The following is a 129,951-nucleotide window of genomic DNA, read 5'->3' as shown; positions in this document are numbered from 1 at the left end:
TTTGGGTCCCCTGTTCTCAGGGGTCCCAATACTGTAAAGGTTTACAGTATTGAATACGCTGTTAAACAGGCATGAGCATTAAACCATAAACAGCAATTTTGCACATACAAGTGCCAACATCTCTATTTAAATGTCTTTCATGCTCGCTGCTACTTTCTTTCGCTTCCTCTTTCTTCTACTCCTTTGCCTCTCTCTTTTAATTTCACCTTCTATCTGCTGAGCTTGTGGTTAAAAAATCCTCCTGAAGGTGGGCCCAGTTCCATTTCCTATTGGATTCCTAGCTGACACGTTTGTTCCTCATTAACCGTTTAACTGCAGTGTGTAAAGACCTGGTTATCAGTTTAACTTTCTGCAAAGCTGTTCCAGCACTTTAAACGGTGGTACGTCAGGCCTGTTCATCAGTGTGCTCCTTGCACTCGTCTGTGATCAGTACAACTGAAAGTGCGAATGCAAGAGCAGCTGACCTCAGAGATCATGATCAAGCTAGAAATTCATGGCTTATTACCAAGAAGTACCCTCTGAGGGGCTACTAGAAGATGTGGATGCAGCATTAAAAAAAATCCCTACTGGTACATCACCAAGACTAATCAGCTGATCTACACCACGGCAGCTATGATCACTGAGATGCTACAAGGTCAACAGCCACAAGGAACAATACCCTCCATGGAGAAGAAGACTAGAGGCGAAGATCAAGGCAGTGCAGAGGGAAGGTAGCAAATATAGGAGCTGCAGACAGGTGGGATGAAGGAAGGGAAAGAACAAACCTCAGAGGCTAGCAGCTCTAACAGCAGACCACAGCAATCTCCAGTAACCATCACAGTGGCAGATACCCAAGAAAGGGTCTCAGTATGAAGAGTTGGACAGCACCAGACCCCGACATGGTTCACGCCTACTGGCTGAAGAAGCTGACTGCACTCCACGAGCGTCTGGCAGCACAAATGAACCCAATGCTAAATGATGAGAGACACCCAAAATGCCTAAAATCAGGCAAAATCAGTCCGGTCCCATCCAACTACTAATAACCTGCCTCAGCACCACATGGAAGCTCCTGTCAGGCATCATAGGGGCTAAGATGATGGGGCACATGGCTCAATACAGAAGGGGATTGGCAGGAACACCAGCTACTGGTTAATAGAGCAGTCACCCAAGACTGCAAGACCAGGCTCACCAACCTGTGGACCACCTGGAATGACTATAAGAAAGCCTATGTGTCATGCACCGCAGTGCACGCACACAAGCGGGATCCAACAGCAGCCTCAATATGTCAAATGCGAGCAAGAAACAGTTTATTGCTTTAACAAAAGGTGACCCGGAACAACCAAGGAAGCAAAACGAGGAACTGAAGAAAAACCGGGAAGATAAACGACACAGGGAAGCCATAATCGGGACCGTGGGAGATGCAACAGAAAGGGGAGAAAATACTAGTGAGCCGGGAAATAGAAAGACACAACAAGACAGGGCTTTACTAATTGGCTTACGATCAGAGCGGGACAGTGGGACTCGGAAGGGGGGGAGGTGTGTCTGTGGTAAGCGAATCCGAGGAGGCAGGGATGAGGACAGACTGAGTGATCCGAGCAGGCAGGTGGCAGACACAAACGCCGGATCGTAACCTAGGCACACGAAGGCAGAATTAACGTAGTTCAAGTGACACATATGTACAAAGCTTTTGTGGGAAGCCTAGTTACCACTGAGGGGTGACTAACAGACTGGTGTGGAGCATCCGTCAGCGCAGGGTTACAGAGTCCTCCAGGTAATTGCCCAGAATGGAAAGCAGGTGTGCAGGTGATGGCCCAGCTCGGGGGTGTGGCCACCAGGGCATCCCACACACTCCTCAGACATAGGGCCACGGACCATGGCACTATGACTTGATGCCCCACACATGGATCCTAGAATGCCTACAACTTTACAAGATCAACTATGAGCTTCCATCAGAAATTCAGTGGGGATGTGAGACAATCTGAGACTATTCAGCACATAACAGCAGGGTACAAGATGCTAGCAGGCAACATCTGTATGGCCTGTAAGTCCTGAGGTCAAAATAGGACACGCCCCCTATGGTGGTTGAGAATGGCTGAACTTAGATCTTGTCTGTCTGTATGTTAGATTTCCACATACAGAAGGACAAACAGGCTAACCAACCAGACACAGTCGTGGTGGACAAGCAGAGGCAGAGCTTCGTACTGATAGATGTAGCTATATGAGCAAAAGCACCATCAGGTAAAAGGAACAAGAGAAGTTCGAAGTACAAAGGGTGAGAGACGAGATCAGGATGATGCGGCGAATGAAGGCAACAGTTTCGTGTGGGGCACTGACCCCCAAGCTGAGCGAGTAGCTTTAGCAGATCCCAGGAACGAAACCCAAGATCTCTGTCCAGAACAGCAAAGATCCTGCGCAGCACCTCCGAGCTGCTGTTAGAGGACCTGAGCTTGGAGGATAAAGACCTGTAAGCACACGGGCACGTGGGGAAATTTTAAATATGATTGTGTGATCAAAAAATAAAAGGAGCACTTTGAAAACACATCAGACTTCAATGGGAAATAAAAATCCTGCTGGGTACATATTCTGATGTGGATGTGTGTGGAATGATTTGATGTAACGACACCCTGAAAATTTAAAGTGAAAAAAGGACCGCGAGGACCGTAAACGTGCTTCAATGCTGTGTGTGTCACGAGTGACCGTTAGAGTGACTTTGGCTTTGCTTCGTTTTTTTTAACTGCCAGATTTTGCTACTTGGTGTCAGACAGCTCTCACACCAAACCTAAATGTGAGTGCATGAATGCACTTTCACCTGTTAGAGCTGACGGGACCAAGAACTGAGAGGTGAAATCAAGCTACAGGAACTTATTTTAAGAATTTACAATGAAGTCCTGTGATTTTGTTCGTTTCTCCACAGGTCCTGTTTTCTTTCTGTCTATTTTATTTCTGATGACGAGTTAATGGTTTTATGGTTTTCACAGTGCAGTGTGAAGCCAGCGGGTTTTTTTTATTTGAAATATTTTAACTTGCAGAAAAAACATCTTTGTCTTTATTTGCATTGCCTGGTGGAAGTTCCTGTCAGTGTGGCTCCTTTCCCCAATGCTCAGCTACATCTCGAGAAGCTCGTGTCTCTGGACTCCAGCTGCAGCTGCTGCCTCGTTACACTCTGCTGCTGAGCTGTCCCTCTGACATACTAATGTCTGAACTTGTCCATCGTTTTCACTCCCAATGAAAATATTAACATCTTCAGCCTTCCTCCTCCTCCTCTCTCCAATGCATACCTCCAGCCTTCCAGGCTCTTTTCCACCTGCCTCAGTGGCAGCTGTTGCCGACTTGTTAACCCTGACTAAAACACAAGTTTGTTATGTAACATTTATGTCACATTACAAAATGCTTCGGGCCTTCCTGTCGTGGATACTGACGGTCAGGAGGCTGTAATTCTTTGGACTGTTCCGCTGTCCTATTATTAAAACCACTGTTGCCAGAAAACCATGTTACATGTAACCATGTCACTAGTTGGTCAATAGATGGTAAAGGTAGCCAGACGACTTCTTCTTTCTCTTTTCATAATGATAACAATCTAACTTTGATACAATATTTAAGAAACCCAAGTTTTCAGTGGTTTCTCAGGAGGAACTGTTCACTTTTTAAACAACAAAACTTTGTAGTTTCTTACTAAATTTAACAGACTGCACATACTTTAAAGATCATATTTAAATTATATCTTGTGATAAAATAATTTAATCCGATTTTGCGATCGTTTCGCTCTGAAAGGCTCGAGTGCTGACAGCATTTTAAGCAGTTAAATGTGATTAAAAGTATTTTTCTGTCTGGCGAGGGAGGGGGGAGGGCGTACACGTGAACACGAGCAACATTCACAGGTTTCATCGTGGTACATTATGTTCTTCATTTCTAAATACAGTGTCTATCTAATGAATGACATGCGGTTACGCTGGTTACATTTCTGTGTAGCTACTAACAGCAACACTGCGCTCCTCATGCAGTCTTGCAGTGACACATTTTATTTGTAACAACAGCTTCAATTTGATTACATGAACATTGGGCTGTTTGCTTAAGAGTCACTTCCTGATTACAAGAATCTGCACTGTGAGAAGTGGAAACAGCCAAATGCATGTGTTTCATTTGTCTAGGAGGAAATCCATATTTAGATTTTTTACAAAAAAGCTGATGTCTTTGTCGGAAACAATGTTTCTGCCGGGTTTGTGAAGTCAAACTAATTTCCACCGAATGTTTCAGAGTGAAAGAAAGAAGAAACTTTCTCTTCTTCAAAATGACTGAAAACATTAAGGAGATCATGTGACGATGACTGCTGCTCTTTTTTAAATAGACTATATATAACTGTGTGATTCATATCAGCTTGTCACGCCATGCAAAGTGTGCTGTGTAAGTTTAAGTAAAAGGTTTTATCAGCTCAGTACGACCGTCTCAGCACAAAGAAGGCTCTGCTTAGTTCCCTGCATTATTTCATATAAGAGCATGAAAAGCTGACTGTGTTTCATCCATTTTTACATCAGCTCCCCCCCCCCAGTGTGTGAGTCTCCCCGGAGAGTTTTCGACTCCCCTCCTTCCTCTTTTATCCCCTATTTTCTTGTGTATGTAAACAGAAGTAAAGCATTTTAGGGCTCCGAGGCAAAGCGTGGTGATCAAACACCATCCTCGATCAATGACTTTGAAGAGATCTAACGCCTCTTATAAATGTCGTTCACGCGAGATGAACTGCAGCAATGAAGAAATTCATTTCTGGAGCTAATGGCCGTGTGTTTTCTGTCTTTAGAAGGAGAGAAGAAGAAAAAAGAGAACAGAGTTTAACAAAGGAAAGACTGCCTCTGGTTTCTTGCACGTTGCAGTGATATGTTCTTGTTAGCTTTGACTGCACGGACGAGCCGTCGTGGGCCTGCAGGGGAGGAGTCAGTGAAAAAGACGAGGTGCTCTAAGAAGTTTCACAACTCTCTGTCTCGCGTCTCACAAGCAAAGTTGCTGAAGTTTAACAAGAATAAAACAGAAATTACTCGGGCCTGAAACTTTAACCTGGAGGCTTCGCCGTGCTCTCATCAGTCTCATCATCCATTTGTGTGCCTCGTGTTATTTGAGCCTAATATGTCAGACGCGACCCTAAAACTGAAATCTTGACCGTATTGGCAGCTATCAGCCTCCTTTTTCAAAGGTCAGAGCGATTTCACCCTTCATCAAATTCAAGTGAACATTAGACGAGCGAAGGCTTCCTGTTCTTAGTGGCGTAGTTGAAATGATGCTTCCTGTCAGCAGACGTTAAGGTAAAGGCAGTCTCTTCAGTGTGACGTCACTGCCACTTGCTCGACTCGAAACCAAAGGCGAGGTTTAGAGTTTGGGGAACAAGTCCAGGAAGCTGTGTCAACCGATAAGACAGAGAACTTATGTCGCTTTAACACAGACAGCTTTTTCTATGTTAGGTTAGAATTGAGGTAAGATTTGGAAATAGGTTTTGGCGTGCGACGACCTGCCGGCTGCTTTCACTGTACGGTGTGTGGCTGTACACACCCTGACTCCTGGACATGGCAGGTCTTTGGGGTCTGAAGATGCTGTTCTGGGCCGGGATCATCGGTTTGACCTACTGTAAGTGACCATCTGCAGTGTTCTCGGTGCTGCTTTCTTTAAGGATTGTAGAAAGACTTTGAAGTTTCTCTCTGTGTCTGTAAACTGAGGAGAAATAACAGAAAAACGTCTGCAAATGCAAATCATGTAGGTGATGAAGTCTCCCCCCTAAACTCGCTGTGTTTGAAGTCGGATGTTGAGCTTGTGATTGTGTATGAGGATTATTATCCCTGTGTGAGATGGAGACGTGAATCTGTCAGCTGAAAAGCTTTTTTACTTTTTGAAAACTGTAAAACATCATCAAGCAAAATGTGACCTTTTAAATAAAAACCGAGGGCAGAGGCTACGCTGTAGCACGCTTTGGAGATGCATCCGCGTTTGAGCTACTTCACGTTTCTTAAACTTTCCAACCCCAAGAACAGCAGACAGGAACTGCACACGCCTGTGATGTGAAAGCTTAAAAATGACAGGTTTCTGAGCCCTTTGGCAAAAGAACGAACACTCGTGTTCAATCAAAGGCGGCTGTTAATAGGAAGAAGACGCTCTTTAAAACATATGCTTTTATTTGGTGCTTTGGGAATTTTTGCAATCGTGTTTCTGTTCTGCTTTGATACCGTGCACGTATGAATGTGTGATTGTGTACTGTATATGTGTAGCTGTGGGGGTGGGGGGGCTGTGTCTGTCTGAAAGCAGAGACATTTTCTGGGGTGTGTCCCTGCAAGCTGCTTCTTCACCTCAGTGACTGTGGGTGCTGTGTGTGATAAACATTTCAGTGTGTGTGCGTGTGCACGTGTGCACGCTGAGTTACACTGACCTCACTGCCTCCATCATCACTCATAATTCATCTATAACTCAGCTGTTTTCAGCCAGTCTGTGCTGATGAGCTGAAATAAAATCTGTCATTTATCGTCTTTGCCCTCAGTCTGGCTCGTTCGTTTCTAACATACAGAATTTCTCAGCCAGTGTGAAGGTGTGTCATCATCCACCCAAAACATGATTGTTGTTTTCCTTTCAGTCACATTAATTAATTAACTGATCAGCCGTTATTAAAAAAAATTAAATACATAAAAGTGTCCAAAACCAAAATGTCAAAATTTTCTGTTTAGTGATGTATCTCATTTTAATTATTGTACTATATACTCATCATGCACTCATGTTGAAATATTATTATTCTAACTCACTGTTATTATTATTAAACTAACATTGTTTTACAGTTTAACAGATTTTTACATTAAATTGTATCAGTTCATCGTAACACTGTGAACTGTGTTTAAATATTTACTTTAATAAATGCTGATATACTTTTATTTAGTTACATGAACTTAATTACATTTAAAGAATCTGAATTCACTTTAATAACATTTGATTTTATCCTTTATTATTTATCTTTAGCGAGCTATACGTGTAATCGTTACAGACAAAATATTAGGAACACCGCTAAACAGCCACGTTTTTAATCAATAAAGTTAAATTTGATTGTGCCATTATTAATCTAATGTCTCTTTGAGATGAAAGTCCCTTAAAAAGTTCAAAGACATCTCCCAAAAAGATGTCTCTCAGTGTATGATTGTGTTTTAATATTAAACGCATTTAAAAATAGTTTAAAACTCTGCTCGACTTCTTCATCTTTTTCTATATTTTCCTGCTTTTTTCACTACTTTTAAAGAATTACTACACGCGTGTGTCAGCTCAGTAGTAAATACCAAAGTTCACGCGTCTTCTGCTTAAACTGGGCGAGAGAAGCTGGGCCCTGTTTAACAGGCCGCCTGCATTAGCAGCAGCAGTAGTGTGATCAAAAAGTTTGACCACTTCCGTGTGCCATTCTGAGTCGTCTTCATTTCCTGGCAGCGCAGCGCGGGCCGAGCAGGCCGAGGCACCGCGCAGCAAATGACTTGCGGAAAAAAAAGGGAAGCACAGGGTGTAAAATGAAGAAATGAGGTCAGAAATGTTAAGCATGACTTTAAAACGTTTCTGGGAGGAGGAGAGTGTCACAGAGCAGGACTCTGTGGTGAACGCAAAACATGAGACGGAGGAAAAACAGTAAAACAGAGAAAATCAATGAATTAGAGACAGAGCTGGTTACTGTGTCCGTGTCTTTACTGCATTCAGGGATAATCACATTATTGTATTTGTGATTGTCATAATACTACAACACTGTCATGCAAATCACAAACCTACTCTCCTGAAAACATTTAAAACCAGTTTAATAAACGACTTTAAATAGTGAAGAAAAGGTTTTCTTTATGTTTACGTTCCTGGGCTTCAAACACATCATAACGACATAGTTATGATATAAATAAACCTTCACTAAACCTTCACTAAACCTGTTGCAGTCATCTCCAAACGAATAATCGATGAGCTGCGTTTGTGCGAGGCGCTGAAATGTCGCTGCAAACATGTTGCATCTCTGCACGACTGAGTGAAACAACAACGCGCCAAAACCACATCCTGAGTCTCATTGTTTGACTGTCCCCAATCACCCAGTCATTCAGTTCTCATTTCTATTGTTATAAAGAACAAATGGACAACATCAACAAACCCATTTAAAGTAAACTAACTCATGTACTTGTGAATATGATCCAAATGTGTTTATTTGTTTTTTATTCTTTGTAATATCGAAAATACAGATTTTAGGAGAAGAGAAATTGAAACAAAGAACAAAAGAGAACTTCATACCTGACAAATATTATCTGAAACCGTATTTATTGAAACACTTTGGTTAAAAATGTATTTTTGGTTGTGTCTGGTTCAGTGACGCGGCCAAACCGACACCAGTGTTGTAAGTATGGGGCGGTTCTAGGTTGGAGTGCAGGCAGGAAGCTGCGGTTTGCTTTCTGATATAGCAACTGTGGCTCTTTGTCACAGTGTCATAGCAACCAGGTTACACAGCAGCGATACCTCATCCACACGGTGCTGGGTAACAAAGTTCACCCTGCTGTGTTCAACAGATGTGTAAAACTATTTAGTAATCACTGGTTGTTTATGTTTTGTTTTCTTTTTCCTGCAAATACAATAAATTATTTAATCACAATCAAACTGATTTACACTTTTTTTCTCTTTTAATTACAGCTCAAACCACCACAAGTGAGTACCATTATACTTTATCATGTTATTGAATCTCTATAGTCGTTCACTTCTCGTAGTCATCATGACAAATATTTAGTAATCACTCATTGTTTGTGTTTTTGTTTGTTTGTGTTTTCCTGCATACACAGTGAATGTTTTCATGACCAAAACACTAATTCTGACATTCTTGTCTCTTGTAATTCCAGATGACAGCAAACGTGAGTTCCAATATATTTATGATGTTATTCAGTTTATAACATTTACTTCTTATTATGTTGTTTTCAGACTTGTTTAATTCCAGTTGTCCCCCTGCTGTGCTTCCTGATGTAGCATGCATCTCCCTCAGCCTCATGTGTAAATGTACACAGTCCTCAAACACTTACTATGAAATGACAGACATGTGTCTTCTTACTTAAACTGATGAACAGAAGCTTCGATCTGGGTCATCTGTGTCAGACAGAATTTAAACGCAAACACCAAAAACAAAAAACAGTTATGTTTTTGCAAAATGTGTAAAATGTATTGTTCTTTGTCTTCATTTAATCATAGGTTTACTGTGAAAAAGATGAAATCCTTGTTTTCATATAGCAGCTGTTTTGCACAGATAATTTTCCATGAATGGGTAATCACATATATGTGATCAAGTATTTTCCTAATCATTTTTACCCTCTGTGAAGCTGAATGAAAGCAAATTAACATGCTGTATACCAGCGGTCTCCAGTCGCTCTGTGGTCCGGGTCGTTTGGTACCGGGCTGCGTGATTTGAGGCTCTTGGGCAGGCTCTGTTTGCTCATATTATAATGAACTATATTTATGTGTAATAATTCATAGCTTTGCACATAATGTATCTGTTCCATACTTTCTTCCATAAGTCCCTGTACGTTAAATTTGACTTTAGATTCCTTGTAATTTAATTTAGATGCATTTGAGTTCAAGTTCAGTGAGTCTGGACAAATCAGAGCAGCAGCTCTCTGTTGTTAGGATTTAGATCCAATTTGCATGAAAGTAACATGTAACATGAAGTCACTGATTATCCAACACAACAGTTAGTCTTTTATTGTCTATAAAAACTTATCATTGATCCGTCTTACTCTTATCCTTAGATCATTTTGTTTGTGTTTTGTAAACAATAATTAGTATTAATAGGACTATATTTAATTTGCTAGCATAGGAAATGGGATAGCAGTGACAAGTAGCACAGCATCTTTCTAACAACATGAAACACGACTGTTAGAGTGAAAATGTTACAGTGAGAACATTTTACATTTGCTACAGTTACAGCAAACATCTTTACGTCATGCTGATTTCTTTTTCTTGGAATGAAAATTGTTTCAGCCTCCTCACCTCCACGCACGGCTACAAATGCTACAGTAGCCACTTCAACAGCCTCCTCCTCACCTCCACGCATTTCCACCAGTCCTACAGTAGCCACGTCGTCTGACGTCTCACCTCCACGCATGACCACATATCCCATAGTAGCCACTTCAACAGCCTCACTTCCACGCACGACCACAAATGCTACAGTAGCCACGTTGTCTGACTCCTCACCTTCACACATGGCCCCAAATGCTACAGTAGTTAGTCCATCAGTGAATTCAACTGCCATGTCTGGTAATGTATTCAGAGTTTATAGTTTCATGGATTATTGGCACAGCTGTGTGATAAAATGCTACATTTGTAGTTTAGCATCGTGTCAGGTACAACCAGTCTGCTAGCTGTTAGGTATTTCTGCCTGAAGTTGACCTCCAGCCTGCTCTCACACAGCAACCAGAGCTCCTCCTACAAGCACCTCAAATGAGACCTCACTCACACCCACTCCACCCAGCAACTCATCTGACTCTCAGGCCTCACCTACAGGCACCACAGTGACAGCTACCACTGAAGGTTGGCCGTTTCTTTATTATACAGGCCTGTGATGACATTGATGTGAATATAAACAAAGAACACGGCGCTGCTGAGTTACAAGTACCTGTAAGGTGCTCTGAGCTGTTGTACATTCATGCTGCATAATCACAAACTAATAATTTTGTTCTTTTCTGATCTCATTTGAATGCATCGTTTCAGCCACCGAGACGACTCCTGAGCCTCCAAAGTGTGAGTGTCAGTTTAAAGATAATATGTCGTCTGCTTTCAAACACTAGTGATGCTGTCGAGCGTTTCTTACTTAGTGAAAGTTTATTTTTCTATCGAGTGTAAAGATTGTGTTTTAGTTTTAGCCAACGCTGGACTGTGGTCAACATCTGCATGAACAAACTGACTGAGATGAAACATTTCAGCAGCTGATTGATGTTCATGAACAAAATGTAACAATCGATTTGATTTCGTGCTCAGGTTCCTACACTGTCACACCCATCGAGTTTGGACTGCAGATTAATGTGATGAACTTCACCCCTGGTGACTACAACATCAGTATTACTGAAGGAGGTCGACGAGTGATTGAAGAGAGGGTCGACTCTACTCAACACAAGAGCCAACGCCTGAAGCCCTGTACTGAATATGAGCATCAAGTTTTATACAATTATGGCAATAAAATAATCAAGTGTACCTCCACTGGAAATAAAACTAAAACAAAAGAAATGAGTGAGTACAAATAATTCATGATTTTTTGTGTTTCACCTTCTTGTAGTTTAACAAACTTGATATCAAATATATTTGTGCATCACTTGTGTGTTTCAGGTAAAACAGACATTACAGGGCAAAGCAGCATAAATGGATGTGTTTGTTACCAGAGTAACTGGGACATCAGCTCTTCAATATCAGCACCAAATGTAACTTCAGCTGATCAGTGCAGCAGTGGCAGTAAAAGCTTCTGTGTCAAACACAGAGACATTTGCTCTGATTTTGAAACAACCTTCACTTCAGGAAACTGTTCTTCATTTAACATCACCACAAACATCATTGTTGGTTCGTACAAAACATTATGCCTTGAATTGAAATTCATATTCTTTAGAACTGATTTAATGTTTAATGCTTTTCTCTTTTTAATTTTTTCCTCAGATTTATATAATTCAAGTGAAATTGAACTGAGTGGTTCCACTGGACTTCCTGCAGTGATACAGCCAACGTTACCAAAGATCAAAGAGTGTAAACATATCACAGTTAATTACACTTGTTCAGGTAAGTGAAACATCCGCTTCATGGATCAATTTTTATTTTGAATATAAAACCAAAGATGAACTGCTACATGCACCGAGTTATAAAAATGATGTCGTCTTTGTTTCTCCTCCGAAAAAGACAAACCTGGTCCAGTGAACAAACCGCTGTCTGAGCTGGAGCCCTTCAGAAACTACAGCTGTACTGGTCTGATCTCAAAAAACAATATCAGCACGGATAAGACAACTCCACCCGTCCACCTTAACACTGACTGTGGTGTGTTGATATTTAACTTACCTCAGAGGGATGAAGCTTTTCCTCCTCAGATAGTTTGAAGTGCCACAAACTAACAGCTGCTGCACTGTTACTGTTTGTTTCAACAGATCTTAAATTTAACATTAAGAACAAAACAGCCATGAAATCTATTGAGTTGAGCTGGAAAACAACCAGTGATAACTGCAAGGACGTCCTTCACACCCTTCGCAATCTTTCATATGACTGCAGTTGTTCTTCCAATGATAAAACAGGTAAGTCCAATAATAATAATTTAAATTCACTTACATTTTTATAACTATTTTAGATTAAAATTTATTTGTTTCGTGTTTTTGGTTTGTTTATTTTTTAAAAACATCAACTTAATTGATAATTTACATATACAGAATATTTATTTTGTTCTTAAGGTAACTACTTGGCAATATAACATCGATTTAATTTTTGTACATAATTATAACTAAACACATGAAGTATGATCCAAAATAACGATATGTCACTGCATTCTTATCTTATACTCAGATCTCCAACCTGTTATGTTCAGTCTGCTGCTCATGTCGTTGTCGTGTTTACTAAAGCCAGCAGGTCAAAGTCACCTGAAGTCTCTTTAGCTGGACCTGCTGATTTAAACCACAAAGAGTTCATGAACATTATGTTACAGGAATCACAGGAATCCCAAAGCCTCAGTCTGACGGAGGAACGTGTGATTTTACTGGACTCGAAGCATTCACTGATTATACCTGTGGAGTCCAACCCAAATACAACAGCAAGACGGTTTCCAAGAAAAGGGAAGTTACACTGAGAACTGCCCCTGGAGGTAAGTTACCAAACTAAATATTCAGAATTACACTTCATAACAAAGCTGAACCTTTAATTGATCAAAATCAAACTTTGTTTAGCTTTATTTTTATTAATATCCTTCTAAAACACAACATGAAGACTTTGGTGGTGAACAGCAGAAAATAAAGTTACAAAATGATGTTTTCATGAAGAAGAATAAACTCGAGCTCATTTATTTTAGTGAAAGATTGGAAACAAATGTGTTTTTCAGTGTGACAGTCCTGATTATAATTAATGTGATTTAGATATATTTTAAGATAAATGCCATGAAACAGAGAGCATCCCTCATATCAACTAAATCCGACTCTCTGAAACTTTACAGTGAACATTAAAACATGCTGAGTCATCAGTGAAGAAACGTGACAGTAATTATGACGTTCAGTCGTTTAAGCAGCGCTGACTCAGACTCTTGTTCTCTGGGACTTATAGAAATGTGTTTGTTAATTTTCTTTACTCGTTCATATTATTCTGGAGGGAAAATGTGTTTAATGATAAGAGATAACTGAAGTTCATTCACATGTTTTCTGTTTTTTAAAGTTACATATCTGTACATTAAATGTAAGCTGGGCTCCATGAAAACAAAATGATAAATTAATTCTTCAATAATTAATAATTAATTTCTATTATGAATCCTTTTAACATTGCAAACATAAACATGTTTACTTTCACATGTTTTGTCTCGTTGCTGATGGACATAAAAATGAATCTTAAAACTATGATCCCTGTTTTCATTTCCTTACAGTACCCGACGGTTCCCCTAAAGTGACTGTAACTGTGCCGGAGAATAATGTGATTAAAGTAGAGTGTCACCATGAAGGCAAGATTAGAGGACCAATAGAAAAAAGAAGATTCATAGCACGTCTTCATCCTGGTGGTGAAAACAAACCACAGAATGAAACAGTTTGTAAGTTTGAATTCAAGGATCTGAGCTACTCTACAGCATACAGAGTGGAGGTTTGTATCATCCTACTTTTAAGTATATGATTATTTTATGGCTGCTTTATTTTAATGGTGTCATTTCTTATGAATGAACATCTGAAACATCTGTATTTATAGGTGACTGTTTTCAACGGATACTTTGAAAGCCAACCGGGCAGAGGAACAGCTGATACTCGCTGTAAGTATGGATTCAATGACACAGTTTGTTGGATAAATCAGTTTACATATTTACAAATTCAATTTACACATTGTACAGCCAAGTTTTTTAAAAGTACACCTTCTCCAAGATTTTATGACATAATAAAGATCATCTTTACATTAACCTAGGTAAGATGAACAACAACACCTGACATTTTACATCATATCTGTATTCACTTAATACAAGTTAAGCCAAAACTCAGAAGCAGTGTGTAAAAAACTAAGTACAGCCTTATTGCTTCCATAGGAATTCAGTAACAGCCACGTGCTGCTGATCAAATGCACTTCATTAACTGAGGTACAAGCAAATGTTAACACTTCTGGAGCATTTAGGTTTGCATTAACACCGTGCCAAGGAGGATTTCTAAACCATTTGGAAAGTCTATCATTCTGCAATAAGTGAGATTATTCACAAAGAAAACACTCAGGACAGTTACCAACTGTCCCAGGAGTGGACGTCCCAGAAAGTTCACCTCAGTGTCAGACTGTGCAGTGTTCATGGAAACTACAACAACCCAAGTGCTGCATCTCAGACTCTACAGGTCTCAGATATCATGTTAAATGCTACAACAAAACAAAGAATACTTAACGAAAAAGTACAATGAGCACAAAGTATTCAAAACAGAATTTAGAGGCCAGGAAGGTAAAGAATCTAAGTGTTCCAATGACCCATTCCAGAGTCCAGACCTCAATATGATTAAAATGCTGTCGCAAGACCTTTAGAGAGCTGTGCAGAAGTAAAAGCCCATAAAGTGCAATAAACTGAAGCAGTGTTGTAAAGACGAGTGGACCAAAATTCCTCCACAATGATATGAGAGACTTATAACGTCTACAAGAGAAGGATTATTTCAAGTTATTGTGGTGCCTTTAAGAAGTGGTTCTTAAAGGCACTGAATCATGAGATGTATTTAATTTTTCACACACTGCTGAGGGGTAGATTATTGTTTATTATGTCCTGATGTCAAACCTTAGAAATAACATAAGGTGTACTTTGTTTTTACCGTATGTTTTACATACATGCACTCACTCGTCCCATTCTTTTACAGATAATGACAAAGCTGTCATTGGGTTTCTGGTCTTCCTCATCATCCTCACGTCTGTGGCTCTACTTTTTGTCATCTACAAGATCTACATTTTGAAACGCCGACAGTCCCAGTAAGAAAACTTCTGTGCATATTCCACAGCATGCCTTCATCCTGTCTTCCTTCTCTCACCCCAACCAATCACAGCAGATGGCCCCGCCCCTCCCCGAGCCTGCCGGAAGAAACCTGCCGGAGGTTTCTTCCTGTTAAAAGGGAGTTTTTCCTTCCCACTGTCACCAAAGTGCTGCTCATAGGGGGTCATATGATTGTTGGGTTTTTCTCTGTATGTATTATTGTAGGGTCTACCTTACGATATAAAGCACCTCAAGGTTGTTGTTATTTGGGGCTGTATAAATAAAACTGAATTGAATATGTCGTTTCCTTTGTTATTTTAACAGCCGAGCTGCGCTCGCTTTTTTAGGATTTGTTCATTTTTCACAAATAAAAATGTTAATAAGATTTTTGCACTGCTTCTGTTGAATTTAAAAACCTTCCTATGCTCTTTTCTTCACAGTGACCTGGGAGAAAGCATGATGCTTATTTCAACAACAAGTGAGTTTTATTTAATAGTAGAGTTTCGGTTCCTGGCATCACTTATTTTCATATGTTTTTGTACTGTTTTTACTAAAACCTTTAGGGTTTAGATAACAACAGGATGACAGGCACACGATCAAGTAAACTATGTTCCTCTTTTCAAAATTGAATTGACTGTGAAGTCATGCTGGTTCTCATCTATGATCATTGGAACTGCTGTAAAAGCAGCTGTAGAGCACATAAAAACATCCTGTGAAATATCAAATCTGAAGAATTCAGACCCTTTTGGGAAAAGTGTAAAATGTACTAATATTTAAAGTTCAAAGTTAAATTTCATCACATTATGAGTAAATATGATGACTGTGGTATTTACTCATTTCTTTGAAAATGAAATGAATGCAGTGAAATTGTGCTTGAATAGGATTTTTCTTTAAACTCCTTTAAGCAAGAAGTGAAACTCTTGAGATCAAGAATCTCATTTACATAAGTGTCCTATGGCCGGTCTGAGGTAGGCGGAGTTAACCTGCCTTTTAACCTCATATATGTATTTTTATGTTATCTAACAGCAGATCACTTTGTTGAATTCGGGTGACTGAAAGAGTTATATAAAAACTATGCATACAAATTATGATGTATGTTAACAAATACTGTAAGATTCTGTTTTTTTTACGAGCTCATTTTTTTGCTGACTGCTTTTTGTAGATGATGAAGAAAACCTGTTGCTTGTTGAGCCGATCGCAGCAGAGGTCCTGCTGGAAACCTACAAGAGGAAGCTCGCTGATGAGGGGAGACTTTTCCTGGCTGAGTTTCAGGTAAGTGCACTCTGTGGTCTTTGGTAGGGGGTATTTCTACTTCTGTTATTTATTTTCAGGAATGGGTGATTAACCATAGTATGTCAGAGGAGCAGACAATGGAAAACAAAAGGCCAAAACTTGATCTGAATACATGTTAGACGGTTGGAGTCCAAAGTGTATGTTTTTTAAAGAACATTGCTTTAATTTACTTGCAGAGCATCCCAAGAATTTTCTCAAGATACACGGTGAAAGAGGCAAAGAAGTCCTGCAATTCTATCAAGAACCGCTACGTGGACATTCTGCCCTGTGAGCTGATCAATGTTATTAAAATCACTGAGAGTCACTGTGAAGACTGTCATCATTTATTTTATTTTATTTTTTGTCTTGAACTAGATGATTATAACCGTGTCCAGCTAACCACAGGAAATGGAGAGCCAGGATGCGACTACATCAACGCCAGCTTCGTTGACGTATGTAAAAATGTTCAGCTTGTTCAACATAAAGTTCATGACATCTGTTCGATAAAACAGTCAAACATCACTCCTGTTCTTCCTGCAGGGATTCAAAGAGTCCAAAAAGTACATCGCAGCTCAAGGTAAAGTCACGCTGCCGTCCTTCACACAGCTGCACTGAATGACTGTGATGTATGATGCTTATCTAGGGTGTTCTCGCTGCAGGACCAAAGGAAGAAACTATAAATGACTTCTGGAGGATGATCTGGGAACAGCAGTCCTCAATTATCGTCATGGTAACACGATGTGAGGAGGGAAACAGGGTAAGATCGTGTTTAAAGTTTTTAAAATGAGTCACAGAGAAATATCCTTTCTTTGAGAATCTTCTTATCTGATTTGCTTAAATCTTAGACCTTCGTATTGTTTGCTCCGTTCTCCTTCCTCACTGAGCGACAGTCAGCTTCTCTCCTCTCACATCGTTTCACAGGTCAAATGTGCTCAGTACTGGCCGTCTCCTGACCGAGAGACTGAGCTTTATGAGGAGTTTATTGTGAAGCTGAACTCAGAGGACCACTACCCAGATTACACCATCCGCCGTCTCAGCCTGACAAACGTAAGCCTCCGTCACATGTTGAACCGACAAAACTGTAAAAGTGTTTAATGTCTGTAATCATATCTGTGTAGAAGTGTTGCTCAGCATGCACATTTATCTCAATAACTGCACCTGCAGAAGAGAGAGAAGAACTCAGAGAGGGAGGTGACCCACATCCAGTTCATGAGTTGGCCCGACCACGGAGTCCCTGGAGAGCCACACCTCCTCCTGAAACTGAGGCGGCGCGTCAACGCCTTCAAGAATTTCTTCAGTGGGCCGATCGTTGTTCACTGCAGGTATGAAGAGGTCACACTCTACGCTCGGCTCAGGTTAACAAGTTTGTTTCACTTTGTTCCATCAGCCATGTCAGTACATCTGTAGGCTGATATTAGGCAAAGTCTGACTGGATGGACGTCTATTTGTAGCCACACCTACTTCTTCAGATCACCGCCTCTTAGTTTAATTCAGATTAAAACACGAGCTGTTAATTGAGATCTAAAGTGCGTCATTGTACATCAGGTTAAATAAGACAACGGCACTCATAGGTGATACTTCTTTCTCGTGCAGCGCGGGGGTCGGCAGGACAGGAACCTACATTGGCATCGATGCCATGATGGAAGGTCTGGAGTCAGAGGGCAGAGTGGACATCTACGGTTACGTGGTCAGACTCCGCAGACAGAGATGCCTCATGGTCCAAGTCGAGGTAAAGTGTGTGTGTGTGTGTGTGTGTGTGTGTGTGTGTGTGTGTGTGTGTGTGTGTGTGTGTGTGTGTGTGTGTGTAAATCAGAAGAATACTTGTAAATACAACGAGTTTGATGCCAATTCTCAGGAAAGTGAATCACCTTATCTGCATCTACAGACAGACAGAACAACAGATGGAAGGATATATGACAAAGATTAACAATTAGTTAAATCAGCTAAACTTAAATATGTACAGTTGTATATATTATGTATATTTTTTAATATATTTTTAAAAATGTTATGTTTATAAAAAGTTGTATTTTAAACATGTACACCGTACTCTTTCTGTCATTTCCTGTCTTCCTCGGTGTTATTATCTCCTGTCTTGTTCCGGTTTTGCTTCCTGTTTTTTTTTTTTTTTTGTTTGTTTCTCCTCTTTGTGTTTGGCCCCGCCCTCTTTTTCTTCACCTACATCTGCAGCTCTGTGTCAGTCAGCCCTCTGTGTGTACATGTGGTCCTGTTCTTTAGTCTGCATGTTCGTATTATAGACTCATTCACCTTTATATTTCACCTACTGTGTAAAGAAATGTATGTGAGGAACACCGCGTGTTAGATGTACATACACTGACTACACTGCACATAAACAAAGCTTCATTTTTTAAAATCCTGTATTAAATAAATGAGGGTAAATGAGATATAAATGCTGCGGCACATTCGAGGTTTGTCTCTCGTGCATTAACATGAGCACATTTGTGTGCACACAGGCCCAGTACATCCTGATTCACCAGGCCCTGCTGGAGCACAACCAGTTTGGAGAGACAGAGATCAGCCTGTCTGAGCTGCACAGCACAATGAACACGCTCAAAGAGAAAAACTTGGACGACGAGCCCACGCTCATGGAGGAGGAGTTTGAGGTACGCCGTATCTTATCACTTTTATAGCTGTAAACTACAGAAAAGCAGTGCGAGGGACCGAAAATGCAGCTTTGATCGTGTTTAAGTCGCTGAGTGGGTCACAGAGAACTCACGTAAAGAGTGTCTGACAGAGCTCTGACAGAATAATGTAAATGACCCTAAAACATTGATGTAGCACAAACGTCTGAAATCTAAAAATATCATCAAGTGTGCCTGTCGTCCTCTTCTCCATCACATCCTGCACGATGGATTGGATGGAAGCAAAGTTTTAATAGACAAAATGATCTTGCAGAGACTCCCCACCTTTAAAAACTGGAGGACCCTCAACACAGGAGTGACCGAAGAAAACAAGAAGAAGAATCGTTCTTCGTCGGTCATCCCCTGTGAGTTTGCTTTGCATGCACGCGTGTGCTCGCATGTAAGATTACATCTGCTCAGTTCCACTTCTTTCATATCAAACCTGCAGATGACTTCAACCGCGTGCTCCTGAAGCTGGATGAAGGACGAAGTCAGGACAGTGACCCTGACGAAGACGATGAGGAGGAAGATTCTTCAGATGAAGAGGATGAAGACTCCACTCAATACATCAACGCCTCGCACATCACGGTAACGTTCAGCCTATTTATGAACCCGTTTCTATGTAAACTACTAAAAATACCAGCCGATGTCAAACTGTGACAAACTGCTTCCTGTCACCTTCTTTCCTGTTGCACCAGATAATGAAATGTCTCATCTTCTATGTTTGGACTCGATGTGTTTGTCTCCCACACAGGGATACTGGGGCTGCCGTGTCTTCATAGTGGCGCAGACCCCACTGGCAGACACCACGGGGGACTTCTGGTCGATGATTTACCAGAAGAAAGTTTATACTGTCGTCATGCTTTCAGACAGCAGTGAAGCAGCGGTACATACAATATAACATACTTATAGTGATACACATTAAATGTACATGTGGTAAATATGCTTGTTTTCTCCTGCTCAACAGGACTGTATTTACTGGGACAAAGAGAAGAAGAGCTTTGGGGAGATTGAGGTGGAGGTGACGAGCACAGACAACTCGCCAAATTTCATCAGACGCACCATGCAGATCCGCCACGTCAAGGTAACACAGCCGCCACCTACTCTGCCTCTGTAAGCGAGCCTCGCCCACTGATGAGACCGGACATTTGTAAGCCAGCTGTGCTCTTCTCGTCCTCTTCTATCCACAGAGGAAAGACAGACGGGAGATAAACCATTTCCAGTTCCTGAAGTGGACGAGCAAAGAGGAGGTGCCGGAGAAACCTCAAGACCTCACAGACATGATCAAGGACATCAAGCAAAACTGCGGCACCAGCAGATCACAGAGGAACAACCCCATAGTGGTCCACTGCGAGTAAGAACACACGGGGAACAGTTCAGTGACGAGATGAGAACGGGGCAGCACGCAGCGAGGACGAGTCATCGTTCTCAGCGTTCAGATCAGTAAAATGTGTCGCAACAGCCGACTTCTCCATCTCGCTGGGTTTCAGGGCGGACACTAGTGTCCCTTTGATCAGTGTTTTTAAATAAAGAGCTCGGTAAAATCTAAGCAGCAGGATGTCTTTTAAACAGAGAAATCAGCTACGTAGCTGCATTTCTGCGCATATACAGATGCTGCCACATGTTTTGGTGCAAGCCCTACAGTTGACAGAGCATGCATGAATGCAGCAATCATTTACGTTGCAAATTTTAGATAAAGATCTTGATGAAAATGAGCTCACCCTGCTTTGCAGCCTCACCTCATTTCAAGGAAACCATGCATTTGATTTCCTTTCAGGCATGAATATGTTATAAAAATAGCGTGAACACTCCCAACAGCACTCTCTAAAGACACCTCACACAAAGTGTGATTACCGAGTGTACACAGTAAAATGCATCTATGTTAGTGTGAAAGACAGTAAAGGTCAGCTGATCAGGAATAGTTGAGTATTCCCATGAATTTAACCCAACATCAATTATTCTTTTAAGGAAATCCTTTGTTTGATGATTAATTAGTTATATTTTTATTTCCTATGACAACAGATCCACTTTTCATGTGATGTCCTTCACAGGCCCACAGCTGTCTAATACATAAATGGATATGTATAAATTAATAAACTCCTGTTTGTAACTTGTGTGCTCCTCAGCGACGGCTCGTCCCGCTCAGGGGTTTTCTGCGCCCTGTGGAACGTGCTGGACAACGCTGAGAGCGAGAAGCTGGTGGATGTTTTCCAAGTGGTCAAAACGCTGCGCAAAGAGAGACAGCGCATGGTCTCCAGCCTGGTGAGAAAGAGGAACACAATCGTTCACACTCTGCTTATAACCAGAGATCAGCGTTGCACATCACCAGTTCCCTGTTCTAGCTCACTATGAAATGTATATTTTATATTACTGTTTTAAAAACAAAAGTAAGCTCAAGTATAAAGATCATTTCTGCCTTCTATTTGATAACAAATCTATGAAAAAGCCACGCCCATTTGTTTTCTCCCTGCTGTTGATGTAAACTTGAGTCATTGTTGCATTTTGCCTGTTTTCAGCAGTGTGTTCAGGCTTATGTGAACTTTTACAGCAGCTGGAAACTGTAATGACTAGTTTGTGGCGACAGTAGAAGTCTGATATGAAGCACTGTGATATCCGTGCTTGTCCACACAGAGTTTAGTAGTATCGGTTCAGTGTTTGTGTTGTGTTCGTGGGATTCTTCCTGCTGGTTATTTAGGGAAGTGTGTAAGACAGCAAAGAAAGCAAGATTCACTCTAACAAGAAACACACTGAAACAATATTTGTTTCCTGTGTTTCTAACAGGAGCAATACCAGTTTATATATGACGCCGTGGAGGCCGTGTTCCCCGTTCAAAACGGGGAAGTGAAACCGGTGCAGGCCTCTGCAGCCGACTCGGTGCAGATCGTCAACGAGACGAAAGCGGCCGAGCAGAAAGACGAAGGCAAGGCTGAGGAGCCAGCCAGCACTACCAGCAACGAGCAGCAGGCGGCAGCAGAGAGCACTCCTCTGGTGCCTGACAAAGAAGAGAAGAAAGAGGAGGCGGAGAAAGAGGCCCCACCCACGGAGACCACGCCGCTGGACGACACCAGCAACGGTCCCACTGTCACGGTGGAGGTGTGAGGGTGCCGGCCGTGACTGTGTCCACTGATGGAAATAAGCGCTTCAGTTTTATGCTTTTTTAAATTACCTTATGAATGTATAAACGTTGTAAAACTTTTAGATTTGTGGAAGAATTTGACCAAATATCTCACGTCAGTTTCCAAAGTGTTTGATTTAAATTAAGTTATAAATGTTTCTGAATGCAAATGTAATTTCTCTCTTTTCACAAAGTTTACCAGCACAGCTGTCATCAAACTGGACCCTTTACTGGATATTTAAAGGGGTCTAACAACTAAATCTGAAATATACAGCAGACGAGTTGTTTTGTCCTCTACGCTGTTATTTAGTTCATCTTCTGTTTCCTCATTTATACATAGTAACAAGCATTTTTTGAACATTTAGTTAAAGTCAGTGTTTTATGGCACACTGCGTTTTTTATTACAGTTGTATTTATGCGTTGTATTTGCTCACTGTCATCGGCTTTGTTAAGCATATCTTTAAAAGATAAATATGTTCCTCACTCAGCTTCTTACTACAGGAACACTGAAAGGTTTGAAGTATCTGTTGTATATTTCTCCCACTAATGAAGTTGGAGCAACATTTGAATCAACATTTTTTGGTTGTGCTGAGTTTCTTTGAGTCACACCAGTAACGTACTCGTGGAGCAGACTGGGTCAACAGTTTTCTTTTTCGTTTGCAATAAATTTACCTGATGACATTTTACTCTGGATCTTTCCTTGAATAGAAAAATGTGAAAACGAGCTCAAATCTTCAGGAGGTTAAAATCATACACGTGTCTTTGTTTCTACATATTAGTTTCAGGGCTGAGCGGCCGATCAGAGAGAACACACTAATAACACGTCTCAGCTCGTCTCAGGGCGGCTCTGAGCCAGAAACCAAAACCTCGAGCTTCATCAAAAGTCGTTGCTAAGTGTGTGATTGTTTCAAGAGATGGGAAAACAAAATAGAAAACTGACAGTGCAAAAAATAGACTCAGTCATATAATTAAATCTCTTTAAAACGCATAAATAGAAATATCTCATTTCAATAAATAGGATGTTATTCATTCACACCAGTGTGTGAGTGTGTACAGCGCTATACAAATACAGGCCATTTACCATTTATTCATTCTGCCTTAAAAATGTAGAAACTTTGCTCACTGTTGACATTTATAGTTTGCTTACATTTATTTAATGTGTGAGAACCGCTGGGCTTGTTTTTATTGGCTGTCTTGCATAACCTGTGCTTTGGATCTTCCTTTGCTTAAATGGATAAATATGATTTAAGTGAATAATATGAACTATGAATATTCTGTTTCCTCTCTGCTTAAAATTCTCTTAAGTCCTTCTTTCAGTCTCACCTTAGAAGCAGTTTTTATGTCTTTACTTTTGTTTTATCGAGATTTAGTCTCAACTTTGACGGGACCATGTGAGAAATATCAAGATTTTACAGTTTCGATTATTGTTTGTACCTTTGGAAGCTTTGTGAATACTCGCACAGATGTCAGCACTTTAATCCTCGAGCACGTGTGGGGGGGACGTTGTGACTCCCAGTGCTAATTCGCTGTGGTTGGACAGCTTCTGTTTGTTTGTGTGCAACAATATAACTGTAAAGAAGGTTGTTTCTGATTTTAAGAAAATTAAAATGGCAGCTGCTCCAAATGTAGAAAAAACAGAAGATTTATCTTTTATTTTTTTGAAAATTCACATTTACTGTGATCATGTAAATAATTTATCATGTTTTTCTTTGACAAAGGCCAACAGTTACAAAATTTAAGACACACAAGACACAAAGCAGACAGTTTCCTTCTATTTGAATCAAAAGCAACATTTCTTGCTTTGAATCTCAGAAACATTCATCCTAACCTGAAGTCAAAAGTATAAAAAGTCTGTCCTACGAATTTAAAAAATCAAATATGTTTGAAAAGAAAGAAAAGGGTGAGATCTGTGCCCTGTACAGCTGACTGAGGCCCTGTGAGGGTTTGTGAACACAGCAAATGCCAGAATTTAAATCCTCTAACGAACTAAACCTTTACAGTCACAGAGGATTTAACAGCTTCGTAGTGTTGATTGTTTACGCTGTGGCGTCACAGACGTCCACGTTAAACTACGAAGGACTCAAACGTTACAGTCGGTGCACTGGACAGTAACATGTTTCCAAGCTAAACTCTTTTGTGTGCATTCAGCAGACACAATAACACAACACAGTGTAATAAAGGACACGTAGAAGCTGTTTGTCAGCGACTCTCAGTCAGTTTTAGTGAGGAATGAAATCTCAGAGGTGCTACAGCACCGACACGTAGCAGCACTACACAATCAATAGTGTCTGCAAATACTTTGTGGTGTTCAGCTTGGACATGTTCTCTGTTGCAGTGCTCGACATGCTTCGTTTCCTGCTGCAGTTACACCTCGCTGCATACATGCGATCGTGCTGTTCCTGTAAATGTAGGACTCAGTGATGACCTGCAGTCATTGCTAAGTTTAGCCGTGCACACTCGATTGAACATCATTTTCTTGATGTCTCAGAAGCAGCAAACTTACTTTCACTTCTTTCTGGATCCCCCCCCCCAAACCCCCATTAATGCATTTCTATTAAATACCAGAAGCAGCTGCTTTCATAGCTACACTGAGCTTCATGCATCAGTGAGAAGAAGAGAAGAGAGAAGAAAAAGGCCAATGGACGGAGGTTTTGTTTTTCATCAAAAAACATCTTCTCAATTAGTTATTTTGCGTATGGCATTGTGTTATTTTCACATGCTTACCTTTACAACAGGTAAGGTTTGCAATACTTATGAGGAATAAAAACAATGACTGACTATCCAGCTACACTTCATAAGGTTGAGTCTCAGCTGTTAATTACAGCTTGTGCTCAACCAGGAGCCACATGTTCTTGTCCCAGTTTATCATCTTTCCCACTTGGCAGCTGTTTTCATCGTTGCCTTCGTGGCTGTTTCCATTTGTGCTTCCCCGATCCAGGTACCGTCACTGTAACGCATCAGTTCAAGGCACAAACGCGTCCTCGCTGCTGTGTGTTACGTGGTTGGAGTTTATTTGGAATCAGTGACCTCTGCAGAGTGTCCCGCCTCCAGCAGGACCAGTTAACTGGCTCACCATCAGGTTTAACAGCTTGCACCAGATGCACTGGGATGCTTGTGATGCACCGACTGGCCGACCACGATTCACCGTAACAACCAGTGTTTCAGCTCTGATGTGAACCTGCTGCCGCTTCATTGGGCTGGTTTAGCAGTCGCAGGCCGGGCCTTGCTGGGCTCAGCTATCGCCTGAGTGTTATCAGTTCGAGCTTTAGCGGTCTCTGGACGGGTTTTGGACTCTTTCTTTGGCGCTGGGAGGGTCAGCGGTTCCCAGAGGAAGAACTCGTGCAGGAGCGTATTAACAGGATCCGGACACTCCATCATGACCATGTGACTGCCGTCCTCCAAGACCTTCAGGAACGCCATTAGAAGTATCTGATAAAAATAAGGATAAGAATAAAGGTTAGACTCATCACCAGCTCAACACTTTCTGAATGATATTGTCAAATATTTCTGCAAATAACAAACTACAGTTCAAATGAATGAATCAGAGTCAAAGTGTGAATCCAAACAAAACCTTTTGGTCCTTTTTAGTGGGCGGAAAACAAGCACATTATGTGTGTAAGTTGACAGAAGGACACGATTTGGCATTTACATGAATTTCTGTGTCTCTTCTCATGAATCAGCCACTAAAGTTCAGCCGCTGCATCATCGTTTTAGCTGCTGTTTACCTGAGAATTTGTTAAAGCAGCTGATTTTTTTAAACATTCACTGGATGCTGTAAACTGACCTGATTTCATATTTCAGCTTGTTACGGTGAATTTGTTTGCAAACTGCTGCTCGTTTAGCAAAGCACTGATTCAGTTGTTTTTCTGGCCACCTGAGAATTATATTTCTATCTTTGCTTTGATTACCGACCCCTGAGGGAACGATCTGTTTCCTAAGCTAATTTCATCGCTGCGTGCAGAGCAGCTATTTTCATCAGAGAGAAGAACCAGGCTGAAAGATTATCAAATGTTCACCAGAGAGTTCAACTTGAAACACAAAGCAAGGTGATGATTCTTATCTTATATTACATAGCTTTGAAATTATGACGCTCTTCCACGTCTTTGTCCCGTCTTCCTCCAATCACCCCAGCTGGTTGCAGCAGATGGCCCCGCCCCTCCCTGAGCTGGTTCTGAGGTTTCTTCCTGTTAAAAAGGAGTTTTTCCTTCCTACTGTCACCATAGCACTTGCTCATTGGGGATCTTCTGATTGTTGTGGTTTTCGCTACCTTACAATATAAAGCACATTGAGGCACCTGTTGTTGTGCTTTGTTGCTGTATAAATAAAGCTGAACGTCTGTTTTAATGAAGTTTTTTAACTGGATTTTCTTCTTTCCAAACTGGGACACATTTCTTATCCTTTTCACCACAGAATGATGTTTTCAGTCCACAATCTGTTATTTATAATAATAATAGCTTCATTAGGAAGTGTGAGACCCCCCACTTACTTCTGCCATTCGTTGGTCCTCTTCAACAGGGACAAATTTGTCATGCATGCCATGCACCAGCAGGACGGGCACTGTCAGCTCAGCGTGGTAGACCTCGTCCCCCTCAGGCCAGTACTGCCCGCTCATCATGGCACGCAACACAAAAGACGACACATTGAAGGCATTGTTCTCTTTCAGCAACTGCTTCTCCCTGGCGCCCTGCCGAGCAAAGCCCGCCCTGCAGAGTAGACGACATTTATACCAAAGAAAAAATTATTATTTTAAACATTAATTTAACAGCAGATTAAACATAAGAAGAATTATCCTACATACATGATATTACACATACAATAAACAGGATTTGCTACTACAGACAGTTTTACTGTCTGCACGACTTTTATTTCTTTGTCAAACTCTCTTACTCACACTCTTTCTGCAAAATGTGTAAATACGATTGGTCTTAAATAAATATTGGCACTATGATGTAATATTGAAAAAGCAATGTATAACACTGCAAAATACCCAACTGTGTGCACATTTCATCTGACTGGACTCATTGCGTTTATGTTTAGGAGGCTACAAACCTGAACTTCAACTGTTTAGAGAAACAGAAAACAAACTGAGTCGTGCCTCCTTCCTTGGAGGATCTTTCAATTTCGCTGTCTTACTTGAGAAAGCACCAGGCGAGCAGCGGGGAGAGGCAGTGAAGCACACAGGTGGGCAGGTTGAAGATGGAGCAGAGGCTGGGCTCCAGAGCTGTGGGACCGCCGCCGTTGATCATCACCATCTTGTGAATTTGTTCTGGATATTCATGAGCCAGGAAGGTGCAGAACGACACACTAGACAAAAAGAACAACAGGCCGGTTACAGGACAGACTGAAAAAACCAGGTAATCATGCTGTGGTAGTCATCTTTGAAATCTACTGTTCAGAATTGGCCTTTTTTTATGTGTGAGTCCAAATATTGTGCCTCACTTTTTCACTTGCTCACATTTTCACAAGTCAGCACGTCTTTAAAGTCTGGATTAAATATAGTGTGTAAGAAACTGAGCAATAATTATCACAGTTAACAGCAATAACACTGATTTTAATGGCTATACAGGAAGTAAAAGGAAGTTAGTGTAGCATAAGACCCAGCTAAATAACAGACAGAATAAAATTTAGCATTATTTATATTCACTACACTCGAAAAAGTATTTATGCACAAAATGCCGACTTCAAGTCATTTGTTTGCAGGAAATTACAGGAATTTGATTACGTGTAAACTTTCCATGTAATTTTTGTTACATACAATGCAAAACACACTTATTAGAATCTGGTCAAAAGGAGTTCACTGGATGGGCATAGATTCAGTTTACAGGTTTATTCAGGAGGCAGAGCATACATACTAACTGAAGGCTGGCGGTTTGTGGGTGGTGCCAAATATCCTTGGGAAAGATTCTAAACCCAAGTTAGTCCCCAACCCCAACCAATCACAGCAGATGGCCCCGCCCCTCCCTGAGCCTGGTTCTGCTGGAGGTTTCTTCCTGTTAAAAGGGAGTTTTTCCTTCCCACTGTCACCAAAGTGCTGCTCATAGGGGGTCATATGATTGTTGGGTTTTTCTCTGTATCTATTATTGTACGATCTACCTTACAATATAAAGCACCTTGAGGCGACTGTTGTTGTGATTTGGTGCTATTTAAATAAAAATGAATTAAAGTTGCTCTCTGATGCATCCATCAGTGTAAATGTTAGTCAGAAAGCACATATGCATAGAAAAAAGTGCTTGGATGAATCATGCAAGTTGTATAAAGCTACCTGAGTGCTGAGTAGAGTAGAAAAGCACTTTATAAGAACCAGTCTGTTTACCATTTATTCTGTTGTATTTTACTCAAAGTTATTGTTTCATGCTTATGAGGGCAAAGAATCATTTATTTAGTTAGACTAGAAAGTCCCTTTGAAATTAAATATATATGTTATTCACATACTAAATGTCTGTGCTGTATAATTTACATTTGTGGTTTTAATTATAGCTCTAATTATAGAAGTTTAACAGTTCTTCTTAACATATCTTTTGTTACTGTATAGCATGTCCCACTGTATGTTGCTACACCTTTTGTTTACTGGCAACTTTATTTTCCATAGCTTATTATGATGTGTCTAAAAAAACTATTTTTAGAATTAGTTTTGAACATTTTTAATTATTCATCCCTTGTGGTCTTTGAACCAGTGTATTTGTTTTTATTGTAGCTTAATTGGTGTTATTTTTGTACTTTTGATTGTTTTTAATGTATTTAATCATTTTTGTGTATCACTTTATAACTGCTGTGACTGTTAAAGTGCTTGAAGTTGGTTTGGTAAAATTCTTGTTTTATCTTCATGAAATCTAAATATGTTGAATTTTAATGAAACTGCAGAGTAAATTCTTATATTTCAGAACCTCCAGTAAGATCTCAGATCTTTGCCTGACAAATGACTGAAACAAAGAGGCGCTGAGGTTTCCTGAACACTTCTGGATGACCTCCGGACCGTGTTCTGTTTGAACGCTGTGATCTGGGACTCACCCGTAAGAGTGTCCTATGAGGATATTCCTCTTCCGAGCGTATCTCTTGAAGATGATTCTCATATCCTCAGCCAGCGCATAGAACGTATACGCTGCAGGAATCTGCGGTGCTGAGCTGGCTCCGTGTCCTGCCAGGTCCGGGGCAATCACTTCGTAGCCCAGCCGAGAAAAGAAGTCCAGCTGGCTTCCCCAGATATCCAGCGAACCTCCGACTCCGTGAATGAAGAACAACGTCACATCTGGATGTGTCCCTTTACAGGCTGATATCTTCCTTTCACAGTCAATCACCACAGTGCGCTTGGGCTTCCGCCTGCGCTTCCTGGGTTGCTGAGATTGGTCAGTCTGTCCAGCAGCAGAAGCCTCACCCACTGCTGCTGCTGTGTCGGATGCGCCGTTGTTTCCAGCCGTGAGAGAGTCTGATCTCGCCTCAGGAATGCTGACGGGCGGCAACGAATTACCACAGTCCGTCAGTTCTACCTCCATGGTGCTGTTGGGTTCTGTCTCTCCATTCTGGCAGCTTTTCAGCTCTGCACTCGCCCTGTCACCCAAGTTCTCAATGAACAGCTGTCCGTTACGGTAAACTGTGATTTTTCGTTTGCAGCTCACACTCCCACCAAGCCCGGTGGGCTCCTCCACCACCGGCCTGTCGGGGATGATATGCCGAACTCGCAGAATGCGGCCCGGTTTTACCTCCACAAACTCGTAGCCATCAGCAGGTTCTGAGGTTTCTACAGGAACCACAATATTGGTCGGCTTTGAGGTGAAGCAGCAGAGCAGACCTTCCAGAAAGCTGGTCAGCATGGCTGCCAGTCTGCAGGGAATATAGTCACATAAAAACACACATAAGAAACACGAGCGAAGAGGGTCATTGAAGAGATGCAGACAGGCAGCAATGTGAACCTTTATCATACAAGCAAGCTCTCTAGTTAAGCCAGAATAAGAACACAAAACTATGGCAAAATGATTCTCTGCTCATGTCATTAGAAATTCGCTCAGGAAGATGAATATGAGGAGATGAAGGCACAGTACACATGCATACATGCATCAAGCACATGCATTTGGAGAAACAGCAGAGTTAAATGGCAAATATCAACTAAATATATGCTGCATGTCATTTAAGACTTCTCTACATCAACTGACTATCTGGGAAGCTTAAATGTACCATTCAGAGAAATAAACAAGTTCAGGTGCCTTTACAACCCGGCATCTGTTTACAACTTAAAGCCTTGCTGCTTTCTGTCAGACGTAACTGATCACCATCTTTACTCAGCACGGCCTTTCGTGGTATTAATAGACATGAACGGATGGTAATAGCTCCCTGAGTTAAAGCTGTCCACCATGTGATCGCTCTGCAGGAGCAACACGCAGCAGCACTACTGGTTAAAACCACACAACAACCCATCGGTGATTAAAGGTGCTTTTTTTGAAGCGTTGCTCAGTGATTATTGAAGGAAATTCATGAATAAAGAAAAGCCAGTGTTACTTTGGTGTAAATTAAGCTCATATAGACAGCACGCTCTTCTTCTTCTACTGTATATCATATTCTTCAATTCCAATACAACCACCTTTCTACTTCCTTGCTTCTTTTGAAACTTCTGCAACAATTTTGTAACTAAACAGCCCCCAAAAGGTGTCCCTGTACATTACACAGGTCCTCCTGCAGTATCAGTTGTTGGTTGATTATCTGCTATGGCAACAGCAGCCATGCAGGGTCTGCAAGCGTCTCTGCTGGCTGCATTATCCTACCTTCCTCCCTACTAGAAAGGATTATACTCTCAGTCTCTCTGTTTAAGTCCACAGAGCACAATCTGTCTCTGGATAAAAACAGGAAACTATGGCACTGTGCAGAGACAGTTTTATACTGTTGCGTTTTTCTCTCAACTTTACATCAGCTCCTGTTTTCATGTGGGGATTATAAGCACAACGTAAAACAATATTCCTGCTTGGCCCTTTTAGTCCTTTCTGCTTATACTGGCACATCCACTCTCCAAATAACAGTGCGGTGCTGCCTGTACTGACAGGAAGAGGCTGAGAGCGGCATTTTCACATAAGTGAGGGTCGCCCATTCATCTCACAACAAAAGGCATCATTTTGATCAGGCAGAAGGAGTGACGCATTTTATTTCCTGTTCCATTTGTATAAAATACTGGCGAGGCTGGATCATAACCTGAACCAGCTTACAAGCATAAAAGATAAACATTTATCCATCTACCACGCCCCCTGTCACATAGTCCGATCCCCCCTCATCCCCCTCACCAGAATTTACATTTCAAATATTGTATAACAAGACAAAACTGCAAACTCATAACTAACTGAAGCCTTTGATTGAAATACCAAATAATGACACTCGTTCTCTCTTTCACACGTGGCATCACTTCTGCTATTGTTTTGTTTGTATTAAGTGCACACATGAGTCTGTGACAGCAGACAGCCGATCCCTCAGCATGTTTGTGCTCTCTGCTCATGTTGCCTTCATATTGAATCATTTTTGGCTTTTTAAAGAACTTATTTTAGCATCGCACTCAACAACAAACAAATCCTCCCAAACATAAGAAGTCCCTTCAAATTGCATTATGTTTCTTCACGTCAATATACGGGCCGCAAGTGACGTGGGCCGCAAGTGGCCCCCGAGCCACGAATTTGACACCCCTGATGTAAATGAACTGAACACAAAGAAGGTCTTAACACAATCAGGACACATTCACATAGATGCAGGGTGGGAAGGACTCTTTTTTTTAACATATTGTAACACAAAGTCACACATGAAAGTACCTACATTCATCTAACACTATATTTTTTATGCAAAGTACAGCCAGGGTGTTACTATCTATTGATTGAACCATGATGAGCTTATGTTCACAGGCAGATATTCACAACATCCTCCCTGTGGCTGTGCCGTCCATTTAAATATCACCTGATTAAAGTCGTCCCTATTAGTGAGTTTGCTTCTTGCTAAAGTTCCTGCTCGGGCCCTGCGGTCGGAGACTGTGACTGGCTGTTATATAACATTGCATGCAGGTTAGACACAATCACAGTGGGACTGATGCGCAGAAAAACGAGTAGAGACTGTAATTCGGATTAAAAACAACTGCATTAGCTTCACTGTTGCTATAGTCTCACACTTGTTTATTTAATCAGTGTATTAGTTGTGCTGCACCATTAAAGATCCATTGCATTTGCTGACATGTTTGACACAACTAGAATCACATAGCAGGTGTGGACTGAAGCTTTGAAATGTGATATGTTAGTAAGTTATACATTTTTATAACCAGTTTGTTGTAACTACAAATTCATCAAAGTGACCATTAAGAAATAATTTAAGCAAAACAACAACGAAAATGCATCTCTAATGGTTTGGGTGGTGGTCTTCTTCTTCTACTACTACTAATAATAATAGGAGTCTTGTACCTGGTATTTAAAGCTGCTGGGCCCATCCATTCACTAAACACAATCAAAGCTCTTTGAATAGACTCACTGTCTGATGCATCAGGTGAAGCAAGTGCCAGAAGGTTTCTCTTTTCAGTGTACACTAGAATGTAACGTCAAATAAAAATCCTTTCCGTTATTTACACCGAATGACCCGTGCGTCTTCAATGACGGAGCTCACCTTTACATAGCGACCTTCGTCTTGCCTCCTGCAGAAATCCTTAAACTACTTTATAATCTGAATATTTACAGTCCGCAGAAAAAAAATGGGATAAACACACTAATTAAATCAGAAGGCTTACCTTTCCCTGTTTCCCTTCAAATTCCGTCTAATTTTTCAGATTGTTTTCTCGTCAAGCATCGGGGAAGTAGGAGAACTATAATCTGTTGCGGTCAATCCAGTAATCTAATTTATCTGGATTTTGTTGCCCTGTCCACATGGCGGCCAGTATCGACCGACTGACAGCGCATCTCTTTGTGGGTCACAGGTAGATCCACATATCTGCGCGCTCCAGAAACTCCACGTCCACGCTGAAATATCTGCGCGTGCGCTCAGAAACCCACCGGAGCTCCGCGGATGTTTTTAATCCATCGATAGCTGATCGTCTTACAAACACCGTTGGCTCCCTGTTCTGTTAGTGGGAGTGAACACTTGTCCCCTGCTGCTATGTAAGGGGAGACCAGACAATTGGAGAGAAACCTGTTTGTCCGGCGGGAAAGGTGCCAGTGAAGTAAAACCGATTAACATTTAAATCAATTAAAAAAACAAAGAAAAAGAAACGTAAAGAAGGGTGTGTGTCGGGGGGGGGGGGGGGGACAACAATACCTGCGGCTTTTCTAAAATAAAATAAAAAGTTAATATAAGCATAAATGTTTGAACAATTGACAATAAAAATCTTGTTGGTCGACATACATTTAAGGGCATGAAGTGTTCCTGCCTGTGTGTGTGTGTGTGTGTGTGTGTGTGTGTGTGTGTGTGTGTGTGTGTGTGTGTGTGTGTGTGCGTGCGTGCGTGCGTGCGTGTGTGTGAGAGAGAGAGGGGAGGGGGGGTGGCTTTTCATCCGAAACCCACTGGCACACTTTTAGAAAGCACTCAGTCCATTCTTCCTTGCCACCTTTCCTCACCGCTTCCTCTTTGTTTTTCTTGCATCTTGTCTGCTTCTCTCTCTCTCTCTCTGCCACACCCCTTTGTCTCTCTCTCTCTTCTTTTGTTGATCAGGAAAGCAAATTAGCTGAGCCACAGTTTCCCTTTAAATGTGGTCAATTTCTTAGACAGCCTTGCTTAACAAAACCATGAATTCTTTCACTCACTTCTAATAATACTTCCTTCACCTCACTTTTAAATAACTCTCTTTACTCACTTTTCGCGGATGACACCACAGTGGTTGGACTCATCTCAAGGGGGGATGAGTCGGACTACAGAGATGAGGTCAACAGACTGACTGAGTGGTGTTCAGTTAACAACCTCCAACTGAACACCACGAAAACTAAAGAACTTATCTTGGACTTCAGGAAGGGCAGAGCAGATCCGGCCCCACTTTACATTCACGGGAGCTGTGTGGAGAGGGTACACTCCATGAGGTTTCTGGGCGTGCAGATCTCTGATGACCTCTCCTGGACTACAAATACCACGGCGGTGGTAAAAAAAAAAAAAAAAGGCCCAGCAGCGTCTCCACTTTCTGAGAGTGCTCAGGAGGAACAACCTGGAGGAGAGGCTGCTGGTGACATTTTACAGAGCCACCATAGAGAGCATCCTAACGTACGGCATAACAACATGGTATGCAGGGTGCTCAGCTGCGGACAGGAAAGTACTGCAGAGGGTCATCAACACAGCCCAGAAGATCACTGGCTGCTCTCTGCCCAGCCTGGAGGTCACTGCAAACTCTCGGTACCTCAGCAGAGCTGGCAATATCATCAAAGACCACTCTCACCCCAGCAACCAACTGTTTGAACTATTACCGTCAGGCCGACGGTACAGGTCACATAAAACCAGGACAAACAGATTCAGGGATAGCTTCTTTCCCAGAGCTATCACCGTAGTAAATAAGCACAAAAACAACTGAACCTATTCCATACCGTCACTGTCATTATATTATGCTGCTATTCATACTGTCATCATATTAATGCTGCTATCCTGTATATATTGTACATACTATTGTTTGAGTACTTACGATTGGTTTTTTTGTACTTTTTATATTTTACATTTATATTTATTATTGAAACTTGCACCAAGGGAGTGGCACTCCAATTTCGTTGTACTCTGTACAATGACAATAAAGGCTATTCTATTCTATTCTATTCTATTCTATTCTATTCTATTCTATTCTCACCAAGCATTTTGCAAGCTAGATTTTACACTGGTTAACTTGAAAGGTCAAATTCTGAAAGTGTCTTGGTTTGAATATCAATGACAGGGGCGATCGTGGCTCAAGAGTTGGCAGTTTGTCTTGTAATTGGAAGGCTGCCGGTTCGAGCCCCGGGCAGTCTCGGTCGTTGTGTCCTTGGGCAAGACGCTTCACCCGCAACGGTGCCCTCTGACCACCACCTGTAGGCAACCTACTGGTGGTGGTCAGAGGGCCCGGGGGCGCCAGTGTCCGGCAGCCTCGCCTCTGTCAGTGCGCCCCAGGGTGGCTGTGGCTACAATGTAGCTGCCATCACCTGTGTGAATGTGTGGATGACTGAATGTAGTGTAAAGTGCTTTGGGGTCCTTAGGGACAAAGTAAAGCACTATACAAATTAGGGCTGCCACGATTAGTCGACTATCAAAATCGTCGACGACTGATTTAATAGTCGACGTTGTTTGAAGCTTTGTAAGATCCCAAAAGACGCAGGAATAAGTAGCAGGATTTAAGAGTGTAATAACGGACTGAAACAGAAGATGGCAGCACTGCATGTACAAGGATGCCAGCTGCCGTTAAACCCCGAAGAAGAAGAAGCTGTGTCCCAGAATTCATAGCGCGGCCCAGCTCAGTTTCCAACAATGGCGGCAGCTAGTTAGTTTTAATATTACTCTTATTATTCTTTCTGGGTCACAAAATAAACGTTTAACATATTTTCAGGCGAGAATGTAGCTGTGTAAACCTCAAATATCTGCTCAGTTTATCAAGACACCGCATATTTTCAAAAGCGCTCCGACGTTTTCGGAGACGTCTGTTACCCACTAGCTCGATAGCTAGCCGGGGGCTAGGCTAACTAGAGCCGTGAGAACACCGGACTCCCGGCAAATCGTTTTCAAACCCACCGCCGTCTTTCGCTACTCAGGTTAAACATGATATATGAGTCACTTAGATAACTTAAAATGTTATTGTTTGGCTTTTTTCAGTGTTTTATTTGTTCCTGAGTAAATCGGTTTGGCTGAGATTAAAGTTATAGTTTTTACCAGAGGTGTGGACTCGAGTCACATGACTTGGACTCGAGTCAGACTCGAGTCATTAATTTTATGACTTTAGACTTGACTTGAAAAAATGTTCTAAGACTTGTGACTTGACTTGGACTTTTACACCAATGACTTGGGACTTGAATTGGACTTGAACCGGTTTACTTGAAAAGACTTGATATTTTACCCCAAATATAAAATTTAGCATGCATATTATATAGAGATTGAAAATGTGACGTCATTCACGGGTAGAACCGCAAAGGATTCTGGGAACTCGTGGCAAGCGGTACTAGCGCACGCAGGCTTTCAATTAAAATCAGTTATACAGCGATAAAAAGAAACACAAACATGTCAAGAAGCTGTTGTATTATTAACTGCAATAGCCGGTCGCATGACAGCCACGGGAAGCCGACGGGTAAAGAGATCGGTTGTTATCGGATTACGTCGATAAAAGAGAAATTGTTCATGTTTCCGAAGTAACAAAGAGGCGACTGGATTGCAGCCATTCAAAGATCAAATATAACGTCCCAGAACACTCCAGCTCACAGGTTAGTCTGCTCCAAGCATTTACACGAAGGTCAGTCTGCTGTTGTAGTTAATGCGTCATTTTTCTTAACATAATTGGTGATATAGGTTACAAGCAAGTCTGGCGCTGAACAGAAATTGTCGCGCTATGCTCCTTTATTTATTGTGCATAAATAGTGAATTGTCCTGACACAATATTGCGTTTCGCTTCTGTTATTATGGTACATTGACAAAAATATATACTTTTATTCACAGGATAAAACAGGTTTTTTGTATCACTAATTGCCCAGTACGATTACAGCATCCAATATTATTGTCACTGCTACATTTCTGTGATGGGTACCAGAAATTATTTCCACTACTAATTAATTACCGTTGAGCTCAAAGGTCCTATTAATAAACGGTTAAGGAATGTGTATTTATGAAGACGATTTGTGAGACTGGTAAACTTATGATACGTACGATGGTCTTTCGTTCTACACGGTGCATTTCAAGGTCCTGCACCCATCCGTCGGTAAACTGTACCTGGGCTTGTTGCAGTGACCTGAAGTTACTAAACTTCATGAGTGTATGCGCTCACTCCAAGAACCGTATGATTATAAATATGCATATAAATATGCTAAGATGAGATAGCTGACTTCATCTAACTAGCAAATGTTGTCCAGGCTACGTTGGTGATACAGTTTTTTTTTAATGTGTATGATATTTTTGTCATGCGATTTTAAAGCCGGTCCTACAACCGCATCCAAGAATAACATGCAGCTTATCTCAGAACTGTCGGTGAAAATTATTCTTGGAGCTAGGTTTAATTGAGCTGCATTTTAAAGAGGTGCAATTTCACAATTTGTGTATATTTTCTAAGTTCACTATTTTGTCATGTGTTGAGAAAAACACAGATTTAAAAATTACATGGTCTAATATTTACATTTAGCATAACTGCAACATGCTTTTTTTCGTTTGTTTTTTTTAAAGACTCGAAAGGACTTGAAATTCAAAGTTTCAGACTTGTGACTTGACTCGGACTTTTACACCAGTGACTTGAGACTCGACTCTGACTTGCCTGACATTACTTGAGACTTGACTTGAGACTTGAGGATAAAGACTTGAGACTTACTTGAGACTTGCAAAACAATGACTTGGTCCCACCTCTGGTTTTTACACAGCTGAATAAAGTCAAGCAGACAGCTGATTATCAGAAGTGTGAGATGCTCCAGAATTTACTCCGGTGTCCTGTTATATTTTAGATAGCAAGGAGTTTATTAAACTTCACCGAAACAATCTGCAAATTTCATTAAACTTTAATATCATCTTGTCTTTATTTTTAGTTAGCACAGACCTTAAACACTTAAAGCTGTAAGCTAATGATAGTTATATAAGAGCAGATGCTGCCGGTGCAATAAGCTGTACTTTTTACGTCCAATGGATGATGATCTGATTAATCGGTAGTCGTTTGTGGCAGCCCTAATACAAATACAGGGCATTTTACCATTTCAGATGACCCCTCCAGTTAATGAGAAGTCATAAGCACAGAACATTCAGTTCAGTTAAATTCAATTCAGACTCATTTATACAGTCATCCTTCAAGACAACAGTAATCTAAAAGAGCTTAAATACGTTAGTTTGTGAATCTGAATACTCTCTCCATCTACTTAGCATTTATCCTCCAGCATCATAAGGCCCCGTGGCTGCTGTTGCTATGTAACTAAGCCACTCAGCCAGTTATAATTTAAGTGTCCCTGTTATCCAGAAGCCCCATTTAAATCCAGATATTTTGCTTTTTTGTTTGTTTGTTTTTTGCACAAATCTTCTTAAGTTACAGTGAAAACAGATGTCATACACAAATAATATTCTCCCCATCTTAGCATTTTTTTATGTTTGATTTTATTTTTAATTTATTTTATTTTTTTGTCCTTTTACATCATACAGAGCTGCTGTGTAAGTTGCCATGGCTGTTGTTGCTATGTAACTACTTGTAAGGAGTCCAAGGAGGCAGGTGACAGCGAGGTGGGAGAACATACAGAAACCAAAACCCAGCAATCCACGAGAAACCGGAAGGACTGGCAAATCCACTCATGCACGGTTATAATTTACATCTCCTTTTCAATTCAAGTCAATTCAATTCAATTCAATTCAATTCAATTCAATTCAATTCAATTCAATTCAATTTTATTTATGTAGCGCCAAATCACAACAAAAGTCGCCTCAAGGCGCTTCATAGATTCAGAGAAAAACCCAACAATCGTATGACCCCCTATGAGCAAGCACTTTGGCGACAGTGGGAAGGAAAAACTCCCTTTTAACAGGAAGAAACCTCTGGCAGAACCAGGCTCAGGGAGGGGCGGGGCCATCTGCTGCGACCGGTTGGGGTGAGAGAAGGAAGACAGGATAAAAGACATGCTGTGGAAGAGAGACAGAGATTAATAACAGATATGATTCAATGCAGAGAGGTCTGTTAACACATAGTGAGTGAGAAAGGTGACTGGAAAGGAAAAACTCAATGCATCATGGGAATCCCCCGGCAGCCTACATCTATTGCAGCATAACTAAGGGAGGATTCAGGGTCACCTGGTCCAGCCCTAACTATATGCTTTAGCAAAAAGGAAAGTTTGAAGCCTAATCTTGAAAGTAGAGATAGTGTCTGTCTCCTGAATCCAAACTGGAAGCTGGTTCCACAGAAGAGGGGCCTGAAAACTGAAGGCTCTGCCTCCCATTCTACTTTTAAATACTCTAGGAACAACAAGTAGGCCTGCAGAGCGAGAGCGAAGTGCTCTAATAGGCTGATATGGTACTACAAGGTCATTAAGATAAGATGGGGCCTGATTATTTAAGAGCTTGTATGTGAGGAGCAGGATTTAGAATTCAATTCTGCATTTAACAGGAAGCCAATGAAGGGAAGCCAAAACAGGAGAAATATGCTCTCTCTTTCTAGTCCCTGTCAGGACTCTTGCTGCAGCATTTTGGATTAGCTGAAGACTTTTCAGGGAGTTTTTAGGACTTCCTGATAATAATGAATTACAGTCGTCCAGCCTGGAAGTAATAAATGCATGAACTAGTTTTTCAGCGTCACTCTGAGACAGGATATTTCTAACTTTAGAGATGTTGCACAAATGGAAGAAAGCAGTCTTACATATTTGTTTAATATGTGCGTTGAAGGGCATGTCCTGGTCAAAAATGACTCTAAGGTTCCTCACAGTGTTACTGGAGGCCAAGGTAATGCCATCCAGGGTAAGAATCTGCTTAGATACCATATTTCTAAGCTTTTCAGGGCCGAGTACAATAACCTCAGTTTTATCTGAATTAAGAAGCAGAAAGTTAGCGGCCATCCAGGTCTTTATGTCTTTAAGACATTCCTGCAGTTTAACTCATTGGTGTGTGTTATCTGGCTTCATGGACAGATAGAGCTGGGTGTCATCTGCATAGCAGTGTAAATGTATGCTATGTCTTCTAATGATGCTGCCTAAGGGAAGCATGTATAATGTAAACAGAATTGGTCCTAGCACTGAACCCTGTGGAACTCCATAATTAACCTCAGTGTGTGAAGAGGACTCTCCATTTACATGCACAAACTGGAGTCTATTAGATAGATATGATACAAACCACTGCAGTGCAGTACCTGTAATACCTACAGCATGTTCTAATCGCTCTAATAGGATATTATGGTCGACAGTATCGAACGCTGCACTGAGGTCTAGCAGGACAAGCACAGAGATGAGTCCACTGTCAGAGGCCATAAGAAGATCATTTGTAACCTTCACTAAAGCTGTTTCTGTGCTGTGATGAGCTCTGAAACCTGACTGAAACTCTTCAAATAAACCTCTGCAGATGATCTGTTAGCTGTTTGACAACTACTCTTTCAAGGATGTTTGATAACCTAATTTCCCACGGGATTAATAAAGTATTCTGATTCTGATTCTGATATGAAAGTGTAATGGGGAAGGCTTTAGGACCCAGGGGACCCAATGGAGGGTATAAAAGAGGAAGTAGCAGCAGGTGTTCTTGATTTCCACTGACAAGCGGCTGTGAACAATGGTTGTGTGAGTAGGTGAAGAGCCTGAGAAGTTTTAATTGTCTGCTACACAAACTGTTGTTTTAAACCTCTACAGCAGAGGTTCGAGAAGTGATTTTAGAAGATAAGCCAAGATAAGCCAGGTGTGCAGCAAACACAGTTGTCTGCTGCAGGGCAGGCTGCACATGTGAATTTGTCACTATTTTTTCCTCCTTTTTGTTGCGTTTTTGGTTTTAGTAGGGTCACCTTTTAAAACTGTTTTTTATGCCGGGTTTGTTTTTATTTCTACTGGGCTGGTGCAATATTAGTTGGGCAATGTGCAATCCCTGAGCTGGGCTCTTACCTTAGGGGAAGTAGGTCTTTTTAGAGGTGCTCCGTGTGGATTTGCAGTGAATAAGTTTTATTAAGAGTGATTTTAGTGCCACCGATTATTGCCTGAACTAAAACACTTAGTGCATGCGATAAGTGTTCTGTTGGGCTCGTATTTATTTGGGGTGGATTTGTTTCTTTTAAAGCAACGAGCATCTGGGACCACCGGGGTAAAGCAAGCCCTCAGGTGATGGCTGCATTGCTGGCAGGTTGCACCAAGACTATCTTGTGGTCGTTAGTGACCTTTCCCATTTCGATGTTTTAGGCCTTTTGCAAACCCTTTGTGTTCTTTTAAAATAATAAATTTTAACATATCTGACTGATATTGACCCTCTTGTCCCGTTTATTCTGGGCTCGTTCCTGTGAGAGCTTTGGGCCTGAAAGTTTGCACAAGTAGTATAGAGGCCCTTAGCGGTTATTCGGTGGCTTTTACTCGCTACAAAAGGAAGGTTGGAGATTGGCCTATAATTAGCTAAGACTGCTGGGTCTAGAGATGCTTTTTGAGTAAAGGTTTAACTACAGCCAGCTTGAAGGCCTGTGGTACATAGCTGATCATTAGAGATAGGTTGATCGTATTTAAGATCGAAGCATTAATTAATGGCAGGACTTCTTTGAGCAGTTTTGTAGGAATGGGGTCTAAAAGACACATTGATGGTTTGGAGGAAGTAATTATTGAAGTTAACTCAGAAAGATCAATTAGAGAAAAAGAGTCTAACTTAACATCAATGGTACTAAGAGTAGCTGTAGATAATATTACATCTGTGGGATGATTACTGGTAATTTTTCCTCTAATGATAAAAATGTTATTAGTGAAGAAGTTCATGAAGTCATTACTAGTTAACGTTAAAGGGATGGTTGGCTCAACAGAGCTCTGACTGTTTGTCAGCCTGGCTACAGAGCTGAAGAGAAACCTGGGGTTGTTCTTATTTTCTTCAATCAGTGATGAATAGTAAGATGTTCTGGCTTTGCGGAGGGCTTTCTTATAAAGCAGCAAACTATTTCTCCAGGCTAAATGATGATCCTCTAAATTTGTGACACGCCATTTCCTCTCCAGCTTACGAGTCGTCTGCTTTAGGGTACGTGTTTGAGAATTATACCATGGAGTCAGGTACTTCTGATTAGAGGCCTTAGTTTTCACAGGAGCTACAGTATCCAGAGTCGTACGTAGTGAGGAGGTAAAATTATTAACAAGATGATCGACCTCTGTTGGAGCAGCGTTCAGGTAGCTGCTCTGCTCTGTGTTGGTACAGGGCATTGAAGATGATAACAGTGGGTGGATTATATTCTTAAACTTAGTTACAGCGCTTTCAGAAAGACATCTACTGTGATAAAGTCTACTCTCCACCGCTGTGTAATCAATTATTGTAAATGTAAATGTTATCAGGAAATGATCAGACAGGAGAGGGTTTTCAGGAAACACTGTTAAATGTTCAGTTTCTATGCCATATGTTAAAACAAGATCTAAAGTGTGATTAAAGTGGTGGGTGGGTTCTTTTACATTTTGACAGAAACCAATTGAGTCTAATAACAGATTAAATGCCATGTTGAGGCTGTCATTTTTAGCATCTACATGGATGTTAAAATCACCCACAATAATTATTTTATCTGAGCTCAGAACTAAATCAGATATAAAGTCTGAGAAATCAGACAGAAACTCTGTGTAAGGCCCAGGTGGACGATAGATGATAACAAGTAAGACTGGTTTCTGAGTTTTACAGCTGGGGTGGACGAGGCTAAGCATCAGGCTTTCAAATGAATTAAGTCTGTCTGGGTCTTTGGTTGATTAATAGGCTGGTGTGAAAAATTGCTGCCACACCTCCCCCTCGGCCTGTGCTTCGAGATTTCTGGTAGTTAGAATGACTCGGAGGTGTTGATTCATTTAAACTAACATAATCATCCTGCTGCAACCAGGTTTCTGTAAGGCAGAGTAAATCGATTTGTTGATCAATTATTAAGTCATGTACTAACAGAGACTTGGAGGAGAGAGACCTGATATTTAATAATCCACATTTCACTGTTTTACTCTTTGGTTCAGATGTGGATACTGTATTCTTTCTTTGTAATTGTTTATGTTTAAGTTGTTTGTTGATGGTTTTTAGTTTGTTTTTTGTCTGTTTGGGAGCTGACACAGTCTGTGTGGAGATGGGTTTTTGGGGGGGGTAGCAGGAGGAGAGAAGCTGCAGAGAGGCGTGTAAGACTGCAACTCTGCTTCCTGGTCCCAACTCTGGATGGTCATATTTTGGGGGGTTTAATAAATTTGTCCATATTTCTAGAAATGAGAGCTGCTCCATCCAAAGTGGGATGGATGCCGTCTCTCCTAACAAGACCAGGTTTCCTCCTTTAAAGTCTATGATGTTACGCAAGAGCACTGTTTAAAATAAAGAGCACAGTACTGTGACTCTTCAACTGTGCTTCTTAAGCCCTTACCATCATGTGATTTAAATCTCATCTCCTGGACAAAGTAAATACTCCTGCCCTCTTTACTCATATGGATTCCTGTTTGATTGAATCCATTCTGACTTTCTCTTTTGTGTGCAGGTACAAGTCAGTGAACCTAAGAAGCAGACTAAGAGACTGCGAGTATAGTCAGAGTGTGCAGCAAAATGGCCTTCGTCACCTGTATAAGGCTAGAGGGCCCAGTTTATTCTGGCTGATCCTAACAACACCTTATTAGAAGAGTCTGGGTGTAGACACAGTATACTGACATGCAGTCTTTAAAATAATTCATTATATTCTTAATGTTAATGTTGCTCAGTCCTGTATATTTATTATCTGTTTATTGCATTTGCTTGACTGTTGTGTGATTTTTGTATGACAAGAATAAAGATATTGTGGATCTTTGATTTCAGTGATTGCTGTGCACCCATCATAAATTATATGTAGCTTGCCATCACCAGTGTGTGAATGGGTGGATGACTGGATATGTAAAGTGCTTTGGGGTCCTTAGGGACTAGTAAAGCGCTATATAAATACAGGCCATTTACCATTTACCATTTAAATTAGATATTTCTTATGATACAAAGATAAATTTTCCGCTACACTCAGATCTGAAAGGATTTAAAATACCAAAAACACCTGAATGACTTTGTGTTATGAAAACCCTTTTTTATCCCTAGTTTTCAATTTCTCACCTTTCAATCTGAAGTTTTCAACTTGGTGTAAACTTACAACAAAAGTCAAAAGAATTAAATAGTCCTTCAGTTTCCTGAAGCCTTTACTGCAGACACTAATAAACATTGGCGCGTGCAGGAGATACGTGCGCCCACATGATGACATCAATCTTGGACTCTAGCTCGGATCAATAGTGGCTGATGGTTTTCATAATGAAACTCAATGAGTGAGAGCAGATTGCCTGGTCAATGGTTTAGGGAGGGGCTAAATTGTGTTGTTTTTAACAATTGGTTGTCCGGTCAAGCTACTACCAGGTGGGGGTAAGAATAAGCCAATAGGCGCTACTTGGGGCGTGGCCTAGAAAAGCGTCGGTGCCATCATGCTAGCTGAAGAAGTCCTGTGTAAGTAGCTTTGCGAACTCGTGTACTGAGCGTTTTGGTGTCTTGGCTTTTTTATGCGCGTAGTGTCATTTTTTCCACAGTCACTGGGAAGTAAAATGGAAACAGCAACTTGTGTTTGAGGACGGTGATTTTTGCTTTCGAAAAGGACGTAGGACAGCGGTCTCGGTTTCCTAGCCTGTAAGCTAGCGCGGCCATCACGACCAGAACAACACACACCAAGTCCACAAGTCGGCGTTTGGCAGTTGGACGTTTCTGCCACCATCATGGAGAAGGTAGTTCGCATACCCCATGTTTATTACTGTGGTTTAAGCTGTATAGCTGGTGTTATAAGGCATACAGTAATTGTAAGCCAGCTAACTGATTCTACCGGCTAGCTGCTAGCCACACCTGCTCCTCCTGTTGGTATTCAAGGCCAAGCCGGCATCGATTTGTGCTCTGAGCTGCTCAGCTCTATCCTGCCCATTTGAAACCTCTTGATGGACACTGTGCGATATTGCATCCACTTTGAAGGTTAATGGCGACGTCGAAGGGCGGCAGGTTTGTTGTCGTGAAAGATGAGGTAACGCCCTGAATGCTGTATCCAGTCATCTGCAGGGACCTGTCACCTGCTCAGCAGCATCTGCATTAAGAGGAGCACACCTACGCTCATGTCGGTGGTGATGACTTACACTGTTGCTGTCAGCCGACACGAGTAAACTACAGCAGTCTGACTGCTGAAAGTCAGATGATTTCAGACTTGCGATCTTTGGATGTATGAAGTTGAAGATGAAAGACAAATGAAATGAGAGCTGCAGAGTCTAACGGTCACCTCACCTTCTTTCCACAGGCTGATTTCTTGAAAGGACTTCCTGTCTACAACAAGAGCAACTTCAGCAGGTTTCATGCAGATTCAGTTTGTAAAGCATCTGTAAGTAGCCTTTAAAATCACTTGATGCAGTTCTTTAAAGGTTTGTTCATGTCTAGAAGGCACAGCTCTAATTCACAGCCTCTTTCTGATCTCTCGTATAGAACCGCAGGCCCTCCGTGTACCTACCAACACGCGAATACCCCTCTGAACAGAGTAAGTACAGTTGAAACTGTAAAACTGCTGTGGTGATGTTTTCAAATGCTTACTAACTGTGGCTAAACTAGCACCCTGTGTAATGTGTTTTGTATGTAAAACATCTTGCCTGTGTTTGTTTACAGTCATTGTTACAGAAAAAACCAACATTCTCCTGCGTTACCTCCACCAGCAGTGGGACAAAAAGGTGAGCGTGTGCAGTTCTTTCATTTCTCTCATTTGGCAGAGACCACATCCTCAACTAGGGTTAGGGCTAAGAGTTGACAGTATTTCTTGAAAGAGAATGGCAGATGAAATAAAGATTTAGATTTTAAACTGCAGTTTGGGGAAGGCCTCAGTAAAGAGTGGCAACAGGTACTAATGCAAGAACCTCAATAAATGCTGTGTATAATGTAGGAAGGGAAATATATTGATGGAATTGGCAGGGCCGAGTATGAGCTGCGGTCCCACTCCTGAAATTCAAAAGTCTTTGTAAGGAGTCTTTATTATGTCTCAAATAATCACGTGCTATGAAGCAACTGTTCATCTGTGCTTCTGTCACTGACGTGTTGAAAGAGAGCGAGGCTGTGATTTTGCTGATTCCTGTGTAATCCTGTGTCAAACAGAATGCAGCAAAGAAAAGGGAACAGGAACAAGCTGAGGGTGACAGCCCGGCGCCCCCGAGGAAGATCGCCAGGACAGATAGCCAAGAGATGAACGAGGACTCATAAGTGCGCGTCGTGTGTGTGTGTGTGTGTGTGTGTGTGTGTGTGTGTGTGTGTGGGTGGGTATACATGTGTGTTTGCATCAATAGGGTATAGCCAATATAAGCAAAACCATAGGATAATCCCTCCTGCATGCAGACTTCCTGGTTTTTCCTGGACTAGAGCAGGATGTCTTTCCTGGCATGAAGTTAAGTCACTCCAGAGAGAATTGCGGGAAATTCCCACTCACAAAGCCGCCATTTACAGTGTATGAAAATAACGTTGGTAGAAATGATCTCAAGTCGTGGAGGCGAAATCATTACTGGTGTTTTGATTGTGTTGGCTCTTCCCCATGTGGGCCAGTACACATGTATATGTTTGTGTGCATGCTGAGCTGTGAGTGCGGACTGCGAGTGGATGGTAGGATTAAGATGAGACGGACTGGACAGAAAATGTCAGACACTACTCTTAAAAATGTAACTGGTACAAGACTCGTGTAGCCTCTCTGTCGTCCGGACAGTCTGTTCTGATTTGTGAGTATTTTGTTACTGTTTTAATTTTATTTTATGATGTTTTTGTTGTTGTTTGTAAATGGCAATGAGCTTCCTGCCAGCCACAGTGCCCACCATCTCAGTTTCACTGCCCACTCTGCAACCACACGGGGGCATTGCGACTTCTTTTCCACACTGTTTGAATCGACAGAACCAAGAATGCACTGTGAAGAACAGCACAAAGTAGAAGCGACTCTTCCGGACCCCCACCTTTTTAAACGTGTGGCTTCTTTTGTTTGTTTTATGGTGAATATATTAATATCTGTGTTCTATCCTGGGACTCGTGCTTGTAGGATTAATGTTGTGTCGGCGTGGCTGAGAAGCAGCGTCACGTCTAGCACCTCCCTCTGGCTGATCGAGGCGAGTAAGAAGGGGATTCTCTCTCTTTAAGTTTTAGCAGATCTTTCACCGAAAGATGTGAAGAAAAAGAGCTGTTACGTCTTAATAGGAAAATACAGAAATGTGAGATTTCATTTTTAGTCGCGCAACTTTGGCAACAGCACAGACACTAAAGAGAAATGTCTATAGTAACGTGTGGGAAAGGGAAAAGAATGCATAACGTGTGTAAATAGTTACAGTAGCTTATCCGATTTAGTATCTGTGTGTCTGCCTTTTTGTAAAAGACTACAGAATAAAGTAGAGAAGAGCCCCAGTGTCCAGTGGATGTTATCTTGCCTTGCATGTTACTGTTTCAGTGGCTGGATGTTATAATCCTGGACCAGAAATAAAGTGTTTGGGGGGGGATTTTTGTGTGGAAGGTATTAGCCGAGAGGCCTTAAGACTCGGATCCAGCTCAGGGCCCGGGTCAGCGTTACTGCTCGTCTCATCTTTGTGACAGCTCCGGATGGTTTTTATTTTATTTTTCTCCCTTCTCGATGGAGAGCTGGCTGCTGTGAGCGTTTAGAGTATTATACTTTCAGCCATAGAATGCACAATAAGCATGCACAGCAAAGTGCAGCTGCCATCCTGCCTTGTTCCTTGTATGAGATTCAGTTTGTATTGGTGTCCATGCACCCAAAAAAAAGCTTTTCTTTTTCTGTCCTTTAAAAAAATCGTTCTTATCACTCCCCGGCTGAGTCACGACGTAACCTCCTCTCTTTCCTGTTTTGTGGGTCGACGGTGCGGTCAGTCATCTTCATATCTACACTGTAAATACCCCGTCTTGTTATTTCAAGTATAAAAACCTCATTATGCTTCTGCTCAGACTGTTCTACACCACCCGAAGCCTTGCCCCACATGTGTTAGATCAGATGTTCTTTTTAGCTTTGCTGAAATAAAACTGGATTAAAACACTTTTGGTTTGTGGTACTTCAAAAATGTAAAGAAGCGGTTCACAACACATGGGATGCATTTGAAATAGTTTTATTAACTATTTGTCAGGTCTTACAAAAATATGACAAAATAAATTAAAAGAAATAAATAATCCCATTCCCCAGTATTTTTCTTTAAAAGATCTTTTTTGTACAGTGGTACATTGGAAGAGCGTATGATGTTGTGTAAGTGAGGCTTCCATGAAAATGTCTCGTCTTTGAGGTTCGGGTCGGGCTGTAATGTAGCTGCGGTGAGTCTCGCCTGTTCACATCCACTCTGAAACACAAACATTAATACGTCCATTCAGTCCTTTCCTGCTTATTCCGAATGAGACAGACGATGTCCGAACTTTTCAAAGAAGCTGTTCTGATAACGAGTCCGAGCTTGTGTCCTGATGCAGGCGATGCCTGCGCCGTGACGCTGCCGTTCCTCCAAACGTTACAGATCTCCGTCGCAGAACATGTTTCACTGCAAAAACGAAAAAAGTAACAAGCCGATGTCTGTTGTGATGCTCTTCAGCTTTACCTGAATAAGGTGGGAATGCACACATGGAAGTGACCTCGCTCGGCATCGGCGGAGCTATTCAGCGCACCAGTTCTGCTTCTCTATGGGACTTTTTCAAACGATGGACTCTTACGCACCATGAAGCCACTTATCCCTGAAATCCTGATGCTGCAAGAATATCAAGGGTTTTTAATGAGACTGTGCTCAGCTACGTCGTCACCGTCTCGCTCTGCTGCTCTTAAGATCACACCCTGATGATGTCACGTTTCTCTTAGCCTCGGCCTTCTCCATTTACATTTATAATGAACAGTACCTTCCAAATATTCCTAAAAATGATAACATGACTGCACAGACTATTTCGGTATTGCATTTGATGTCAGTAAGAACTTTTTGCCTCCCGGAAAGAACATTTTTCGTCTCTTCTGCAGGCGTGTGAGCGAAAAATGGACCAGACTTCTAAAACTAACACATTAAAGCTGTAACAGAATACAAAAACCTGTTAAGCCGATGCAGGTCGGGGCAGGTTCTTAACATTAAATAGGAAACAGGCGGTCTGAGAGAGCTGACACTAAAACATAAAGGGAAAGAAAATGCATAGAGTGGATGAGGATGATGCGCTGGAGTTGGGGTTTGAGGTTGGGTTAGTGTCGAGCTTTAGTACTACACGTCAACTTCAACGCTGTGTTATTGCCCAAATCCTCGCCGGAGGTGAACGTGTGGAAATGCATAGTTAATGTTTCCGTATCTCGGCAGTGCGGCGGCTTCTGAATCCTCTCTGTGTCTCATATCATCATAAACTTGTCAGACTGCTTTAATTTTGCTGCCTGTGGTGACTAAATAACCAGCGCCACCTTCTGGAGACCCCGCAGAAGTGAAATACCAGCTAAGGGTAGATGCTGGGCTCATTGAAAATACATGGATCATGCAAACAATATGCAAAGTACAGTACTGTGAAAAAGTTTTAGGTACTCTAAGATGTTTGTATGTTTTTGTAAATCACATGATGCCATCCTGCTTTTTGAAAAATGACGATGACCTAAAATGTATCTTCAGTGGGAAAAGGGAGTCCTGCAACGCATGCATTGGTCCCTGCAGAAGCTCTGTGGTGACGTCATCAAGTGAGCCAGTAAATGCATGAAGAGAGACACAGCCCGACTCCAGAGAAGGATTCTGGGTAAGATCTCATAATGACTGAGCGACTGTGTAGTCAAATGAAGCTCCCACTAATGTAGGGTTTTTCTATTTACCGAACTCCTGTCAGGTAAACTGACATCTTTCAAAGTATTCTCACATATTTTAGTGCCTAAAACCTTTATAGAGTACTGTACGTCTTGGGTTAACAGTATAATCTGAAAAGTTCTGCACTGGTTAAAAAAAAAGGGAATTTCCATCTTCTGCCAATAAAAACAGCTGTTCAAGAAGAAAAGAAAACGTGAATATTTTGAAAGCTCGTTGCTGCCGACTGCATGCACCATGTGAAAGGGGGAAATGAACAGAAATGCATTTTTTGCATAATGATGAGGCAGGCTGGTGTGGGCCCTCTGTGCCGAGGTGGTTTCTATGCAGGGCGTCAGGCTTTAGTGCAAATGTTACTTCTTTAACTCTGTGCTCGTTTGCCAAGTCTAGCTGGAGTTTGTGGCATGAGGCACCATCTGTGTTTACAAGGCGCTCTACGGACTCGGATGGAGAACAGCATGCAACGGGCATCTCTGCTCCTTTTCCTCGAAAACCGCTCGCTCTTCCAAAATACTGTGATTTTTACGACTTACTAAGCTCGCCGCTTTCTATTGGAGCAAACCGGGTTCTGCAAAGCTCAGACCTCACCTCTGCTTTGAAAATAAAGCTGGTGATACATCAGGGGCGACTGTTAAGGAGGGGCTTATGCGATGATTGACACTTAATAAAAAAAACAAAAACACTGACTCATATTGCTTTTCCACTCTTCAGCTTCAGCACGAAAGCGAAGGGCCCAACAACTCGTCGCAGTTTAAAAATGAGACCGATTTCTAACGATCGCTTGTGTGGTGACAGCTAAAAAACACTCAGGAATTATCTGATGTACAATCTCTAATCCGTTCGTACCGCCATGTAAGCTTTTTTTTCCCTTAAACTCCTCCCCTCCACGACAGACTGTTGGTGTGAAGCCACCGAGATGTTTACAATTTCTGACAAGAAGAAATCAGGAAACAAAGCTCTGCTTTAAAGGCGTAAAAATATTAGAAACGCAGCTCATGCATTTCTTTATGTATTGCAGACAAGGAAGAATTTGAATATTTGTGTGTGTGTGTGTGTGTGTGTGTGTGTGTGTGTGTGTGTGTGTGTGTGTGTGTGTGTTCGGTCATGATAGAAGGGCTTTCGTCTTTCTTACAAAGCCTGTTTTTTTTTGTTTCTTTCTCTATTTTATTTTTTTTGTCTCGCAGCAGAAAAAGCAAACCAGAACAAGTCTCGCCTCATCAGCTTCTGCTCTCCTGCACCGGCCTGTGACAGCACAGAGGGCAGGTCAGGCCTTCCTCACAGTAAACACGTCACCTGTTCAGGTGAGATGGAACCAAAGACAAGTTGCGCTTTTTTTGTCGTCGTTTTCTAGATTTTAAAACCAGCCGCGTCCAAGTCTGATGAATGTCCGTTCTCTGCGCCTTCCCCTCCGGGTGAGGGGATCTCGTCCGGAACGCCATTCAAGTCGGACCGGGAAGGCTGTCTTTCTGTCGTCAGCGATGATGACCCCTCTCCTGACCTGGGCAGCGGAGCTCCGTTCGTGGAAGTCCCTCCCTCGGATTTCCCAAAGTTAAACAATTTCCCGGGGTTGAAGGCTTTATTGGGTGACTGAGAACGCTCCTGAGAGCTGCTACCTGATAATGACGATGACGGCGCCGCTGTCGCCGTGGCGCTGGCAGATGTGGTGCCGGCGGCCGCAGAAGCCGCAGCACCTTCCCTCTTATTCTCAGGCGACTTGAGGAATTTGAAGCTCAAGAAGCCGGGCAGTTTTGGCTCGCTGCCCGTGGGTGACTGTGGGGAGCGGGCGCCACCCGAGGAGAACTTGCTCTGCAGCGGGATGATCTGCTTCAGCTTCATCACATTATTATTTGCCAACAGGGAGCTGGGCCTCTTGGGCTTGTCCGACCCGCCGCTCCCTCCTCCGCCTCCACCCCCAGAACGTGATTTGCTGCCGTGACCTTTGTCGTGGTGGTGATCCCCCGAAACGTCGCCTTTGCTGTCGTCCCGCTCCCTCTCCCTGCGAGCCATGTGCTCTGCCTGCCTTTGCCTCTCCTCCTCCTCCCTCTTCCTCCTCTGCAGCTGCTGGTAATGCTGCTGCGCCTGCCGCTCGTGCTTCTGCAGAGGAAGGGAAACGTTCTCACAATGCATTCATAAAGAATCAGCAGTAGTCAACTACTACACTACCGCAGCGCGACTTGTCTAAAAGCCCTTACTGCAGTCAGAATCTTGCATTAGTGCTCCCGGGGCAGCTACAAGCTAATCTCTTTTCCTGTGTTGTGCAGCACAGCTGACAACCTTTACAGTAACAGTCATTTTGCTACAATATCAAAGCAACTTTAGTCATTTATTTCCAAAAAGAAACAACTGCAGTGCTGTAGCATCATAAGGTTAATGAGGGAGACTTTAAAGGGCTCCCTGAAGTCACCTTAAAGGCCTCCCTGCGCTGGTAATCCAGCTTAGCCATCTCCTCTTTGACCCATGTAGGAATGTCGGGAATAGCCACATGGATGATGTATTTCAACAGGATGGCAAAGTGCTGCAAACAGACAGAGAGGTGGAAAACAAGGAAGGTGAAGTCAAACAATTATAAAGTAATTCACATACAGTAAATAGGACACGGTGCCTCAAACGCCCTCTTTAAGCAACTTGTCACTTGAGGTCATTCTTGCAACATTTGGGCTCAAACTTCTTTATCAGGCCAGCACAGAGCTGCAGGCTGTTGACCCCTCTGGATGCAGACGGCCGGCACAGTGAAGCACAGCCTGTTTCTAAATATGTGACAAGCTGTAGCAGCAGCGTTGTGCACAGACGGTTTCAGGCTGGAGAAACTGATCAGGAGGGCTAGCTCTGTGGTCGGCATGAAGCTGGACACTCTGGTGACAGTGGCAGAGAAAAGGACATTAAAGAAACTGCTGGACATTATGAACAATGCTGGGCATCCTCTGCACACAGCCATAAACAATCAGAAGAGTCTGTTCAGTGACAGGTTGCTTCTCCCCAAGACAAGAACTAACAGACTTAAAAACTCCTTTGTCCCACACGCCATCAGACTGTTTAACTCCTCTCTGGAGGGGAGAGGGAGGAGAAAGGAGGGGGGAACAACTAAGCTGTAGTGCCTCTTCACCTCACTGTACAATACCTTGTGCAATACTTTTGTAAATAGTCAACAGTGCAAGAGACTCAATACTTGAAATGTGCAATTCACTTGTATTTTTATTTTTTATTCCTATTTATTCTATTTATCCCCTTTGTATATTTTATTTATATTTGTCTCTGTATTTATATGTGTGTGTGTGTGTGTGTGTGTGTGTGTGTGTGTGTGTGTGTGTGTGTGTGTGTGTGTGTGTGTGTGTGTGTGTATATATATATATATAATATTCTGTAACTGTAACTTCGGTCGTTGCTGTGCTTTTTTTGGAAGTCGAATTTCCCAGAGGAACCCACCCGAGGGATTAATAAAGTTCTATCTTATCTTATCTTATCTTATCTTATCTTTCAGTTCCTTTGTTCACGCGTTTGGAGAGTTAAAACTGGTTTGATGTCATGACTGGCCGCCAATCTCATCTTCCTATTAGTAAACTATTTCCTGGGCTTCTACTTCATTACGTGTCATGAAAGTGAAATCTGTGTTAAACAGTTTACCGACTGATGAAGTGGTTTGAGTAAATGTTCTGTTAAATGTCCGTCCCAGTCTTTACAGGTAGGACAACTGTGTGACGGGAAAAGACTGAAAGAGCGCCGCTGTGTTTCAGACTGAGCAGGAAGTAGCTGCGGTACCTCGAGGATGACGATGGAGATGATGGCCATCTCAGGGCTGAGCCATGGAAAGAGACGCTGTAGCTGACCACACTGACCAATCAGGTAGCAGTTCACTATGATGGCAATCAGGCCCATGGCTTCCATCGCAGTCTGTGAACGGGAAAATAAAAGCTTTCCATTTTTTTCTGACTTTGTGCTTTGCTCTTAAATCAAGTTCAGCCAGACTCTGATTACTGATGAACTTGATTGGTTTGTTAACAGTAATGCCGTTTGTGTGTTAGTCAGCTCCCCATGTTCACACAGTGCATTTCTTACCTGCCACTGGCCGATGCTCTCCACACGGACTCCAAAGGGCCTCTGCAGGCCGGTGCAGAGCTTAAAGGCATCACTGCGGATCTCAATGATGTTGTTGATGAGAGCGCACATGGCAGCCAGAGGAAAGGCAGAGGAGAAGAGCACCACGTAGCCAAACTGGACAAACATCTCCTGGTAGTCTTGGAAAGTGTCCTAAGAAGGACAAAGTGGAGCAATAAGCCAAATGCAGTCTGTACAGTACGTGACTACATGGCTGCTGCGGACGACGCTGCATTTTCTGTGGACTAAACTCATTTGTAGATGAGATATATAAGATATAATAAGATATGGCAGTCATACAAGCATTTATAAGGTCTGTAGGATTCATGTTGTAGTTCTAGGATTCAAAGAGTGACCAGTTTTTAAAGAGAATAACAGAGAACGAGTCGTTCTGCCTGTAAACACCAGATGTTTAGAATGAACTTGTCACGGTCTGCGGAGACAGGCCATGTGGTGTAGGGGTGCAACGATACACAAAATTCACGGTTCGGTTCGATATTTTTTCGATACAAAACAAATGTTCATGCCTTTTTAATTTGTCATTTATTAAAATTATAAATATATATTTTAACTCAAAAGTACAGTTTTTAAATTTAATGTTGCTGAAACAAAAGTAATTAAAAAAATAAATATATCTCAGGGCTCGCAAAATTTCAAAATCCCTGGTAGCCCTTCGGGCAGGGACTCTTCAGTTTTTGGTAGCCCAAAATAAATTTAAGCAGCCCGAATAAAAAAGAGAGCAATTTTTTTGATTGATGTTTTGTCTCCTTTACAATATTATACATTAAAGTATAATATTGTAAAGGAAACAAAACATTAATCAAAAAATTGTTGAAAAACAAATTACAACATTGTATAAAAATTACAGTCATCAACTCAAATACTTGGTTCTAATTGAAAAGAAATTTCTATGAACTTGTAAGAACTGTGTAGGACATGAATCAGTCTGTGTCAGAGCCTGAATTTGAAATTTCCACTGAAGTCACGGGTAAGAGACAAGTGGAACCAAGATCGAGGCCGTTTGCTTTTTGAAGTTTGCAAAGACTGCTAAATTGTGCCAGTGATAGTTCACTCTTTGCAACATAGTAGCTGTTCTAAACAGATTTTTCAGGTTTATTTTTAGTCTGTTATTTGCAATTGGTGTTTGTTCTGGGAAAGATATTGCAGACTGAGCAATAATGCATTTCTTGCATTTCTCATGGGTTCTAATGGGGGCCTTTCTTAAAATGACTGGTCCCAGTAACAAAGGCACTTGTCGACTCAGAAATCGAGAGAAATCCAACAACACACCCGGCAGAACATTATGTTATTTACACGGGTGCACATAAGTGGTCCACATGTGCGCATTCGCTGTCAAAATAAAAGACGCACCAGATAAGAAGTTGCAACGCGCGTTTGCGTCCATATAAAAAGCTGTTTTTGTCCACTAGAGTGGGATTTTCACGGCACATTCTGCACCACATCTCTGTGCGTTCATCATTTGTTTGAAGCCAGCTCACCTCCTGCAACCACTTTTCCGAGAATACATGCTTCTTTTGTGGTTCGGACTCCTTCTGACATTTGTTTGGAGGTGGAGGAACATCACAGTAATTGCTTAAAGGAGCTTCTTCGACATCTTTAAGAGTTCTAAACAAATGTCTGTCCTCCTCCAGAAAATCTTATGTATGCAAACACGCGTTGCAACTTCATATCTTGTGCGCGTTTTTTTTTTTTGTTTGTTTGTTTTTTTGACAGCGAATGTGCACCTGCGGACCACTTATGTGCACCCCTGGTTATTTAGCTCGTCATATTGCAGCCACAGAAATTCTTTTGTCCATGAAACCATAAAGCTGCACTTTCTTTTTGCCTTATAGTCTGATTTGTCATAACTTCTCCGTTTTGTGGTAAGCTTTTCTTTGGCTGTCACTTCTTCACCCTGACCTGTCTTATTTGGCTCAGCAGAACTAAAATATATATCCTGCTGCTTTTACACACTCACTCACATAAGCTCAGCGATTCTCTGCGCGATCAACCTCTCACATGTTTAAGCTGCAGGAGATTTCACTTGTCATGTTTGCATAGTAAGCTAACGATTAATAAGACGATGTCAGAGGAATTGGTGCGCAAATTATCATCACTCACAGATCAGTGCTGTCGCTCTCTATACACAGTTCGCACGATTGCAAAGTGAAAGCAAAAAAACAAGCGCAAATTCAAACGCGACTTCAATATGTCACATATTGACAGTGGCTCACCGATGCCAATGACATAATTACCCAGCTACATTTCTGAAAGAATGCAAAAGCATTGACATATATTTTTCCTACAATAGCCCGACGGGCAGGGAAGAGATAGATTTTGGTAGCCCGACTGGAAAAATCGCTAGCTCCGGGACGTCGGGCTAGCGATTTTGCGAGCCCTGTATCTGATTGAGGAATCCCTCATCTTTGGAAAAGAGAGTTTATTACAGAGAAATGGCTCTTTCCAAAATAAAAGCTATACTATACGCTTCTTCTGGGCTATATTCTCAGCAGCATATTGTAGCGGGTCAGGGCTGTTCGGGGTTCTGTTTGTACAGTTATGTTTTGTTTATGTTGCCATAGTGACGGGTGACGCCCTCTCGCTGCGACGGTGTGTCCTTCCGGGGTCAGAGGGCGCCCTGTGTGTTGTTGTTGTTGCTGTGCGGTTGCCGCGCTGAGCAGTTAGCTAGCGGCAGTGTTCTTCTGCAGATGTCAATAAACGGCTGTGCTCCCCGGTTAGCTCACGGGAAGCAAGACCAAACGACACCTCCGTCTCCTCCTTGTCTGAGCTCGCCACAATATTAAACATATCAGGTCCCCATAAGGAGAATCCTGTGCTAACGGCTGTCTAAATGACTCGGGTAAAGTTTGTAGCATGCTTGTTGTTTTTGTCTGCTTCCACTTGTCTTTGCACTAGGATGATGTCGGCGTAAATGTGCAGTCATATTCGTTGTGTTCCCACTAGTGCTGTCAGCGTTAATCTCGTTGAAATGACGTTAACGCCACAACACGGCAAATATCCGTTAACGAGCTACCCCTGATCGCCCCGCGTGGGGCTAGACGGCTAACAAGTTAACGAGCTAACTGCCTAACACACTAGTTCACACCAATGTAATTGAGCATTGCGTGGCACATCCAACATACTGTTTTACTTTAGTCCATGAAGCGCTTACCTTCAGGGTCATACGTCACATGAAAACCAAAATAGTTCCAAAGGCCAGATCTGAATGAGGGTGGGGGAGGTTCAATTTGCCATGTTGCAAGGAGAGCTTAACTTCTGTCTGCTAGCTTGCCCTGCGCTCTTCCTTCTGACGATGCTGTCTGTGTTGAGCGCTCAGTGGATCTGCGCTCGACAGTGCAGCCTAGGCGGAGTAGTCGAACGCAGATCCACTGAGCGCTCAACACAGACAGCATCGTCAGAAGGAAAGTTGATAAAATAAATTACAAATGTTGTATTGTTCGATACATATGCGTACCGAACCGAAAGCACTGTATCGAACGGTTCAATATCAATACGAATATCGTTGCACCCCTAATGTGGTGGTGTGTGTGATGGACCCAGGTGCGTACACGGGAGTGAACTTAACAGAAAGCGAGCCTTTATTATGGCTGAAGACAAAGTGAACAAACAAAGCAGGGATAGCGTGACTAAACTAGACTATAACTAAACTGGGAAAACTAGTACTGTGACAAACTAAGAAGACTCAGAGACTATGGTGATAACTGCAAAGACTGACCATGAAAACATGGAGGTGGGAACACAGACGACACGACACAGACTGAATGAAACACAGAGGCTGTATCCCGATTCAGGGTCTGCAGCCTTAAAGGCCGCATTGTAAGGCCGATTACGTCACATTGACGCAACGAAGGCTGTCCCAATTCAAAGGCTGCTCGAAATGCGGCCCTCAAATGCGTCCTTCATTTCCCTGAATTTTAAGGACGTGGCGGTGAAGACTTCGTGGCCCAACATATCCCAGAATGCATAGCACGGCGGTGGGTGTGGATAATTTTGCCGAAAAAAAAACAACAGATGAGGGGCGGCCGAAGAGTAAACTGTTAACGACCCAGGAAACTTTGGCTTACATCCACCGAGGTCTGCGGGGATGATTATCACACAGTCAACATCTGGTACTTATAAAGTACCGATTTTATAAGGTTCAAAATATCACATCACATTTGACTTGATTGATCTGAACCTCAGTGATAATAATGCTGCACTGAGCATGTAAAACTATGCAGGCATATAGTGATTGTAAATATCACGTTACTCAGTCACCTCTGATCACTTCTTCAAATGAGGTCAAACTTTCAAGAAAATCTCTGATCTTTAAAACGATACTAAATATCACACTACAGTTTGGGTCCAAATATGTCACATTTGACCTCTGACCTCACTTGCATTTCCCTTCTGTCAGTAGTCTAAGGAGCTTGGAAAGACCTCTCATCTGAGAAGCTTCTTCAGTTCTAAATGCGACTGGTGGAGAATCCCAGATTTAAGCCCTGTGGGAGTGTCCGAAAGAGTGCCATGGACCCCCTATTGATCCTCTACCCAATCACAATCAGCCAAGGTGTCAGTTGAGCCGTACGTGCAGGGTGAGTACATATGTGCACTTACTGAGTACGTCTGCATGCAGCTCTCCATCTCCGCCTGAGTGAGCGTGGTGCTCTCTCTCTCCTCGGGGGGATCCATCCACGATTCCCTTTTCGTTTTCGGCTCGACCCTCTCGGCGCTCCGGCCTCTTCTTCTGTGACGCAGCGACGCGCTGCTCTCAGATCCAGAAGGCAGCGGGCTGGCGGCGGCGGCAGCATCAGCGGCCTCAGCCCTGCCCCCGCTCGAGTCCTTCACATCATGAATTCCGTTGTCGTCGTCGTCGTCGCACATTTCGAACATCGAGGCCGGGTCCATTCCCTTTTCCACCATGGTGGGGCTTCCCTCCTCCAGAAAGCTGCTGTCCACAGGGGGCCCACTGCACGCCGCCTTTCTGTCCACCTTAACCACGACATCGCTGATCAGTTACATGATTCAACCTCTAAAGCGTGAACGTGCTAACGCAGGTCACGCGGCACTGTACCTTCTCTATGAAGCTCACTTTCCTCAGCTTCAAGCCGCAGTCGATCAAACTTTCCTCCTCCGTCTCTCCTTCGCTGAACCTCCCGCTGTCAGCCTCGTCCTTCTCAGCTCCCTCCTCCTCATCAGGCACTCCACATCCTCCGTTCAGACACTTCTTTTCCCTGAGAGCAGGTGAAGAGACAGATAAACGTCAGAGTAACTGTGTGCCAACCTGTTCTGGCGGTCTGTGCACTCGGTGTCTGATAGCTATGAATCATAACTGCATGCGGTGCGTGAACAATAGCGGAGGACGATAAAGTGTCGTTCTGTCTGCAGCCGAGCGGCTCTGCTTGTAGTGACTAACGCAGTAAGTGTTGGTGTGAATGACAGCTAAACACATGAACGTCACGGATCTTTCAGCACACGCTTTCTTTACTGCATCATCTTTACTGAACGGCTCAGAGCACCACCTTCTTTCTGGCTGCCCCACTCCAGGCCTGGTGCCCCTCAGTCCGGGTCCTGGCATGGTCTGGTCAGTGGGAGACGCCATGGCTTTTCCAGCTGCCAGCCGGGCGTATTTCAGCAGCACTGAGAGCAGCAGGTCCCACACGGCTCGCAGCGTAAGCTCTCCCAGCTTGTGACGCTCATACAGGTAAGGCTGCAGCACCTCCTTAACGTTTTGAAGGAACTGGCGTATGATGAGTAGAGTGGCCAGCATCTGACAAACACAAGGCAGAGAAACAGCTGCAGCACCCACAGATCACAGCGCACTGATTGGAGCATTTAAAAGAAACAAGACAGGATAGATGACAGTGGACAGAGCGCAGGAGGAGCAGCGAGAGAGGACTTAATAAAATAAGGTGAAAACATTTAAAATAAAGAGACATGTATGCAGACTGTGTGCTCAAGGCAAGCTCCGCCTGAATGGTTCCCTATTCCAAGCAGTAGGAGGGACCCTGTAATCGGGGGTCCTGAGGTGTTAGGCAGCAATCGCTGTGTCACATTCGAACTCTAAAAAGCACAGCAGCCTCTCACCTACAGACCTCGCTGCACACGGCAGACACGAACGAACCAACTAAACTGCTCCACCAAGCCGAGACACAAAGCGACGCACAATAATTACACCTCCGCCCTGTGACAGGCTCGAGTGAAAAGTTCATCAGTCTTGAAACTAAAGTTTCTTTAGACGCAGCAGTCAAGACGTGCGACGGGCTTATTTGTGGACAGCTGACTAGAAACCTCAAAGTTGTCATGTTTTCCCGGCTCTGTCACGGACGCTTCATGCAACAGGAGACGCTGCGGCACCCACGGCCCGGTCCCTCGTCCAAATACTTTGACCTGTGGGCGAACGGGAGGCGTCCAGAACAGGAACTGACGGGAAGCAGAACGGCTACAAATAAAATCTCATGCTGAGTCCAACACAGACACAGTTCTTTGTTTCTGAAAAAGTCATCTGGAAGAAGACATATACATTATGCGTGACAATAAGTACAGAGATTAAGATTAAACGGGTAACTGAACACAACTATACTCTTATCATTTTGGGATTCATTACCATTTTTTAATAAACCTTCATGTGAACGTGTCTCTGTGCACAAAGTATTTATTTAGCTTTACAAAATAAAGTTTCTTAAGAGTTTAATCTGGTCAAACTCAGTGATCTCCTGGTTTCTACAACAAAAAATGTTTCTTTGTTTCTCTGATCTTGTCAATAAGCACAGAAAAAGAAACCGAGTTGCATCAAACCATAACTGAGCTTTAACAGTCAAAGCCAAGAGTTTAATATGTCTTCAATCATATAATACACACACGCAGAGGTTAGACAGCGACTGCATCACCACAAAGCTCACGATCCATTGTTGCCTTTAATCTGAAAGCAGCTCCTTCAGGTCAAACGCTGATGCACAACACGCTGCGCAGAAGATGCTACAGCACAGAAACAGAGAGCATACAGGACATAATCAATAATGGACAGCACAGGGACTGAGAGGCGGAGACGCTGCTCTCTGATTGCTAACATCTCAGTCACGTAACAGCTGACGTCTCTCTCATCAACTGGAAACAAGAAAAGTCTCACGTGTTTTAAATGATTTTAGCCTTTCATGGTACTTCCAGTAAATCAGAAAGCTTTACCGACATGTGGAGAGCCTGAGCTGTGCTGGTGTAAACTGGGAAAACTGGGAAGTCAGCTGACATCGAGAGTCCGAAAGGTGGAGCAGATGGTGAGAAGCTGAGGGACAAGATGACTCACAGAGGGAAAAAAGCCCAAGAAAGAAATCCACAATTCCCATCACAAGGAATACCAGGAAGACCGATCTTCAGATGAAAGGACCCAATAGAAGAAGTAAGAAGAGGCGCGTTTTGAGAGTTGATGTCATTGAATATAAAGTTGGTTTTAGATAATCAGACAGTATCTGCTGACAGCTACAAAGTCCCAAGTCTCCCAAATACAGAGATGTAATGAAAACAGCCCTGCAGCCATTTAACAGCGTGGAGGTTTGGAGCTCCAGCACACGTTCTTTCCAAGCACACCTGCTCACCGATTGGCACCAAGCTGGCATGCAAAGGCATAACGGAGGTGGTCAGAAACAGACCTCTGACCTTCCCTACGCGTAACAGGGATCGTACTTTGTTCCCGAGCAAAGCCCTGAAGAACCAGGGAACAGAGACCACCAGCATCTTGATCTTCAGGGAGACGTGAGGCAGCACATTGACCCGGACCTGCCGCTGCAGACTCCTGATCAGAGACAACACCAGCAGCATCTTCCACAAACGGACAAACGCACGGATGTGCGGATTAATGACGACGTCGACGAGTGAGTGCGAGTGTCTGAGCGGCGGAAACGTCTCACCTCTTTCAGGCGCTCCATGTCTTTGAGGTAGAATCCGATGTAAAAAAGGCTGAGATAGGAATTTACAAACTGAAACTGCAAGAGACAGAAAGGCCAGGTGTGATTAAACAGGAAGAGGAATTAGCTCCACCCAATCCCACAGCAAAGGACGACACTTACAAGAACCATTTTGATGATGAGATTTTTCTCATAGGCACTCTGGAGTCTATAGTTTTCTGTGGAAACACAACATCAGCGTAACACACCTGGCGAGCCATTAAAAACATGCAGCACAGTAAAAGCTTCAATCATTGACTGCTTAATTAGTAACTAATGAACCGTAGAGCTTCACCCCTTTATTTGAGCGCTCAAAGCACTTCTACACACACTCACTCACACACTCACACTCACACACACACACACACACACACACAAACACAAACACTCACACACACACACACACACACACACACACACACACACACACACACACACACACACACACACTCACTCACACACACTCACACACACTCACACACACTCACACACACACTGATGGACACATCGTGTCCAGACCGCAGGAACCTTCTGATTCGTGCGGCCTGCTCGACCTCTCGAGCCACAGCCAGCTCAGCGCTCAAAAGGAATTGCCAGCGATCCATAACTAATATTAATAACTAATATTAATAACTAATATTAAGGACGCGACTTTCAGGAGATCATCTTGAGTAAGAGACGCTCTGCTCTGAATCTGCGGTTACGTTTTGCCGGCCTAGAAGCTCGGCGCTCACCCATGTCATTGAGCCAGCAGGCGATCTTCCTGTACACCTCATCACACGCAGTCACAGTGATAGCGAGCATGATTTTGGGGATGAAGCGAGCCAGCCGAGGCATTTCCTTGATCCCCATCACAAACTCCTGCAGAGACACAAATACAACTTCTCAGCCCCCAAAGGCAATAAACACTCCCATTCTATGAAGCGTGGAGTCTATTTGTTTATTATTAGTTACTGTCTGTGGTTTTTGGTTTCGTAGCTTCTTTAAAATGCTTCATTACGTCAAACTCTAAAAGAAATCTGACAAAAGAAGATGATTTTCTTGCGTTAAATTTGCTGCTGTATTCATCAAAGCGGGACACAACAAAGAGAACAGATGCTGACAGCTGGACTGACCTGCAGCTCAAAGCAGATGAGCATGACCAGGAAGACAAAACAGAGACAGAGGATACAGATGGGCAGGCTGACCAGCCACCTGAATAGACGCCTCCGCCACGGAGGATAGTAGAACTCCTCGCATCCCGTTATAGGACTGCAGCGCTTGATTCCCTGCAGACAGAGGATATGAAACAGCGTAAAGAGGAGAGGCTGGAGGGAAAACGCACAAAGCACTCATTTGAGTTCTCAAAGGTAAAATGTGAAGCGGAGCCTTCAGCCAGCCGTCACACAGGAGACTCGCTGCCTTTGTTGTTGGCTTTAAATGCTCCTTTTTGATAAAGACAATATTTTAGGGGTGGGTCAGGAGACCCTGGACCCCACATTAGTGACGCTGTTAGATAATCACAGTAACATATTTGTTTTGTGCTTTTTCTCCTCTTTGCATTTGCACATGAAGAAGCACGTTTCACATAAACGGACTGTTTTCTACTCTCACTGCTCAAAGCACTTTAAACAACTCGCCTCATTGACTCACATCGACACTGTGGTGAAGTTCTCCTTCTTTCAGCTGAGGCAGCCGTCAAACATTAAACCCGTCCTGTTGACACTCTGATCTGAGCATTTACTGCAATTCATTGGCTTCCATTAAGTTTTGAACCCATTTTAAAATTCTTGTATTTGTTTTTAAGTCTTAATGGTCTCGCTTCTTATTATTTGTCTGAGCTGCTTCACCCTTACGTGCCGTCTCGTGCTCTTAGATCAGCTAGCTGTCCCAGAAACATTTTAGAAACCCCGAGGAGACCGAGTCTTTGCAGCTTTGTCTCCCAAAATGTGGAATGAGCTTCCTCTGGAGCTCAGGCAGGCTCCATCCCTCGCTGCTTTTAAAGCTCATTTAAAAACACACCTGTCCTCCTCGGCCCGTGTGAGTTGTCGTCTTTGTTTTTGCCCTGTGTACCCATTTATTCTTTTGTTCTCTTAGTTTGGTACAGCACGTTGATCAGCTGTGATGTTGTTTTTGAAGTGAAATTCTCACAAACACTGTTTATGCTTTTTGTACTGAAGTGCTTTCTATCTAACAGTCATACTTCATTATTTTCTTTCCCGAGGATTCGGCTGCAGGCTGGAGCAGCCAGCGATCAAACCACCGACCCTGCGATTAGTGGACGACCTGCTCGACTCCTGAGCTACAGCCACCCCAATCAATCAATCAATCAATCAATCAATCAATCAATCCTCAGTTCCACTTCTGTTCTGACATCTCCTTGTAATGGAAGAGTAACTAAAGCTGTTCCCAAAGTACATAATTAAAGTTTTTGTGAATAAAGCAGAAGAAAAAAGGAAACTGTGCAGCTGTCAGCATCATTCTGATTCGCTCGCTATCATTGGTGAGCATTTAACAACAGGTCGTCTATTTTCAGCTGTAGTCCTGCAGGGATGTTTTCCCATAACAAGGACAGCATGTAACCAGTTTCTCCAGTGTGTTATACTGGGAGCTTCTTCATTTTTAAATATTATCTGGATATTTGCCCACTATAGAGCAAATATCACTCAGCTTCCTTACACGTTGGACTATTTGTTGCTCCATGCTCTGCTTTAAATCTGTCCTCCTGTTTCTCATCAGCTATAACTGAACTGAATCCACATCGTTCGCCTTTAATTCCTGTTGCAAAGCTTTGTTCAGTGTTACTCTGCTGCATTGTCTTTATCTGACGCTGTAAAGCACTTTGACTGAATCAGAGTTTAATTTCTCTCACCCGGAACTGAGGCCGTGGTTCCTCCAGGGACTCCGCAGGCGCGTCCAGCGTTCCCCACTTATACGCCAGCTCCGCCCCCCTCCGCTTCCACCGCTCCAGAAACAGAGTGGCCCACACCACATTGAAGAGGGCAAACACCACGCAGCAGATGTCCCGGCTCGTCTGAGGCAAGCATGCAGACATTTATCGGTTTGACTGGGCGGTGTCATTGTTTCCTTTTCCTACACAAGCACACGGCTCATCTCTGCTCACCTGATCGGACTCGGTGAGCATCCAAAGCACGAAACCGATCACGGCGGGATATAACATGGAGGTGGTGTAGAAACCCAGCCAGGCAAAATACATGGCAATCTTCACCCCGAAGTAGTCACAGATATCATCTGTTTGTGAGATCGATAAGATAACAGTGAGGCAAACAGCAAAGTCAGAGATGGAAACAGCGTAAAAGCGAGCTTTGATTTATTAACCTAACGGCTGCTTCTCACAAACAGCCTGGACCCAAGACTTCATCAGCTGGCTGAGGATCCTCTGCTCATGCAGAGGGAACACCTGCTGGATCACACCTCTCGCACTCAGCTCCGGGACTGCAGAGAGTAAAGCGAGCAGCAAAACATATTTAAGCAGATGATTTACTTTATTTAGTTAGAGAGAGAAGCACTCGAGGAGAGGAAACCATCAATCACACATGCCGCGGCCCACTGAAGACAACGGAGCTTTTAGCTCTGATCACTTACTGATTGGCTGGCCTTCCAGGAAGCTGATGTTATGAAGCACCTCCCCTTGTTTGGCACGTAGGTTGTCCAGCCAGTATTTAATGATGCTCTGCCTCTCCTGCAGCCACCGGGAAGAGGAGGAGGAGGAAGCAACGTGAGAAAAACTTTTCCCAGTGTAGGTACCTGGGAATAACTGGAGTCGCACTGACCTGCGAGGTGAAGAAGCACAGCTCGCTCTCGATGTTCTCGTAGATGTAGTCCTCCTCGCAGGAGAAGCTCCGTGTTCCTCCGCCAAACTCAGGCTTCACTGCTTTCCTCAGTCCCATTTCCTCGGCGCCTCGCAGCAAACTGCACGACAACATCGGGCAGGTTTTTTTAAGCCGGCCTCAGACGCCCACGCTACACGTGTAATCTGTGTCATCTGCAGTGCATTAATCTCGTCTAATTAAATCTTTTGTTTCTAATTGCCTACGCGGCGACGCCCGGGCTCTCACTCTGCTGGTGGTAACACCGCACATTATGGAGGCGGCGAGAGGAATAATGGGAGTAATTGCATAGTAACAGCAACACGCGGTGTTGTCTCTCTTTTTACAGCTATGAGCTATAAACATGTATGCCTGCATGCTGGGATGGTCCTTTTTTCTTCTAACATGTTGGTTAAACTGATGATTGACACTAAAAATAATCCCAATAATCACCTGATTTATCTTAATTCACAACACTGCAGCACTTCTGTTTGGCCACTTTTCCACATTACTAAAAAAAACAGTGGTTTGTCCTTCAGCTGTAATGTCTGAACCTCATCTCATTTCCCATCATGCCTTCCTGCACATCTTCTATCCCCATGCTCTCGTCCTCTTTCATGCCCACGCTGTCTTCTCTCAGCCTCCCCTCTTCATCCATCGCTCTCCTCCCCTCCTTCTATCCCATCATCCTTTTTTCCATCTCCGTCTGTCCTTCCCGCCGGCCTTGTGCTGAAATCTCAATAATAATGCAGCTCCCTCTCTGTTCCCCGCAGGCTAAGAGCTCACCTCGCCCTCACATGTATATATAGTCTTTACACACACGCACAAAGACGTACGGCCGATGTGTAACAGCCATCCATCATGCAGCTCCATGTACTCGCAGGGGCAGCACAAAGAAGCACGGACGGCACCTGATGGATTACAGCAGAAATCTGAGGTGTAAGCTTGTGTTTCACGCCTGAATACTGCTTACAGCGCAGAACCGTCACAATAAAGGTGCTTGTGTGAGGAAGAAAAAAACGAGGCTTTATCTGTTTAAACCAACTGTTTAGTAATCGAAGCCAAAACCAGGAGGCCTTTTAGAGGTGAGCAGCTGCTGCCAGGAATCTTAATGAGATTCTCTCTTTTCTTATTTCATCAAAGTGTTCAGCTTTTTAACAAGAAAATACAAAAACACAAAGAGAGAAAGTCTGACAGTGAGGCTGTACGCAAAGCGTGGACAAAGCTAACCTTGTAAAGTAACACTGCTGATGGAGAGCTCTGCGTGTTTATGCTAATGTAGGTAATGCAGAAACTCAGCAGATCCAAATGGCAAACCGTAAACTGCCCGTCAGAGCAGCAGAATGAGTAACTGATGACATGTCAGGTAAGAAAATGTTCTGTTACAGCTGAATTTACTGCTTTCAGTTAAATGAATGAAGCCTTTCTGAAAAAACGCACAAAACACTCCCACACGTACAGCTCCATCCTGACTCTTTCAGCGATGATAACAACACAACTATAAATCATGTGACGATATGAAAACATACTGAACAAATGGCACAGCTGGACATATCCAACAAAACTAAAACAGGAAAGGATTTTTCACGCTGCTTCATGGTGGACCGGGAATCAGTATCCGAGGGGAATTCGAGAGGACGTGGAGCACTTTCTGGGTTATGATTTCTACCACATAAAATGTAGGTCAACCGACCCCACAGCAGGTGTGTGTGTGTTTACATATCTTTGTCAGGACCAAATGAGTTTGAGACTCAAAATGTGGTTTTAGTGTCAGGGTTACGGTTAGGATTAGGCATTGATTTTTCATGGTTACGGTAGGGGCTAGGGAAAGCATCATCCCAATGAGATGTCCCCACAACGATATGAAAACACGTTTGTTTGTGTGTGTGTGTGTGTGTGTGTGTGTGTGTGTGTGTGTGTGTGTGTGTGTGTGTGTGTGTGTGTGTGGTCAAGCAGCACTTTCTTTGAGCTTTTCATCCAAAACCCACTGGCACACTTTTAAAAAGAGCACTCAGTCCATCCTTCCTCACCACCTTTCCTCACTGCTTCCTCTTTGCGTTTCTTTACCTTGCATCCTTTCTGCTTTTATCTCTCTCTCTCTCTCTCTGTCACGCCCGCTTGTCTCTCTCTCTTCTTTCCCACAATCTGTCCGCTCTTACTGCATTCACAGGTAAAAGGTTTATGTTAGATAAGCCCGTCGTCTAAAAGCGCAGTCAGCACAGAGGATTCAACATTTGTGGTGAAATGCAGCACGGGAGCAGCTGCCGCCCTGATCCCCAGATTGTATTTCTCTGTATTTATACGTCAAAGTCAGCACTGATATTAAAGTGACCCTGCACTCACCTGTGACTGTCTGTGACAGTGGGAGTGAAATCACAGCAAATCCACTACACAGAGGTTAGCATGATGCTAAAGCCTCTGGAAAACTTGAAAGACCAGCAGCAGAGGAGCAATGCTGAATCACCAGGCATCAGCTTCACTCGTGATTCACAGTGTACGAGCTAAACTGCTGCGCCTACTATAAGCTGCAACTACATTTAAAACTATGATAAACGGAGGTGCTGCTTCACACCGACACAGCACAGCAGGGTTATTCTCGCCTTTTACATCCCGACTCCCGTAGTAACGTTCAAAAATAACTACCCCTCGAGCCAGTGGAGGAAGAGGCGATATTAAGTAATATCTGCGATGGGTCGTTTGTTAATTATTGATCACAGTTAAAACAGCACCAACATCCCGAACTATGATATGTCTGAAGAAGCAGTGAAGGTGAGAACAAGCAAGTTCGATCATAAAGCTGGAATATTCTAATCATTTTAAAGGAGAGAGTGAAACATTGAACTAACTGATTAACTAAAAGAACAGTTTGATAATCAGTGCTGCGGTCCTACTGTCAGCAGCATCAGCCAACACATGGCCTGTATTTTTATAGCGCTTTACTCGTCCCTAAGGACCCCAAAGCGCTTTACACATCCAGTCACACACTGGTGATGGCAGCTACATTGCAGCCACAGCCACCCTGGGGCGCCCTGACAGAGGCAAAATGAACAGAAGCACGAACCAGAGGCTCCTTTCTGATTTGATTGGTTGATTTCTTACTTTTCATACGTAGCGGTGATGAAGAATGCGTAGACTCGCGTGTGTTTATGATGTCGGATCTGGATGATGAGCTCTGGGATTCCCAGTCGGATGTGGTTCAGTAGCCATAGTAACGTGTGGTCATCTGTAGTATCTGTAACAGGAAGTGGAAAAACAAAGAGTTCGTGTTGACGCCCCCGTAGGATCTGCCGAGTACTCCCACAGTCTTTGCTTTTATCTCTGAGCAGCAGCTGGAGGTGTGAGGTCATACTACTGAATCATCACGTTCTTCTCGGCCTGCAGGGCGCCAGCCTAAGCTTACAGCTGAAGGTGAAACTAGGAAATAAGAGCGCATCTAACATTTTTCCACCGACACTACAGTGACTGACTGAGCGTCACAGTAAAAGATAAGGTAAGATAAGATAAGATAAGATAACCTTTATTAGTCCCACACGTGGGAAATTTGTTTTGTCACAGCAGGAAGTGGACAGTGCAAAAGTTATGAGGCAAAAATTAGAATACAATAAGAATAAATACAGTACACAACTGTACAGAATAGAATAAAATAAAATACTATATACAGTAGAATAAAATAAAATAAATATACAATAAGATAAAAATAGAATACAAATACAAAAGCTCGTGTTCACTGCAGTTATTGCAAAGTTAACATGTAACATAAGTCATATTGTATGCCACCGCCAATCAGCTCCCAACAGTCATCGTGGTAAGTAAAGACCCTGCAGTCATGGAAACCCCGACAATCACATGATCCTCTGTGAGGCGGAACTTGGTGACAGTGGGAAGGAAAAACTGCCTTGTAACAGGAAGAAACCTAAAGCAGAATCAGATTCGGGGATGGGCGGCCCTCTGCTGGGACTGGTTGGGAGTGAGGGGAGCAAGGCAAGACTAAAGACGCCCGTGGAAGAGAGCCAGAGAGGAATAATAACTAATGATTAAATGCCAAATTGTGTTTAAACATACAGAGAGTAGAAGAAGAAACAGTGCAGCCCTCAGCAGTCTAAGTTAGATCTGATCCAGGTTTAACTTTAAGCTTTATTGAAAAGGAGCGCTGTAAGCCTCATCTTAAAAACAGAGACAGTGTCTGTCCCCTGAACATGAATTATTTCAGTTTTTGGGTCCATGTGATTGTTTCTGCCAAAACTGTTTCCTCAAGACATTCCCAGGACATCACAATGGGCCGAACAATACAAAAGGACACAGATCCTCTGTGATAGAACAGAAAATTGTTCCAGCGTTTCAAACACGGGGATTACCCTCTTTTCCTACATGAAAAGCAAATTAAAAAGTGATGATGAGCAGCAGCTCCACACTGAGGGTTAACTGCAGACATAGTTCTGTGTTTGTGATATGAAAGCTGTCAGTCAGGATTCTCACACGTATGAAAGCAGCAGGAATGTGTGTGTTTGATTGACCTGCAAATGTCATGAGGACGTCGCAGTTCTCTGTGGGCACCGTTTTCATCCAAGACTTATGAGACATGATGTGTCTTCCAGCCTGCAGCAGCCGCTTCCCGAACAGCTTATCTGAAAGACGGAGAGACAGACGGACAGTCAGACGGACCCACGGAGAGGGGGACAGTCACCTTTTCAAAGAGACAGGGTGTAAGCAGAAATGGCATTTTTAACATTTTCACACACCCCCGCCACCTGACCCCACTTTCTCCAAACCCTTACCCCTGCTGCCACAACACAAAGACACACACACACACACACACACACACACACACAACTGTCTTTCTTGACAGGACAGATTTAAATGTCACACCGCTCTGACTCACAACACGACACTGACTGAAATAATCCTGCCCTGCCAAGACCAGAGGCCACACATTGTTCACCACCCTCTGCTATGATTTATCACACACACACACACACACACACACACACACACACACACACACACACACACACACACACACACACACACACACACTTAAAGCGGTTATTTCTGAGTGCTGTGATATGTAATGAGTCTCAGAGACAATGCAATGCTCTGTACACACACACATGCATGAACTCGGTCTGTGTACATCTACTTCATCTCTGGTCCCTGAAGTCCAGAGCAAACTGGAAATAGCTCGACTGTCACAGTAATGTGACATTCAAAACGCTGCCAACTCCAGGCGGGCTGAAGGAAGACCAACACAATAAATTTTCCTCCCTGGATCCTGTAACATCGCTGCAATCTTTGCTGTCCCTGACACCTCGCTCATCTTTCAACAACCTCGCTGAAAAATCGGAGCCAGTGCAAAGAGTCAAAAGAAAGCCGAGTGAACTGCGATGGGCGTAAGCTCACATCCTGCTCAGCTGTCACAGGACCGTCTGTGTAAACTGTTTACGAGTCCTAAATAACAACGACAGCAGCGTGGAGAGGCCATCCCACAGCATCCCCCCCTTAATGAAGAGCAAAGTCAAGAAAGGTGGAATCGCAGTCATGAAAAGTTTATTTTTGTATGTTTGAAGCAGTAAAATGAATCTTACAAATGTAAAAGCTCGTCAGTCTTATCAGTTCAGATATCACTTAAATGCTTTTAAAATGTGGCAAGCAGGGAAGTGGCTGCTAATTTTATTACGGTGCTTTAACTCAAACTGTCACATTAATGCATCTCTGCGCTGCTGCCAGTCAGCGTGTCATCCTGCTTCCTGGAACTGTGAACAGAGGGACGCCCGGTGGGGCTTCGGGGAAAAAGCCACAGAGTGTATTTGCACATCTAGATTTGTTTTTCACCTTCACATTATGTATGCGCATCAGCACTGGATCAACGTGCACTATGAAGTCATCTCTGTATTCATGAAAGGTCATGAGATCTGCTGGTACAGTCCCTCAGTGTTTAAAGCTCTATTAATGCAGATTTATTTTTTTAAACAAAAAGAGCAAATTACCAGGTGCACCACGCAGGTGTTACAGGCACTCGAGCTGTTTGTTCATGTCGGACAGATCACCGATAAAACCCTCTGTAAGTCACACATCATGCACGCAGCACACTGTGCTGGGCTAACTACAACAAATACACTACAACACTGCACATGTGTAAGACGTATGAACAGGAAGCTTTGGGTGATTTTTAAAAATTTATTTAACCAGGAAAATCCCACTGAGATTAAAAACTGGCCAAGATGGCAGCAGCGAGTATCTCGCAGTTACAAAAATCCTCCAGGATTCAGAGTTTTGATTTAAAAGCACTTAATGAAATGAATTCTGACGTTTTCCGGTCGTTCGGCAGCTCGTTCCAAGCTGAGGATGCTAAATGGACAAAAGCTCTTTTGTCAAGTTCAGTTTGTGCAAATTGAACAGAAAGCAACAAGTAACGTCGCGGACGAAGACGATAACGAGCAGCACGTTTCACTGCAAGCAGGAAACATTCTTTGGTATTATTAAGAATGGATGGATCCACCATAGTTGGATATTATGAAATATAAATAACAGCATTAAGGTTACGCTGTAGGAACAACACCTACTTTTTTACTGTTTTTATTAATTAAGGCCATTATTATTATTATTTATCAAATATATCCAGGAAATCTAAAGATTTGTCTGCCTCCTATCTGGTGTCTTTTGTCGAGAATAATGATTTCAGTACCAACATCAGTATTTAAAGAGTCCCTCGAGTACTTACGAAGAGGCTGCAACCGCTTTATCTGGTTCCACGCTGATTTTCCTCTGAAGAACATTTTTAAACATCTCAACAGGCCAAACAGGAGACGGAGGTGTTTGTCTTTTTATTCTTCAGTGCTTCTCCTGGATACTGAAATGTGACTGGTTGTTCCACTGTGCTTTAGAGGAGATGCTGCAGGCAGCGCTGCAACATGACAGCAATTCTAATGAGTCCTGTATTCATCGCTGAAGGCAACACACACACACACACACACACACACACACACACACTTGGAGCAGCTAACAGATTGGTTTCAACAAAGCTTCACTTCATGTGTCCCGATGTTTGATTCATACGTCGCCCGTCAAGGCTTGAATGCACAGACGGGCTCGTGCTGCAGCTTTGTGTTTGCACGTCCCCCCTTTGCTATAGAAATAACCCGCCTCTCATGTTCTGGGAATAAGTTGTTGTCAGTTTCATAGAAATGTATTTTCATCAAGCAGCACAAATGAGAGCACGGCCAGATAAGCAGCTATTTTTGGAGTGTTTTGAGGTAACGGTTTGTAAAACAGCAGCAAATAATAACGGTATTAAACAGGACCTGTGCAGTGAGGGTCGTGTGTTTGTTTACTCTTTTGATCCATATTTATCTTTAAACAACATCTCGGTAAAGACTGTGGAGCAGCTACACAGAAAAACAAAAGATCCCGGATGTCATTTTGGTCGGTGAGTCTGAGCTTGAAAGCCCCTTTGGCCTCGTAACAGAAACCAGGTCAGTGTGGACTCGGCTGGTCCAGGACTCGCAGTCGTACAGATGAATCCTGCATCACTCACGGCCTTCAGAGTCAGGCGGCTGCTGTGGGGCTTATCAGACAGCAGCCAGGCAGACATAACAAGCAGGGCGTCGTTCTGTGATCTGAGACGCTCGCTGAAGTGTTTCTCTGGGACGTCTGCGTGTGTGTGTGTGTGTGTGTGTGTGTGTGTGTACATGAGATATAAAGTATGAGATTAATGGGGTGTAATTCAGTCATGAAAGTCAAGCAAAGCTTTTAAATGAAGGTCACAGACCTGATGTGTCTTCTCTGTGAGCAGTTTGATAACTGATTGCCATTTATGTAACCTTGAGCCTCCTTTAAAGATTTTGCTTTGCCAGGTAAAAGCACGTTTGTTTTTAAAGTTTTATGAACTTTTTTCTTCCACGTGGGATAAAAGCTGGGACTGAAAGCAAGCAGCAACCTGCGAGCCTGAGAAATGAAGCCGGCAACAGTGACTCCATCAGGTACCAAACATGGTCACAGCACAAGTTAAGCCTTCAAACTCCATAAGCCAGCAAACTGATAATAATATGTTTTTATGTGTTATTGAGTTTGTGCACAAATAATTAATGTTCTTTCGTTTCTCACTCAGTCCGGTTAGACATGAGGTTTTTTTGTTCTCTGCCAAAAGATGTGCATTCAGGAAAAAGATCAAATGAACGTGCTATGGAAAAATAAGCCTCATTAAACTGTCTGAATAAGCAGATTTCAGTTTGAAGTCCTTGAAAACCTCATTTCAATGTCAAATAAACAAGTGACAACGAATACGTGAATAAGGGCCCACACAGCCTGCAGACGGCTCGGCTGGCAATTTCTGATCATGAGTGAAAAATGACTGAATGAGTCCCCAAGCGCTGGCCAGCGGTTGCTGGAAGTTGATGGCAGTTGTAGTGAAAATGTTTGGTGAGGCTCGTCACAGAGGCCTACAGTAACCCCTGGCAACCACCTGCCTTCCCCAACCAGTTGGCCAAAACCTCCCAGTGACTGTTTTGCTGCATCGGTTTGAATGGAAGAGCCGGACTTTACAAACAGTTACTCTAAAAATGCACGTTTCCAAGTTTCACTACTGCTGGGATATTTCATGAGTATTTACAGAGAGACACGGAAAATTGGCTCCAAACTAAAGAAATCACAGATTATTGTTGCAGCACCTTCTGTGCAACCGGCGCAACCTCCAGGAACCACACCCAACCGACACATCTTTACCTAGCAACTGGAGGTTGTATAATTTCCAATATGGCAGACAACTCTTGACCAATATGCACACGGTGTCATGTGACCCCAACATCCAGAGCTGCTGGGAGCCTACGACTGATAAAGCTGATTAATGTGGGAATATGAACCTAAACGAAGATGCTTTTACCTTGTGGTGCAAAGCTTTGAGTGGCAGAACTACAGAGGTCCTTAATGAGCATCCTTAGAAATCTCATTAAACTTTTACTGCAGCTTTCAGGTCCTATGATGAACCACAGGACATTTGATGACCGCACATTTCTCTTCACGAACTTTCAGCTCATCGCTTCAAACCACATTCCTGAAAATATGGTCACAGACGTCCCGAACAGAAATAAAATGTGTCGCTTTAAGTAACAACCAGGAACACATTTATGGTTTAGCAGTAATAGCTTCTGTGCTTCACACAGGAGGAAGTTCGGTGAAGCGTCGACTTATAAACAGGTTTCATTTAAACAGAAAGCATCAAAAGAAAGCACACACAATCAGCCTTCATCATCATAATAAACTATCTGTAACAATATTATGTAGTCTTTATCAAAGATTTTACACGTGAGAGATTCTGTCACCGTGAATCTGAATTATTTTCCTCAAAAATCACATCCTGAGAAAACAGCAGGTTTGGTGATTCGCTGCAGGTGATGAAATCTGTAAAATCAGCTTAATGAAAGTCTGCATTGAGCTTCTGAAGACTGGATGTTTTCGTCTATTCAACAGAGAGCCTGAGACAGACATAAAGTAATAAAGGCAGAGAGACAGACACAGCTCCCAGCAGACAGAGGAAGGACGGCAAAATATAAAACAGGCAGAAAATACTTGTACTGTCACATCTAGTGTGCAAATGACCCTGTTACAACGATTACATCAGTAAGTGGGACAGCGAGCCTAATCGGGTTCAAACACCCAACAGTTTCATTTATGTTCCTGACTTGTTGCCATCCTGTGTAGACGAGTCCACAAACAGCCACAGAGGACCCAGAGCTGATCTGTAACCCCAACATAAAGACTGACAGCATTTTTACACCGAGTCGTCAAATCAAATCGTGGCGCCGAGACGTTTGGAATAAATAAAACATTCGATCATTTCGCCCGAGCACAAAATGATCCTGCGCGTCTCGAGGAAAGGGATAGAAACCAGATCCGTCCTGCTTCCTCCTGCTCCCAAACACTGACTCACTCCATCGCTGTGGCAGCGGCCACCTCTCTGTACCGCAAGGTACACGTACAGACACCGACATCGACTCTCGTACACCACGTCCTTCTGGCAGCTGCATACACAGATGTGTTTAGAGGATATGAAAGGCCCTCATCCCAAAGCAGCACAGCCTTCCTGCAGTCTCTCACTTTCTTTCCCCTCAGTCTGCTCTCTCTCCTCTTCATATCTTTTTGGCACCACCGTCTCTTTTCCTCCATCTAAATCTTCTCTTTCCAGCCCCTCAAGGCAGAATCTATCAATCCCTCCTTCCCGCCATGCTTCCGTTTTATCCGTTTCTCTCCTTCAGCTCTCCTGCCTCCTCTCTCAGTCGTCTCAAGAGATATTTGTCATCATTGTGTACACAGAGCTCTTAGGGCTGATGCCTTCACACAGGCAGTGTGCTCTACTCCAGGAGCCAATACTACGAGAGAGCTTGCCTTCGAAATTACCCTCACCCTAAACCTTCTTCATCACTGAAGGTACGCGAGGAAGATCACGCCGTTTTATTTAAAACACACAAACGCACCAGCTAAGGTTTCAAACAGCCAGGCCCAATGACAACGAGCCATCGTCTTTTTACAGCCGTTACCACAGGATGTTACTTTGGGATAAGTCCTACCATGCTCACAGTTAGAGCTGATGTAGCATTTTCAGCACCCATATTTAATCATTTAAAATCAGCTGATAGATTTTTTTCTTTCAGACACATCTCTTTCTTTTTAAGACGTTTTTTTACATTTTCGGCTTCCTTGGATAGAGGAGCAGTGAAAGCTAACGGGCTCCAGGTCAGACTTGAACGTGGCCCCCTGAGCTCCGCCCACAAACAGATTTTTCTGACATTGTTTTACGTGTAGCTATTTGTGAGTCCGTCCCTAGCTAGCACAACAATGCAGTTTAAAACTAAATCTGTTTTAATTCAAACAAGTCGTGGATTAATTCCTTTACGCTCTGCTGGTTGTTGCCAATGACTGTAAGGAACATGGATGACGCGGCTCCACCTCCTCCCATTTTGTATAAATGAAGCTAAAATATCCCGGATCTGGGAGACGCCTTCTTGAATTTGAAGCCAGGATCTGCGCAGTAGTAACCACGGGTGGAGCCGTGGTATGAAACTCCCACCCACAGACATTCGTCAGTACAACCCCCTCTTAACTTTTACGTAGCCTGGACATTTTCCTGCTGGTTGCACTACAACCAGAAGGAAAAAGACCCATTAAGACAGCGGTAGGCCGGTGCCGGTCCATGAGTCGTTTGGTACCGGGCCGCAAGAGTTGAGGCTCAGGTGTGAAATGTATGGTTTTCAGGGTTTTTATCGGTTTTCAGCGTTATTTTGTTATCGTTTTTATCGTTAACTCTGTTTTCCTGGGTCTTTTCACGTGTGTTATGAATAAATGTTCTTTTTTTCGGTACCGGTACTAGTTTTATTTTGTTGTATTTATCCGCGACACGTTAAAGGCCGGTCCATGAAAATATTGTCGGGCATAAACCGGTCCGTGGCGCAAAAAAGGTTGGAGACCGCTGCATTAAGACACAATAATTACAACAGCTAAGAGTCATACTTTGAAATTCCCACATCTTAACATGTCGTCATTAAGTAAAGAGTAAAGAGGTTTTTTTAATTAATATCAGCATACCTGTTAAAACATGGTGCTTAGCTAAATTATCACTATATTTTAAACAGTCCCTGGTTGTTGCCATCGGGGGTCTGTAGAGCGCCCTCTGGTGGATAAACCTCGCAACATCAATGCTCATAACATAGTTGAATGGTGTCTCTCCCATCGGTTCTTAATGCTGATAGCAATATATCAGCCAGTTTATGTATCTCCAACACCTGCACAAGTAAAAGGTTGTTGGTTCGATTCCAGCCACAGACACATCAAACAGAGAGCAGAGCTACTGACTGTGGAAAGGCAGCTTCATTCGTTTCTACTCGTAGTGACAGTGATAACGTGCTAGTGTTAGCAGCGTGTTTTTGCACCAAAGCATTTTCCAAATATGGGATAAATAAAATATCTAATGTTATCTTGACCCAGTGACACAGTCTCCTGATGCTGGATTAAAATTAGAATGACTGTGTTTCACTGACACCAAGGACATTCATATTTAATGCTGAATTACAGTTATTAGGACATCTAATTCAAAACTACAAGTATGAAATATTTAGCGTGAGAATATTCAGGAAAAAAACCCTCAGTGTTTATTTGCAATACTGTTGTTTTATTGAAAGCAATTTCCATAAAATGTTGTTGAAACTCGTGACAAATTGGTTCCAACAGAGACAGAAGTGCAGAGAGCTGTCCTGAGATAAAAGCACGTATCGATGACGTCGCTCGGATTAAGATTTCTGTGTTTGTTACACGTTTGTGACAAATGGGATAAAGACGCGAATGCCCGTGGATGTCAGAACTCTGGTTTCCTCATTAACAGACGCAGGGAGGATAACAGAGACTCGGCTTCAAAATGACAATGATTGCTTATGACACTGGAGCCGCCTGTGGCTGAGAGCCAAGAGGACGAGGCAAGAAAAGAGCCCCACCGCTCACATGGCAGAATAATCAAAGCATGGCGTCTCCCATCCCAGCGTCTTTCTACCCTTTACATCACTTTTTTCCCTGCACTTCAAACCTAGTCTCTCTAAATGTGACGCCTTTATTTCCAACTCTCTTTCTTCTGCCAAGTGGGCTGATCGCTGGTTCATTTCAGGTTAGCTGGTTAATTTAAATGAGCAACCGCAGCGAAAAAGCAGAGAAGCAGGGCCTCGGCTGTTGTTTACAATATAAAACTAGGGGCTGTGTGCATTCATCAGGTAATAATCATAAACAGAATCCCTCTTGTGCCCAGTCGGTGCAGAGCACGCCTTCAGACAACCACAGACTGGTTATCTAACTGCATGAACTGAACATTGTCAAGCAAGGATTACGAATCATGAATAAGTGAGTGGTGATGATGAATATAGTGGACTGAATAGCAGCCTTTGTGAAGCAAACAAACCTCCTTGTTGAGCAGTGGACAACTGCCAGTGTGGAGGAAGGCTTTTCTGGGGGGCAAAAAGGCAACGCGGGCAAGCGGGCCTTTCTGAGCAGCAACGTTTTCACTTCAGTGACAGATTAGATGTAGTTCTGGCTACATTTGATCACAAAATAAACAATAAACTTGCTAAGAACTGACAACGTTGTTAGTTTCTGGCGAAGAGCTTGACGTGGAAGAAAAATATTCAGAGATGTTATTTGAGAAAACACATCGATTCGCTTCGTTTGGACACGTCACAAACGTCACGGATACGAGTTCTTGGTGTGTAAAAGCTAGGGGTGCAACCGTTGGATACAGTGCTTTCGGTTCGGTACGCATATGTATCGAACAATACAACATTTTTTTAATTAATTTTATCAACTTTTCTTCTGACGATGCTGTCTGTGTTGAGCGCTCAGTGGATCTGCGTTCGACTACTCCGCCTAGGCTGCACTGTCGAGCGCAGATCCACTGAGCGCAGCGCAAGCTAGCAAGACAGAAGCTAAGCTCGTTGCAACATGGCAAATTGAACCTCCCCCACCCTCATTCAGATCTGGCCTTTGGAACTATTTTGGTCTTCAGGTGAAGTATGACCCTGAAGGTAAGCGCGTCATGGACAAAAATAAAACATCATGTCGGATGTGCCACGCAATGCTCAATTACATTGTTGGGAACTAGCGCGTTAGCGCAGTTAGCTTGTTGACACCGTCCAGCCCCACGCACGGGGCGATCCGCGGTAGCTCGTTAACGGAGATTTGCCGTGTTGTGGCGTTAACGTCATTTCAAATTAACGCTGACAGCACTAGTGGGAACACAACGAGTATGACTGCACATTTACTCCGACATCATCCTAGTGCAAAAACAAGTGGAAGCAGACAAAAACAACAAGCAGCATGCTACAAACTTTACCCGAGTCATTTAGACAGCTGTTAGCACAGGATTCTCCTTATGGGGACCTGATATGTTTAATGTGCTGCTGAGAATATAGCCCAGAAGAAGCGTATAGTAGAGCTTTTATTTTGAAAGAGCCATTTCTCTGTAATAAACTCTTTTCCAAAGATGAGGGATTCCTCAATCAGATTTTTTTTTATTACTTTGTGGTTTCAGCAACATTAAATTTAAAAACTGTACTTTTGAGTTAAAATATATATTTAGAATTTTAATAAATGACAAATTAAAAAGGCATGAATATTTTTTTGTATCGAAAAAATATCGAACCGTGACACCAAAGAACCGAACCAAACCGTGAATTTTGTGTATCGTTGCACCTCTAGTAAAAGCCATCAGCTTATCTAAATGAGGTGCAAAGTGAAATCTGGACAAAGTCCTGCTGGTGATGGTTTCACGTAGGGCTGCTCAATTAATCGAATTTTAATCACGATTACGATCTGGGCTTTCAACGATCATTAAAAATGACAGAGCCGATTATTAGCCCCTCCCTCATTTATCCGCGACACCTTAAAGGCCGGTCCGTGAAAATATTGTCGGGCATAAACCGTCCGTGGCGCAAAAAAGGTTGGAGACCGCTGATTAAGAGGACCCGAGGGAAGCTCGGAAAGCTAAGCAGAAGTTATTTGGAGAGTGACTGCCGTTGGTTGAAAAGAGTTAAAAAAAAAAAAAAAACTTCAGTGGTGTTGCACACTATTTTATATTATTTTTTAAAGTCATTGTTAACCCTTTAAAGCCGGTCAGAGCAGCACGCTCCGTTTTGCGTAACTATTTTTAAATCCCTGTAGAATCTGAACCGTGTAAGCTAGCGCAATAATTTGTTTTGCATATGAAACCGGAGGAGTTATACTTACAACTTATGCCATCAGCTTGTCCTCGGTCACGGTTTCGTTCCACATATAGCTTTGCAAAAATTGCATAAAAAGCGCTTGCAGGAACAAAAACATAATATTCCAGAAACACGCTTTGCCGTTCCTATCAGCTGTTCGTAACACTTCCCACAGTGAAATGATGCACCTGCTGTTTTCTTTGCAAATTTGCATCATAGGATTGTTTTTTGTTTTTCCTGCAGTATATAAAAATTGCTGTATCTCCAAAATAAAACTATGAAGACACTCAAAATAAATTTCCTGTGGTGGGAAACTATTTTTTGCAACTTTATTGTATTTAAAGTTTTGAGGGATAAACCTCTTAAACTTCTCCAAGTAGAAATATATGTAAACAAAACAAAAGCGATTTTCAATTTTTTTGTAGTTTATTGCACTTTTTTGCAATTTATGTAATTACTATGGACTTAATGCATACATATTATTAAAATATGGGCTATAACAGTTGTATTGATGTATAGCAACTTGAAATGCTCCCACAAATGGCACTACAGCATGTAAAAAAAAAAAATAAAAATAATATAAGCTCTGGTGGACTTGGTTCTATAGTAGGTCTTAAAGGGTTAAATAAATATCGTCAAATAATCGTGATCTCAATTTCAGTGAAAATAATCGTGATTATCATTTTTGCCATAATCGAGCAGCCCTAGTTTCACGGAGAATCAACAACACGACCTTTTATTCAGAGATCGTGCAGAGTGTGGACAACTGAACAGCTGAGGCACGGAGAGAAAACAGACTCATGCATTTTTAAAAAGCTTTTAGTGCATTAGTGTCCAAAGTACACAAGCTCTGTTATCGTGAAAGGGACTGACTTTACTAAGCTTAGAGTTTAGCAGTCGTTTCAGTGGGACTGCGGTTGGACCGAGCTATTTGGGAAGGTTGATTGAATTGTTGTCAGATCCTCTGACGTCGTATTTGCAATGACTCAGAGGATCCAGCTCCTACCAGCATCCTGGGAGATCAGAAAACACTATTAATCATTTGATAATCAGATACTGTGGTGCAGTGAGAGATCCCAGTAAACACTGGGCAAACTGGGCGCTTTTATTCATGTCAGAAAGCATAAGGGGAGGATAATTAAATAATTTGGAGAAAAGGTACTACAGTCAGTCAGTCTGATGGAGCTCTGTCTGTACGATGGTACCATACTCTATTCCTGGACAGGAAAGCCGGAAAGGAGGCTCCGAGTCGGATCAATACCCCGGAGGAACCAGTGATTATTGGACATAACGACACCATTCCTCCCATGAGGATATCATTAATGACTTAGTCAGCTTTGATTTCTTCAGCTTTTTCAAAAGGAGGAAATGCAGCAAATCATCATAATTCATTTAGCCTGGCAGCGCGCGCAGAGAGAGAGAGATGTTGGGATGGTCGGTTACGCCACCGTGCACGCTACAAGAAGCTAACACAGTTTAAACAGATGTAGCTGAACTCATGGAAATGGTCGGCGTGAGGCCTAATTCAAAGTCGCAGCATCTTTGAGCTGGCGAATCCTCTTCTGTTAGAAGGAGGCCACACAGTCGCACTCAAAGACCTTAAAGCAAACGTTAGGCGCTCAGCTGCTTTGCCTGAATAAACAGTGATCAGGAGAAACGTGGAAACGGGAGATCACCCTCTCTCACAGCCACATACGGGTGTTATAGCAGTGGCAATGCAGATCCTGTCCCTCAGCGCGCTTTTCCACATCGAACGAGCTGGAGTAAAAGCTACCAGGAAGACAAAGGGCGCGTAGCCGCAGAGGACACGTTGAGTTTGTGTCCTTTTATATATATATATCGTGATGATGTAGACTCAAGAGTAAAGATAAGCAAGGAGAAAGAAGAAAACGGAGGAGGAAGAAACCTCTGCTGCATCACACCTGGAACTGTGTGTTCCTGTTCAGCAGTGGACTTTCACTACATTCAAGTTCACATTAAAGGCCCCGGCCAAGATCTGACTCACGTTTTTCAGATAAGGAACAAAGGACGCAAACAAAGAACGAGGAATGAAAATGACCTCGTTACACACTCTTCAACCCCACAAGCCCATCAGGCTGTACAGACTCACGCTACACGGCCGAGCTTCATCACATCTCACAGAACATCGTTTCAAACACGGGTGGAGGTCAGAAACCTTTAAAGACTTCAAATATATCAACTTGTATCGCAGGAAACAAACAGTAACACATAAATAAAGAATATTTCCATCCTGTTGAAGAATACAGCTGTGAGCGTATGGAGGCTTAAAAGACATATAATGGTTTCATTGCTGGTTGGAATCACCAGCCAGTTTGTTAGGTACATCTGTTCAAAGGCTCATATCATCAAATATCTAATGAGCGAGTCACGTTGCAGGAATTTGGGACATTCAGGGATGTAAACATGACCAAGACGGCCTGCCGAAGTCCAACCTGGTGACTCCGCCACAATGGAGGAGAAAGACGAACTATCCAATGAGCAGCAGTTCTCTGCCAAGAACAAAAGTGGAGCATTTTAAGAGGACATTCAAAGAAAAGCCCAGAGCGACGCTGTAATCTGTCATCTACAGCTCTGAGCTTTGTGCTCATATCAAAGCAAAAAAACATTGTTTTTTACACTCACACATGCAGCTGCTTCAGTTTGGAACAACAAACCCTGATTCTGATCCTCATTTGCACTAAACTAGCTCCGTGTCTCCCTTACACAAAACCAAATCATATACATGCACACGGAGCCGCGTCAGACAACCAGGGTGACAAGCACCTCGAAGAAAAACCAGACAAGCAATCACAGGGAGCTGTAACATTTCTGACAGTGCGTCAGACAGACGCTGTCTGCATTCAGGCTGCTTCAGAGGGGTGAAGGACACGAGCGCGAGGACTGATTGCACCTCGCTACCCACAAAAAAATCAAACTTAGTGGCTGAAACAAAACGAGTCACAGGAGGGTATTTACTGAGAACCGTGAGTGATAAATAGGACAAGAACCAACGTTACTGTGCTTTAAAACTGTCTCCGTGCTAACACTGACACGGATATGTCCGGTTATGAGCTTCAGGAGAAAGAGCATCCCTCCCTGGTGAGTCGTACATGACGCTCTGACGAACCTTTGGTCTTTGTGGACACTGCGGAGCAGCTAATGTAGAGCGGTTTCCTACGACTGCGACAGGAAACAGCATTCTTCACCATGGTCACTGGATTTCTCCTGGCTTTGCTTAGCAACTGATGAAAAAAGAAGGGAATCAAATCCAGGCCTAGTCAGTGCAGTCACACAGGATAAAGGGTGCGCTGACCCAACTCCTCTCAGTCCTCGTATTTCTGTTTTTTCCTTTCAGGAACGAGCTATCAGCCTGCACAGGACCGTGCTTTGATCACAGAGTGGAGCCTAAACCCGCTGATAAGGTTTCTGCATTGTGTCACTGCTTCCACACAAACAGGCGGACGGGCAACACCAGCAGCTCTGCGCGCCTCACGCGCATTAAGCTCTGGAGTGTGCATTATCGTTTTCTGCGTGCAGGAACGATAATCTTCATGGCTATAAATGGAGGAGTGTAAACTTCCAGAGGCCATGAATGGAGTTTTTCGAAGTCGATTGGCTAGAAGCAAAGAGGCATTATGGAGGATATGATTAAGCCATTAAAAACTTGAGAATGTAGGGCAAGTGAATCACTGCTGGCAAGACAGACGGTTTATCGCAGCTCTGGGAAATTATCTGTAACTTCCTAAAACATATCATCTAATGTTGCTGGATACACACAAACACCTACGCAGCAGGAAGCCTGATAACACAAGTTTGTGTGTTCTGGAGCATCTCTGCAGTTTAGAAAAAGCAACCAACAAGCAGGTAACAAGAAGGTGGGGGCGGGGCCACACTGACCAAGGGCGGGGCTACACTGACCAAGGGCGGGGCCACACTGACCAAGGGCGGGGCCACACTGACCAAGGGCGGGGCCACACTGACCAAGGGCGGGCTACACTGACCAAGGGCGGGGCTACACTGACCACGTTCATCACAGCAGATCGCTCTCAGTTTGTTTTAGATTTTCTTTAGTTCATGTTTCAGTTCATATTACTGACTTTAGCTCATGGGCTGGTCCCAGTATGACCTACAGGGGGCTGGGCCAGTAAAACCAGCACACATATTTAAAGGACACCTCCGAAAGCCTGCGTTAGAAAAAAGAAACAGAAACAATCTGTTTTCTCAGGTCCATCATAAACTCATCCTGTCACGAAGGTCCAATAATGATGCTGTTCCTTTCATGCAGTGCAGAATCAGAGCAAAGGCGGCTGCGTCACCAGGCCAGTGCACTAAAGAGTTATAGCAACTTATCATTTAAGGTGCTTTTAAGTCGTTTTTCCGACTTTAGCTGTGAACGTGCGGCTATCAGGGAACGTTTTTGTGTTTCTGTGTGTGGAACAGTTTGAGTGTGGAGTTAAAACAATGTCTAAACATAAAGCACTTCAAAAAGAGGAAATCCACAGAAGAGGAAAAGTAAATGTCTCGGTTCAGTAAGTTGCTGCTTCGTTCTTATTCAGATTTTACAGTGAATGCTCCACAACTGGAGGTCATTGGCTTTAATGTGTGGAGTTATGAGTTGTTAAAATTAAATAATATGATAATAATTTGTATTTTAAGCAGTTTAATAGTCAGTGTTATTAGAAATATGTCTATTGCTGACAGATTATGGACGAGGATGGAATTAAATAAGCGTGCACTTCTTCCCAATGCTTTTGGATATGTAAACTGAGGATAGTTAGAGGGTATTTTGCTTTATCTTGTATAGTTTTTTTGCTAAATGACTTTCTGTATATTGTTTACATCAGGGGTGTCCAACTCCAGGCCTCGAGGGCCGGTGTGCTGCAGGGTTTAGACGTGTCCTTGATCTTTACCTAAATGACCTCCTCAAAGTGTCCTGAAGTTCTCCAGAGGCCTGGTGATGAACTAATCATCTGATTCAGGTGCGTTGACCCTAAAACCTGCAGGACACCGGCCCTCGAGGCCTGGAGTTGGACACCGCAGGTTTGCATGATCAGAATAAATTGAGAAAACAGATCTGTTCAGTGAACAGTCAGCATGGATAACTCGGTTCATCTCCTGATGCCAAATTTAAGACCTGTGCTCAGCTCAGCTCCTTTAACAATCTGGGGAAGCTCCCTTTGTTGGAACTCACAGGGATGCTTTGTAGTCTGACATTTTTCTGGCACACACAAAGATCCACTGTCCCCACAAACACACCACCGCTGTCACCATCGACAGAAAATCATTGCAGCATTAACTGCAGTGTTTAATATCATCTGGTCGGCAGCTTGACTTCACAATTTGAAGGCAAGCTGCTCGTCTAAAGAGCGGGCCGTTTCATTTTATAGTCGCCAAAGCGATCAGTCAGCTGTGCGTGTGACGTGTCGGGGAAAGGCTGATAAAGCTACAGCAGCAAGGTCACCCCACACAGAGGCATTTTTCCTTGACTGCTAATGCAGCTAATGTGCAGCTCAGCGCTTACACCAGAAGGCGAGGAGAGAGGGAGGAACAGGAAATACATCTCTGCGGAGCGTGCGATGAATATCGGGGGACACAGGCGAGGAGGCAGATGCAAGAGAGACATTAAGTTCAGAGTCATTAGGCACAACACATGTGTCATTATATCATACTGCACGACATTCATCAGCCCTTTCATTACGAAGCCGTGGGAGGGCACAAAAGCAGAGGCTCGTCTGCCGCTGCTGTGAAAAGCAGCTCTTCTTTTAGGAAGTTCAGTGGGATGCTTTCCCCTCACGCTGCTGTATTTAAAGCAGCCTGTGTGACACTCAACCTGACTAAATCTGTCTGAGGCAAAGCTGAGGCATTCAACTCGCTGAAGAGGCGAGAGAGCCGGAGATACAGAGAGAGCGGCGCTCTGGCAAAGAGTGCACGGGTGACTGCTTAATGTTGTTCTCATGAGGACGAGGTCAGACAAGTTTACAGGGATAGAAATGAGTTGCAGAAAGAAGCAGGGGTCCAAGGATGGTTTCGGACTATCACCTGTGAACTTATTGTCAAATTTATTTAGATTTTACATCAGAGAAAGGATCACACAGGTTTTCCTGTGATCACAAAGTTACATTTATTTTTATTCCCAAGTTTTGGGCTAACTTATGAAGAACATCCACATCTACAATCCACTAACTGGTGTTTTGGGTCAAAAGAAGCTTTTAACAGCACCGTGAAAAAAGTGAACCGTTATCAGTGCAGGAATAACCTCAGCACATACGTGTCCTTAATCCTAAACCACAAATTGCATGGCCTAATTTCCATGACAAATCTTATCAACACTGGCCTCAGAGGGAACACAAACTAATTGCTGAGGCGTTAACGTTGGGTGTCTAATTAATCCTTGAGACGCGGGCTTTTGAGTTTTGAGGCTACAAAGGAGGATGGCTGCGAGGATCAAAGTCATTCCAGTCTGCTGCGGTGGGAGAGATTAGCAAAATACGGTGGAGGCACGGAGACAATCGAGCATCCGAGCCTTTCGGTTCCAGAGCACAACCAAGACCCCGGCTGCACGAAGAAGTCACCCTGCCCTTGTGCTTTGCTCGCTGACTGACACTGACACGTGCGAGGGCGTTATGTGATATCGTAGTAATCCCACTGAAGTCCCAGAGCCTCTTTTTCGTAACCCATGCAGGAGAACAGACACAGGAAGGAGTTACTGCTGCAGTAACTACTGACAGCGGGTTGTTGTTTTGATTTCGTAGTTTGTGACAGATGTGAGTGATTATGAGTTTCGTAAGCATGCATGTTGTTTATGCACCAAACTAAAGGAGAACGTTAGGACAAAAAATGTAGCTGGTTCCCTAAAAACACAGTGGCTACTGCAGGGGTGTCGAACTCCAGGCCTCGAGGGCCGGTGTCCTGCAGGGTTTAGATCTCACCCTGGGTCAGCACACCTGAATCACATGATTAGTTCATTACCAGGCCTCTGGAGAACTTCAAGACATGTTGAGGAGGTCATTTAAATCAGCTGTGATGGATCAAGGACACATGTAAAACCTGCAGGACAGTTGGACACCCCTGAGCTATTGGCCTCAAGGCTTTTCCCTTTGTGTATATAATTAACAAGTATTTATTATAAGTAAATGGGGCAGGTCACTCCAAAATCTTATAGTTATTTCAGCTTTTATATAAAAATAGGAGAACAAAATTGCAAATCTGCAGAAAAATACATAAAACTCTGCAGCAGTGTCTCTTTTCAGAAATCCTGAACCAGTTACTCAAAGAAAATACACAAACCTTCACGTAGGAACGAGTTTCTCTCACCTAACAGCTGATGGAAGCTGGCAGCAAGCTGAAATTTAAGCTCAGCTTAGGGCAGCAGCATTAATGTTTACATCGTGTCACACTGCCATGAGCGCGAGCCCCTCCTCACGGTTGAAAGCACCCTTGCTTCTGCACAGCGGTACAGTTCACATTCTCGAAGATAGCTCCATCATGTTTAAGGGAAAGCAGACATCTCTGATAACTCCAACACTGGGAGCTCACAGCAGAAACAGTGTCGATAAACAGCAGCACAGCTCAGAGGAAAAACCCTGGATTTCGTGGTGAACTACCCCTTTAAGAACTGCTTCATGGAAACGTCACTGCATCATTTCATCATCGCTGCTATCGGTGAAACAGTCTTGATTCACTGAACGACTGCAGGTGTAATAGTAGAGCCAGATGTGCTGAAAATCCTTTCCCACTATTTGCATCTCTACATGCGTGTTTCTGTAATGCTGGGCGAAACTATTACACAAAAGCATCTGTTTTCATGTAGATTCCCACACTGTAGATGGTTTTGAAGTTTAACCATCCATTTATGATCTTATGCTTATTTAATTCAGGCAATGCGAGCTCGCTGGACAGGTCACCAATCGCTCGCTCGCGTCCTGAGATTCACCAGGCTGAACCCACGCTGACAGAATGTGCAAACAAAACAGGACAAACCTGGATTCAAACCCAGCACCTCCTTACTGTGAGGCAACAGTGCTAACCACCACACCACCTGCCACGCATGTTGATGTTTATTTCTACACATAATATTCTCGAGCACAGATGGGAACAATAAACATCTCACAGCCTAGTTCATTTCACAGAAACCTTTGGAAGCATTGGGCTATTATGTCTGCTGTTAAGTTACTGTCCCTGCACTGTGGGAAGCACGGGGACTTTCTATAAACTCATCTCTTCTTTCATTAAACTTAATAAACATATCGAGTCAAACAAAGCCAACATCTGAATAAAACTGGGATTCCTCTGATCTGACGATTAAAAACACAGTGTTAGATGTCTGATCAAGCATTCAATGCTTTCTGCACAGCTCTGCATACTTGACACTATTTAGATTTGTCCTACACATGTGTGTCTAGCCAGCCTTAAAGCCCTGGTTTCTTCTCTTTGCCCCGGCGCTGCCTCTAGCTAGTCGAGCCACCGTAAAGTTGAACTCATCTCCATTTCACTGGCCCTCCAACAGCCTGTAACCCATTCAAGGACCACTGGGTGCCACCCTCTCAACTGGATGACAGGCTGCTCTTCCATTCGGCAGCTGCCTGCTCAGGTTACCTCGACCAAGAGTGGAAAGAAGGTCTCATCTGCTGACAGCCCACTGCTCCACTGCATCACTCTGCAGCAGCACTCAGGAGGCACAGGCTGTCTCTGCACCCCGCATGCAGGAAAACAATCCTGCCTTGGCAGCTGAGGCTCCCTGTCCCAGCTAATATTGTGGTCTGATCCAAAAATAGCCTCACTTGTAAATCTTGCAAAGAGACAACTAAGATATGGGCTGTTCAAATCCACTGTCAGAGGCACGGAGTATTAACATGAAGCAGGCTGGTTCTGATTATCCTTTGTAAAGAAGAAGGAGGGAAAAGTCGATTTTATGATGTACTTTTTTCTTGCAGCCTCCAATACAAGAACAGCACCGGAGACCAAAATACAATGAAATGTGAGGAGGTGTGAACCGAGAAAAGGCAAACACTGCGAGCTCAAAGCAGATTAAACATGCACCTGTCCTCGAGTCTGTCCAATAGCATGGAAACTGACACTGAGGTGCACGACGCGGTGTGCAATAGTGCAGTCCACCTGCAATAGTTCGGAAATCCCGAGGAAAGTGATCTCGAAGGTAAACAACCTTAAACCAGAGGAGATGACTGACAAGAGAGAACCCCCTTCAATAAAAATAGGCTAACTATCAGCCAATCAAGGCCCGTGAGCTGCGTGTGAGGATAGTATGGACAACAACAGCTGCCCAGAGGGAACAAATGGGCTCATAACAGGAGGCAGGCTAATGGGCTAAACAGACAATAACCGACCAGAAGGTCATAACTCGGATGTGCCAAAGTGGCCATTTTTCCTGAACACCTATTATCACAGCAGTGAATTTTGGAAACAGCACGAAATGCCAGTCAGAGCCATCGTTTACAGGCCTGCTGCCTGACCAGGTGTTGATTTTGGGACGCCCTCGTGGAGACAAAAGAACCGTGCCACCGCGAGGTGCGCGACGGCAGTGCGCCTCTTGTCTCGTTTTCCAACAGCGTCGCCTTCACCTGTCCTTCCCCTCCGCCTCCTCTCACTCACCCAGCACGCCGGAGGAGGTCTGTGGCGGAGCCGAGCCTGGATCCGGCCTCTCTGCGTCTCCTTGCGGCGCTCGGTGTCGGTGCCGGGAACTCTCGGGGCCGTCCCCGGAGGTGGTCGCGCCACCGGCGGCCGCCCCGGCTGCAGCAGCGCCCGCCGCTGCCGTCCCCGTGTCGGGCATGCTCTCTATCAGCGAGGAGCGACTGAGGATAAAGGTATTCTCCGGGAAATCGTGCAGCGGTGTCGCATCTCAAGAGGAAGGCAAAGCATGGGTGTAGCGTGGGGGTCAGAGTGGGGGTTAAATGAGAATGAAAGTGAAGTGAAGGTTGTTGGCGTTGGCGCAGCGGCGGATCATCCTGGTGGTACTCTGGAGCAGGATGCGCGGTTAGATGGAGAGCGCTCCTCCAACCACTACAGGAGGAGGGACAAAGAGAGGGAGGGAGGGGTGGATGGAGGGGGCTGTGTGACACACATGCACCTTCACGGTCGCTGACTGATTGTTGTCTCAGATTACATTACCAAAAATGTTAAATGTAACAAACCCGCACTACGCACGCTGTAGGAATTAAAAGAATCTGTCTGTTAGGATCATTTTATGCATGCATGTAATAGCGGTTCCTCCATCTCTGAGAGAAGTGTATTTTTATCACCTCGCAGGCTGCAGATCGAGGCCAAAAATAGAATCCAAATGGCTACATTAAAGGAAAACTCATTCAAAATGCATGGTTTTCACAGTGATGACATTACTTCACAGGCAAGATGCCCAATCAGATGATCTGGTGCTTTTAATGTGCACGCCTTTGATAATCCTTTCATAGACTATCACTCTTCTTTGACTATGATGGGAAAACTGAAGAAGCTGTGCAAAAAATATCTTCATGGATTAAATTTTTAGTGACACTTGGGTGTGGCTACCGGTAATATCGCTTCTCAGTCAAACACTCTACAGTAAACACGGCGTGGGGCTGTGTAATGTTTGCTTTGCTGCTTAATAAGCTTGGTCATTCCATCACTGTATCGCTAAGGCCAGTTTACATGGTCACACTGTCTTGAAAAGAGAGCAAAGAGCAGTCCTCCACCCTAAAGAGACACACGGCCCTCAAAATAAATGTTGTTACAGCAGAGCGAGTCAGATGATCCTCTGCAGGTAAAATATGTGCTTTGTCTTAAATTACTGTGTCTGCCCCTTTTCAACCTGTGGGGGAGTTGCTAAAGCATATGTTAGGAGTGCTTGTGTGTGCAAGGAAGGTGAACACAGCTATCGTTGTAGACAAAGATCATTTCATAACCTGGAATCATAATCGGGGCTGAGAGGTAACTGTCTCTGTTTGGACTGTATTCAGCAGCTGTGAGGTGGCAGCTGTCATGCTCTGTGCACACACTGAGCAGTCTATAAATTATTTAGATCCCAGGTTAAAGATTGCTCCCAGGCCTTGGGCCATGCCTCTTCACCGTGTACACAATCTATCATCTTGGTCGTCCCTCCTGGAGGCCGTGGTTCACTGTGCGGCTACAGAGGCAGGCTGGCAGCCCGCCTCCTCGTATGGCTCAGAAGCATCTCATCTGTGAGCACAAATTCTGCTTACTCACCACTCTCTGGGATGACAGCTGCAAGACGCTGCAGTGGGGCACGCACACACACACACACTGATGCACACAGTCTCTGTTTATATTCTGTTACATGCACGCATTTATGTAGTCTATGAAGAACCACAGATCAAAGCACTGTTAGTTTTAATAGACAGAACACAATCTAAACAAATACTGTAAAACTTATCATTTGAAATAAATTAAAAATAGTAGTGCTGTAAGAATAACCCTGTTTGCACTGCTGTTGATTCTCACACACTAAGGAATACTTTCCACCTTGTGCTGAAAAAAGCAAAACTTGACTGCTGATTTGTTTCCTGGTTAACATGTGCATTCTGCATAATGTGCCAGAGGTGTTTCCTCCAGTCTTTGATGATTTGGTAAGTAAATTGGCAGTAAAACAAACTGTGGTCTGTCCTGAACTGAATTTTACATCCTCCTTTTTCATATACTAACCACAAAACAAAGGTGACAGACATGTTGGCACGTACATCACACAAACAGTAGATCCTTTGATAGCAGGTGCATCACTGAGTTAATCATTTGAGTTCATGTAAACATAAGTTTAAAAAAAACAGTAGTGATAAAAAGTGAACCGTTTATAGCCGCAATAAGAACGATATTAGCTACATACACAAAAAGTAAAACATTGGAATTTGCAGCAATGATCGATGTACACCAATGACAGTGTTAATGAACCTTTTTGTGGCCTAAATCACATAAAATCCCTTCATATTAGAGGAAGATTTGTAAATATCACAACACAATTTCAAGTTAAACAAGACAACAAGAGTTATTTTCATGCAAAGCTACTTTTGTGGGGGGACAAAAGATTACTGTCAAACAGATTCCTTCCACAAAATAACCAACATTTTATATTTTAATGTTTAAATGGATGTATTTGTTTAACGTGATATAAAACAACAAAAAAGGCTGAAAATCAGACCTTTGATCCCGGAACGATCATATTTGAAATAGTCACACGGACCGAATTTTCAGCGTACGATGGGCGTGGCTTGAGATGGATTGACAAGCGTCGAACAAACGGGAGTGCTTAATCTGCTGTCGTTGTGAGAAACGCTAACCAATCGAAATCAAGAGTGGGAGGAGCTACATAAATGTGACTGAAAGATGGGAAGGAAAAGTCACGAGTGGGATGAGTGTGTAAATTATACTTTAATATAACATAAGATAAGACGCAAAAGAGTGAATGTCCGGATTTGGCAGCTAACATTAGCTTCACAGACACTCCGACGTTAACTGAAAAGAAGCAAAGTGGAAATAATGTGTTGGTCTGTAGGAGAAGCGGCAAATAAATGAAACGTTTGGTGTCTCATACTGATGCTGCCGCTGCGGCCCGTGTGTGGTGGGATATGGAGAGCTGCTGTGCACACAGTCAGGATGAGGTTCGTTCTGTTTCCCGGTCTCTATGTCAAATTCATGTCTTTATTTTTATGGCTGCATTCACAGAAGCAAAATAGTGCTATTAAAATATAGATTTCTTTGGGCACTTTTCATTATTTACCCACTCAAGTTTAATGCTTGTTGTTACACTGACTTAACTTTCAGTGTTGTTTATTTAAGTGCTCATTTATAACTTTGATTTTGAGTTTAAATAATATAATAGAGATATAATAACTGAAAACAAGATGTAGAATATGTTATAGTATGAATCAGTCATTTTCTTATTTCCAGCCGTGGAGCTCCACCCTACAGGCTCTTCTCCTCTACCTGTGATGGAGCCCCAGCTGCACTGGCTGATGCTGACACCATCTTTGCGCTGTCGTCCGGGCACGGCAGGTGCGGGGTGGCAGTGGTACGTGTCAGCGGTCCCGCCTCAGCTACAGCCCTGAGGTGTATGGCTGGGTTCACGCAGCGTCTGCCCCCTCCACGCACCGCCCTGTTACGCAGCATCACAGACCCCCGCTCCACAGAAGTGCTGGACCGTGGGCTCGTCCTGTGGTTTCCAGGTCAGTTCCACTGGACCGTTCTAACATTTTGTTCTTCTCTGTTTTTGTCTGAGAATATGAGGATGTGGATATGTTTTTGTTTAGAAGCACATAAGTTACATCCATGTCCAAAGGTTTATCAGCATGTCCCAGATATGTAGACAGACTCGTACTTAATTATGATAACAAGGAAGTATTCCCTCAGCCAGTGTTATTGTTTTACATATCAGCACACAATATAAAAACGATGTAGTGTTTGCCAGGCAATAAAAGTAGGTAAATACAACCTGAGATGAATAATGCCTTATGATGTATTACACAGTGTTGTTATTCCTCAGGCAGGGACCACACCTTAGTTCTGATTAAACAGTGCTTATTGAAACAGGATGATGGATGGAGCGAGCAAAGATCTTGATTGATGCTGCGGTTTGGGAAAGGCCTCAAAGAGGATCAGCAGTTTCTTCTAAGTCCTGGGTACCAACAAGAGGAGAGGGTGGGTGGGGTTGGGATGCTAAGCCAAAATATAGAAGCAGTGTGTGAAAAACTAACTACGCTCCATGATTCAGGAACTGGTAGAACCCCATTTAGCAGCAATAGCTTGAAGTATTGTTGTGGAGGATTATAGGCTCACTCTTCTTTTCAAATGTGCTTCAGTTCACTGATTGTTTGTGGCTATTTATTAAGCCACAAGGCTGTAAAACAAGCCCAAACCTTCATCACTCCATCACTGTGCTGAAGTATTTGTGCTAAGATGCTGTTGGTCTCATCTGCCTAAAGCACATTGTCGCAGAAGGCTTGTGTTTGGCAGATGCAGCCATGCAAACAAAACATGCTAACTGAGTCTGAGACGTAGTTCTTTGTTTAGTTTTTTCCCCCATTTCTCTGAACACGACCTGAGCTTGGACTGACTTTGGTGGAAGGTCTACGCCTGAGAAGTGGAGCATCTGCCTCGAATGTTTTCCACTCGTGAAATAAGGTTTTTCACTGCATTGTTTGGAAATAGCGTGTAGAGGCTAAACGGTGGAAATAGAGCGGTGGCTGCTTTAACGGTGGGACACATTCTCTAAACAACATGACAGAGTTTGGTAAAACCACGTCATTTCTCACTAACCCACAACCATAGCTGCTGTGTTTGATCTAAAACCAGTAATAAATCTTTCCAGCATCTCACGTCCTGCCCGTTATTCACTTCAGTTCTCTTTACATATTTAAATAACTAAAGGATGCACAGAGTGTTGTTATTCCTTTGTTTGTTTCATCAGCTCCTCGTAGTTTCTCCGGAGAAGATAGCGTGGAGTTCCATATCCACGGAGGTCCCGCTGTCGTTACTGCTGTCTTACAGGCTCTTGGTAAGATGTGATTCTCAGTATAATGTTTTAAAAAACTTGATATAATTCAATGTGACAAGCAAACATATCCAGACTTGAGATGCAGCCGTCCCTTTGAAGAGCGTTTTGAAGTTTGAGTCTTTGTAGCTTCCTGAGCTCTAAGCCTCCGTAAGTACGATATCTGTTGGAGTCAGGCGGCCATCCATCACTGCGACTTAAAACAGAGAACTGACGCATGCATCGCCGCGTCTGAGATACTTTTAATATGCGCTGTGGCAAGCGTGACAGTCCTCCTGTGCTTGATGTTTTTACTGCAGTTCTCCTGTTGACCTCCCAGGGGGCAGCATTGTACAAAGCAGAGAGTTTATGTGCTGTAAGGTGTTTTTTTCTAAGCAGGGAGGAATATTTAATATTACATTACCTTTGTTTTCAAGGTTCATTCACATAAAATTGTTGCCTTCATTTGGAAACCAAAAACACCGAGCGTGTCGGTGAGATCAGTCGAGTAAAATGTCTGTAATCAGGAGACGGTGACCCACGTTTGGTTTTGCACTCACTATTGTCTCTCCTGATGAGATTTGCAAAGTGTCTGAGAAAACAATGAACCTACTTAACCTGTAGTTGTGCCTGTTTTTGCTCTCTGCGTGAGTCATTGACCTTATGTTTTGTCCTCAGTGTGTGCATTGTGTGCGCACACATCTCATACATTTCTTCATATTTGTGTTTACGTGTGTTTTTCAGGAAGCGTGCCTGGCTTGAGGCCGGCCGAAGCGGGGGAGTTCACGCGGAGAGCTTTTCAAGCAGGGAAACTCGGTTTAACGGAGGCGAGTGGAGAGGAATGTGTAAAACACATTGTTGTGCATCTAGAGTTATTATAGCGGCTGTTCGGGGATTTCATATGCATGAAATGTAAACAGGGACAACTTCTCCTTTTGCGTATTTTGCCCTTTGGCGATTTTATTTCATTGAGTTGTCTGATATTCCCACATTAATGCAACAACTGGGCCTCTGTAGATGTTTTTTTTAATATACAGCCTGAAGCATTAATAAAAGTCTGTTTGGATTTTCTGTGAAGCATAAAAACTAATATATTAACCTCACACAGGACATTGGATATGAATAACACGTACGAACAATTTAATAAAGTTTTTAACGGACTGTTTTGAGAGGAAAAGTAAAATAGCAGATGAGCCAAACGCTCGCAGGACTTTCAGATAAGATGAGTTTTATTGGTGCTGAAAGGAATTTGGCATCAGTGTCTAAGCTGAGGCAGCGACATCCCTCTCTAAACAGCAGCAGGATGCACTTTCCTGTAGATAACACCTAATGGACATAATAAGGGAAAAACACTTGATGAAACAGCCCGCACCACTTCTGAAAACTGTTGTCAGTGAACACAATTCATTTTAAAATTCGTGTTGGAAAAGATGATGGGACACGTTAAAGTTTGCAGATATGTTTTTTGGAAATCGTGGGCGCCAAAATGGGTTCTGCACGTATCCCAGCAGCCAGACTCTGGGTGCTGAACAGGCCTGAAGACCCACATCTGCGTATTCAATGGGCTGCATTACATATATTTATATACGCCTCAGCCAGAAAGGGCAGTTTGTGAAAGATGTCGGCTTCATCAAAACCAAAAAATTATTAGTTATGTTGTGTTATGTTAAAAAATAATAACAATGACATTTCTAACTTTTAACATTTGATATGTTGTGTTTAAATACTCTTTGAATGATTTGGAAATTATTGAATTTTTCACTTTATTTTAAACTTTTTGGGAGAAACGTTTGTTATGACAGGAGACAGAAAGGATGTGTACACATTAAACATTCCAGTATAAGGATATATGTAACATATGGTGTGTGATTCATAGGTGGAGGGGCTTGGGGATCTGATCCACGCAGAGACAGAGGCCCAGAGGAGGCAGGCTCTTAGACAGATGTCAGGCGAACTGGGACGCCTGTATCAGGACTGGAGCGACAGACTGAAACGGGTACGTCCTCTGGTAGAAAAGCAGCTGGTCTGAAGAAGTATTTGCCCGTTTTCATGATGTTTTAGTTATTTCTGTGTCACGCATACATATTTAATTCATTTACACCTGCCGGACCTGCTGAATCGAGAGAAAATGAAGTAGTATAAAAGATCTGAAAGAGAAACTGCTGAGAAACAAAGTCAGCTTGGAAAGAGTCGCAGAGCATCGTCTTTCAGCTGCGGGGAACAACCCAGGAGTGACCGGCCGACCAAAATTACTCACATCGACGACTCATCCAGGAGGAAGAACATCTAGAGAGCTGCGGGGCTCATGTGGGAAAATAAATTGAGGACCTATCCTGATGAGTCAAAAGCTGGACTTTTTGGAGTATTTGAGGTCATCCACGTCGCCCCAGCCAATCACAGCAGATGGCTCCGCCCCTCCCTGAGCCTGGTTCTGCTGGAGGTTTCTTCCTGTTAAAAGGGAGTTTTTCCTTCCCACTGTCGCCAAAGTGCTTGCTCTGATGTTGTTGGGTTTTCCTCTGTGTGTATTATTGTAGGGTCTACCTTACAATATAAAGCACGTTGAGGCGCCTGTATAAATAAAGCTGAATTGCATTGAATTGAAAAACTGACGCGGCGATTCAGTCAAACCTGGTGGTGGTCGTGTGATGGTCTGGAGCTGAAACCAGGAATTCTGCCGCCTACAAGAAAATCCTAAACTTGCTCCGGTCTTCAGCTGGACTGGACGCAGCAGCTTTGACACCCGGTCTCTCCTCCTCGCGTCTCTGCACAAACAGAAAGCATCTGTTTTAACTCATTCCGAGTTAGCTTGGCACCTGAAACGAGGGGAACTTCTGGAGTTTTCCCAGAAGAAACTCAGGAAAGAACCTGTCCGGACTGTGCTGTAGGTCGGGATTCACTTGCTTCGTACCAACACAATGCATTTTTGTACCTCCAAGACTGCAGTGTTGATGCAGCAACCTATGGGAGTCTGAGGCTTCCTGTTTTCAAGTTGCTGCAGTCCGTGTGTTTCTGTTCAATGCTTGGATTCAAAGTGATAGTCTTTCCAGGGCACATGTACACAAAGTACTTTTAAAATATTAAAGTCAGTTCAGTTTGACCTCGCAGACATGGAATTAAAAGAAAATCATATGAATCCAATCAGCCAGCGTAACAGTTAAACAGAAGGTTTCTAAAGTCTTAATAACTTTTTTAAATGATTGAACTTTTCTCACAGATATGGATAAAATGCTCAGACAGGAGAGTCAGCAGCGGTCGAGTGAGTAACGGCAGCGTTTCCTCGGATCAGTGATGTGATTCACTTTCCAGAGAAAAATAAAAAAACTGTAATTTTTAGCATTCGTGGCATCAGACCTGTGTTAACATTTTTATTTCCTGAGGAAAAGTGTGATATTAGTGAGCAGACAAAGCGGCACATCTGTTTCTGACAACTGCCGTTTTAGAAAAGTGGTTAAAACCTGCTGCAGTGTTTACTGAACGTCTGAAGCATGGCTAACGTTTATCTGAAAATGACCACGGTCGAATAAAAGCATGATACAGTACGTGCAGCGGTATTGTTCTTCTTATCTGTGTGAAGTATCCTGTGTGTGTCATAAATCAGTAGGTGTAGCTCAGTTGGGAGAAATGAACGCAAATTTAAATCCCAGGTTAGACCGTTTTTGCTCCGATACTGTAGCTCGGTGCCTTATTTTGCTTTATTATTTCTAAAGATTTAAAAAGCAACGATGTTCATTTGTGGTTGAGTTGATGCATGCAGTCCAAAATGATAAAGAAGTCATTGTGAGTCAGGCCCAAAGTTAAAGGATGCTGACGTGTTGCCGTGCGTTGCTGTGCGTTTGTGTAATCCTGACCTGATCGTGGTTTTTGTTGGTGTTTTGCGGAGGCAGCTCACAGGAGAAGGTCGCTGACCGCGGATGAACACTTGAACTCGCTGGATGTGGGCCAAGCCCTTTTGTACTCTGACCTGTTTTGAAAAGCATAAAACGTTGGTCTTTCAATACTTTGGCACCAGACCTGACCAGCCGGTCCAGGTGTTCTCCCCTGAGAAAACCTTCTTAATTTGCTTGTTGGCAGCTGCTGAGCTCGGTTCCCAGAAGCTTTTAAAACACGGCTTTATTTTGGACGCGCATTTCTGAGAAGATTGCTAATAAAAAAGTATCCTATATGTTCATGTTGGTGGAGGTCAAACCTGCATTTGACACTAAACAATGCGGCTTTTTTAACCATAGGTTTCCCACATTTAGAAATTGATTCAACTATGGGAATCTGATGCTTCCTGTTTTTCTGGAGCTATACCGCTATTGTGTTTATGTTCCACAGTGTCAGTGAAGATACTGATCTTGGTGGAAATGCTGAAGCTTTTCTCTATACAGAGCTATTCCTGAGCTTAAATCTGGCAGTGAAGCAAACCTACAGAAAGACTCCGCAAAAGGGATTTATGTTCATATCTGCAGATAAGTGACGTGAATAACTGGACGGCTCAAAAGGAGAGAGCTTCTTCTTGCTTTTACCTTGAAACTGAACTTAGAGGACAAACATTGAGTGATATCAGTGACTTACAGGCTTGTTTCTGAATGACATCACTGCAGGCACAGCGACCTGCTGTTCACAAGTCTCCGGCTCTCTGTCGTGTATTTTTCTGGCCTGGTGTCACATTTCATGTAAATAAGCTTTGCAGTAAAAATAGAAAAAGTAGCTTCATTTTTGTAAGACTCCTCCAGAAATGTTATGCTTAAGTCATTGAAGGAGCTGAGCTTTAGCTCCCTGATTTCACCCCTCCCCTCCCTGTGTCTTCACAGTGTTTGGCCCACGTCGAGGCCTTCATAGACTTCAGCGAGGATGAGCTCATTGAGGACGGGGTCTTGAACCGAGGTACCTGTGCACTTTGACCTTTGCGAAACAGCAACAGGGCAGTCATGCTTTGGGGTTTAAAGGGGTTAAAGGGAGAGAGGAGTCTGACTGCTCTTCCTGTTATGAGCTCTAAGTGGCAATTTTTCCGAGGGTCATTTTCTTAGGATGTGTTGAGAGGACGGCCAGAAGGGGAGTTGAGGCATTTCAAAAACAAGCCTACTCCCAGGAAGAGTGCCGTCAGCGGCCCGACTGGGTTTCCTATCCTCTCAGCAGACCTGAGAGGGAGCGACCTCCCCTGTGAGTGTCGCCGGTCGTCTGGCACTGCCAGATTCTTTCATAAGTCTCAAATGTTTTGAGATTTGAGCACAAAGCCTGGGAACGGGTGTTTGTTTTGGTGGTGACTAATGTTGGCTCATGCCACAGAGCGGAAAATAATAATAGACTTAATAATAGACTTTCAAAAATAGGAAAGGTGGTATAAATACTTTGCTTTTCCACCTGCAAAGATTTATCTGACATCGTGTTCATTTTTACCTTCAAAGTGGCCAAAATTTGAGTGAAGTACTTTGTCCATCGAAGAGTTCGAAGAGTTTTAAGGAAAAAGAGGACAGCAATGTATTTTATAATGCCTCTGTGTCTGTGCTGATCCCCTCATAGTGGACGTGTCAGTAAGTGATCTGCAAGCGGAGATTGAGCGACACCTGAAGGACGAGAGACGGGGCGAGCGGCTTCGCAGCGGGGTCCAGGTGGTGATCGCGGGAGCTACGAATGCAGGAAAAAGTAGCCTTCTTAACAAACTCTGTAAGAGAGCCGGAGTCGGACACACCCTCACATACAGCCAAAGGATCAAATTATAATGTACAAAGAATATTTTTAATATATATTTTGATGGCGAATCAGGGAAAAAGATATCTGTCATCTCAGAAGTCAGAGGAAGTCTGTGCTGCGTCCCATCAAGCACAAGAAACCTGGTTTTTCCTTCTCATCAGAAGTTTTTAGCATCTGTTTGAAAAGTGCAAAAGTTTCTGATGGATCGATCCGGCTCATCCAGTGCAGCATCAGGAACGACTTTAGGGAATCGCAGCACATTTGGTGCAAACACCAACGTGGAGTCAGAGACGAGCCGATCACGGCCCAGCGTCACTGAGACCACAGTGAACATGTTTGTGAATGAAAACGTGGACAGCTTGGTTACATTTTATATCCAGAAGTCAACGTTCAGCTTCACTGTGACATCAGCATGGTGATATATTTAAAACCATAATTCAGACTTGGGCTGGGTTTAAATATCGATTTCCTGATTCAAATCATTTTTAGTTTGAATGAAGCGATATCGATTCATTAAATGTATTTTACCAGAAACGCCAGAATCTCAGGTTAAAGCTCACAAAACGATTTAAAACAGCAAATGAGGGCAGCTACACGGATCCACACAAGGATGCAAACACGAGTGTGGACCGTTCACCCGACAGCACGGACACACCGTCGGGGCTGAAAGTCGACGTCTCAGATTCTGAAGCTGCAGGTTTCGTCACTCTGACCAAAACTGACTGAAGCAGCAAAAGAAGATGAAAACTTCTCGTCATTAATCTCTCTGACTTTGGCTGTTTTGTTTCCACCACGATAAAAGTCTCACTTCCTGCACAGCTCTCTCTCTCAGTGTACTCGGAGACCAGTTTACCATCAAAATCTCTGCTTTCTGCATTATTCACTGATTATTACGCACAAGTCGGCTGTTGTGTTCAGAGCTGTCGGCCTCATTTCTGCTGTTCAATCCAGAGGAAATGTAAACTTTTTAAAATTCTGCCTCTGTAACTTTGCTTCACCTCAGCAGCATCAGGTAACGTTCACATGTTGATTCATGGTTTTCTTCAGTTTTTGATTTACTGCAGAATATTTTTAAGGTCATCTGCTATAAAAAGCCAGGCCTGTGTTTTATCCTCAGTCACACAAAGTTACAGCTCTGATGAAGTGTCAGCTTTGTTTTTATACATAGAAGTCGATGCTCAGCCCTGATTCAGAACCAAAGAGGAGATTGTGACCATGTTTCATATTTGGTTGGATAAAGAGTTGGTGACTTACCTTTGTGCCCAGTTCCTTCAGTTCAATCCTTCATATTCTTCACTAAATGTGAAAGAAGAATAATGAAAGGAGTCTGGATGGAAACATAAATGCACCTGAGAGCTTTCACACCTTTACGCTGCAGCTTAAGTCAAAGAGTTTGTTCTAGTTTTTGATTAGACAAAACTTTCACCTTTCGTCTAATCAAAAGGTGAAAGTTTTTAACTTCTGTTTTTCATCCCAGATTTTTGTATGAAAGACGGGAACCTTTATCTCTGTTTTACGCTTGTGCTGGTGCTTCAGGTGACAGTGGAGTCAATCTGTAGTAGGGCTGCCACAGACGATTATTTTGATAGTCGACTAGTCAGCGATTATTTTTTGCGATTAGTCGACTAATCAGATCATCATCCATTGGAGTAAAACGTACAGCTTATTGCACCAGCAGCATCTGCTCTTACATAACTATCATTAGCTTACAGCTTTAAGTGTTTAAGGTCTGTGCTAACTAAAAATAAAGACAAGATGATAGTTTATTAAATTTTAATGAAATTTGCAGATTGTTTCGGTGAAGTTTAATAAACTCCTTGCTATCTAAACTATAACAGGACACCGGAGTAAATTCTGGAGCATCTCACACTTCTGATAATCAGCTGTCTGCTTGATGTTTATTCAGCTGTGTAAAAACTATAACTTTAATCTCAGCCAAACCGATTTACTCAGGAACAAATAAAATACTGAAAAAAGCCAAACAATAACATTTTGAAGTTATCTAAGTGACTCATATATCATGTTTAACCTGACTAGCGAAAGACTGCGGTGGGTTTGAAAACGATTTGCCGGGAGTCCGGTGTTCTCACGGCTCTAGTTAGCCTAGCCCCCGGCTAACTATCGAGCTAGTGGGTAACAGACGTCTCCGAAAACGTCGGAGCGCTTTTGAAAATATGCGGTGTCTTGATAAACTGAGCAGATATTTGAGGTTTACACAGCTACATTCTTGCCTAAACGTTTATTTTGTGACCCAGAAAGAATAATAAGAGTAACATTAAAACTAACTAGCTGCCGCCATTGTTGGAAGCTGAGCTGGGCCGCGCTATGAATTCTGGGACACAGCTTCTTCTTCTTCGGGGTTTAACGGCAGCTGGCATCCTTGTACATGCAGTGCTGCCATCTTCTGTTTCAGTCCGTTATTACACTCTTAAATCCTGCTACTGATTCCTGCGTCTTTTGTGATCTTACAAAGCTTCAAACGACGCCTCGACTATTAAATCAGTCGTGGACGATTTTGATAGTCGACGTAATCGTGGCAGCCCTAATCTGTAGAATAAACACTTAAAAGAATAAAAACATTTAAGATTTAAGTAATATTTTCACATTTGTTAGATACGTTTCTGTAGAGTTTAAATGTGCCGCTTCTCTCTAATTATGTATATGTTTGGTGTTTTGTAATATGAGGACATGTTTCCTGACATAATGTCGAACCTTTTAATGTAAGCTCTCCGGTCTTGAAGCTCGGATGTCTTCGTATCAGAGCGATCGGTGTATTTGACAGATGTCAGATAAAGTCCTTCCTGCTATGATTCGTGCTCCGGTGGCTCGAGCTCACACCCAGAAGCACAGATATGTCAGCGTTATTAGACCCGGGAGATTTCTCTGGTTATAAATGATCTGCTGTATTGCAGGTGATGAAATGACCAAATTATTACTTTGAGAAATGCACACAATGCTTGTTTTTTTGTGACAGGCAAGTTTATTCATTAACATTTAAAAACATTTTGTATTCCAGGTCAGAGACCTGCAGCCATTGTGTCTCCCATTGCTGGCACCACCAGAGATGTGGTGGAGACGGCTCTGGACCTCGGTGGGTTCCCCGTCCTCCTGAGTGACACAGCTGGCCTCAGAGACAGCTCGGACCTGGTGGAGAGAGAGGGCGTCCGCCGTGCTCGGGAAAGGTAGTGCATGGAAACCTCTTAAAGTTGGACTTCTGTTGCATTGTTTTGCTTTCATGTTAATAGAAAGAAATGAAGACTGATGTTCGAATACTTGCACAGGACAGGAATGCAAGTGAGTATTTATTGCAAAGTACTGCATTATGTATGATTTAACAGAACATATTGGCCTGCAGACCAATGCGAAGTGACCCTGGAAACAAAGAAAGGAAGAAATAAGTCATTTCTGTAATGTCTGTCCTACCCCAGAGTTTATATTGATGCTAGTTATAAATACACAGTGCAAACACTCTCAGGAGGTTGCATAACGAAGAGTCCCCTTTCCTCGTTGTACCGTCGAGAAGTTTCGTGTGTAGGAGAGATGAACATACAGTATCAGGCCATTCAGCATGACAACACATACATCTCTGCAGTCGGACTCAAAAATAGAAAACAGTATCCGCCGTGATGGAGCCGCGAAGGCTTTAAAACAAGTTTAGAAGTTCCACATAGAAATGGTAAACTAGTAAAGACATGAGGAATAAATAGCAAACAGAGGAAACATGCAAACAGCACAGAGAATAAAGAAACAGGTCAAGAGTAGAGGCTGGTAGGAGCCCCGAGGAAGCAGGTGAGGCACACAGAAAATCTTCTGTTTGACAATTATAACTTAAAGCTGGTTGCAGTGCATGTATGCCCGCCAAACGAGATAGCGCTGGGCTCTACAGTGTTAACGGAAGCTAAAGCCGAGTCGTTAGTGCCAAGTGTTAATAAAATATCTGCACACCGAGTGTGTTTGATTTAAAGACAGACTTTCTCCCTAATATTAGTTTTAGAAATATTGGAAACAAACCTGAAATCATAGAAGAGATCAAGGTTATCAAGGTCTCAAGCACAGGCTGCGCCACAGCATACTTAAACCAAAAATGAAGGACACATCCTGAACGGTATTATCTATGACTCATTTGTGCCTCTTTAGGGAGGTGAGGTGGTAGGACGGCAGGAAGTAGGCTTATTTAGACTACAGCAGGTTTTTAAATATATTAGACCAGATCAAACTTGTGTAAACTAGTCGGGCAGATGGCTTCAGGTAGCTGATTCTAACAAGGTTTCAATGTCAGTTCAGTGTGCGAGCTAATGAAAGGGCTAAAACCTTAAAGCTTTCACATTAACTTTACATAAACAGTGTATGTTTCTACACCACATAAAGACAGCTGAGCCCTGTGATGGGCAAAGGTGGGCTTCGGTCCCCCTGCTGTCCTAAACTGAATATGAAGTTAAGATGGATGAATGGAAGGACAGATGGACGGGTGGAGGGACTGATGGAGTGACAGATGAATGGGTGGAAGGATGGAATGAAGTACAGATGCACGGATAAACAGATGGATGGATGGATGGGTGGGTGGCTAGTATGTGAGTCAGTGGGACATGAAGGGGCCTGCAGTGAAAGAAGGACCCTCATACTTGCAGGCTGTACTCACTGGTATAGAGTAAAGTGAATACTGAACCTCATACATGTGTCAGCCTTCACAGTACTACGCTGTATTTTTCTTATTCGTCACCTCCCGACTCCCAAAATGAGCACAGTATCAGCTTTGCTGTCACTGCTGGTATAAATCCAGGTGTGTCCAGAGGAATGCCATTTCCAGTGCAAATGCAGTCTCATCCCTTCACTCCTTGTTTAAGTTATGTGCCTGACCTGGTGGCTCTATAGGAAGGGCAGGCAGTTTGTGTTCTGTGGGAAACTGCTTTTGCAGGGAGCAGGAGAAAGGCTCGTGACCTGGGTCACTACAGGAAGGACGTGGTAAGTACAAGCATCCGCCTCCACTCCTGCTGCTACCTCGCAGTGAGACGGATGCAAGGAACCAGTATTTCACGTGAATACCATTTAGAGTGATGGGATGTCCCTGCCAGCTTTTCCGGGCTATAGCTTATAGTTCGTTTGTGAAACAGAACAACAGTCTCTGCTCTGAGATATCTTGGTGCGCAGCCAAGAGCGGGCACAGGTGGTGGGAAACGTGTTTGGGCTTGATGTATTTCCCAACAGTACTGCCATAGATTGTAGAGCATAAAGGAGCTATACTTTATCCTAGAGGAACCACCTGTAGCACAAAAACCACCACAAAAGCAGTTTTGAGTGCCGGTGTTTGTTCGTCTGTGTACAGTGCAAGATACAGATGTGAAGGTCATGGTCGGTGGGGTCTGAACCATAAATCGTCAAAGTAAGAAGTAAGAGGCCCCAGATTATTTTTACTCAGTACTCCTGGTTTGGACTACAACTACTTTCGCCCTTCACCTTCCTTTTGACCTCAGCTATCGCCCATAAAGTGTCCTGACTGCATCTTACGATTTTCACGCTGTTGTGGAAAAGTTGCCTCAAATAAACACATTTCAGGATCCACGTCTGAAATACTCACGACTGTCCTTGTTGTGGTTACCAGAACACATTCAGCCATGGAAACACACACGGTGATGAGAAATACCTGCCACGCCATCATTACAGGTCGAGTGTCAGCAGAGGGTTTGTGACTAAAGTGGAGGCTGCTCTGTTTCTCCAGGGTGGAGCAGGCAGATCTGACGCTGGTGGTCGTGGACTCTGCTCATCTCCCCTCTGAGGTAGACCGAGCCGCGACGTTCCTGCGGGAGCACCTGAGGAGTGTGCTGCCTGACACAGGTACCATGCCATGCGTTTGTCTACTGATGCACCGACTGCATTTTAAAGACGTTTGACTTTCACAGAAAGCCTTGGTGCCTGTAGCTGTCTGCAGTTAGTTAGTTAGAGTCTTAAACACGTGCATGAGGTAACCCCAGGCAGAGACAAATGAGGATCAGTCAAGTTAACTTACCACATCATGTCCTGCAGACAGGTGTCTCCTGGTGTTGAATAAGGCCGATCTGCTGCCTGAGAAGCAGAGACAAAAGCTGGACACGGAGCTGAGGGGTGTCTCTGGTCTCCCTGCTGTCCGTCTGATCTCCTGCCAGACTAACGAGGGACTGAAGGCCTTCCTCACAGTGCTGCACAGCAGTGTCAAGACTCTGTGAGTTTGAGTTTTGTTTTGTTGCCCCAGTGCGAAGGCCAAGTCTCATTTGAATGTCCTCTTGCAGGATGTGTGAGATGGCTGTACAAACTGAACTGATGGCAGGGATCAATCTTAACTGTTTATTTGTTAAGGCAGTCTTCCCAGTGCATCTTTATCTTTGTAGTTCTCCTCCAGAGGCTCTTCACATTCGCTGATTAACTTCCTCTGTAGGTGTGGCGACCCTCTGTTCGGTGCCCCCACCCTGACACAGGCTCGCCACCGGGCCCACCTGCAGCGGTGCGCGGCGGCTCTGGCTCAGTATCAGCGGTACCGTGACACTGACCTCGCTCTGGCAGCCGAAGGTGTCCGTTTAGCTGTCACCAGCCTGGGCCGGATCACTGGACGGGTCGGCGCAGAGGAGATCCTGGACATCATCTTCAAAGACTTCTGCATTGGAAAATAAAAGAGTGAAAAACTGACAGATATGCGATTGCCGCCTGCTCTGAGAGGAAAATCGCATTCCTGCAGTCTCACGGTGTCAGAAAACAGGACTGAAAGGACACCGCTGGGCGCTGAGCCAGGCGTCGACACACAGCTGAAAGAAAAAACTCTGTGTTCTTGGCCGCTGAACGCGTGCGCTCCCAGGACGCTAAAATGTTTTCTGTTGATGCTTTTTATCAGCCAAAATAGTTTGAGCATGATGACAGGTGCCTCAAAGGCCCAATATACCGAACAAGTGTTTGGCAAGCCTTGAGTCGTAATTTGAAAATAGATGTCGAAATCCTTTGAAGATCGGCCTCCTGGGCTGCAACACAACAGCCCAGATCTTTCAAATATAACCTGCAAGGTCATGGACTGAAGGTTTGGGTGTTTACTTGTACCGCAGGAACATGACTTATTTTTTTTACTTTGCGCCTTTATTACATTTATTTATTTTCCAAAAAAGAACTAATACTAATCAGAATGATTGTGTCGCTTTGTTACATGTTGCTGTGTTACGTTACTTTGGACCCTTAAATAAATGAGATCGTGTGTATTTTTGTAACAAATAAAAATTCTCTTTAAAGATACACAGAAGCTACGTTCTTGTTTTTTTGCTGAAGATAAAACAGTGAACTAAAAATACTCGGTGCCCTCTTTGAGTCACTAATAATAAAAATAATAATATAAACCACGGTGCACGGTGGTTAGCACTGTTGCCGCACAGCAAGAAGGTCCTGAGTTCAATTCCAACATCAGGCCGGGGTCTTTCTGTGTGGAGTTTGCATGTTCTCCCCGTGTTTGCGTGGGTTCCCTCCAGGTACTCCGGCTTCCTCCCACCGTCCAAAGACACGCAGCATGTGGGGATAGGTTAATTGGATAACCCAAAGTGTCACTAGGTGTGAATGTGCAAATGAATGTGAGCGCGAATGGTTGTCTGTCCCTGTGTGTTAGCCTTGCGACAGACTGGCGACCTGTCCAGGGTGTACCCCGCCTCTCGCCCTATGACAGCTGGGATAGGCTCCAGCGCCCCCCGCGACCCTGAAAAGGATAAGCGGAAGTGAATGGATGGATGGAATAATATAAACCCATCAGCTACTCGTTAACAGTACAAAATTAGCCTCCCTCATGCTATTAAACATCAAGGGATTTTTACAGCTTTTCAAAACATATTACTACATATTACATAATAAACAAATATAACACACACCAATGAGTTAGACTGCAGGAATGTCTTAAAGATATAAAGACCTGGATGGCCTCTAACTTTCTCCTGTTTTGGCTTCCTGTTAAATCCAGAATTCAAAATCCTGCTCCTCACATACAAGGTCTTAAATAATCAGGCCCCATCTTATCCTAATGACCTTGTAGTACCATATCACCCTATTAGAGCACTTCGCTCTCGCTCTGCAGGCCTACTTGTTGTTCCTAGAGTATTTAAAAGTAGAATGGGAGGCAGAGCCTTCAGTTTTCAGGCCCCTCTTCTGTGGAACCAGCTTCCAGTTTGGATTCAGGAGACAGACACTATCTCTACTTTCAAGATTAGGCTTCAAACTTTCCTTTTTGCTAAAGCATATAGTTAGGGCTGGACCAGGTGACCCTGAATCCTCCCTTAGTTATGCTGCAGCAGACGTAGGCTGCTGGGGATTCCCATGATGCACTGGGTGTTTCTTCTTCACTCACTATGTGTTAACAGACCTCTCTGCACTGAATCATATCTGTTATTAACCTCTGTCTCTCTTCCACAGCATGTCTTTATCCTGTCTTCCTTCTCTCACACCAACCAATCACAGCAGATGGCCCCGCCCCTCCCTGAGCCTGGTTCTGCTGGAGGTTTCTTCCTGTTAAAAGGGAGTTTTTCCTTCCCACTGTCGCCAAAGTGCTGCTCATAGGGGGTCATATGATTGTTGGGTTTTTCTCTGTATGTATTATTGTAGGGTTTACTGTACAATATAAAGCACGGCTGTATAAATAAAATTGATTTGTGTAGAAAAGCGATTTAAGTGACTTTGACCATGGTGTGATCGTTGGTGCTAAATGGGCTGCTGAACTATTACAGACCACATCCACAAAATTGTCTTAACGCACTTTGTGCCCCTTAGTATCAGATGAGCATTGTCCAAACACCACAGCCTACCTGAGCACCGTCCGTCCCTTTATGACCACAGGTCTGCAGGGGTGGCATGTCACAAAGCTCGGATCATCCCGGACTGGTTTCTTGAACATGACGGTGAGTTCATTGTACTGGGATGACTTCCACACTCCATTGCATCACTGGTGAAACAGGAATGTGTCGCTCAGCGATGATTTGAATTAATCTTTATTACACAAGTTTAAAGGTGCACGGACGTGTTACAGTAGAGAAGTAAAGGCGAAGAACAGATTGCACGAATCGCATGCTTTAACCTTCTTCATTATGCATTACATATATTCCTGTCTGTTCCTACAGAGACTGGCTTAGTGTTGTCTAAAGCCAGCGTTCCCTTTGTTAGACACATTCTTGTTGGCACTGCTTTCTGTGCCCTTTGTTTCCCTGTCAGTTTAGCCTTGATCAAATATTTATGTTTCCACGCTGAACTCCTCACCCTTCTTCCCCAGTTGGTGTCTTCTTGCCCCGTCTCTGACGACATTTGCACCTCTGTTACCCAGCACCACCGCTGCCTTTCTGCCTTTTCTGCGTCTCTGGTGTCTGGCTGTGCTATCTGACCTTTCCTCTTCCTGTGCTGCTCTGTCACCCTTTTTGTTGACTTTCATGTTCTGCGTTGATTAATTGCAAAACAAGGGAAGTGTAAACTAAAAGTGGGGCTTGTTGTCAGACAAATTAGTGGTAGTAAATTCTGGAGCTTTGTCTTTGAAGCCCTGCCCGTGTGCGATGGCCTCCGGGTCACTGTGTTTACTACAGCTGTGAAAGTCGGATGTTTTGTATATCAGTAGGAAAGGTGTACTTCTTTGGGACCTCACAACGCTAATGGTGCCGCTCTGTGAAAGCTCAGTGGTTGTTGTCAATTTTATGTGTCCTGTTGATATTTTATCTACAAATTCATGATTCCCAGAAGAATAATTGCGCTGACGTCCTGCACCACTGTAGTGCTGATGGCTTGGATCTGCATTCATGCTTCGTAAGAACCAAAAAATGTAATTTTAATTCTTTTTATATGGAGGGTATATGACAGAGATCTGTGACAGTAAAAGCGCAGCTCTGGATATTCTCGTCCATCAGTGCCTCGTGTTGACTAAACCTGAGGTGTTTTATTTTAGCTGAATCATCACAATTGCAAATATCAGTGCCCTGAGTTATAACAATGTAGTTAAACAAATTCAACATGATAACATGTCCTCATAATCATCAGTCTGCACACGAATGGGAAAAAGAGATGACGCATAAGCTTAACCTCATCGTCACAGTTTGGTCCATATGTGACTGATGATGGGTACTTTTAGCTTCCTGTAGGTTTGATTAATGACTGTCTGCTCCGCTGCAGCCAGGTCCACCCTGCACGCATTTTACTTAAACCAGTGTGAGTGCATTCGTAGCTATACACGGCACTGGAAACACTTGATGCGAAACAAAGGATTTCCTGAAAACAGGAGGCAGACCAGCTCACCTGTAACACACACATCCTTGTGTACAGCGAGTCTGGGAGATAATCCTGGTTTGTTTCTTATGTAATATGGAAACAAACTCAAATATTTGTTCTGTCTGGCCTTATTTCTTCCACTTCTGACGCAAGTTTGTCACAAAATGAAACTAAAACAAATCCTCGGGATTTATAAGACAGAACAGAAAAACTTTGTTGAGATGGAGCCGGTCAAAGGTCACCATGATCCCGTTCTTGTGAATGCAGAACACCTGGAGGAAATATCTTTAAATTTAGCACAATTATTGCATCAGATTCGGGAATAAACTGAGTAGAATTTGTTGGTCAAAGGTTAAACATCTTCTGTGACTTCACACAAACTTAAATGAGGACACAACCTGTTAGATAATCGTGCAAATGATAGAAAACGTGCACTGGTGTCTAACAGGATAAAAGAAGTGATGCTATTATCTACACAAATAGGCAAAGATGTTCTGCAAAAACGCTTTTGTGTCTGAACTTAAACACCGTGTTCACTAATCAACGAGGAGGCGGTGACCGTCTCAGTGTTAATGCTCACGCACAAAATCCCTTCATAGGCTTCATAGGACACGAGTCTGGCCTAGAACCCACGGACACCAGTGCTGCGTGTCCTTCGTTAACGTGCTGTGCCAGTCCGTCGCTGCAGCCGCCTCAGCTGCTGCTTGTTTGTGGGTCTCTCAGCGTTTGGTTTTTGCATTTAAAAAGCGTGTTTTTGTGAGTTCAGGCTGTGACGTGCATTTGGACCTCAAAGAATTATTACCGCGACACAAGCTTCACCTCTGAAATGAAAGAACACGTGTGTGAAACTGGTTGTCAGTCACCTGCAGCTTTGAGTTTCTGAGGATGTTTGTATAACGATGTAACTTTTGTTTAACCCTGTAAAGCTGAACGTCTGGTAAAATAAAAACAAAACTGCATAACTGTTAACATCAAATGGTTGTTTATTCTTTTATTAAATATACAGTATTTACATGAATAGTAGCCATGAAACAGTCTTCAGTCAGAAGTTGAAAACACTGCAAATAACACGACTTTTCACTGTGTTTCTGTTGTTTTCCTGACATCTTTTTCATGTCCAAACGGATCCACAATAATCATAAAAGCAGGCTTCTGTTTCCTGCCACAGACCGGACGTGCTCAGCCTGCTTATGACGAGAAAAGGAAGCAGTAAAGCCTGAAAACAGCACCGAAACTGGGACAGTTCATGAAGACTCAGCTGTTTTTCTTTCTTTTCTTTAAGCTGATCATCAAAACAAAGTGTTTTCAGTCAAATTCATGATTCCTCTTTTTGACATCCAGTGTTTACGACTTCGAGCGACTCGGCTGACGTGACCACGTGTTTATGACTTAATGGACGTCTGTACTGTCATCCAGGCTACGTTAGCATCTCGCCACTGGGACACTTAACAGTTGCTATTTTAAGACTAGTCTGTTTCTCACAGCCCAGTGAGCAGCTGTTGTCTGAGTCTTTGTTACATTTTTAATGTCAGCGGGACGAAATTTCATCGTCAGCAAACAAAAGTATTTTTCCAGAGTCAGTTTTTCTACCTGCACAGAGAGACACACAAAAGGACACATGCACACCTACTTCTTACATTTACCTGGGTACAATGCTTCAGAGCAGAAGTTCAAAAACACACGATGCAGTTACTATATGGAGGCAAAGCATCTGCACACTCTAGTATATACACAGGCTTTAAAAAACAACGTCCTGAGCGCTGTGGGCTGGATTTGCCTCTCTCCTCTCTCTGACCACCAGGACGCATTATTTCATTTCACCTGGAAGATAAAACATCAAAAAATTGTAAGCAAAGTAAGCTGGACGTGTAAAGGTCTCATCCCTGCTCAGCATCAGTATTTTATCATTGTCACAGGGATGATATCTGCAGGCTGATGAAGCTTCGAGCTCGCAGTCAACAGCAATCTGAAGGCTTACCGTTGGAGCTTTGAAGATGCCGGTTATTCCTACAGAAGTCCAGTTAGTTGGAGTGTGTCTGCCCTGCAGCGAGGACGCCTGAAAGCCTGCAGGTTTAGCGCCGGGCTGCAAAACAAAGGTCATTTAACGTTAGACACAGTCAGAACATTAGTGCAGCTTTCTTTTGTCATCTCGCTTCTCCATCCGCCCTGCAGCTGCTGCAGATTCTCAGATTCCTGTCCAATTCCCCCTCACCACCTCACCTCTGCACTGACGTCTATGTAATCACCAGATCTGCTGTGATTTCACAGCTCAGAGGTGGATGACACTCCGAGAAGGATGTGACATGATTACATCTCTGCTTTTGGGGATAAATAATAATTCCGATTGGAGGGAAATCGAATCTTCATCAGCTGAGATTCAAGACTGAGTCAAATGTAAATACAATAAGTGAACATCTGTCCCGAGTCCTAATCAAGCTCTCGTTCTGTGACAGAGTATTAGTTTGTTTATTTGTTCGTGTCTTTTACCTTCATATTGGACAGTTGTTGTCTCAGTTCTTCCTTCTCCTGCAGTAATTTCTCAACCTGTGGAAAGTACACACGGTGTAAGTCAAACAGTGTTTGTGTCGAATATGAAACTGCAGGATTTGCACTCTTAGAAAAGCAGATAAAACAGGAGTAGATGAACATTTGCATTTGCTTTGTAACGACACAGTGGCTCCCGCTTCCCGTCCACCCAGATCTGATTTACCTTATCATCATGAGCTTTTTGTGCGATCTGCGACTGTTTGGACGTTTTTTCAACAAACTCTGAGTGATTGCGTTGACACTCCTCGAAGTCGGAGATTAAGTGTTTGTTTTTCACTTCCAGCTGACTGGACTTTTCTTGAATTTCAGACACCTGAGAGCAAAACAACACAATTTTATTTTAATCTTGGACAACATATGAGTAGATAGAATTTTGTTTTGCTTTCCCTGCTGCAATTTTGAGTAAAAACATGAAAAATATCAAAATATTTATGACGTTTCGAACGTTTTTAAGCTGTTTTGAGAACTTTGACCTGACACTTTGAAGGCGTCCGAGGCTCATTTTAAAGTGCTGCATCAGCAGAGACACATACTTCACGTCTGCTTTACCCTGGCACTGCCTCACAGGACATCTGTCTCTTTAGCTGCATTTATCAGCAATGATACAATGCAGAGACTTCCTCCCTTGAGAAAGCGGTTTCCCACTCAGATTGTACTCTGGGATGTTCCACAGAATTAACTTCTTCAGGGAGAGTTCAAAAGTTTAAAGGCTGAAAGTCTGACCTGAAAATAAACACGTCCTCTCCCTCAAGTAGTTAATTTACTGAAGCAAACCTCTTTTATGCAGGCATCTCTCTGCCACGTTATATCTCACTATATTTTTTATTATTATTATTAACCTTTATTTAACCAGGAAAAGTCCCATTGAGATTAAAAACCTCTTTTGCAAGGGAGTCCTGGCCAAGAGGCGACAACACGTTGAAATTACAAAGTTACATACATATTATAAATAACAATTACATTTTAAAAACATTTTTCTCTGGCTCTCTCAATCTGGACTTAAAAGCATTTAATGAAATAAGATCTGCTATCTTCCAGTCTTTTTGCATCATGTTCCATGTGAAAGGGGCAGCATAAGTAAAAGCCCTCTTTCCCAGTTCAGTTCTGGCAAATGGAACATTGAGCAATAAAAGATCGCTTGAACGCAGGCTGTAAGAAACAGTACTTCTCCGTGTGAGCAGATCGCAAATGTAGGTGGGCATTTGTCCAAGCAGGGCCTTATAAATAAAGATGCACCAGTGAACAAACCTCCTGGAGGACAACGAAGGCCATCCCACTCGAGCGTACAGATCACAACAATGGGTCAAGGCCCTACAGTTTGTAATAAACCGTAAGGAGGCATGATAAACTGAGTCAATCTTATGAAGACACTGGGCGGAAGCATTCATGTACAGCAGATCACCATAATCTAAAACAGATTAAAATGTAGCATTTACAAGACGCTTTTTTGTCTCAAAAGAAAAGCAAAATTTGTTTCGAAAGAAAAATCCTAATTTTAGTTTGAGTTTTTTCACAAGATTGTCTATGTGAGGTTTAAAGGTCAGAGAATCATCAATTAAAAAGCCAAGATATTTATACGTGTGCACCACTTCTATGAGGTTTCCCTCAAGAGTGGACACCAAGGGGACAGTTTGAGGAAATCTCTTCATGTTTGAAAACAACATTAGCTTTGTCTTTTCAGCATTGAGAACCAATTTCAGCTCCAGAAGTGTGTGCTGAACCACGTCAAAAGCTTTCTGCAAAGATTCTATTGCCTTTTCAAAGTTTGAGCCAAAGGAATAAATAACTGTGTCATCAGCATAAAAATGCATACTAGCATTGGACACATTTTGTCCCAAATCATTTATATACATGATGAACAGCAGAGGTCCTAAAATTGAACCCTGTGGCACCCCAGTGTGAATATTCAAAAGTTCTGAGCACAGATTTTCACATTTAATGCATTGAGTCCTGTCACTCAAATAGTTAGTGAACCAGGAGACAACATGTCTAGACAGCCCCAAAGAAAGAAGCCTATGCTTCAAAATGGCGTGATCCACAGTGTCGAAAGCTTTTGACAGGTCGATAAAGAGAGAAGCACAGTGCTGTTTTTTATCAAGAGCAACAAGTATGTCATTTATCACTTTTATTCTGACCTTTCAGAATAAAATGAGAACTGAAATCCCGATTGCCTATCACCCCTTCTTTAAAAACAAAAACAGATCTGGTTGATTGTCTGATCTGATGCATCTCTGAGTTGGCAGCAGCTGCACCAAAGAGTGATTTGAAAGTATTAAAAATGGCATTAAAAATGTTAAATTACCATTTTCCCCACATTGTCGAGATAAACCTGGAACTTGTTCTCCACGTCTCTGGACAGGTTCGTGCAGCTGTTTTTGATCTTGTCCATGTGCTCCCGCTGGCTGCTGCAGGTGAGGTGAAAGGTGAGCTGGTGAGGAAACAGTTTGTTAATCCGGTCCAAGAATTCTCTGGTCACCGTCGTGATGCCTTCTAGAGAATTTGCAAAGTCCTCTTTGCACTTGCTGGTGGAGGCAGAAAGAATAAAATAAAACGCTTTAACTTTGCTTATTTTTCAGGTTGTTTCAGTCGCACACGCCACACACACCTACCTGGTGTACAAGGCGTGCTGCTCCCTGAGAAAGGTGTTGTCGCGCCGCAGCTCCACCACCTCGTCGTTGAGGCGCGTTCGGTCTTTGACGGCTGTGTCTAACTCATCCCGCAGATTCTGCACCGTCTGGGTGAAGTTTGAGTTGACGACGTCCAGCTTGGCCTCCTGCTGATCGTAGAGTCTCTTCAGATTACTCAGCTCGCCTGGAGGATTCAGACAGAAACTGTCAGAAAGCGACGATTTCACTCTTATTAAGGCCAACTGCAATAATGCTAATTAAGGCTTAACGCATCATTTATTAATGCTTCAGAGTTATTAGATAACGAGTTTCCAGATGGTTTGCAACATGTTTAACTGTTTGGGCAGATCGAGATCCACCTCCGCAGCATCAAGACTCTTAACTGTTCAACTTCAGAGTGACGTCTGCAGACACTGTTTGTGTTTCATGTTTGATGAGACGATAAATGCCTGAGAAGAAGAAGATGGCACTGAGGTACATACTGCTCGTGCTGCTTCTAGTGATATGGGGCTGTATCGGAGGGAGGGGGCGCCGTGCTAGGTTCAGTAACCTGTTGCAGTCCTCCTGTGAAGAAAACACACACAAAGACATTTGATTCACGATTATATTTTCTTGCACTGGTGACCAACGGGGAAGTGAACTTACAGACTTTTTCTTCAGATCCTGCTCCGTCTTGTTGGCATCAATCTGCTGCTTCGCCATCTCTTTCTCCAGAGCTGCTCTCTCCTCAGCGCGAGCCTTCAGCTGAGCTTCCAGCTTACTTTTCTCCTTCCTCAGCTCGATGTTGTTGTCACTCAGTTTATTGAAGCCCAGCTCCAGCTCCTGCAGGATAACAGCACTCAGCATCAAAGCCATGCTTCTTACAGCTCTACACATGATGGTAGAACAACTGGGAAATCACGTAAAATACTAAAATAATTAGAATTAAAATATTTACAGTGAAAAAAAACACATTAATGGTTTCTGAACATGACATCACTGAAATCTAAGAAAACCTCTCAGAAAATAATCCTACTAATAAGCTGTTGTATTGTTATTCAAGGTGGGCCGGGACATTCAAATGTCTTTAAAATATTTGAATGCTTCAGTTTAATAAACCAAACTTAGACCAGCTCACTGACCTTGACCCTTTTATCTGCTGCAGTCTTCTCCGGCTGTCCGTAGATGACAAAAAGCACCAAGCTGACGATGATGAGCGACTGGATGAGAGAAGAAAAGAGGAAGACGATCCTCATGTAGTAGCCGCAGCTCTTCGCTTTGGACTTGTTCAGGTGCCTTACCCCTGGGCTCAGTTTGGCCCGAGAGTAGCTGGAGCTGTACATGACTGACTACAAAGAAATTATTTGTCCATAAAGAAAATCCGCAAGTATTCCCCCTGGAAGATGGAAGAAGTCGAGCGTGCAGTGAGGTGATGGTTTCCCGGACTTCTGCTCACCTTTTACAGCTCTGCAGCCCTGCCGACGTGAAGAAGCAGACAGGCACAAGTGGCAGGCAATGATGGACGTAAACAATGACCCTTAGGTGTCCAGAAGGGTCATGTTTATAATTGGTGCTAGAGGCACACTTCCTGCCCATCCCAGCCCAACCTCTCCTGCCTCTTCCCCTCCCGTCCCTAATCAGCCTGTGTCGCAGGACAGCCTCCTGCTGCAAAGCTGCCCAAGTTATCAGAAACTTTCCATGGAACGTTTGAAACAAAAATAAGTTGGTGTGATGGGAATTAGATTTAAAGATCTTCAAGACATAAATACATTTAAAGCTTTTCAACAAAAACTGTAAGAAAACCGTCAGTTCTAACAAAATGTGCTCACGCTGCCTAAAGAAGTCGCCTTTGCAGAGGCTGCATGCTCTCCTGTAGTGGAATCTACGAACTCTATTAAATGACCTTAAATTAGGGTTTAAAATAAGCGAGCAATCACTTCATTGTGCCTCGGTGGTAACGGGTCGGACCCACTTTTGCATTCAGAAGCACCTTAATAATAATTTGTGGCACAGAAACAACAAGGTGCTGCAAACATTTCTCAGGGATTTTGGTCCATATTGGTGCGACAGCATCACAGCGGCATCAGAAGGTGGTGCACTGCAGTCATAGATATGGACCCAGCAACAACACCCAGGCTGGGCTGCAGCGGGATGGGTTGATGATTTGATTTCATGCTATTTGCAGCAAAACTCAACAGACCGGGCAACATTTTTCTAATCTTCTGTGGTCCAGTTTCAATCCTCAGGTTCCTGTTGGCAGGTGAGGCCTCCTGCTGCTGGGGCCCATCTGCCACAGTCGTTCATAGATGCTCTTCTACAAACGTTGGTTGAAGCGCTCTGGTTTCTCTTTGTATTACTGTACAGTCTTGACCTTACAGTATAAAGTAACAGTTGTAATTTGCCACTACATAAATAAAACCTCTTTTTTAACACTAGAGATGGATGTGCAGTAAAATCCCAGCAGATCAACAGTTTCTCAAATACTCCAAGCAGCTCAGCTGCATCAACAACCACGCCACATTCATAAACTACATACATCAGATTTTCTCAGATAAATATCCAATCAGTCAGGACTCATGTCCACCAGAAGCACAGACGTTCAGTACTTTAGTAAGACTGCTTATGTTTTTTTTTTACCCATGACTCCATGAGATATAAAAATAATGAAGAAACAACAGGAAATATTCCTATTTAATTATAGCTGCTGCAGACTGATGTATTCCCCTGGTGCTTGATGAACAATATGAACCATTTAAGGAGTAAAAGCAGAAAATGCCAAACAAAATTTTTTTCCAGCATATCCTGTCTTGAACGAGCACGGAAAGGAGTCGTGGTAGTGGAGGAGTGAAGGAGTGAAAACAATAGGGACCTGTCATTCTGTGGGGATGGGGAATAACAAATTCTCCCTGCAGAGCGCAGACACCCTTCACCCCCCGTCCCACCCACGGCATCCACGGCAGAGCCGGTGACGTCAGGCGCAGTCGGGTCAGCCGGGGAAGGGTGTGAAAGGGGAAAGGGCCTCTGAGCCTGAAGCTTTCCTGCTCCCTATTGTCTCCCTGACAACCTGTCCTCAGGTGGAAAAACTTATTTATGAGGCATGTTAAGAGTGACAGAAGACAACGAGTCGGGAAAGAGGTGTTAGATAACGTGAACAAAAGCAGGAAACCAAATGGCTGAAGACCGTGATAAGACACCTTTTAAGATAACAGACTAGACATCTTTGAGGTGACGGGAAAACATATTTTACAGCTAAAGCGGTGATTCTCAACCTGGGGGACAGAGCGCTGCAGCTCAACGAGGGGAAAATATGGAGCGGAACCAAACTGAATATGATAGAGACATGACTGATGCCGTCAGTGCTTCACTAACATTCAAACAGCACGTGAAGCATCAGAACAAGACTGAGAACCTCCACACTGAATTAATCTTCATGCTACAACTGGAGAAGACTTCCTGTTTACAACGGTGTCTGCTGCTCGACTGCTCAATCACCGCCATAAACACGAATATAAAGACATCTGAGCTGCAGTGAAATCACAGTTACAGCTGAAGGATCCCAGCAGAGGCTTTGCTGCCATCTCCTGACAAAAGCTAGACATTAAAAAAATGACATCAAACACACGAACACGACAAGTGTCATTAAACGAACGTTTTTAATCCGCAGAAACAGTTTTACAAACGTCATCTGTACACAACGTGTTTCGAGTGCATCTACGGGCAGTGCAAAGGGCCGTTTTTACAATCATACCCTTTATTTTTTCATTGCTTATGTAACATAACGTAAGTGTGACAGCTAAGAAAGAAAACAAGCCCTTATAAAACAAAGTAGATTAAAACAGACGTACAGGCAGGATCACGTGTCTCTGTGATTCATTACTTCAAATTAAGGTTCATTAGTTTCCCGATCGCCTGCTTCGGAGCAGTGTGGTGTGTTAGAAAGCAACGAGGGATGAATGATGCCTTTACACCGTTTAGCTGCTCTTTTATCTTTTTCTTGGATTCTGGGACTTTTAATCATTCTCACGACACCTGCAGCTAACAGCTGCATGAGTTCTGCAGCTAAGATGAAGAAAAAAAAAAATCACTCGTCTATTTTAGTATGGACATACAATGTCTGTGCAGTTGGCAACTTACCAAACCCCTTGGTTATCCTTAGATCTACACCTACATCCCAAATAATACATGAATTACAGCAGCTAAGAGAAAAAATGGTCATAATGTGGAGGAAAAACCGAAACGCGTGCGTGTGGATTTCACAGAGAAGCCAGTGTCCCATTTTAAACTGTTGCCTCAATGTCCTGGGGGTCGTCCCCCTCCAGCAGGCTGTAAGATGCATGACTCTGGAAAGGCCTTTGTAAAGGGTGAGCCAGAAGTTTGGCCATGCAATTGTGCAGCTCAATGGCGGGTCCGCCTAAGGAAACCTCAAAGCGGTAACACATGCCCTTAGAGTCCAGGTTACTGAAAGAGGTGTAGTTGTCCTGGAGAAAAAGCAAATACTCAGTTTAAGAGTATGCAAGAGAATATCAGGTGAGACAGTGTAAAACAGCTTTTTACATACAGAATCAAAAGGCCGGTGCTGGTTTTTAGTGTCAGTACTGCAGTTTTATCATCACTGGGTGTGAACACGAGAGCAGCAAAGGCTTTGAAGGTGAGTCGGGCGTGCAAAAGCTCCACAGCCCAGAGTTTGGCATCGCTGTCTTACAATGTGCAGAAAATATCTTAAAAGATAAGCTTGGAGGCATAGATGGTTCATTTTTTCAAATATATATTTTGGGGGGGTTTTAGCCTTTAATGAGATGGGACAGTGGAGAGAAGACATGAAAGCTGGGAGACGATGCAGGGGACGACATGCAGCGAATTGCCTCAGAGCAGAGCTTTAACGCTCAAACCAGTAACTACAGCGGTGCCCTGGTTCACATTTAACATGCCACAGAGGCTTTTCAAACATGCTGAACACTGACGAGAAACAAGGACGTACTTTATGTTTAGACAAGTAAAGGTTTGGATTTATTCAAAGGTTACAACATGCACTCACTGGACCTTGTTGGTACCGCTTGTCTCAGCTGTCTCAATCCTTTGGGTCACTGATTCAACAAAACGCTGGAAACATTTCTCAGAGTTTTTGGTTCTTCTTGACGTGATAGCATCACGCAGTTGCTGCACAGTCATCGTGGAAATCTCCCGTTCCACCACATCCGAAAGGCCAACGCGCTCTAACGGCAGAGGTCATCTAAGTGCAGTGATCTCATCGTCACATTCAAGAAACCAGCTTGAGATGATTTAAGCTTTATGAGATGGTGCGTCACGCTGCTGGGAGCAGCCATCAGGAGATCGCATCACTGTGGTCAGCAACAATACTCAGGGGTGTCCAACTCCAGGCCTCAAGGTGTCCTGCAGGTTTCAAATGTGTCCTTGATCCAACACAGCTGGTTTAAATATCTTGAAGTTCTCCAGAGGCCTGGCAATGAACTCATCGTTTGATTCAGGCGTGATGTCCCAGGGTGAGATCTAAAACCTGCAGGACACCCTCGAGGCCTGGAGTTGGACACCCCTGCTTTAAACGATTCTCAGCTGGTACTAAAAGGACCAAAGTGTGCCAAGGAAATATTTGCCACACTCCAATCTTCTAATTTTGTTGAACCTGTGCGGAGCGTAGCCTCAGTTTCCTGTTTGTAACTGACAGGAGTGGCAGCCAGGGCGCTCTCCTGCTGTTGTAGCCCGTCTGCTTCAACATTAAGGCACCAAAACACGTCACGTTTAAAGTGACTTAAATCACCTGCTATGCTGACATGTGATTGGCCGATTGGATATTTGCATTAACAAGCAACTGATCGCGTGCACCTAAGAAAGTAACCAATGAGCGTATAGTGTGGTTTGTGTAATACTTGCTAGCTGAAAAATTTGTTGTCAGTAAAGCACTCACGCACTGTGTGCCATTATTGTGTCGTCTTATCCACTGAACTAACTTATTTTAACAGATTTGATCTTGATCACGAGGTATTTTATGTTCCTCTGTTTTCTTATTCCTCATGTTAATAATCATCCACACGTCCCCCCCTTTGGTAGGACAGTAACTGCATCGCTGTGGCACAGCATGAAGCTTGTTTGACTCCTTTAACCACCCGGTCAGTGACAGTCTAAGGCTGCGGTCAGTTTGAGACTGGATACTATTTGATGCGATGGTTTATGGACCGAGACCTCTGATGAATGTTTCCAGCACCTTGTTGAACCTGTGCCATACAGATTTAAGGCACTTCTGAAGGTAAAAGGGCGTCAAACCTGGTACATGGAGCTGCTGCACACAGTTTGAACCAATAACCCTCCATCACCAGCTTCTGCACTCACCCTCCAGCTGGTCTCATCCCCCTGCTCTTCCACCCCGTTGTGCAAATAGACCACGTCGAAGAAAAAATATGGCGACTGCAGCATTTTCTGTGACAGGACAGAGAAACACAAAGTGCACAGTCAGGAACAGGTCCCACGTGTAAAAACTAAAATACAGACACAAAGAGAGACTGTGCTGTACTTACACTAACAGCCTCAGATGGGTTGAACTGCAGCTGCCCAGCATGACGGCTGTAGATAAGCACAGTCCGCACCACATACGGAGGCGGGATAGTCTGAATATTCTCCATCAACGGCAGCTCGATTTTCTGATGTCTGCAAAGGCAAAAAATGAGCAAACAGTTGAAACACTTATGTGTTTAGAAGCTAAAAAAATCGCATTTTTAATCAAATTTACAGCAGATCTGTTACTTACATGACATTAAGGAGATCTTCCAGGTCTATAAAAGGGGAGTTAAGGGTCAAAACCAAACATCTAGAAGTTACTAGCATTTTTTTGTCAGTTTCAGTTTAAGGATACTGAAGGACTCGCACACGTTGGTCTCCAGGTCATACAAGCAGCTACACAGCTCCCTGGGATCAGAGGTAAAGCCTGACAGCTGAGATATGTCCACAGATGGATTAAATGACGTTACATTAGGGAAGTGCATTCAACCGCCATAGACAACAACAATAAAAAGGAACTACATGATCATGCCCAAACAAACGGCTAAGAGTGTGTTGAGTCTTCTACATTTTTTAGAAGTCACACATAAGAAAAAGCATCCTAACAGCTCTCGTACTCACCCACAGGGCGTCATCGTTGACGACCACCAGAGCAAACTCGTGCCGTTTGTCAATCTTGTGTTTTGTTCTGACAAACATCTCAATCATCTTCTGGGATATGTTCAGAGCATTCGTTTTAGACCTAGGTTGAAAAACAGTCAAATTAGGCGGTGAAACTTTGACGACACACAATGAAGTTTAACATGCAGCCGCCTACCCGTTAAAGGACTCCAGCTTTGGCAAAGACATCTCTTCAGAAAGATCTAAGCAGATAATCTGTCATAAAAGAGAAGAACTGACAGTGAAAATGACTTTTTTTTTTCTTGTGACTCTTCAAAAATCAGAAATGCTAAGTGGACCCACCACTTTCTCTGGGCAGTTTACACGGGGCACTCTGAGCTGATACTCTGCCGGTGAAGGGACGGACGTGGTGAGTGTGGGGTGCTGCTGTGTGGACTTTGGCCAGTCTTTGGTTGACACGGCCGTAGTGGACAGTGGTACCGCAGCACTGGCCGCAGCAGTCGCACCTGTGACGGCAGTAGGAGCCACAGCCTGAGCCGTAGACACTGAGATGGTTGCGGTGGTGGAACTTGGAGGGCTGTCGCTGGTCGAGGCCTCACCTTCTCCCTCCACACGACTTCCCACGGCAGGCTGAGATATGCTGGGGTTCCCGTTGCCTCCGAGGCTGCCAGTGCTGCTGCGTCGGTCCTCAGCACCCTCTGGGTTGGAGCGCGTTCGAGGTCGGAGCTCTACAAGACGCTCCTCTCCATCTGCCTGGCCGGGCTCTGGTGTGTCCATTGATAAAGGAGGAAGCTACAGAAGTGGAGGTGGTGAGGTGAAGTTAGTTATTCTGGCTCTCAAAGATTTCTAGCATTTAACAGGTGATGGACTCACTTGACATTAAAAGGCTGGTATAATATTTGTAACTTTGCTTGCTGTCCATCCTTCACAAAGACCAACAAGTGCAAATCCACCTAAAATCCTAAACACGGGCTTCTCATAAACGACACCGCTTGTCCCCATCTTACAGAGGGCACATTTACACCAGACCACCACACAACCATTCTCATCAACTTTAAAATCATATTTCTACTTTCAGTACAAACTCAGTCCAGTGTAAAGTTCATTTTACACACAAGGACTGCTTCTCCACGTGTTAGCTCGAGTGTTATGTGTAGATAAACGCAGTGGTGTATATTTACAGGAAATATTATTAATTGGCAAAAGCTTGAGTCAATGCGACCAGAAAACCTGACAAAGTGCTAAAAACCACAGCAGACAGAGCAGCTGATGCTCCACGGCTGTAGCAACATTAGCCGTTAGCATTAGTTAGCTTTAACGAAAACAAATACGTCAAATCAGTCACTCTGTGAACTGAAGTATAACTTTTACATTTGGAAGAAGAAGAACAGACACTTACTTAATTATTACGACAGGTCTTGTATTTATATACGGTAACAACTCATTGAGGACTGAGAAATATTCCAACAGCGAGCTAACATTTGTTTTGAACGGACACTTCCTGAACGGAAATGATATAACCAGAAACTGGAACGGGTACAGTGGAATTGTGGGTAATGAAGTTTATGGATTGTGGTGCTCAAAAACAGTTTTGCTGACCTAATAATATAGTTTTTACTGCAGTAGCAGTAGTAGTAGTATCATAAAAAGCTTTGTTTGAGTCCACAGATACTGTCATGCATAAGTAATCGATTGATTTATTGATGTATTGAATTTATTCTACCAAAGTGAGTCTTTTACTATATTTTTTGCCAACACCGGTCTGCAGATTGTATCCAAAAAATAAACAGGTAGCATTTTCCTGCGTATATATCACATTTTAACCAGATAGGATAATTCACACCCCCTTTGGTCATAATCAGACATAGAAGCACACTACGGACAAAACAGGAAAGGACTCAGAGTGAAAGGGAATGGGTGGGGATGACTTTTCCACTTACTTCATCCATCACACAAAACAGTGTTAGGCAGACATGGAGAGAGCAGACTTATTACAGAGACTGACTGACTCTTGGAAAATATAATTACACAAAATAGTAGGACGGAAGAAAACAGACCCTCATTTTGTCAATTTTTTTTTTTTTTTTTACACACGTGGTAAACTGAGTCACTTCTGCAGTCACACAGATCAGCGAGCATGGAGGTAAGTTATGATGAAATGTTTGAGGGATTGTTTTGAAGGTTTAGTGAGATTGGGAGCAACATAAATCCAGTTGAGCTTATGATATGTGACACAGTATATGAGTTTGTAATGCAGTTCAAAGCTGTCACTGGTAAATGCCTAATGCAGATGTCGCATGTTGCTCCAATATTCCCCATAAGAGAAGAACTGTTGTTTGCAGAACTGCTGCAGCCTCATAATAGAGACTTTTAAATGATTTAATCTGCCCTATCGATAAGGCAGGGTAAGACTTTTTACTGTTTGAAAACATGCACTTTGCACATAAGTAATAAAATCCACAAATCTGAAATCAGAGAGTTGGTCTGACAGCATGCGTAAAGTCTTTATTCCCCCTTTTCATGCCTTAATGACTTTTCTCTGACACTGACTGGGAATAGTTTGGTAATGAGGATAAGGAATTTCAAGTATGTTGCCAACTCTGGCCTGCACCATATATACGTGTGTTATTAAAAAGATGTATGTGTTCAATCGTTTAAAAAGTACATTTTCATTCTACATCTGACTGTAGTTAATTCCATAATTAAAGAGTAACATTTTGTTCTGATTCAACATTTTGTGTCTGAGAGATTTGTTCAGCGTTCTTCATGAAAACAATAGATGGTTCGGTCCACAAATATTTGCTTGGCAGGAAGTTGGATGTCAGGATGTTTTAGTTTCCTCCTTTTCCGTTGCTCAGAACAATAGCTGCCAAACATGTTTGGCTCAATAGCGTAACAGATTTTTAATGCTGATACATTATATAATTAAATTATTTTGCTGTACTCACTGACAGGTGCTTGTTCACAGGACGGAAGAAGGCTGCATACATCGGGTGTGATGTGTGTTATTATTGGTGCACGCAGACGTGACAGATTGCAGAAATATAAAAAAAATACAGCAAAAAACTAAATGAATGGGTCCTCCAAGTTATTTTTTCTTTCAGTCCAAACACGACTCCATGTTTCTGTAGGATTTCAGGCGAGGCAGATGTGACAGTCTGGATGCAGGGTCAAGGTGTGACAAGGAGGCGATGAGCCCGAGTGACTATATCTCCCTCTACCACGAGGGCTGTGACCCTGCAGTCATCCTCGAGCCTACACCAGCAGAGCTGGCTCAGTGTGAGGCTGAAGTGGGCACGCTGCTCAACATCATTGCTGAACTGAACAAGAAGATGGGGTCACTAAAAGCTCCAAGGTAAGCGAGGCGCCCGGCGCGACGGCTGGATTTACTGCAGCATCACCTTTGGCTCCACTTTGACTTGAATACTAATGCCATCCTTACAAGACACCTGAAATCTGTGGATTTGTATTCATCCTTGTGGGCAATACCACACATATTTTCACATTAATAGGGAGTTTGATATTCAACCTATAGCTCGTGTAAACGCACTACTCTTGCAGTGAACCAGATGACACGAGACCGCCGGCTCCATCCAGGCCTCTGGTTCCAGATCTTCTGTCTCACCGGCTCGTTAGAAGCAGCCCAGAAAGAAACAGCCCAACATCTAAACCTCCACTGAATGACCAAGGTTGGCGTTACCATAGCATCACTCGTTCATCAGCAGAGCTTATCAGTTTGGATGCCATGCACTTTCATCCAATCCAGAAGCTTCCACCGATTAATATTTTATGTTTATGTCCTTTATTGCATATTTTATGTTTGTTTGAGCATCATATACTGCATATATCCCTGCACCTTTGCTTTCTATCCACTAGGAGGCAGTGGTGTTGTCTGGAGCAAACTGCAGGAGGTTTTATCATCAGTGGAGGACTCCATCAGCTTCAGAAGGACCTGGGCGGCCCCCATCACAGCTTCTGACCAGGAAAAGCACAGAGAGCATCTGAGAGCAGCTCAAGAGAACTGGGTTAAAGCCAGCCAGGTATAAGTTAAAAACAAATAAGAATAATCACAATTAAAACATCTATTAAGTAATTTAAAGCTGCAAAGCCCAAGAAAAAGAGCTTCAGGTCCATATACTGGCTCTTCTTCTTTCATAAAAAAAGAAAATTCAGCAAGGATCAGTTTATGAGAAAAAAATGTCATTGTTCAGACTGTCTTTAGACTCCCATCAGTCCCTTTCATGATCCTGCTTCATTTCCAACAGATATTGGAAGAGATGGAAAGAGAGTTTGGGATTTCGTGCCGGTCGAGCTTCCCAAGAGACCAGTACCAGGAAGACATGCTGGATGGGGACAAACAGGAGTCTGCTCTCAGAAGCCCCCCACAGAGCAGCATCAGCCAGGTGGAAGAGGAGAAGAACAAGGTGGGAGAAGATGTCTCGTACTTTATTAGCCAGAATGAATCTCGTTCAGTGGACAAAGATCCAATAAACACTACAAGAGACTGACAAGAATCAGTGCAGCTGCCTTTCTCCTGTGTTTCAGCTGGTTGGTCTCCATAAAGCCTGGAGGTCTGGCGGCCACATTCCTTCCTACCGGCCCACTGCTGGGGCCCTAAGTCCAGACTGGGCCTCGCCCCCCTATCCCGGTTCACCTTTACTCCACAGGAGAGCCAACAGAGCTGTGACGCCTCTGACTGTGGGTGGGGATGGATCTCCACTGGGATCAGTTAACTCGGGCAGTCTCTGTCCCAGCCCCCTTAGCCTGGAGTCTGAGACAGAGCGGCTCAACAGGTGGGAGTGATTAGCAGCTTAGAAGGTTTAGGAGTTATAAATAAAAATAAAAACTCGACTACCACATTGTTGACACACGCTGTCCCTGTATTTACATGTATGTAAAGAAAGACACAGATACAGTTTCACTTACTAGACTTATGACTACATGTTCTTATAACCTCCCACAGCTCATTTAAAGATTCAGGTAGATATCTGTAACACTGGTTCTTATCACCTTTCTGCTTTAACAGAGTACTCAAAGCATTTTATACAACAGGCCACATTCACCAGTGCTTTCTATTTAACATTCACACTCCGACTTGGGATTAGTTTTTTATGCCCAAGGATAATTAGCATACAGGCTGGAGGAGCCAGGGATCGAACCACCAACCTTGCCATTAGTAGATGACCTGCTCTGCCTCCTGAAGACCGCCTCAAAGTGCTTATAAGGGTCAAATCTCAAATCTCACTGGTCTGATTGATGATGTAATTGCTGAAGTTTAACTCAACCAATCAAGTAAAGCAGCTTCTTCATGTGTTATTTTGATCATTAAAGCCATTTCACTCTTAACCCCAACCAATCACAGCAGATGGCCCCGCCCCTCCCTGAGCCTGGTTCCGCTGGAGGTTTCTTCCTGTTAAAAGGGAGTTTTTCCTTCCCACTGTCGCCAAAGTGCTGCTCATAGGGGGTCATATGATTGTTGGGTTTTTCTCTCTGAAGCGCCTTGAGGCGACTTTTGTTGTGATTTGGCGCTATATAAATAAAATTGAATTGAATTGAATTAATCCCCTCATCCTCACTCACTTTACCGCAGATGCATCGAGAGGCTGAAGGCCAGAAACGAACGTCTCACTGCAGCTCTGGAGCGAAGGAAAGGAGAGTCGGAGCAGATCAATCTCACGCTGAACAGGCTTGAGTCCGACTGCTCGGCCCTGCAGATGGCTCTCAGATACTGGTACCAATAAATATTTCTGTCTGTGTCAACGCTGGACGAGTTCGTTATCACCTGTCAGAAGGTCACGTTTTGTGTTTTGCGACTGACAGTGAGGAGTGTGAAGAGGCCTACGGCGAGCTGCTGTCGCTTTATGACGCCAGGAAGCAGCAAAGCAGTCCTCAGCAGAGTGTCTCAGCAGGTGATGGAATACCGAGTTTTAATACTGCTCGCACCAAAGAGCACTCAGACACTCACATGTACAATATACGGCTTTCAAGCATTAGACACAGTTGTGTTCTCTCTTTTTCCCATCATCAGAGCCGGTCGGTGACATTCGGGACCCAGACAGTCCATTAGCTCAGCTGAGGAAAATGGGCACTGAAGAGCTGTCCACCTCCTTCTCGACAGCAGGGGTCACAGAGGAGACGGAAACAGCGAGTCACACCGGGCAGAGGTGATGTTTTAAAACGCTTACACACAACAAAGCTGACGAAAGAGTTCGAGATCACCGTGTAGGAACTTCAAATATGCAAATTTCTTGGGCTGCGCTTTTGTCAGCTTGTTCACTGCAAGTAACCCCACAGGACGCCCGAGCCCGAGGATCGGGAGGCGGCTCTCCGGCAGCAAATTGTGCGCCTGAAGAGGGACCGGGCAGCCATTTGCCTCCCTAAGCCAGGTCCAGGAGCAGAGGCCAAACTGAGCCCACCTGGACAAAGAGGGGGTCACATGACTAAAGACAAGCCTGATAACAAGAAGGAGAAGGCTTCCCTGTTTTATGAACTGATCTCAGTCAGGGTATGACGTACATTACAATCACACCATGGCCAGGAAAAAAAAAAAAAGCATGCAAAACTATGGATGCAAAGAGATTATGAGTGAAACAGATTTATTCTATGAAAGGAGTAAAATATTTGCACAATTTCCTAAAACACTGTTTGCATAGTACTCTAAATACATATACAGGATATAGTGGATGAGACGCCATGAATATACAGATTATAATAAATTCATAATAACTCAAACAAAAGTGCAAACCAGCTAAACGAGACAGAGTTTCATGAATTTACATGCAAACAAAAAAGAAAAATCAGGGGACACAACATCAGGATATTCTAAAGAAATCTTCATGCATTGACAATCTGAGGTAATATTTATCAAATCAATAGAGGAACCAAAGCTGGGCTTTGGTGCCTCTATCCAATCATGTAGCTGCCACTCTTTAAATAACCGCTTTTGTTCAGGAGGAGATGTCAGATCTGCGAGCTTTAATCCGCCTCAAGGAGAAA

The 129,951-nt window shown here is 43.3% G+C and overlaps 8 protein-coding genes across 12 annotated transcripts in view; 4 read left to right on the top strand and 4 right to left on the bottom strand.

Annotated features, from left to right (window-relative positions):
• The first annotated feature begins 9,771 nt into the window (after nucleotides 1–9,771).
• ptprc (protein tyrosine phosphatase receptor type C) lies at nucleotides 9,772–22,842 on the top strand. 2 transcript variants are annotated; one of them, XM_076875741.1, is made up of 29 exons: nucleotides 9,772–10,245; nucleotides 10,399–10,518; nucleotides 10,699–10,728; nucleotides 10,966–11,214; nucleotides 11,311–11,538; nucleotides 11,632–11,751; nucleotides 11,863–12,003; nucleotides 12,111–12,254; nucleotides 12,659–12,814; nucleotides 13,580–13,791; nucleotides 13,894–13,954; nucleotides 15,021–15,129; nucleotides 15,571–15,608; nucleotides 16,293–16,402; nucleotides 16,600–16,690; nucleotides 16,778–16,854; nucleotides 16,943–16,979; nucleotides 17,062–17,159; nucleotides 17,324–17,449; nucleotides 17,567–17,724; nucleotides 17,996–18,131; nucleotides 18,874–19,023; nucleotides 19,316–19,406; nucleotides 19,490–19,629; nucleotides 19,796–19,927; nucleotides 20,009–20,125; nucleotides 20,232–20,395; nucleotides 21,168–21,303; nucleotides 21,823–22,842. In XM_076875741.1, the coding sequence occupies exons 1-29, from the start codon at nucleotides 9,954–9,956 to the stop codon at nucleotides 22,138–22,140; spliced, it is 3,981 nt and encodes a 1,326-aa protein (XP_076731856.1). In that variant the 5' UTR covers nucleotides 9,772–9,953; the 3' UTR covers nucleotides 22,141–22,842. The 2 variants fall into 2 exon arrangements, with proteins under 2 accessions (XP_076731856.1, XP_076731857.1); XM_076875742.1 differs by having other exon boundaries at nucleotides 9,773–10,245; nucleotides 11,869–12,003.
• A 940-nt stretch (nucleotides 22,843–23,782) lies between these two features.
• abhd8b (abhydrolase domain containing 8b) lies at nucleotides 23,783–33,113 on the bottom strand. Its single transcript, XM_004553774.3, has 5 exons — nucleotides 32,892–33,113; nucleotides 29,165–29,974; nucleotides 27,290–27,460; nucleotides 26,643–26,859; nucleotides 23,783–25,585 (listed from the first exon to the last, which is right to left on the bottom strand). The coding sequence occupies exons 2-5, from the start codon at nucleotides 29,962–29,964 to the stop codon at nucleotides 25,346–25,348; spliced, it is 1,428 nt and encodes a 475-aa protein (XP_004553831.3). The 5' UTR covers nucleotides 29,965–29,974; nucleotides 32,892–33,113; the 3' UTR covers nucleotides 23,783–25,345.
• An 11,116-nt stretch (nucleotides 33,114–44,229) lies between these two features.
• On the top strand, nucleotides 44,230–47,965 carry dda1 (DET1 and DDB1 associated 1). Of its 2 annotated transcripts, XM_004553776.5 has the most exons (6): nucleotides 44,230–44,377; nucleotides 44,458–44,649; nucleotides 45,204–45,284; nucleotides 45,386–45,437; nucleotides 45,563–45,624; nucleotides 46,043–47,965. In XM_004553776.5, the coding sequence occupies exons 2-6, from the start codon at nucleotides 44,641–44,643 to the stop codon at nucleotides 46,145–46,147; spliced, it is 309 nt and encodes a 102-aa protein (XP_004553833.1). In that variant the 5' UTR covers nucleotides 44,230–44,377; nucleotides 44,458–44,640; the 3' UTR covers nucleotides 46,148–47,965. The 2 variants fall into 2 exon arrangements, with proteins under 2 accessions (XP_004553833.1, XP_004553832.1); XM_004553775.5 differs by having other exon boundaries at nucleotides 44,325–44,649.
• A 52-nt stretch (nucleotides 47,966–48,017) lies between these two features.
• ano8b (anoctamin 8b) lies at nucleotides 48,018–90,314 on the bottom strand. Of its 2 annotated transcripts, none has more exons than XM_014407329.4 (19): nucleotides 89,899–90,314; nucleotides 70,078–70,188; nucleotides 68,663–68,795; nucleotides 65,528–65,666; nucleotides 65,340–65,436; nucleotides 65,073–65,189; nucleotides 64,858–64,985; nucleotides 64,606–64,767; nucleotides 62,870–63,022; nucleotides 62,489–62,615; nucleotides 61,878–61,933; nucleotides 61,719–61,793; nucleotides 59,337–59,584; nucleotides 58,889–59,048; nucleotides 58,432–58,806; nucleotides 53,776–53,967; nucleotides 53,479–53,610; nucleotides 52,127–52,237; nucleotides 48,018–51,816 (listed from the first exon to the last, which is right to left on the bottom strand). In XM_014407329.4, exons 1-19 carry the CDS (start codon nucleotides 90,074–90,076, stop codon nucleotides 51,070–51,072), a joined length of 3,441 nt encoding a protein of 1,146 aa, XP_014262815.1. In that variant the 5' UTR covers nucleotides 90,077–90,314; the 3' UTR covers nucleotides 48,018–51,069. The 2 variants fall into 2 exon arrangements, with proteins under 2 accessions (XP_014262815.1, XP_014262816.1); XM_014407330.4 differs by lacking the exon at nucleotides 89,899–90,314 and adding an exon at nucleotides 72,282–72,485.
• A 2,184-nt stretch (nucleotides 90,315–92,498) lies between these two features.
• gtpbp3 (GTP binding protein 3, mitochondrial) lies at nucleotides 92,499–111,647 on the top strand. Of its 2 annotated transcripts, XM_004553777.5 has the most exons (11): nucleotides 92,501–92,891; nucleotides 93,181–93,455; nucleotides 94,697–94,783; nucleotides 95,504–95,586; nucleotides 96,636–96,755; nucleotides 99,556–99,628; nucleotides 100,265–100,408; nucleotides 103,452–103,617; nucleotides 106,152–106,267; nucleotides 106,457–106,631; nucleotides 106,845–111,647. In XM_004553777.5, the coding sequence occupies exons 1-11, from the start codon at nucleotides 92,827–92,829 to the stop codon at nucleotides 107,074–107,076; spliced, it is 1,536 nt and encodes a 511-aa protein (XP_004553834.1). In that variant the 5' UTR covers nucleotides 92,501–92,826; the 3' UTR covers nucleotides 107,077–111,647. The 2 variants fall into 2 exon arrangements, with proteins under 2 accessions (XP_004553835.1, XP_004553834.1); XM_004553778.5 differs by lacking the exon at nucleotides 100,265–100,408 and having other exon boundaries at nucleotides 92,499–92,891.
• Nucleotides 111,637–117,394, bottom strand: plvapb (plasmalemma vesicle associated protein b). The gene is made up of 9 exons (XM_012919792.5): nucleotides 116,967–117,394; nucleotides 116,491–116,667; nucleotides 116,328–116,409; nucleotides 115,828–116,029; nucleotides 115,521–115,740; nucleotides 113,382–113,531; nucleotides 113,159–113,215; nucleotides 112,650–112,754; nucleotides 111,637–112,492 (listed from the first exon to the last, which is right to left on the bottom strand). Exons 1-9 carry the CDS (start codon nucleotides 117,165–117,167, stop codon nucleotides 112,484–112,486), a joined length of 1,203 nt encoding a protein of 400 aa, XP_012775246.1. The 5' UTR covers nucleotides 117,168–117,394; the 3' UTR covers nucleotides 111,637–112,483.
• A 2,064-nt stretch (nucleotides 117,395–119,458) lies between these two features.
• babam1 (BRISC and BRCA1 A complex member 1) lies at nucleotides 119,459–124,490 on the bottom strand. Its single transcript, XM_004553782.3, has 9 exons — nucleotides 124,355–124,490; nucleotides 123,298–123,747; nucleotides 123,152–123,210; nucleotides 122,956–123,076; nucleotides 122,690–122,768; nucleotides 122,585–122,609; nucleotides 122,355–122,484; nucleotides 122,170–122,256; nucleotides 119,459–120,302 (listed from the first exon to the last, which is right to left on the bottom strand). The coding sequence occupies exons 2-9, from the start codon at nucleotides 123,730–123,732 to the stop codon at nucleotides 120,102–120,104; spliced, it is 1,137 nt and encodes a 378-aa protein (XP_004553839.1). The 5' UTR covers nucleotides 123,733–123,747; nucleotides 124,355–124,490; the 3' UTR covers nucleotides 119,459–120,101.
• Nucleotides 124,491–124,864: 374 nt separating this feature from the next.
• The window catches only part of ushbp1 (Usher syndrome 1C binding protein 1), a 9,283-nt gene continuing 4,196 nt past the window's right edge, over nucleotides 124,865–129,951 (top strand). Inside the window, exons 1-11 of the mRNA XM_076876092.1 lie at nucleotides 124,865–125,098; nucleotides 126,087–126,310; nucleotides 126,517–126,644; nucleotides 126,832–126,995; nucleotides 127,221–127,379; nucleotides 127,501–127,748; nucleotides 128,546–128,686; nucleotides 128,776–128,864; nucleotides 128,984–129,119; nucleotides 129,250–129,460; nucleotides 129,907–129,951. The exon at nucleotides 129,907–129,951 is cut by the window's right edge and continues 114 nt beyond it. Coding sequence (XP_076732207.1) covers nucleotides 125,093–125,098; nucleotides 126,087–126,310; nucleotides 126,517–126,644; nucleotides 126,832–126,995; nucleotides 127,221–127,379; nucleotides 127,501–127,748; nucleotides 128,546–128,686; nucleotides 128,776–128,864; nucleotides 128,984–129,119; nucleotides 129,250–129,460; nucleotides 129,907–129,951 — 1,551 coding nt within the window. The 5' untranslated portion in view covers nucleotides 124,865–125,092. The remainder of the gene's footprint in view (nucleotides 125,099–126,086; nucleotides 126,311–126,516; nucleotides 126,645–126,831; nucleotides 126,996–127,220; nucleotides 127,380–127,500; nucleotides 127,749–128,545; nucleotides 128,687–128,775; nucleotides 128,865–128,983; nucleotides 129,120–129,249; nucleotides 129,461–129,906) is intronic.

The sequence above is a fragment of the Maylandia zebra genome, linkage group LG17 (assembly GCF_041146795.1).
Source record: "Maylandia zebra isolate NMK-2024a linkage group LG17, Mzebra_GT3a, whole genome shotgun sequence".
NCBI lineage: Eukaryota > Metazoa > Chordata > Actinopteri > Cichliformes > Cichlidae > Maylandia > Maylandia zebra.
Note: the sequence above shows the minus strand (reverse complement) of the source record. Positions and strands in the feature narration are given on the sequence as shown.

Coding starts and splice junctions, on each gene's coding strand:
- gtpbp3 (XM_004553777.5), top strand. CDS start 92,827: ATGCTGCCGCTGCGGCCCGTGTGTGGTGGGATATGGAGAGCTGCTGTG. Junction 92,892..93,180: donor GTGCACACAGTCAGGATGAG/GTTCGTTCTGTT, acceptor TCTTATTTCCAG/CCGTGGAGCTCCACCCTACA. Junction 95,587..96,635: donor GGAAACTCGGTTTAACGGAG/GCGAGTGGAGAG, acceptor TGTGATTCATAG/GTGGAGGGGCTTGGGGATCT.
- abhd8b (XM_004553774.3), bottom strand. CDS start 29,964: ATGCTGACCAGCTTTCTGGAAGGTCTGCTCTGCTGCTTCACCTCAAAG. Junction 26,860..27,289: donor CTCGCCTGGTGCTTTCTCAA/GTAAGACAGCGA, acceptor TCTACTCTGCAG/GGCGGGCTTTGCTCGGCAGG. Junction 25,586..26,642: donor AGGACCAACGAATGGCAGAA/GTAAGTGGGGGG, acceptor TATTTTTATCAG/ATACTTCTAATGGCGTTCCT.
- ano8b (XM_014407329.4), bottom strand. CDS start 90,076: ATGCCCGACACGGGGACGGCAGCGGCGGGCGCTGCTGCAGCCGGGGCG. Junction 59,585..61,718: donor ACATGGAGCGCCTGAAAGAG/GTGAGACGTTTC, acceptor TGTGTTTGTCAG/ATGCTGGCCACTCTACTCAT. Junction 52,238..53,478: donor TCTCCATCGTCATCCTCGAG/GTACCGCAGCTA, acceptor GTCTGTTTGCAG/CACTTTGCCATCCTGTTGAA.
- ptprc (XM_076875741.1), top strand. CDS start 9,954: ATGAAAATTGTTTCAGCCTCCTCACCTCCACGCACGGCTACAAATGCT. Junction 13,792..13,893: donor CTACAGCATACAGAGTGGAG/GTTTGTATCATC, acceptor CTGTATTTATAG/GTGACTGTTTTCAACGGATA. Junction 15,130..15,570: donor TTGAAACGCCGACAGTCCCA/GTAAGAAAACTT, acceptor TTTTCTTCACAG/TGACCTGGGAGAAAGCATGA.
- plvapb (XM_012919792.5), bottom strand. CDS start 117,167: ATGTACAGCTCCAGCTACTCTCGGGCCAAACTGAGCCCAGGGGTAAGG. Junction 115,741..115,827: donor CAGCACGCCTTGTACACCAG/GTAGGTGTGTGT, acceptor TGCCTCCACCAG/CAAGTGCAAAGAGGACTTTG. Junction 113,532..115,520: donor TCGACAATGTGGGGAAAATG/GTAATTTAACAT, acceptor TTTTGCTCTCAG/GTGTCTGAAATTCAAGAAAA.
- babam1 (XM_004553782.3), bottom strand. CDS start 123,732: ATGGACACACCAGAGCCCGGCCAGGCAGATGGAGAGGAGCGTCTTGTA. Junction 122,769..122,955: donor TCAACGATGACGCCCTGTGG/GTGAGTACGAGA, acceptor GACATATCTCAG/CTGTCAGGCTTTACCTCTGA. Junction 122,610..122,689: donor CAACGTGTGCGAGTCCTTCA/GTATCCTTAAAC, acceptor CCCCTTTTATAG/ACCTGGAAGATCTCCTTAAT.
- dda1 (XM_004553776.5), top strand. Junction 45,438..45,562: donor CGAATACCCCTCTGAACAGA/GTAAGTACAGTT, acceptor GTTTGTTTACAG/TCATTGTTACAGAAAAAACC. Junction 45,625..46,042: donor ACCAGCAGTGGGACAAAAAG/GTGAGCGTGTGC, acceptor TGTGTCAAACAG/AATGCAGCAAAGAAAAGGGA.